The following is a 144179-nucleotide window of genomic DNA, read 5'->3' as shown; positions in this document are numbered from 1 at the left end:
GGTTTGTCCTGCGGGATTTTATCCCTACTATTGATGCTGCATATGCAGCAATATGCAGCATCAATAGTAATGTTAAAAATAATAAAATCATGATGATATACTTCCCCTCTGACGTCCCGATCTCCTCGGCGCTGCAGGCGGCGGTCCAGTTTCAAAGATGCTGTGCGACCAGGACCTTCGTGACGTCACGGTCATGTGACCGCGACGTCACCGCAGGTCCTGCTCGCACAGCAACCCAGACTGGACGGCCGCGTGCAGCGCTGAGAGGTGAGTATATCATTATTTTTTATTTTAATTATTTTTTTTTACCACAAATATGGTTCCTGGGGCCTGGAGGAGAGTCTCCTCTCTTCCACCCCGGGTATAACCCGCACATTATCCGCTTACTTCCCGCATGGTGGGCACAGCCCCATGCAGGAAGTAAGCGGATCAATGCATTTCTATGTGTGCAGAATCGCTGCGATTCTGCACAAAGAAGTGACATGCTGCGGGTTGTAAACCGCTGCGTTTCTGCGCGGTTTTTCCCGCAGCATGTGCACAGCGGTTTGCGGTTTCCATAGGGTTTACAGGTTACTGTAAACGCTATGGAAACTGCTGCGGACCCGCAGCATCACAATCGCCGCGGTTCCGCGGTAAAAACCGCAACGTGTGCACATGGCCTTAGACTCATTAGGATTATACTGTTAGTTAGATTCATTGTGATTAATGTTGTATTCAAAATGTTGTTCATATGTTTCCTTATTGTGCTCTCTAAATTTTAATTTCCCTCACTTTTCCCCCCATCACCCAATGTTACAACTCCCCTCCCACCCTATTATCCCCTTTTTCTGTTATGTTAAGACCAATGAATATACTTGAAATAAAGAGTAATCAAAGTGAAAAAAAAAACAACAACAGGTCACCCTGAGAGCCACTAAGAGAATTCAGCGGCTCTCACTGGGGTGCAGGGTCCCGTCATTCACAGCAGGGAGCCGGCTCTTTGTCTCGGATCGTACGTGGATTTTATCTACCTTCTTTTTGCTGGAATCCTCTCTTTCCTCATCTGTCTTCACCCTGAGCGTTTCTGTGTGAGATATAAGACTGCACTCAGCCATCACATCACCACTGAGCCGACGCTTCCTTTCCCTATTTCCCTGCACATCGTATCTTTTTAGGTATGTATGCGGCCATCCCTTATTGATAAAACAGAAACACATGAGCCATGCACACAGTGAACAAGCCTGTAGGGACATGTTCACACCACCAAGAGACTGAAAACACACAAAAAAGCACAGTAAAACCAAAAAATACTCTGTTGCCAAAAAATATCAGTAAGCAGCAAGTGCTAATAAAAGGATGGAAAAACACAGGGTATTTAGTTAATACGTTTTTTGGGAAAAATGTATATTAAGCCGCTCTACCAAATGTCAAGGTATACCCGTATTAGAGCAGTCCTAACTAATGTCTACAAATGTAATCCCTTTCCCTAATACTCCCTGCATATAGTATTTCTTTAGGTATGTATGCGGCCGTCCCTTATTACACAGCGTCCTCTCTATGAACAGCGTCGTCCCTTACTTTGTGGATGGGGCTTGATGGAGGGGCCCAGACACAAGTTCTGCACAGGGGCCCTTCCCCGTCAGTATTCGCCACCAGGTCTGAGAACTAGAAGCAGAAATATCTACAGGTAACTTTGACATAGTGGGAATAACCGAGACATGGTTAGATGAAAGCTATGACTGGGCAGTTAACTTACAGGGTTACAGTCTGTTTAGAAAGGATCGTCAAAATCGGAGAGGAGGAGGGGTTTGTCTCTATGTAAAGTCTTGTCTAAAGTCCACTTTAAGGGAGGATATTAGCGAAGGGAATGAGGATGTCGAGTCCATATGGGTTGAAATTCATGGAGGGAAAAATGGTAACAAAATTCTCATTGGGGTCTGTTACAAACCCCCAAATATAACAGAAACCATGGAAAGTCTACTTCTAAAGCAGATAGATGAAGCTGCAACCCATAATGAGGTCCTGGTTATGGGGGACTTTAACTACCCGGATATTAACTGGGAAACAGAAACCTGTGAAACCCATAAAGGCAACAGGTTTCTGCTAATAACCAAGAAAAATTATCTTTCACAATTGGTGCAGAATCCAACCAGAGGAGCAGCACTTTTAGACCTAATACTATCTAATAGACCTGACAGAATAACAAATCTGCAGGTGGTTGGGCATCTAGGAAATAGCGACCACAATATTGTACAGTTTCACCTGTCTTTCACTAGGGGCACTTGTCAGGGAGTCACAAAAACACTGAACTTTAGGAAGGCAAAGTTTGAACAGCTTAGAGATGCCCTTAATCTGGTAGACTGGGACAATATCCTCAGAAATAAGAATACAGATAATAAATGGGAAATGTTTAAGAACATCCTAAATAGGCAGTGTAAGCGGTTTATACCTTGTGGGAATAAAAGGACTAGAAATAGGAAAAACCCAATGTGGCTAAACAAAGAAGTAAGACAGGCAATTAACAGTAAAAAGAAAGCATTTGCACTACTAAAGCAGGATGGCACCATTGAAGCTCTAAAAAACTATAGGGAGAAAAATACTTTATCTAAAAAACTAATTAAAGCTGCCAAAAAGGAAACAGAGAAGCACATTGCTAAGGAGAGTAAAACTAATCCCAAACTGTTCTTCAACTATATCAATAGTAAAAGAATAAAAACTGAAAATGTAGGCCCCTTAAAAAATAGTGAGGAAAGAATGGTTGTAGATGACGAGGAAAAAGCTAACATATTAAACACCTTCTTCTCCACGGTATTCACGGTGGAAAATGAAATGCTAGGTGAAATCCCAAGAAACAATGAAAACCCTATATTAAGGGTCACCAATCTAACCCAAGAAGAGGTGCGAAACCGGCTAAATAAGATTAAAATAGATAAATCTCCGGGTCCGGATGGCATACACCCACGAGTACTAAGAGAACTAAGTAATGTAATAGATAAACCATTATTTCTTATTTTTAGTGACTCTATAGCGACAGGGTCTGTTCCGCAGGACTGGCGCATAGCAAATGTGGTGCCAATATTCAAAAAGGGCTCTAAAAGTGAACCTGGAAATTATAGGCCAGTAAGTCTAACCTCTATTGTTGGTAAAATATTTGAAGGGTTTCTGAGGGATGTTATTCTGGATTATCTCAATGAGAATAACTGTTTAACTCCATATCAGCATGGGTTTATGAGAAATCGCTCCTGTCAAACCAATCTAATCAGTTTTTATGAAGAGGTAAGCTATAGGCTGGACCACGGTGAGTCATTGGACGTGGTATATCTCGATTTTTCCAAAGCGTTTGATACCGTGCCGCACAAGAGGTTGGTACACAAAATGAGAATGCTTGGTCTGGGGGAAAATGTGTGTAAATGGGTTAGTAACTGGCTTAGTGATAGAAAGCAGAGGGTGGTTATAAATGGTATAGTCTCTAACTGGGTCGCTGTGACCAGTGGGGTACCGCAGGGGTCAGTATTGGGACCTGTTCTCTTCAACATATTCATTAATGATCTGGTAGAAGGTTTACACAGTAAAATATCGATATTTGCAGATGATACAAAACTATGTAAAGCAGTTAATACAAGAGAAGATAGTATTCTGCTACAGATGGATCTGGATAAGTTGGAAACTTGGGCTGAAAGGTGGCAGATGAGGTTTAACAATGATAAATGTAAGGTTATACACATGGGAAGAGGGAATCAATATCACCATTACACACTGAACGGGAAACCACTGGGTAAATCTGACAGGGAGAAGGACTTGGGGATCCTAGTTAATGATAAACTTACCTGGAGCAGCCAGTGCCAGGTAGCAGCTGCCAAGGCAAACAGGATCATGGGGTGCATTAAAAGAGGTCTGGATACACATGATGAGAGCATTATACTGCCTCTGTACAAATCCCTAGTTAGACCGCACATGGAGTACTGTGTCCAGTTTTGGGCACCGATGCTCAGGAAGGATATAATGGAACTAGAGAGAGTACAAAGGAGGGCAACAAAATTAATAAAGGGGATGGGAGAACTACAATACCCAGATAGATTAGCGAAATTAGGATTATTTAGTCTAGAAAAAAGACGACTGAGGGGCGATCTAATAACCATGTATAAGTATATAAGGGGACAATACAAATATCTCGCTGAGGATCTGTTTATACCAAGGAAGGTGACGGGCACAAGGGGGCATTCTTTGCGTCTGGAGGAGAGAAGGTTTTTCCACCAACATAGAAGAGGATTCTTTACTGTTAGGGCAGTGAGAATCTGGAATTGCTTGCCTGAGGAGGTGGTGATGGCGAACTCAGTCGAGGGGTTCAAGAGAGGCCTGGATGTCTTCCTGGAGCAGAACAATATTGTATCATACAATTAGGTTCTGTAGAAGGACGTAGATCTGGGGATTTATTATGATGGAATATAGGCTGAACTGGATGGACAAATGTCTTTTTTCGGCCTTACTAACTATGTTACTATGTTACTATGTTACTATGTTATGTGATTATAGTAACAGGACTGATAATAATAATTAATAACTATAAAATATCCTGCCATCCTCACCAGATATCTCTTTGTTCGTCATTGTCTTATGGTCTAAAATTTCGTCTTCTTCGCACACTTCAACGGTTTTTGTAACGCTTCTTACATATCAGAGTTTAGACTTGCTGCAGCCCTGAAGCAGCGCTCGTCTGTTATCCTCTAGTTTCGGTACACAGCTTATATACAGCCAGGAGACGCCCTGTTTAAAGGAGGAAATGGCTTAGATCCAGGAATGGAAAATGAACTTTCAGCCATTCGCAGTGAATAATGAGACTGTACTGCCCACTTCTTGTCACCTGCATTGTTTTCTCTTTTGCCTCAGGACTCAGGAGCTGTGAGACTAAAATAATAATAATGAGGTCACATCCTCACATTTTTCTGCCTCTTGCTCTACATAATTTGCATAAATACCATGAAGCCCACAGTGACAGATCCCGCTCTGCGCGGCTGCTGACCACACCTTGGTGCAGTTCTCCTGATTGTTAATCTCCGCACGGTTCTTATGGATAAAACTAGCTCTGTTGTGAAATGTTTAGTGAACATTACTGTCACTATGTATTGCTCATTAGTACACCCCTTTACCCTTTCTATTGCTTTAAAAACTTGTTGTACAGTCATTCATAGCCGAAATAGGACGCCACAAAACCCTCTGACAGGCAGCTTTACCAAACATTGAAAGAATGGATAAATTCAGCAAATAATTCGTAAATTCTCATGAGTGGCCACAGCTTGTTCAGATTAAGATAAGGGAAGGGAAAAGGGGGGAAAGGGATGTAAATTAAAATGTAACTTTTAATAATTACCCATTAAAATGAACAAATTGCTACAATTATCCATATATAAAATTAATGGTGTAATAAATTGCCATATTTAATAGAATTCTCAGTATATTCCCATAGATGACAGAGACATTTTTGTAAATCTATACACAGCTCTGGCAAAAATTTAGAGACCACCACATCAAATCCCTGTCATGGGCAGCCCAATCTCCAGACCTGAACCCCATTGAAAACCTCTGGAATGGATGGCACAGCACTGTTTAGGAATGTGCCACTGTGTCCCCCCTCCTCATCCATTCCATTCACTTGGCACTGCCCTTTCTCTCCCTCCCCTTTTCTGCTAAGTGTTAATGGTCTGGCCCATTTTATGTTCGGTAATGGGAGCCCATCGGGCTATTTTCAACCCCCCCATCTGTACCTGGTATAAAACAGCAGCAGCTACGTGGATCCTCCTCTTCCCTTGGGTCCCGTAGGTGCTCGTCCCGCCCTTCCTCCCCTTTTTACCTGGTATATATTTGCTGCAGTAGCCTGTCTCCTCCTCCTTCCTCTTTGAGTCCCGGAGGTGCTCTTCCTGCCCTTCCTTCCCTCTTACCTGGTATATCTTTGCTGCAGTAGCCCGTCTCCTCCTCTTCCCCTTTGGGTCCTGGAGGTGCTCGTCCCATCCTTCCTCCCCCTTTTACCTGGTGTATATTTGCTGCACTAGCCTGTCTCCTCCTCCTTCCTATTTGAGTCCCAGAGGTGCTCGTCCTTTCCTTCCTTCCCTCTTACCTGGTGTATATTTGCTGCTCTAGCCTGTCTCCTCCTCCTTCCTCTTTGGGTCCTGGAGGTGCTCATCCTGCCCTTCCTCCCCTTTTTTACCTGGTGTATATTTGCTGCAGTAGCCAGTGGCGTAGGAAGGGGGGTGCGGGGGGGGCGGTCCGCCCCGGGCGGCACAATGCTGGGGGCGGCCGGCGCTGCAGGAGAAGAAGATGAAAAAAAAAAAAAAAAAAAAAAAAGACGCCCCTTTAAATCTTCGGGCGGCGCCGTCCGCCGCCACGACCAGGGCCAGCTCCCCCCACCCCCGGGTCCCGCCCCCGCCCCCGCCCCCCGCTCTATACTCACCTCTCCTGGTTCCTGCGGCGCCGGCAGCTGCAGCGTCCTCTGACTCTGCGACGTCTCAGAGCAGAGGGCGCGATGACGTCACTACTGTGCGCGCCGCTCTGCCTCTCTGTCCTGAGCGTCGCAGAGCCGGAGAGACGCTGACTGCACCGGACCTGCGCTGGGAACGGGAGAGGTGAGGATTTTACTTTTTTTTTTTTTTCTTTATGTCTGACTGTCTGGGGCTGGGGCAATGCTGGACACACTGGGGCAATACTGGAGACCATGGGGCAGATTGCTGGACACACTGGGGCAGTACTGGAGACCATGGGGCAGAATGCTGGACACACTGGGGCAATACAGGAGACCATGGGGCAGATTGCTGGACACACTGGGGCAATACAGGAGACTATGGGGCAGATTGCTGGACACACTGGGGCAATACAGGAGACCATGGGGCAGATTGCTGGACACACTGGGGCAATACAGGAGACCATGGGGCAGATTGCTGGACACACTGGGGCAATACTGGAGACTATGGGGCAGATTGCTGGTCACACTGGGGCAATACTGGACACCATGGGGCAGAATGCTGGACACACTGGGGCAATACTGGAGACCATGGGGCAGAATGCTGGACACACTGGGGCAATACTGGAGACCCTGGGGCAGATTGCTGGACACACTGGGGCAATACTGGAGACCCTGGGGCAGATTTCTGGACATACTGGGGCAATACTGGAGACCATGGGGCAGATTGCTGGACACACCGGGGCAATACTGGAGACCATGGGGCAGAATGCTGGACACACTGGGGCAATACAGGAGACCATGGGGCAGATTGCTGGACACACTGGGGCAATACTGGAGACCCTGGGGCAGATTGCTGGACACACTGGGGCAATACTGGAGACCCTGGGGCAGATTTCTGGACACATTGAGGCAATGCTGGAGACCTTGGGGCAGACTTCTGGACACACTGGGGCAATGCTGGACACTGGGGCAGATTGCTGGACACACTGGGGGTAATATACTGGACACACTGGGGCAATGCTGGACACTGGGGGTAATATGCTGGACACACTGGGGCAGACTGCTGGACACACTGGGGAAAGGCTGGACACTGGGGCAGATTGCTGGACACACTGAGGGCAGATTGCTGGACACACTGGGGGTAATATGCTGGACATACTGGGGCAGATTGCTGGACACACTGGGGGTAATATGCTGGACACACTGGGGCAGATTGCTGGACAACATGGGGGTAATATGCTGGACACACTGGGGCAGATTGCTGGACAACATGGGGGTAATATGCTGGACACACTGGGGGCAGGACTTGAGGCATGGGCAGAATGTAGATACGGGGCATGATTGGAGACACGGGGCAGGATTGGATCATGGGGCAGGACGGATACGATGGAGGCTGGTGGGGCAGGATGGGGAGATCATATGGGGTAGAATGGATACTCATGAGGGCAGGATACGACAACATATGGCTGGAGCCAGGAATGAGATAAACGGGGCCAGGGTGGGGAATATTATTACCATAGGGGATAATTAAGGGATATTATTACTGCAGTGATGTATTTATTTTATTTTTTGAGTATACTGTTTTAAATGGGGGGGCGGTCCTGTTACTGTGCAGAGTGACACTATATCACCTTTTTTTCTTCATGTGGTGTAATGTAGAAGTTGTGAAAAATTAAGTAATATGTTCTGCAAGCGGAGCTCGAGATAACTGTGTTATTTCCTGCAGAAACGAGTCCTGGCTGGAAGGAATGATGGCGGTCTGTGCTGGATGAAAGATGAAGGACTTCACCTAGAGACGTCACTGGTGAGTCAGTGTTACCTATACACTGACACTATACACTGTATACTATATAGAGGTCCTGTGTATAATGTCACCAGTGATCTCTGTATTACCTCTACACAGACACTGCATACTAAGTACAGATCTCCTGTGAATACTGGCACTTATGGTGATAGTATTGTGGGGTTTTTTTTATTACTGATCAGTATTGTAGTATTCAGTCACTATGTGGTGGTAATATGTGGTCTGGAAATGGTGCGGTGGTATTTGTCCCTTGTATGTAGTATTATTCGGTCACTATGTGGCCTGGTCATGGTGTGGTGGTATTAAGTCACAGGTGTGGCATGTGGGGGTGACACCATTAGGCCCAGTTTAAGTTCTACATAACAGGAAAACCATTTTTGGTAACCTTTGTGTGTATTGAGCTGGGGCGGGGGGGATGGGGGAGGGGGGCGCCAAACTCGGGATCAGCCCCGGGCGGCAAAAGCTCTAGCTACGCCTCTGGCAGTAGCCCGTCTCCTCCTCCTTCCTCTTTGGGTCCTGGAGGTGCTCATCCTGCCCTTCCTCCCCTTTTTTACCTAGTGTATATTTGCTGCAGCAGCCCGTCTCCTCCTCTTCCCCTTTGGGTCCTGGAGGTGCTCGTCCCGCCCTTCCTCCCCTTTTTTACCTGGTATATATTTGCTGGAGTAGCCCGTCTCCTCCTCTTCCTCGTTGGGTCCTGGAGGTGCTCATCCTGCCCTTCCTCCCTTTTACCTGGTGTATATTTGCTGCAGTAGCCCGTCTCCTCCTCTTCCCCTTTGGGTCCTGGAGGTGCTCGTCCCGCCCTTCCTCCCTTTTTTTACCTGGTATATATTTGCTGGAGTAGCCCGTCTCCTCCTCTTCCTCGTTGGGTCCTGGAGGTGCTCATCCTGCCCTTCCTCCCTTTTACCTGGTGTATATTTGCTGCAGTAGCCCGTCTCCTCCTCTTCCCCTTTGGGTCCTGGAGGTGCTCATCCTGCCCTCCCTCTCCCATTTAAGGGTAGTTTAAAGGGACACTGTCACCTGAATTTGGAGGGAACAATCTTCAGCCATGGAGGCGGGGTTTGGGGGTTTTTGATTCACCCTTTCCTTACCCGCTGGCTGCATGCTGGCTGCAATATTGGATTGAAGTTCATTCTCTGTCCTCCGTAGTACATGCCTGCACAAGGCAATCTTGCACCTTGTGCAGGCGTGTACTACGGAGGACAGAGAATGAACTTCAATCCAATATTGCAGCCAGCGGGTAAGGAAAGGGTGAATCAAACACCCGAAAACCCCGCCCCTATGGCTGAAAATTGTTCCCTCCAAATTCGGGTGACAGAGTCCCTTTAATACTTGTTTTGTTACAGAATTAATGACACAGCGGCTGTTTCAACAGAGGAAGCAGCGGCTGTTTCAACAGAGGAAGCACCGGCATGTTGCAGCTTGACTGTAAATGTTACAGGGCATTTGGCTACTGGTCTGTTGTGAAATTGAAAGTGCTTCCTTTTATTGTTATATATATGTTTATATATGAAAAAGAAATTAAAGCTGTGACCCTCACCCAGCAATTACTAGTGTTTTCTCGTTATTGGGAGATGGGATTTTATTTGGGAGGGGGAGGGAGAGAGGTTTTGCTGGGGAGTGTTTGTTTTCGGAGTCACTGCAGTCTGTAATCAAGAGGATGATGGATAGTCACAAGCCATCAAACAGAGAAGAACTGCTTACATTTGTGCGCCAGAAGCAGAGTGAAAGACTGGAGGAAAGCATGTCAAGACGCAGGAAAGCTGTGATTAAAAATCATGGTTATTCCATAAAATATTGATTTCTGAACTCTTTCCGAGTTAAAATATTAGTATTGTTGTTTCTAAATGATTATGAACTTGTTTTCTTTCCATTATTTGAGATCTAAAAGCACTGGGTTTAAAAAAAAAAAAAAAAATTACCATTTCTCCTTTTCAGAAAAAAAAATAAAAAATGTATTGCTTGGAACTTTGGAGACATGTTGTCAGTAGTTTATAGCATAAAAGAACAATTTACAATTTATTCAAAAATATACCTATAAAGAGAAAAATCAGACAAACTGAACATTTTGCAGAGGTCTCTTAATTTTTGCCAGAGCTGTGTAATATTAGCCAGTGTCCCTCAAATAAATTGGCTATATGGACCCAAAATTAGATAGCCAGCCAAATAAATCATATTACCATTTACTTGCCACACACTAAAGGTATCGTCACATTTAGCGACGCTGCAGCGATCAAGACAATGATGCCGATCGCTGCAGCGTCGCTGTGTGGTCCCTGGAGAGCTGTCACACAGACAGCTCTCCAGCGTCCAACGATGCCGGTCCCCTGGTAACCAGGGTAAACATCGGGTTACTAAGCGCAGGGCCGCGCTTAGTAACCTGATGTTTACCCTGGTTACCAGTGTAAATGTAAAAAACCAAACACTACATACTTACCTTCCGGTGTCTGTCGCGTCCCCCGTCGTCCTGCTTCCCTGCACTGTAAGTGCCGGCCGTAAAGCAGAGCGGTGACATCACCGCTGTGCTCTGCTTTACGGCTGGCCGACGCTGACAGTGCATGGAAGTAGAACGCCGAGGGACGCGACAGACACCGGAAGGTAAGTATGTAGTGTTTGTTTTTTTTATATTTACACTGGTAACCAGGGTAAACATCGGGTTACTAAGCGCGGCCCTGTCCTTAGTAACCCGATATTTACCCTGGTTACCAGTGAAGACATCGCTGAATCGGCGTCACACACGCCGATTCAGCGATGTCTGCGGGAGATCCAGCGACGAAATAAAGTTCTGGACTTTCTGCTCCGACCAACGATGTCACAGCAGGATCCTGATCGCTGCTGCGTGTCAAACACAACGAGATCGCTATCCAGGACGCTGCAACGTCACAGATCGCTAGCGATATCGTTGTTAAGTTGGTCAGTGTGAAGGTACCTTAAGGATAAATAATCCTGGTAGATTTAGGTCATCACCAACTGTATTCATTTAATTACAGAAAGGGAATCCATTTATTTGTATAGATCATATAGCAAGGTCAATATCATTATTAATTGACATCAATAGATCACTGAGGATTCCAGATCTTATTCTATCAAGCTGTCTGCTCAGTTAGAATTGATGGCGCTGTGTAAGATTGAATGTGAGCAATATTCCACATATAGGGAGGCCTGTCAGTGATTAGAGGAATGTGCCGGATTTTATCAGCGCAGCGCTCATCAGGATAACAGTGCGCACCATCATTTATCATCACAAATGGTTATGTCACTGACCTGCATCATTAGTGTTATAAATGTACAGCAGTCTGAAGTAAGTGCTCTGTGTAACTTAGACACACGTTGTTCCACGTGTTAATGGAGCCGCTGTTCTTATGAATTAGGCTAAGTTCACACTTGGCGTTTTTTATGCACATTTTCAGCTGCGTTGTACAGTACCGTCAAAGTCTAAGATTTCATAAATCTCCTGCACGCATATTGATTTTTTTGTCATCAGGATTTTGTGCTTTGCATAGTTTTGCACAATGGAGCATGTCACTTTTTCGGCGTTTCTCACCCATTGAAATGAATGGGTGGTGAAAAAACGCTAAAAAAAGCCCCCAAAAGGTAAGTATCAGGTTTTGCTGCATTTTTTGTGCCAAAACTTGATTCTATACAATAGGACTTTTTTTTTTCAAAACTAAACTTTATCATCATGCACAAGAGACAAATCTAGCATAGCAAAACAAAAAATGCAGCAAAAAACGCAAGAAAAAAACAAGGAAAAATTGCTTCTTTCCTGCCAAGAGATCAGGTTTTGCAGAAAAAAATGCTGAAAAAACACCTTAGGCCGGCGTCACACTCAGCGTATGAAAATACGGTCCGTTTTTTACGGCTGTAATACGCAGAAATGTTCCCAAAATAGTGATCCGTAGCTCCTCCGTAGGCAGGGTGTGGCAGCATATTTTGCGCATGTCATCCTCCGTATGTAATCCGCATGGCATCCGTACTGCGATATTTTCTCGCAGGCTTGCAAAATCAACATCTAATGGATTTATGTGCTCAAATGTTCGTTAAAACATATATACAGTATATATATATATATATATGTTAGTGAAACACATATATATATATAAATATTTATATTTCAGACAGCTCTAAATATCATAAAAGTCGGTAATTCAATTGCCGGCTTTTGCTATCTCCTTCCCAAACCCGACATGATATGAGACATGGTTTACATACAGTAAACCATGTCATATCCCTTTTTTTTTTGCATATTCCACACTACTAATGTTAGCAAAATTTGGGCGCTCTAGCTATTAAAGGGTTAAATCGCGGAAAAAATTGGCGTGGGCTCCCGCACAATTTTCTCCGCCAGAGTGGGAAAGCCAAGAACAAAGAAAAAAGAAGCCACTCAAAAGAATGCATACCACAGGGCTAATAAATAATGATATACGAAATATAATAACAAGAATTTTATTAACAACCACAACTTCAAAAAACATAAAACATAATTAAAAACAGTAATACAAAATATACTTGGTCCACATATCAATATATCATGTATAATACCAATATTAGTAGAATAAATCTGCACACCCTTATTAGTAATGGAAGATAAACCCTCTAGCTCATGAAGCTAAGCGCATGAAAGCGAAACCGTATACAACTCCCTATGGTGTGTGTAGCCCCCAAAAAAGGGGGGACAGACGCCAAAACAAGGGGAACAAAAACCCCAACAAGACAATATCTGGGAGAAAAAAAGGCCGCCTAAATGATGGTAAATAACTCCGCACTTGAGAGCTGGAAAGAACAGCACAATGTAAAATCCAAGTGCATCACATGCCCATAATAAGGCAGCAAAGGTATAACATTACCCGCAGTGTCACAGATTCAGATTGTTCTCAGATTTATGTTACTGGCTGCTTGTTTGCACCCCGATTGGCATTTAGTACTAGTGGGTATTGGTAGTGCGCTCTATATACTTATTTTGGCTCAGAGTGGGAAAGCCAGTGACCGGGGGCAGATATTAATAGCCTGGAGAGGGTCCACGGTTATTGGCCCCCCCCCCCCGACTAAAAACATCTGCCCCCAGCCACCCCAGAGAAGGCACATCTGGAAGATACGCCTATTATGGCCCTTGGCCACTCCCGTGTAGTGGTGGGATATGGGGTAATGAAGGGTTAATGTCACCTTGATATTGTAAGGTGACATTAAGCCAGATTATTAATGGAGAAGCGTCAATTATGACACCTATCCATTATTAATCCAATAGTACGAAATGGTTAATAAAACAAACACACATTATTACAAAGTATTTTAATGAAATAAAGACACAGGGTGTTTTAATATTTTATTAGACTCTTAATCCACCTGAAGACCCTCGTTCTGTAAAAAAGAAAAAAAACAGCAACAATATCCCATACCTTCCTTCGTTCTGGTCACGTCCCACGATGTAAATCCATCTGAAGGGGTTAAAGCATTTTACACCCAGGAGCTCTGCTAATGCAGTCGCTCGTGGTTGTAAAAAGACGGGGAATGAATGGAGGGCAGGGGAATGTCCTGTAGTTACCTTGAGTCACGGTGATGCGCCCTCTGCTGGATGTCCTCATATAAACTCGAGCGTGGGAATTTTTCCCTGTGTATCTAAATTTTTACTGCATCTAACCCAGTAAATCCTTTTGGGCCTAGTACCACAGTTTGGCCACTCAGTTCTGCTCGATTTTCATCCATGAGTTTTTGTACCAACAACTACAGATACAGAGTTGCCAATTAGTTAAGCAAAAAAATGAGTGGGAAAAGGCCTGCTGCTGGTGGAAAGGGGAATAGGCGTGTTGGAAAGGGAAAAAAAGGTTGTGTCCGTGGGGTAGGTGGTAAAGCAACAGTAACATCTGCAGAAGAAAGGCCATCTTACAGCCAAAGTAAGATGTCAACTTTTTTTCGTGGACAATCTGATGTGATCCCATTCTTACGACCATCGCAAAAAATTACAGATGAGGCTCAAAAAAAGCAGGTGCTTGAACGGATATCAAGTGCTCCTTCAAGTGGGCTCTCCTCCATGTCAACTTCAACATCACAACTACTCCATTCCTCAGAGGTGTCACCCCAATCGCACTTGCTTCCTCACAGCTCCCAAGTCTACAGCCACCCTTCTGAGTATGGGGTAACACAGATGGTTGAGACTTCAGAGCTGTTTACTCATACTATAGCCTGGGAATCAGAGGTCTTCTCCAGAGCTTCTGTGAATCCAGACGTGGAAATGATCTGCACTGATGCCCAGAATCTTTGTGAGTCAGATCCAGGCCCAGATTAAGAAGGTTCTGAGCATAATGTAGACCCTCGTTCCCAAACTGTAACTCCTGTTGGTGGAGACAATGAGGAAGATGATGACGAGACTGAGACACCTGATTGGAGCGAAAACTTGACTTTTCGGTCAGGGCAGGAAGAGGTTGGCTCTGAGGATGACGGGTGTGAGAACACACAGGATGATGATGACGAGGTTGGAGACCGCACTTACTGTCAACCGTAAAAGACCATTTCCTCCTAGCCATTACAAAGCTAAGAGGTTGAATTTCACCATCTGCAAGCTGTTGGCTACAGAAATGCTGCCTTTTCGCCTGGTGGACACAGAGGATTTTCAAGACCTTTTGTCCGTTGCAGTGCCCAAGTATCGGATGCCCAGTCGCCACTACATCTAAAAAAAAGCTATACCTGCGCTACACAAGCATGTCGCACAGAACATCACCGCTTCCTTAAGAAACTCTGTGTGTGACAGGGTGCATTTCACCACAGACACTTGGACGAGTAGACATGGACAGGGGCGTTACATGTCGGTGACTGGGCACTGGGTAACTCTGGTGACATCAGGAGAAGGGACTGCTGTCCAAGTCTTGCCGTCCCCACCCATTGCCCGTCGATCCTCTGTATCTAGAAGTTCCTCCACTGCTTCTGCCTCCTCAACCTCCTCTCGGTCCTCCACCTGCACCCAAAGCCTGTCTGGTAATGCCACCCGCGTTGTAACTGCACAGAAGGAATCCTGCACACCTCCTCACTATGCTGTCACCAGGGCTCAACGGCATCAGGCAGTGTTTACATTGAAATGTCTGGGAAATGTGAGTCACACAGCTGAGGAGTTGTGGTCAGCTCTGGAGACCGAGTTCCATCAATGGTTGTCTCCACTCAACCTGCAGCCAGGGAAGGCCGTGTGCAACAATGCTGCAAACCTGGGTGGCAATGTCACACACGGGCCTTGTATGGCTCATGTTTTGAATCTGGTTGTCCAGCAATTTTTATCCAACTATCCCGGACTAGATAGGCTTCTGCAGAGGGCACGGTCGCTGTGTGCTCAACGACTTACATCTCTACAGAAGTCGTTGGGCCTGCCAGTTCATCGGCTGAAATGCGATGTGCCCACACGGTGGAATTCAACTCTGCACATGTTGCAGCGACTGTGACAGCACCGACGAGCCCTGGTGCAATACGTTATGACGTATAGCCTGGGCCAACGAGATCCAGAGGTGGGGCAAATCATGCTGCAGGAGTGGTCTCAGATCAGAGACCTATGCACCCTTCTGCACAGTTTTGAAATAGCGACAAAGATGTTTAGTGCTGACGATGCCATTATCAGCATGACTAATCTGGTGATTTACATGCTGGAGCACACCTTAAACAGTATTCGGAGTCAGGTGGTGGAACAACAGGAGAAGAAGGAGGAGGAACAGGGGAAGTCGTATGCGGAAGGGATAATATCTCCAATGTCCAGACGGTCGGCAGCACCAAGTCAGCGGGCATTGGAGGCTGGGGGAGAGGGATTACCAAGGGCGCATGGTAGCAGCCAAACTGTTGAGGAAGGTGCAGGAGGCGAGGAAGAAGTGAAGGACGAACTGGCGCTGGGCATGGAAGACTCATCAGATGAGGGAGACCTTGATCAAATTTCTGTTGTGCGAGGTTGGGGGGAGAGGGCAGAAGAAGGAAGCATGATTCTTACCTCGCCGCCACCAAGACAACAAGCACTTGGTCCTCCTGGATGCGCAACACACATGAGTGCCTTCTTGCTGCACTACCTGCAACATGACCCTCGGATTGTCAGAATCCGAATTAATGCTGACTACCGGGTTGCCACACTCTTAGATCCACGGTACAAAAGTAAATTTGGCGAAATAATTCCTGCCATAGAAAGGGATTCACGCATGCAGGAGTATCAGCAGAGACTGTTACAGAATCTAACATCTGCTTTTCCACAAAACACCAGTGGTGCACATAGTCAATCTCTAAGTTCTAACTTGCCAACCGTGGGACTATCGAGTCATCACTCTAACCGTAACAGTAACATCGTATCTGGTGGTAACAGCAATTTTTTCCAATCATTTCTAGATTTTTTTAGACCATCCTTTGCAAGGCCACAGGACACAAGAAGTCTGACGCACAGCCAACGCTTAGAGAAGATGGTACAAGAGTATCTCCAAGATAACATCGATGCCGTGACTGTGGAACTGGACCCTTGCTCATTTTGGGCTTCCCATCTTGAAAAATGGCCTGAGCTCGCCACTCACGCCTTGGGATTTTTGTTGTGCCCACAGCCAGCGTTCTCTCTGAAAGTGTGTTCAGTGCTGCTGGTGGTGTGCTGACAGATAAGCGCACGCGGCTGTCCAGTGACAATGTTGACAGACCAACGTTCATCAAGATGAACAAATCCTGGATCCACAAGGACTTTTCTACCCCTGTGTCATCCTGGGGAGACTAAAAGCTTAATGATTTTTGAAAATCACCTCACCAACCATTTTAAAAAACTGTGGCGAAATTGATGCCACTTATGACACTTAAGTGGTGTCTGTGGCCGAATTTTTGGAAAAAATGGAGAGTCTTTTATTTAGTCCCCTTGCTGAGTTTTACATGACAATGCCATCGTCAATTTCAGGTGGGTGGGTGTTATGATACGGTGGTCTAGGAGCAACACGGAACGAGCTCTGAAAGATGTGGTAACTGTACTGACCGCAGTCCCTAAGCTCAACACAACACTAGAAGTAGCCGTGGAATGCTCCTAACGCTCCCTAGGCATCTCATCACAGCCTAAGAGCTAACTACCCCTAAAGAAAGAAGCAGGAAAACTATCTTGCCTTAGAGAAAATCCCCAAAGGATAGATTAGCCCCCCACAAATAATGACTGTGAGTGGAGAGGGAAAAGACATACACAGAATGAAACCAGGATGAGCACAGGAGGCCAGTCTAGCTAAATAGATAGGACAGGATGGAATACTGTGCGGTCAGTATAAAACACTACAAAAAACCACGCAGAGTTTACAAAAAAAAACTCCACACCTGACTAAAGGTGTGGAGGGCAAATCTGCCTCGCAGAGCTTCCAGCAAGACAGAATAAATTCACAAGGAGAAGCTGGACAAACATAGAAAGCACAGAATGGATAAGTCCACAATCTATGGACAGAAAAGAGCAAGCAAAAACTTAGCTTAGCTGAACTGGTCAGGATAACAGGGAACTCCAAAGAGATGTGAATCCAACCAGAAACCATTTACAAGTGGCACTGGCTGAAGACAGAGCCAGACCTAAATAGCCGAGCAGAAGAGAAGATAAGTGGAGGCAGCTGATGACAGCTAACTCCAAGGAGCAGCCATACCACTAGAAACCACAAGAGGGAGCCCAAGAGCAGAACTCACAAAAGTGCCACTTACAACCACCGGAGGGAGCCCAAAAGCGGAATTCACAACAGGTGGGGTCGTCTGAAGAGTTGTTTACTCATACTATGGCCTGGGATTCAGAGGTCTGCTCCAAAGCTTCAGTGTCTGCTAGTCAGCAGAGTAGCCCACCCATGAAGCAAGCTACACCGCCTGTTTACCTGACTACTATTTTTTAACTGCATCTAGCCCAGGAAATCCTTTTGGGCCTAGTAGCATTTTGTGCTGCTCAGCAGAGTACCCCACACATGAAGCAAGAAAAACCGCCTGTTTACCTGACTACTATTTTTTAACTGCATCTAGCTCAGGAAATCCTTTTGGGCCTAGTAGCATTTTGTGCAACTCAGCAGAGTACCCCACCCATGAAGCAAGCTACACCGCCTGTTTATCTGACTGCTATTTTTTAACTGCATCTAGCTCAGGAAATCCTTTTGGGCCTAGTAGCAATGTCTGCTACTCAGCAGAGTACCCCACCCATGAAGCAAGCTACACCACCTGTTTATCTAAGTACTATTTTTTAACGGCATCTAGCCCAGGCAATACTTTGGGCCTAGTAGAATTTTGTGCTACTCAGCAGAGAAGCCCACCCATGAAGCAAGCTACACCGCCTGTTTATCTAATTTCTCATTTTTAACTGCATCTAGCCCAGGCAATACTTTGGGCCTAGTAGCAATTTCTGCTACTCAGCAGAGTACCCAACCCATGAAGCAAGCTACACCGCCTTCTTTATTTCTCAATCTAACCCCTCGGCTCTGGGGTGTTCACGCTCCCTCCAGCTCTCTCCTTCTCACAGGTGGACTACCGCGTGTTTTCACACTGTGGCAAATCTTTTGGGCCCAGGCATAAGAATTTGTCAAGGTAATGGATAATATGTGCCTCCTTAGAAACGTCCATGATGACCCATTCGAGGAAACAACTAAACGCCTCAAACAGTGAGCAAGATATGGAGCACCCCATGGGCAAACAGTGATCTATGTAATATGCTCCTTCACAGAAGCAGCCCAATGGGAGGACACTATTCGGAGGCACAGGTAGTAACCGGAACGCCCCCTCAATGTCTGTTTGGGCCATTAGGGTGCCCCTTACCGACTTCTTGTCCCGCCTGATTGCCTCGTCAAAGGAGGTACAGTACATAGTACTGTACTTGGTTCCGCGTCGATGTTGTCATTTACTGACCTGCCCCTTGGATATGACAAATGGTGGATTAGTCTGAATGTATTGGGTTCATTTTTTGGCACAACTCACAACGGGGGTACCACTACGTCTTCTAAGGAAAGTGTTCTGAATAGACCCGCCGCCATTCTACCTAAAGATATTTATTTTTTAAATTTTTTTGTCACGACGTCTGGGTGTCTATATGTAGTTGTGACTTTTCCATGTGTTTGTTGTGTCTTCTGAGCAGTTTGTCAGCTTTTGGACACCTTTTAAGGTGTTTTCTATGTGTTTTCTATGTGTTTGTATGTGTTTGTGTTTGCCTGCCATTGGTTTCAATGGGGTTCGACGGTGTTCGTCGAACGTTTGATGAACATTCGTCGAACATGTCCCAGTTCGACGAACCGAACCCGAACACTAGGGAGGTGGCTCAACACTAATGATGACATGCTCCTAGAGGAAGCGCCGCACAGTTTGTTCTCGTGCAGCTACAATGCTTTCTAGTTCACATACACACTAGTATGATCAAACTACTCTCATTTTTTTTTGGGGGGGGATCTTCTCCTGTTTTTTGAATACAATAATATTTTCAAATTAACATCTCTATACTTCACTTAATTAATTTCTATTCTATTTCCTTGCGCTGTAATATAAAACAGCTTTTTTCAAACACGAACTTTATACAAATAGTGCACATTTTATCTTTTGTACACCCCCTTTTTCTTTTCGCTATATTCAAACAGCTACCACATAATATCACATATTAATCTATATATAGGGGCTTTTTATTTCTGTCTTTATCCCTTCCCGATGAAGTCATTACTAGATCTACTCTCCAGCAACCATTGTCTGAACTACACATATAGCTCTGGATATAAGATGAACCTTCCCAAACTGAGTATCCTACCTATGAAATGAAAACTTACAAGAATCTTTATTAAACACTGTGGAACAAACACTTTAAACTTTTTTTTAAAATATTTTTCAGTTGGTATACACCAAATGGATCTGCAATCACAGGAATATTCTTGCCACAATATATGTGTACAATATTATTTTCTTTTAGATAATTTGGTCTCTTGTTGCTAAGTTAGGACAGAGGAGGAATCAACATTAACCCCTTAAGCCCCGAGGGTGGTTTGCACGTTAATGACCGGGCCAATTTTTACAATTCTGACCACTGTCCCTTTATGAGGTTATAACTCTGGAACGCTTCAACGGATCTTGGCGATTCTGACATTGTTTTCTCGTGACATATTGTACTTCATTTTAGTAGTAACATTTATTCGATATAACTTGCGTTTATTTGTGAAAAAAACAGAAATTTGGCGAAAATTTAGAAAATTTCGCAATTTTCCAACTTTAAATTTTTATGCCCTTAAATCACAGAGATATGTCACGCAAAATACTTAATAAGTAACATTTCCCACATGTCTACTTTACATCAGCACAATTTTGGAACCAAAATTTTTTTTTGTTAGGGAGTTATAAGGGTTAAAAGTTGACCAGCAATTTCTCATTTTTACAACACCATTTTTTTTTAGGGACCACATCTCATTTGATGTCATTTTGAGGCGTCTATATGATAGAAAATACCCAAGTGTGACACCATTCTAAAAACTGCACCCCTCAAGGTGCTCAAAACCACATTCAAGAAGTTTATTAACCCTTCAGGGGTTTCACAGGAATTTTTGGAATGTTTAAATAAAAATGAATATTTAACTTTTTTTCACACAAAATTTATTTCAGCTCCAATTTGTTTTATTTTACCAAGGGTAACAGGATAAAATGGATGCCAAACATTGTTGTACAATCTGTACTGAGTACGCTGATATCCTATATGTGGGGGTAAACCACTGTTTGGGCGCATGGCAGAGCTCGGAAGGAAAGGAGCGCCATTTGACTTTTAAATGCAAAATTGACAGGAATTGAGATGGGACACCATGTTGCGTTTGGAGAACCACTGATGTGCCTAAACATTGAAACCCCCCACAAGTGACACCATTTTGGAAAGTAGACACCCTAAGGAACTTATCTAGATGTGTGGTGACCACTTTGACCCACCAATTGCTTCACAGAAGTTTATAATGCAGAGCCGTAAAAATAAAAAATCATATTTTTTCACAAAAATGATCTTTTCGCCCCCAATGTTTTATTTTCCCAAGAAAAAGAGAAGAAATTGGACCTCAAAAATTGTTGGCCAATTTGACCTGAGTACGCTGATACCCCGTATATGGGTGTAAACCATTGTTTGGGCGTATGGCAGAGCTCGGAAGGGAAGGAGCGCCATTTTACTTTTCAATGCAAAATTGACTGGAATTGAGATGGGATGCCATGTTGCGTTTGGAGAGCCCCTGATGTGCCTAAACATTGAAATCCCCACAAGTGACACCATTTTGGAAAGTAGACCCCTTAAGGAACTTATCTAGAGGTGTGGTGAGCACTTTGACCCAACAAGTGCTTCACAGAAGTTTATAATGCAGAGCCGTAAAAATAAAAAATCTTATTTTTTCACAAAAATGATCTTTTCGCCCCCAATTTTTTATTTTCCCAAGGGTAAGAGAAGAAATTAGACCACAAAAGTTGTTCTGCAATTTGTCCTGAGTGCGACGATACCCCATATGTGGGGGTAAACCACTTTTTGGGTGCATAGCAGAGCTCGGAAGGGAAGGAGCGCCATTTGACTTTTCAATGCAAAATTGACTGGAATTAAGATGGGACGCCATGTTGGTTTGGAGAGCCCCTGATGTGCCTAAACATTAAAACCCCCCACAAGTGACACCATTTTGGAAACTAGACCCTCTAAGGAACTTATCTAGATGTGTTTTGAGAGCTTTGAACCCCCAAGTGTTTCACTACAGTTTATAACGCAGAGCCGTTAAAATAATTTTTTTTTTTTTCGCAAAAATTATTTTTTAGCCCCCAATTTTGTATTTTCACAAGGGTAACATAATAAATTGGACCCCAAAAGTTGTTGTCCAATTTGTCCTGAGTACGCTGATACCCCATATGTGGGGGGGGGAACCACTGTTTGGGCGCATGGCAGAGCTCGGAAGGGAAGGAGCGCCATTTGGAATGCAGACTTAGATGGATTGGTCTGCAGGAGTCACGTTGCATTTGCAGAGCCCCTGATGTACCCAAACAGTACAAACCCCCCACAAGTGACCCCATATTAGAAACTAGACCTCCCAAGGAACTTATCTAGATGTGTTGTGAGAACTTTAAACCCCTAAGTGTTTCACTACAGTTTATAACGCAGAGCCGTGAAAATAAAAATTCTTTTTTTTTTCACAAAAATGATTTTTTAGCCCCCAGCTTTGTATTTTTACAAGGGTAACAGAATAAATTGGACCCCAAAAGTTGTTGTTCAATTTGTCCTGAGTACGCTGATACCCCATATGTGGGGGGGAACCACTGTTTGGGCTCATGGCAGAGCTCGGAAGGGAAGGAGCGCCATTTGGAATGCAGACTTAGATGGATTGGACTGCAGGCGTCACGTTGCATTTGCAGAGCCCCTGATGTACCCAAACAGTAGAAACCACCCACAAGTGACCCCATATTGGAAACTAGACCTCCCATGGAACTTATCTAGATGTGTTGTGAAAACTTTGAACCCCCAAGTGTTTCACTACAGTTTACAACGCAGAGCCGTGAAAATAAAAAATCCTTTTTTTTCCCACAAAAATGATTTTTAGCCCCCCAAATTTTTATTTTCCCAAGGATAACAAGAGAACTTGGACCCAAAAAGTTATTGTCCAATTTGTCTCGAGTACGATGATACCCCATATGTTGGGGTAAACCCCTGTTTGGGCGCACGGGAGAGCTCGGAATTGAAGGAGCACTGTTTTACTTTTTCAATGCAGAATTGGCTGGAATTGAGATCGGACGCCATGTCGCGTTTGGAGAGCCCCTGATGTGTCTAAACAGTGGAAACCCCCCAATTATAAATGAAACCCTAATCCAAACGCACCCCTAACCCTAATCCCAACTGTAACCCTAACCACACACCTAACCCTGACACACCCCTAATTCTAATTCCAACCCTAATCCCAACCGTAAATGTAATCCAAACCCTAACCCTAACCCTAACCCTAGCCCTAACCCTAACCCTAACCCTAATGGGAAAATGGAAATAAATACATTTTTTTTAATTTTATTATTTTTCCCTAAGGCTAGGTTCACATTGCGTTAGGGAAATCCGTTTAGCACTAGCGGATTGCGCTAACGCAATGTCTTTTTAGGTGTCGTGTTTAGTGGTCGCGTTAACGTCCCCGCTCTGGAAGATCGGGGATCGGACCTCGGGCGCCCCGCGGACGCTGCAAGCAGCGTCTGAGGCGCGCCACAAAAGAATGGCACCTTGCTAGCGCGAGCCGAAAATGGCACGCTCTAGCGATGCGCTACACCTGAAAATCACATTGCTGTCAATGGTTGTGCTAACGGACCCGTTGCACGGCGTTAATTGTGACATTTTCGCCGTGCAACGCTGTCCGTTAGCGTTAACCCATTAACGCAATGTGAACCTAGCCTAACTAAGGGGGTGATGAAGGGGGGTTTGATTTACTTTTATAGCGAGTTTTTTAGCGGATTTTTATGATTGGCAGCCGTCACACACTAAAAGACGCTTTTTATAGCAAAAAAGTTTTTGCGTCTCCACATTTTGAGAGCTATAATTTTTCCATATTTTGGTCCACAGAGTCATGTGAGGTCTTGTTTTTTGCGGGACGAGTTGACGTTTTTATCGGTTACATTTTCGGACACGTGACAGTTTTTGATCGCTTTTTATTCCGATTTTTTTGTGAGGCAGAATGACCAAAAACCAGCTATTCATGAATTTCTTTTGGGGGAGGCGTTTATACCGTTCCGCGTTTGGTAAAATTGATGAAGCAGTTTTATTATTCGGGTCAGTACGATTACAGCGATACCTCATTTATATCATTTTTTTTATGTTTTGGCGCTTTTATACGATAAAAGCTATTTTATAGAAAAAATAATTATTTTGGCATCGCTTTATTCTGAGGACTATAACTTTTTTATTTTTTTGGTTATGATGCTATATGGCGGCTCGTTTTTTGCGGGACAAGATGACGTTTTCAGAGGTATCATGGTTATTTATATCTGTCTTTTTGATCGCGTGTTATTCCACTTTTTGTTCAGCGTTATGATAATAAAGCGTTGTTTTTTGGCTCGTTTTTTTTTTTTTTTTCTTACGGTGTTCACTGAAGGGGTTAACTAGTGGGCCAGTTTTATAGGTCGGGTCGTTACGGACGTGGCGATACTAAATATGTGTACTTTTATTGTTTTTTTGTTTTTTTTTTTGTAAAGAAATGTATTTATGGGAATAAAAAAAAATTTTTTTCTGCTTTATTTAGGAATTTTTTTTTTTATTTTTTTTTTACAAGTGTGGAAAAATTTTTTTTTACTTTTTCACTTTGTCCCAGGGGGAAACATCACAGATCACCGATCTGACAGTGTGCACAGCACTCTGTTAGATCGGTGATCTGACATACAGCCGGGCAGGAATAGAGCTGCAGCTGCAGCCTGATCCTGACCCGGAAGTGCTCCCTGCAGGACCCGGATGCAGCCCGGAGGCCATTTTGGATCCGGGGACTGCAGGGAGAAGACGCTCGGTACACGGTGAGTACATCACCGTGTACCGATCGTCTCAGGGAAGCCCGCAGGGAGCCCCCTCCCTGCGCGATGCTTCCCTGCACCGCCGGCACACCGCGATCATCTTTGATCGCGGTGTGCCGGGGGTTAATGTGCCGGGAGCGGTCTGTGACCGCTCCTGGCACATAGTGCCGGATGTCAGCTGCGATAGGCAGCTGACACCCGGCCGCGATCGGCCGCGCTCCCCCCCTGAGCGCGGCCGATCGCATATGACGTACTATCCCGTCCCTGGGAATTAAGTCCCAGGTCACCTGGACGGGATAGTACGTCATATGGGATTAAGGGGTTAATAAAATCCAATTTTTGAAAAAAAAACTTCATGCAGTTAATGTTGTAAAGTTTGACGTAAGTACGTAAACATAGGATTTTCCAATAAGTAATGACTCCCTACATCACTAGACTTCTTAAAGCAATAAATTCAAGTGATTTAATTATATTAAAGGAGGGTCAGTAAGCCATTAGTGCTAGTCTATTCACCAAATAATTTCCAAGAAAGCAAATCAGTGACCCCCATAAAGAAGAACGCAAAACATGTGTCGGGAAGCCTTCTGCAGCCAGGTTATGTATTATTTAGTACTTTTTCTCTCCTCTTTGTCACTATTTAATGATTGAATCATGGGCGGACATACCGCCTGTTCAACCTGTGCAACTGCACAGGGGCCCAGAGCGGGAGGGGGCCCCGATGGACATACAAAGCAATGAATGTGAATGACAGCCTGAGACAGTATTACTGATAACAGGAGAAGCAGGGGGGCCCGCTCTGCTGCACGCATGTGATATGACAGTTAAACGGGCCCCTCCTCACCTGCAAGCATATATTATGCTGCTGTCCTGCAGGCTGTCACTGCTGCGGTCTGCGGTGATGTGACGGGTTGCAGACACTGGACCAGGAAGAGAGGACGGGGGGGGAGGGCCTCTCAGTCACAGTGAGTCACTGAAGCTTGCTCTGCTTGTGACTCACTGTTGCTGTGTGCGTTCAGTAGTCCGTGCACTCTTCCCAGAGCCTCAGTGATCCGCGGGACTGGGTCTTTACATTACACATCAAAATAGGAGGGTAGGGGGAGGAATGAATTAATCACTGGTCTAGGTAGGGGAAGGGCTGCCCCCCCTGGAAAAAATGTATTAAAATGATCGATCCACTATATAGGAACTGGATGGGGATAGAAATCTACAGAGCGCCTGGTACATGTTTAAGGTTATATGGAGTGCACAGTGACATTTGTGCATGGTGCATCGTTAACGATATCGTTATGTGTGACGGTACCTAAAGGCTAAAGTGAAATAAGGAAAAATAAATAATTAAGCGCTTGGATTGTTGAAAGTGTAGGTGCCAAATAAAGAATAACCTGGATGTGAATGTGTGAAGAAATCTGTGTGAGAGTAAACGTGGAATTATGATTGCTGGAGCAAAGAAATAGTGAGACAAAACCATGTGAACTATGTAATATGGGTGGAGGTGACCAATGCCCACCCGATCCACACGAAAAAAGGCATCCCCCATAGCCAGATGGTTAGGTTGAGAAAAATAAATAATAACGATAAAGTTTATAAACAGCAAATTGTAGAACTTAAAAATCGTTTCTTAACCCTTATCCGGCTGAATAGGTACAATTGTAACTATTCCGTTTTAAAATTGCAATAACTTTTTTTTGAAAAGACGTAGAGGGCTGAAATTTCGTGACATCTCTACATTTTTGGTCCAGAATATATTGGCCAAATTTCAATAAAATATCTCCACCCGCTTCCGAGATAAGGGGTCGAGATCTTTTTGCATCCATAACAAGCTGCATAGGTACAAATGTACCTCATATATTTTGAATGAAGATAATGCAAGGGAAAAAGCATACATTTTTTTTTAATGATAATGCTATTTAACTATTATAAACAAGTAAAAAACTGTTCATTTACATTATAAAAGAAAATGTAAGAAACTTTTTTTTATTGATTTTCTTTGCAAGTAATGCATGTTGGCTTTGCTACAGAGTGTTCATCGCAAATGGGTTTCACACAAACCACACAAGACTTTCTAGTCTTGCGTTGTTTTCGCCTCAGGTCTCTGCAGACATAGCAACTACCAACAACAGGGGAGGGTCCACGACTACCATGAGGTATTTTGGGGCCAGCTGCTGGCTGCGATGCTACCACAATGCATCGTCCAAGCACCATTTCTACTGCACCTCGAAGAAAATGGTTTCTCATTATCATTTTGTTTGTACTACGATCTTCAATTGCAATCATACACAGCTGATTTGCGAGATCTTTCAGGAACTTTCTTCGTTGATCCTTTGCCCTGAAGCTTGGATTGTGTTCTCTGTAGATGATGTAGGATGCTAACCCACTGACATCAATCATATTGTAGAAAAATGCCAAAGTCCAACGTGATGTTCGTCGTTTCACAGTGTACTCTCCCAACATTTTATCCATAACATCAACGCCACCTTTTGTTATGTTGTAGTATTTTATTATCTCTGGCTTGGCTGCTAGTGTCTCTTCAACTTCTCCCGTCATGTGCATAGATGATAGAAGCACGACTGATTTGTTCTTCTTTGGTACATATGAACAGACTGTTGCATCATGATTGTAGGCAAAATTTGTCGAGTATACAGGCCTTTCTTTGGCAGGCTGCATGTTGTTAGGTAGGAACCTTTTGTTTTTTCTCACTGTACCAACTAGTGTCATGTTCCAGGAGTTCAATACCTTAGCTAGTTCCATGGTTGTAAAGAAGTTATCGGTGGTGACATTTCTTCCAGAGCCTTTATACGAGCTCACTAGGTCCAATACTGTTCGTTCTCCAATGTTTACTTGTCGAGGACCATCAGTTGGTTTCCCAGTGTAGAGCTGACCTTGTAAAGGGTAGGCATTTGATGAGTCACAAGCCCAGAAAATCTTTATGCCATATTTAGCTGGTTTTGAAGGTATATACTGGGTAAATTTAGTATGACCTCTAAATGGAAATAATTGCTCGTCGACGGTGATACAATGATATGGCTTGTAGGCTCTCTCCAGATTACTGTTCAGCATTGTCCAGATGTCCCGTATTGGTGCAGCTTTATCTGTTTGCACACGTTCTGCACGTGTATTTTCGTTGTCAAACCTGATAAATCTGAGTATCATCTTGAAGCGGTCACGAGACATGGCTGCACGTATAAGAGGCAGAGCAGCAACATTCCACATTTCCTCCAGATTCTCTTTGTTGGCTCTGTGCACACCAGCAGCAATCAGTATGCCCAAAAATGCATGAAGTTCAGTTTCAGTAAATTGCTTGAATGTTTTTTGTGGTGGCCGTTTGGAAGAATCAGGAAAACGTTGTACCAGTTCGTTGTTGTAAGCATCACAAACTCTCTTGGCCTTTCGATTCGTTTCCCGTAATATGATGTCACACATCTCGGGAGTCATGATGGACTTGAATAGCTCTTTTGCTGTATATAGGTTGCTGATTGCTGCAGGGCCACCTCTTTGTCGTAGGACATTACGAGATTTTGTTTGTGCATTTGGCAGTGGATTACTGCACCATTGAGTTTCATCCTTAGCAGTCCAAATGTCGCCTGCACTTTGAGGCACAGAATCATCCTCAACACTTTCGTCTGATTCGTATTCATTTTCATGCTCTATGACCATTTCTTGTTCAATGTCTGAATCTTCTTCAGTAACATCCACTTGTGGTACATAGTTTTCATCATCAGATGGAACATATGGTTCATCCTCATGCTCAGAATCAGATTCTTCTAGCATTCGCATTATTTCGTCAGACGTAAATCTGTAAATATGAAAAAATGTAAAATAAATAATTTTCCGAAATACTACATTATTGGCTTTTCACAAAATTATACTAACCTGCAAACACGTTTTCTTGGATTATGGCGGAAACTAGATCCAGCATTACTATCACTCTTGATGACTTGCTAGATGAATTTTGGCTTCGTATTTTGTGCTGAATATAAATAAAACATCGTAAAACAATATGTAGATACTAATTATTATCCATTTTTCGTATAAAAATTATACCTATAGTGATAAGTTTCATACAAAATATATGTAAGCCAAGTCCAGGCTGAAAGACAATTTGACTGTTCTGTCCCCACATAATGAGAATAAAGGTATAACTGGCTGTTAGATGCTGTGAGACTTTCCTACCTTCGTTTCCAAGAAATTGAAGACTTCACAAGCCTAGAAATGTGTGCTCACAGCAATGAGATGAACAGCAAAATGGCTAATGAGAGGAGGGAGGCAGGAAGACAAGTAGAAGCCACTCCCAGTTTGAATTAACTTAATTGACAGCAACATAAGTGACCAGTAACAACACTGAACAATAGATATCAGCATAACATTTGTAGCTGAATGAACTTTAGTTTCTGAAACCAAGTAAAGTCTTCCCACAGTGGAGGTATATGTGAAGGTACAATTGTACCTATGCAGCCTGTTAAGGTTGTAAAATTATGCAGCCTGACAAGGGTTAAATAGAGGTTAACCATTGGAAATCTTGGAACAAGCGGAAAAACGGGCTGAGAAACTAACCCAAACAGAGCTTTTGAAAAAGCGCAAAAGAAAGCCTCCCTCACAAGGAGCGGTTCACATTCGGAAATTAACTTTCACCTTTACCCATAGTCCAATCGATAAGGCTGTCTATGCTGTGGTAAGGAAAAATTGGCACATATTACAAACTGACAGAGATTTATTGACATTAACAACTTTAGATCCGCAATTTGCATATAAACGCACCAAAAATTTGGGTGATTTATTGGTGCACAATAGATTATTGCCCACACAAAATAATTGGTTATCAAAAGATTCTCCTAAAGGAAACTTTAGGTGTTAAAACTGCAAATTCTGCCATCTACATAAATTAGATAACCCTCTAAGAATTGGAGGTATAACACAAAAAAATTCTGATTTTATAACATGTAAAAGCAAGTTCGTTGTGTATGTGATGTTCTGTCCTTGTAATTTTTATTATATTGGAAAAACCATGCGGCCCCTATTTGTGAGATTCCGTGAACACTACAACTCGGTAGTGTCAGGTAAGGGTTGCATGAGATTAATAAAATATATATGCAAGAGAAACATAAAAGTAACCCCGAACTCTTACAATTTGCTGGCCTAAAGATAGTTAAATTCCCACCTCAGGGAGGCAATCACAATAAACTCCTCCTGAGAGAGAAAGGGAAATGGATTATAAAAACAAATGCACAAGGACCGCTGGGCCTGAACGATAAATTGGATATGGCCGTATTTCTATAAATTTCGTCTAATGTCGCAACAAGCATTTGTGTATTATTACTGGTAATGTTTAGTTAATAATCTTTGGTAAAATATAAAATATAACAAGATAACATTAATGTCAGTAATTTACGTTGATGTGCATATAGCCTTTAAAAGGAAATGACATCATTTTAATCTCACATGGACCCATCGAAGTGCTGATTGCACGAAACGGCCGTCGTCCACCTTCACTCCCCGCACCCTCGCTATCACCTGTAATGTGTCTACGCAACCTGTAATATGGACTAAGGACACATTAAAGACACTTTTTTTCAGTAAACTGGTGAGTGCAGCTACTTTTCTATCTTTCGATATGGGTATGAAGATTGTTATGACTGTTTAAGCAGAGCACCATAATCCAGTGGCTTTTCTGGAAACCGCAAGTGTTAGAAATCCATGGAATGAGTAAAGGGGTGTAGAACTTCAATAAGAGTCCTGGTGCCGTTCCACTTTCTCTGATTGTTACGTTGTATTAACAAAATTAATAAACCCACTACCATTATAAAAACCACCTCCCTCCCCACATGTGAAAACCTGATCTGTCTGGTTGGAAATAGCATAATCCATTTGTATAAAAATGTACATCTGCATAGTATCCGGCAGGAAAAAAATGTAATAAAAAAATTAGTCCAAATTCCATAACCCCAAAGGGGAACCTTTTCCTCTCTTTCTTTTTCATATCATCTTATTACTTCAGCAAGAGGACAAAAATGTTTCAAAGGATAATCTATGTCTTCAGCTATTAGTCTGTCAAGGTGAACAAATCAGTAGACATCACAAGAGATGGCGGAGAAAAGGATTTACTTTGCATGGAGCAAATTACAAAGAATATACATTCTGGAAAATACAGATTTCTGTAAAATTCAAGTAGAATTTCCAACTGAATATATTTACTCAGCACTAATTATAGTGTAACGATATACAAGAGAGTGCAAAAACCTCTACTATGTACAGAGGGAAAGCTGGTGGTGTCCAATGTCACCGGTCGTTTGGTACTTGTCTTGCCGGCTGAGAAAAGGTCAAAGACAACATGATGGACGGGGGATAAACTGACTTTTTGGATGTACAGTAACAACAGTAGACAAATCATACGATGAATTCTGCACCAGTGTTCATGATTTTATCATGTCTTGTGTCATTCCTTATATCCAGGTTATTGGGGTCATTCTATTCACTCACAAAAGGATTCCATCGCCTAGAAATCTTGACATTTCATTAGCCGCGTACAGTAAATTCACAGTGTGACCTGTCAGAATAGAATAGATAGACAGAAAGATGTCAGTGACATATAACATTAGTGCAGCGCATGTGTAGTTTAATGTTCATGTATTTAGCTAATAATTCAATAAATTAACAAACAAAAATGGTTCGGATCCCCTGAAATTTTAATAAGCAACTGAGAGACAGTGGATAGTTTGGGGCTGATGTTTATAGACTGGGAAGGAGGTAATAAACATGGAGCTTTTTAGGGGGTTCCTCATTTTAATAACCAGTAAAGGCTAAGCATACAGCTGTGAGCTGATATTAATAGCCTGGGGAGTTCCATAGGTATTACTCCCTTCCCAGGCTATAAACATCAGCTCCCCAGCTGTCCGTTTTCCCTCAGCTGGTTCATAAAAATTTGGGGGACCTCACTCCATTTATTTATTTAATAACTACATGTACAGTAAGTTACACATACAAAGAATATTTCTATCTCTCTACTTTAAAACCTTTCTTTGAATGACATTGAGAAATTCTCTATGTAAAAGTTAAAATCGCATTGCATATGAATTGCTTTGCATGTCATTCGGATATGTCATGATACTTGCATGACACTCGTCTGACTTTCCAGGAACAACATCGGGCCGATTTTTTAAACAGTGACGGGTATGAGACCCAATACTGATGTTAGATCCTCACAGCTTTCTTTACACATATCCATCTTCTTGCAGTATTACAGTTATCCTGATAATATTCTGATTGGGTCATTAATATGCAGCGACCTTGTGATTGTACTGTTATCCCAATCCTGAGTAACAAGAAGATAAAACAAGAGGAAATTATGAGAATTCAGTAATTATAAGGGAGGTCCAGACCCCGGTGATCGGATGTATCACAGTCACAGTAATGACCGGTGTGTGCCGGTGTCAGGAGTCACTTACAAGCTGCCGGAATAATGTTCTCCATCCACCCATCTCCAGACGTCTCCATCACGGTACAGTCCTATCCAATATGTGCCTCCCCGCTGCCGGATAGATCTCTGCATAATCTCCTGTAACAAATGAAGGACCTTCATCATATCAGATACAGTGAAGAGCAAAAGGGTAACAAAGTTTTGAACTTTTGACTTGCAGGCTGCCCTCTGACTATCCAATACTGCTTTGATAGTGAGACTACCATCATTTTATAGACAATAATCTTTTCTATCTCACTTGCAGCATGTATGTAGCGCCACAAAATGCCTGCATGTGTGGTACACTTATACAGTATATGTATTGCCAGCATTGGTGAGGGCTGGTTCCTCTGCTGGGAAAAAACTGCATCCACACGGTTTACCCAATCCCTTACCGGAAGATTGTGCACTTTTGCATGAACCAGGAATGGCCACAGTCCCTGGGTGAGGAAGATGCCTCTGAGAGATTGCAATGTGCAGAGCAGTGAAGATGTAGGAAGAGGTAGGAGCATGTAGGTCTGCAGGCACAGTAGAGGTATCATGTCCTCTCTGCCAGGACAAGCGACAAGAGGCAGGGCATCAGTCCCTAGAGCACACAGACTTCCAGGGTCTCTGCTAAACTGAAAGACTGCTATGTTTTCATATAACGATCAGTAGTGTGCTTTTGCCCAGGTGCTCAGCAGTACATAGAATCAGGGACACTGCTGCAAGTGAAAGTGTTTTCCACTGTATTCGAGCTGCCTGTTCGCTGGAAGGGATCACGGATCCAGTAAGTGTTTTTATTGGACCCCTGAAGGTCCAAGGAATCGTTTACCAGAGGTATAATTAGCAGTAGGAAGGCTACACTACATCACAGCAGAGAAACTGAACTCTCACCATGCAGGCCTGACCAACACCCTGCATGTGAATTGTATGGAAGCTTCTGGAACTGTGTGCAGAACTTCAGAATAAGGAACAAACTGATCATTACCCTGTATAACGCTGATTATTGTCTGCTGCATCATTCCTGCTCCAACTCCCCTGGGATTCAGCCCTTGTTGGGAAGGGGGTTAATAATCTGGCACTGTCCATCATCACCTAACTCCCAGGGACCTTCATCAGTGCCCGGTTATACCAGGCCAGACATCCCAACTGGCATCACGAACCTTTCTATTAACATTATTATTAACCCGACAATTGACAAAGACTGGCACACGTCCCCGGTCAGACTCAACCAGCACTTGGAACCGCCGTGACCCAGTACCGTTACAGCTGCCCGGCCGGGCGGCACATGAGAGGCATGACAGTTGGAAAAATATGAAATGAAGTCTGTCCATCGATTCAGAAGCCAAGAGGTGGACATTCAGGCGAAATATCAGAGTCAACAAGTTGTTTCATCACAAGGTCTATAAATTCTGGCTCGACAAACACGTAAGTGGAGGTGGCACGTATGCTTAATAAGAGTGAGCTACCAGACATCGATGCAAGCACTGTTTGACACGCATTACACAAGTCTGGAATGGTGGCCCAAAAAAAGGTGAAGAAACCTCAACTTCAATTTTGTCATAAAAAGTGTCGGTTCGAGTTTGCAAACTACGAAAAGTGGACAGTAAATGATTGGAAACGGGTGATTAGGAGTCATGAGATGAAAGTCAATAGACTAGGATCTGATAGGTGAAAATGGGTTTCAAAGAAACAAGGAAAAAAGGGCTAATGGATTGAAAAATTCAAGGAAATGTCAAGTTCGGTGAAAGAAGCCTGATGATATGTGATTGTTTCACAGCCAATTGCATTGGATCCTTGACCAGGATCAATGGTGGTCTCAATGCTTAGCTATATGCGAGTATCCTACAAGATAAATTACTTTGTACATTAAAGTACTACGGGTATGAAAAGGACAAAGGACAACATAGTATTACAACAGGACAACATCACGAAGCATACCTCGAGATTGGTGAAATGGTTCAATGACAATAAAGTAGAGGTGCTTAAATGGCCCCACAGACCTCAACCCAATCAAACACTTGTGGGTAGAATTGAAGAAAAAAACTGCATACATACCCAAGAGAGTCAACCAGTCCTATATTATCCTTATATATGGGGCAGATCATCTAGTCCTATATTATCTTTATATATGGGGCCGGTCATCTAGTCCTATATTATCCTTATATATGGGGCCGGTCATCTAGTCTTATATTATCCTTACTAGCTGAAGAGCCCGGCGTTGCCTGGGCATAGTAAATATCTGTGGTTAGTTATAGCACGTCACTTCTCTTATTTTCCCATCACGCCTCTCATTTCCCCCCTCACATCTCTCATTTTCTCCCTCACACCTCTCATTTTCTCCCTCACTCCTCTCATTCCCCCCTAACACTTGTCATTTCGACCTCACATCTGTCATTTTCCGATCACTACACTATTTTCCCTCACTCCTCTCATTTTGCACTCACACCTTTTTATTTTCACCTCACACCTCTCATTTTCACCTCAGTATATACATGTTTGTCATCTCCCTTATATATAGTATACATCTGTATGTCATCTCCTGTATATAGTATATACCTGTATGTCATCTCCCCTGTATATAGTATATACCTGTATGTCATCTCCTCCTATATATAGTATATACCTGTATGTCATCTCCTCCTATATATAGTATATACCTGTATGTCATCTCCTCCTATATATAGTATATACCTGTATGTCATCTCCTTCTATATATAGTATATACCTGTATGTCATCTCCTCCTGTATATAGTATATACCTGTGTGTCATCTCCCCTGTATATAGTATATATCTGTGTGTCATCTCCTCCTGTATATAGTATATACCTGTATGTCATCTTCTATATATAGCATATACCTGTATGTCATCTCCTCCTGTATATAGTATATACCTGTAGGTAATCTCCTCCTGTATATAGTATATACCTGTGTGTCATCTCCTCCTGTATTTAGTATATACCTGTATGTTATCTCCTCCTGTATATAGTATATACCTGTATGTCATCTCCTCCTGTATATAGTATATACCTGTGTGTTATCTCTCCTGTATATAGTATATATCTGTGTGTCATCTCCCCTGTATATAGTATATACCTATGTGATCTCCTGTATTAGACCTCGTTAACACGTTATTTGCTCAGTATTTTTACCTCAGTATTTGTAAGATAAATTGGCAGCCTGATAAATCCCCAGCCAACAGGAAGCCTTCCCCCTGGCAGTATATATTAGCTCACACATACACATAATAGACAGGTCATGTGACTGACAGCTGCCGTATTTCCTATATGGTACATTTGTTGCTCTTGTAGTTTGTCTGCTTATTAATAAGATTTTTATTTTTGAAGGCTAATACCAGACTTGTGTGTGTTTTAGGGCGAGTTTCGTTTGTCAAGTTGTGTGTGTTGAGTTGTGTGTGGCGACATGCATGTAGCGACTTTTGTGAGATGAGTTTTGTGTGGCAACATGCGTGTAGCAACTTTTTGTGTGTCGAGTTGCATGTAACAGGTTAGTGTAGCAAGTTGTGTGCAGCAAGTTTTGCGCATGGTGAGTTTTGCGCGTGGTGAGTTTTATGTCCGGTGCCTTTTGAGTATGTGCAAGTTTTGTGTGAGGCAACTTTTGCATGTGTTGCAACTTTTGTGCATGTGGCAATTTTTCCGCGTGTGCAAGTTTTGCATGTGGCGAGTTTTCCATGAGGTGAGTTTTGCACTTGTGGCGAGTTTTGCGGGAGCCTAGTTTTTGCATGTGGCGAGTTTTGCGCGTGGCGAGTTTTGAGTGGCGACTTTTGTGTTTCGACTTTTATGTGGCGAGGTTGGTGTATGTGTGGTGAAATGTGTGCTGAGGGTGGTATGTGTGTTCAAGCACGTGGTAGTGTGTGGCGCATTTTGTGTGTGTTCATATCCCCATGTGTGGTGAGTATCTCATGTTGGGGCCCCACCTTAGCAACTATACGGTATATACTCTTTGGCGCCATCGCTCTCACTCTTTACGTCCCCCTTGTTCACATCTGGCAGCTGTCAATTTGCCTCCTACACTTTTCCTTTCACTTTTCCCCATTATGTAGATAGGGGCAAAATTGTTTGGTGAATTGGAAAGCGCGGGGTTAAAATTTCACCTCACAACATAGCCTATGACGCTCTCAGGGTCCAGACGTGTGACTGTGCAAAATTTTGTTTCTGTAGCTGCGACGCCTCCAACACTTTTCCTTTCACTTTTTTCCCCATAATGTAGATAGGGGCAAAATTGTTTGGTGAATTGGAACGCGCGGGGTTAAAATTTCACCTCACAATATAGCCTATGACGCTCTCGGGGTCCAGACGTGTGACTGTGCAAAATTTTGTGGCTGTAGCTGCGACGGTGCAGATGCCAATCCCGGACATACACACACACACATACACACACACACACACACACACATTCAGCTTTATATAGTAGATATATGGGGCCGGTCATCTAGTCCTATATTATCCTTATATATGGGGCCGGTCATCTAGTCCTATATTATCCTTACTAGCTGAAGAGCCCGGCGTTGCCTGGGCATAGTAAATATCTGTGGTTAGTTATAGCACGTCACTTCTCTCATTTTCCCCCTCACATCTCTCATTTTCTCCCTCACACCTCTCATTTTCTCCCTCACACCTCTCATTCCCCCCTAACACTTGTCATTTCGACCTCACATCTGTCATTTTCCGATCACTACACTATTTTCCCTCACTCCTCTCATTCTGCACTCACACCTTTTTATTTTCACCTCACACCTCTCATTTTCACCTCAGTATATACATGTTTGTCATCTCCCTTATATATAGTATACACCTGTATGTCATCTCCTGTATATAGTATATACCTGTATGTCATCTCCCCTGTATATAGTATATACCTGTATGTCATCTCCTCCTATATATAGTATATACCTGTATGTCATCTCCTCCTATATATAGTATATACCTGTATGTCATCTCCTCCTATATATAGTATATACCTGTATGTCATCTCCTTCTATATATAGTATATACCTGTATGTCATCTCCTCCTGTATATAGTATATACCTGTGTGTCATCTCCCCTGTATATAGTATATATCTGTGTGTCATCTCCTCCTGTATATAGTATATACCTGTATGTCATCTTCTATATATAGCATATACCTGTATGTCATCTCCTCCTGTATATAGTATATACCTGTAGGTAATCTGCTCCTGTATATAGTATATACCTGTGTGTCATCTCCTCCTGTATTTAGTATATACCTGTATGTCATCTCCTCCTGTATATAGTATGTACCTGTATGTCATCTCCTCCTCTATATAGTATATACCTGTATGTTATCTCTCCTGTATATAGTATATACCTGTGTGTTATCTCTCTTGTATATAGTATATATCTGTGTCATCTCCCCTGTATATAGTATATACCTGTGTGATCTCCTGTATTAGACCTCGTTAACACGTTATTTGCTCAGTATTTTTACCTCACTATTTGTAAGATAAATTGGCAGCCTGATAAATCCCCAGCCAACAGGAAGCCCTCCCCCTGGCAGTATATATTAGCTCACACATACACATAATAGACAGGTCATGTGACTGACAGCTGCCGTATTTCCTATATGGTACATTTGTTGCTCTTGTAGTTTGTCTGCTTATTAATCAGATTTTTATTTTTGAAGGCTAATACCAGACTTGTGTGTGTTTTAGGGCGAGTTTCGTTTGTCAAGTTGTGTGTGTTGAGTTGTGTGTGGCGACATGCATGTAGCGACTTTTGTGAGATGAGTTTTGTGTGGCAACATGCGTGTTGCAACTTTTTGTGTGTCGAGTTGCATGTGACAGGTTAGTGTAGCAAGTTGTGTGCAGCAAGTTTTGCGCATGGTGAGTTTTGCGCGTGGTGAGTTTTATGTCTGGTGCCTTTTGAGTATGTGCAAGTTTTGTGTGAGGCAACTTTTGCATGTGCTGCAAATTTTGTGCATGTGGCAATTTTTCCGCGTGTGCAAGTGTTGCGTGTGGCGAGTTTTCCATGAGGTGAGTTTTGCACTTGTGGCGAGTTTTGCGGGAGCCTAGTTTTTGCATGTGGCGAGTTTTGCGCGTGGCGAGTTTTGAGCGGCGACTTTTGTGTTTCGACTTTTATGTGGCGAGGTTGGTGTATGTGTGGTGAAATGTGTGCTGAGGGTGGTATATGTGTTCAAGCACGTGGTAGTGTGTGGCGCATTTTGTGTGTGTTCATATCCCCATGTGTGGTGAGTATCTCATGTTGGGGCCCCACCTTAGCAACTGTACGGTATATACTCTTTGGCGCCATCGCTCTCACTCTTTACGTCCCCCTTGTTCACATCTGGCAGCTGTCAATTTGCCTCCTACACTTTTCCTTTCACTTTTCCCCATTATGTAGATAGGGGAAAAATTGTTTGGTGAATTGGAAAGCGCGGAGTTAAAATTTCACCTCACAACATGGCCTATGACGCTCTCAGGGTCCAGACGTGTGACTGTGCAAAATTTTGTTTCTGTAGCTGCGACGCCTCCAACACTTTTCCTTTCACTTTTTTCCCCATTATGTAGATAGGGGCAAAATTGTTTGGTGAATTGGAACGCGCGGGGTTAAAATTTCGCCTCACAATATAGCCTATGACGCTCTCGGGGTCCAGACGTGTGACTGTGCAAAATTTTGTGGCTGTAGCTGCGACGGTGCAGATGCCAATCCCGGACATACACACACACACACACATACACACACACACATTCAGCTTTATATAGTAGATATATGGGGCCGGTCATCTAGCCCTATATTATTCTTATATATGGGGCCGGTCATCTAGTCCTATATTATCCTTATATATGGGGCCGGTCATCTAGTCCTATATTATCCTTATATATGGGGCCGGTCATCTAGTCCTATATTATCCTTATATATGGGGCCGGTCATCTAGTCCTATATTATCCTTATATATGGGGCCGGTCATCTAGTCCTATATTATCCTTATATATGGGGCCGGTCATCTAGTCCTATATTATCCTTATATATGGGGCCGGTCATCTACTCCTATATTATCCTTATATATGGGGCCAGTCATCTAGCCCTATATTATCCTTATATATGGGGTCGGTCATCTAGTCCTATATTATTCTTTTATATGGGGCCTGTCATCTAGTCCTATATTATCCTTATATATGGGGCCGGTCATCTAGTCCTATATTATTCTTTTATATGGGGCCGGTCATCTAGTCCTATATTATCCTTATATATGGGGCCGGTCATCTAGTCCTATATTATCCTTATATATGGGACCGGTCATCTAGTCCTATATTACCCTTATATATGGGACCGGTCATCTAGTCCTATATTATCCTTATATACGGGGCTGGTGATCTAGTCCTATATTATCCTTATATATGGACACAGACATCCTACCTGCTGTTCCTGGCTCTTTATGAACACTAGATCGGCTCCCATCATCTTACAATCATCCCGGCTCTGGCTCCATGTTCTTTCTGTTACATTTGAGTAGTAATAACAGTGATCTCCGTGTAGTCGCCAATCAGGAGGACACAGAAGACAACCTGAAATACAACAACCATAAAGTGCAGAAGTTTCCAACTCTTACTATATAAATAATTATAAGCAATAAAGCAATGAATATACAATTAATGACATGGATGGGTATGCAGTGGATCAAAATTAAATTTTTCGTGAATTAATTGAAAATAAATGCATTCCTTAACTTCAGCTGCACCTGCTGTGTGGTACTGTGTGCCCTCTAGATAGTAAAACAAGCCTCTAGAATAATTAATATCCTGTGCAAGTGCCATAGAAAACAATACCCACATTCTACCCCCTAGAAAGTAATAATACCCTCTGTGTGACCCTTTGATAGAATAATCTGAGTTCACCAACAAGTGCCCAGTTAACAGTTAATAATGTCCAGAATCTGTAAAAAGGACCCACATTAGCTCACTAACTGTATGATAGTCCCCTCACTGTATGATGGCCCTCACAGTACTCCCCAGACTGTATGATGGCCCCCTCAGTAGCCCCATTCTGTATCATGGCCCCCTTAGTAGCCCACATATAGTATACTGTGCTTACCATAGTCATGGATATAGTATTATGCACTCCCCATAGTCCTCCATAAAGTAAAATGCACTCCCCATTCTCATCCATGTATGATAATAGCACTTCCCATAGTCCTTCATATAGTATAAAGTATTCCCCACAGTCCTTCATATAGTATAATGCACTCCCCATAGTCCTCCATATAGTATAATGCACTCCCCATAGTCCTCCATGTAGCATAACGCACTCCCTATAGTCGTCCATATAGTTTAATGCACTCCCAATAGTTCTCCATATAATATACTGCACCCCATAGTCCTCAATACAGTATAATGCACTCCCCATAATCTTCCATATAGTATAATGCACTCTCCCCATAGTCTTCCATTGCAGTCAATGGCAACCCTAACTTTGGTGCTGCAAAATGGTCGTAGTAAGGGCTAGGGGGATGCAAAATAAGCAAAATGGGGGTAGGAGCAGGACAATTGCCCTACAAACAAATGTGAATAGGAAAATGACTTAAAATAACATGGAATAAAAAAATAAATAACAATAATCTTGAACCAGGAGGTGGAGGTTCGAGTAGAGGAGTGCCTTGTGTGTGTTTTTACTGTACTTTTTAATAAATAAATAAAAATATGAAGTGGGGTCCCTCCTATTTTATATCCAACCAAGGAAAAGAAGACAGCTGCGAGCTGGTTTTTTTATGCTGGGAAGGCACCAATATCCATGGACCTTCCCAGCTTATTAATATTAGCTCACAGCTGTCTGCTTTGCCTTTGCTGTTTATTAAAAATGCAGGGACCTTACAAAAATGATGTGGGGTCCCACCTATTTTTAATGACCAGCAAAGTCAAAGCAGACAGGTGCTCGCTGATATTAGTAGATTGGGAAGGGTCATGGATATTGGCCCCTTTCCAGCCTAATAAGATCAACCCTCGCTGCCTCAGTAATAGCGCATCCATTGGATGTGCTGTCCAGGCCGAACCCACCAAATCCAAACTTCCATGGGTCCACTCATCCCTTTTGATATGCTCATCTGCTGTGGTTGTGCTATCCAGACCGAATTCACTGAACCTGAATTCTGACGAGAGGACTGCATGTTGTTTTTTTATTATTATTTATTTCACAACATCAGGCTGGGTCATGTGCTGTGCCGGCCAAATACAGTCATGCCGATATTTGGTCGGAAGCGCACACAGCCTTAAAGCTTGTTCATTGGCCTGGCTTTTATTAGCAGCAGCCAGCCCCCTGATGGTAGCTGATTCTCTGTAAAGAACAGGGGACGTGACAATGCCCATGGAGCGCCCCCAGACGCAGGGCCGCGGTTTTTCGGTACCGGTCCTCTCTGGCTCAGTTCTGGGGTCGTCACGGTGGCTGGACCCGGTCCGTGACCCTGCTAAGGGGCGTCCAATGAAAGATGATGAATAAAGTCGGCTAAGGTTTCGTGACGCCACCTGTGGTATTCGGTCAGGTCGACCGACGCTGCTTGGGGTCCACTGGGGTGATATGATGGCAGCTAGATGGTATACCTTCCCACAGGTGAAGTATGTCCCCAGGGCTTCCCAGTAGTGTAGGTGGCGATGGTGTGAGGCGCAGTCAATAACGAGGACACAGGGTTGCAGTCTCTTTACCTTTTACTGAAGGCTTCGGGATCCGCAATCCAGAGCACTGTCAACTGGGCTGTCTGAGACCGGCCGGTCCGAAGGCACATCCAGAGTTCCCATTGCAGGTGGAAATCGTTGCCTACCACTGTGTGTTGTAGTTCTTCCCTGCTGAGCATTCGGGATAGTCCTCAGAACTTCTGTTCTCGTTCTTTTTCGTTCTCTCTCTCTCTCCGTCCTCCAAGTTCATCTGGATAGGACGCACCCGTTTGACAGGAAGGCTCAGAGCTATTCCTCGGACCCTAGAGACGCCCCTCTCAACGCTTGCCCCCTATATCTGCTTAGGTGATGTATGGTAGACAGCCAACCTATAATTAACTGTCCTGCGGTATTTGAAGTAAGGCATAAAGTCAGTTACTTCATCGGTGTTACAGTCACCGGCTACGCGCCTCAGTAGGAAGTTGCCACTCTCGGGGCACGACTCCTACTGGCTCTCCTCTGTGCTTGATCTCATTTCTCACTGTCCACAATATCCTTCTCTTCTTGTCCTTTCTTAGGATACCGCCGCAAGGTAGTGCAGGCACGGTTCCGTTGCTTTCTAATCGTTCTGCTAGGCCCCTGTCAGGAACCCACCCCTGACAGGTCCTCCCTGGACTCTCCCCAGGCTGCGTTCTGTTCTAACTTCTTATCCGACCCCTAGTTTTACCTCCCCTAGTGGCCGGAGTGTGAAGTGTAATGTGTGCTTGTGATACCTGGTCAGATGAACTCCTTTAGTGCAATCAGACATAACATCACTCTCCTTAGCGGCAGAGCGACATTACTGCAACGACCAGGCCTCTGGGGCGCTGCACCAACTCTTCTCAAGCTGGCTGTTCCTCACAGCGAGGAGCTGAACACTGGTGTGTGATGTATTGTCCCAGACTGGAGGGGTGAGCAGTGAGGAGCAGCTGCTGTCACAAGGAATTACAAAAGTAATAAAGATAAAGTGGACTGGGTATCTCATCTAGTGAATGTGGGCAGGGACAGTACAATTTTTTTTTATCTCTCTTGAGTACCCCTTTAATTCTTTAATTGAAATTTGCTTATGTCAGTAGTATGTAGTTGAGACTGTACTCTACTCATCAGATGTAGTAACTCATCGTCATCTGTAATTTCATTCTAGGAGTCCATAAATTTATTGAGTAAACCCTTTCATGCACAAGATTTGTTTTATTCTCCTTTGACTTTATACCATTTCTGTGATATACAGACGTAGCATTACTTTATTGGTGTTGTGCGGCTGTAGAATCACATCTCTGCTGTTTGCCCAGGCAGCCTCTCATTTACTTTGTATGAGCGTAGCCATGCTACAGAAATGGTGGATGTCCTCAGCGAGATATTCGTACAGTTGTAACCAACCATCTGTGCATCTGTGATTTCTTGTACAATGGTTTTTAATTACTTCATTACTTATCGCTAAAATTTATCAGATCACTGAGTTTTGCGCGGTCACAGAGATAATTATTTACTTACCTGAAGAACTGTCAGTCTTGTCCGTACAAAGCTCCTTAACTATTTGTTTTCTATATTTCTCTATGTCCGTGTGTGGATTAGCTAAAAGAAACAAAGTAAACCTGAACATGAAAAATTGAAAATGACTGTTTCTCAGGTGTTACAATGATTTTCTAAGGTATGTTACCAGTTCATTAGCTAATATGAATATTTAGTAGCGCTTATGCACAAAATTGTTCACTTATTAGAAGAACTGTCAATCTTGCTCATATAAGTCTCATGAGAGAAGTAATTTCTCTTTTTTTCTTTCTCGATATGGTGATAAACTGAAAGAAACACAATAAAACTGTGCAAAAAAAGGTGAGATTTTTTTTCTCAGGTGTTACAATGGATTGTTATGAGGACTGTTTGTGGATATCTATCAACGCTTAAAGGGCTTTCATGGAAAATCTGCACTAGCCACTCAGTCTAACAGACTCCAGAGAGCTCTCTGGTTTGTACACTGTCACTCCTATCCAGAGAACTGGCCCTTGGTTGCATCCATTGAATAGTTGCTGGCTGGTGGAGTAAGTTGGCAGTAAAGTTGTCGTATGGCCGTGTCAGAACCAAAGGAACTAGGACAAGAATAACCTCAAACCCAACAGAGAAACGGAAGTAAAGGGCGAACTAACATGTGCAATAAAAAATACAAATTTTACTTAGAAATAAATTGCAAAAATTCTTTAAAAATAAGGAGAAGAGTCATGAAGTGTCACATAACCAGGAGCACAAAGGGTCTACAGGCATAGCACATGTTAAACAAGTGTCCAAGATGGGAAAACTGATGGCACTCAAAAAATGGAGGATAACAGTATATTCCAACCTATATGCGATAGTAGAAGAGTTGAGTAGTCAGGCAGTTAGAGACACAAATAGTGGTGGTATCTATACAGGGCTACATGAAAAATACTCAATAACACAGGAGAAAGTCCTAGACAAAATGGAGGCACTGTAGCAGTCCCATACCCAACCCATCAGGCTTCAGATATAATGTATACTATTGGAGAACCCATAAACATTCAGAGGCAAAGCGCATGGTGCATTACCTGGAAATGAGGTGCAGCAAACCGCAAAAGGGGTTACTGTGCTATTACTGTGTTAATACTGTGTTATTGAGTATTTTTCATGTATCCCTGTATAGATACCACCACAATTATGTGCGATCCCATCCCACTTCATCCCAAACCTCACCACAGTCTTCATCCCAACCCTAACCCATCTCTTCAACCTATCACTAACAACTGGTGTTTTCCCCTCCAAGCTTTAAACATGCCTCCATCACACCTATCCTCAAAAAGCCCTCTCTTGACCCATCCTCTGTATCTAGCTTTCACCCTTTATCACTTCTCCCCTATGCCTCCCAGCTACTAGAACAACACGTCTACCTGGAACTGTCCTCCCATCTCTCTTCTTGCTCCCTCTTCGACCGCTTACAATCTGGCTTCCGGTCACACCACTCCACTGAAACTGCCCTTACTAAGGTCACCAATGACCTCTTAACCACCAAGAGCAAGCGACACTACTCTGTCCTCCTCCTCCTGGACCTGTCGGCTGCCTTTGACACAGTGGACCATTCCCTATTATTACAGACCCTCTCATCCCTTGGCATCCCAGATTTGGCCCTATCCTGGATCTCATCATACCTAACAGACCGGACATTCAGCATTTCCCACTCACACACCACCTCCTCACCTCGCCCCCTATCTGTCGGAGTCCCAGAAGGTTCAGTCCTTGGGCCCCTGCTCTTCTCCATTTACACCTTTGGCCTGGGACAGCTCATAGAATCTCATGGCTTTCAGTATCACCTCTATGCTGATGACACACAGATCTACATCTCTGGACCAGATATCACCTCCCTACTAACCAGAATCCCTCAATGTCTGTCCACTATTTCATCCTTCTTCTCCGCTAGATTTCTGAAACTTAACATGGACAAAACAGAATTCATCATATTTCCCCCATCTCACGTGACCCCCCCAACGAATCTATCCATTACAGTAAATGGCTGCCCACTCTCCCCAGTCCCACAAGCTCGCTGCCTCGGGGTAATCCTTGACGCTGATCTCTCCTTCAAACCACATACCCAAGCCCTTTCCACTTCCTGCCGACTTCAACTCAAAAATATTTCACAAATCCGTTCATTCCTCAATCATGAATCTGCAAAAACCCCAGTCCATGCCCTCATCATCTCTCGTCTTGACTACTGCAACCTCCTGCTCTGTGGCCTCCCCTCGAACACTCTCGCACCCCTCCAATCTATTCTCAACTCTGCTGCCCGACTAATCCACCTGTCCCCCCGCTATTCCCCAGCTTCTCCTCTCTGTCAATCCCTTCACTGGCTCCCCATTGCCCAGAGACTCCAGTACAAAAGCCTAACCATGACATACAAAGCCATCCACAACCTGTCTCCTCCATACATCTGTGACCTCATCTCCCGGTACTTTCCTGCACGCAACCTCCGATCCTCACAAGATCTCTATTCCCCTCTTATCTCCTCTTCCCACAATCGCATACAAGATTTCTCTCGCGCATCACCCCTACTCTGGACCTCTCTACCACAACATATCAGACTCTCACCTACCATCGAAACCTTCAAAAAGAGCCTGAAGACCTACCTCTTCCGACAAGCCTATAACCTGCAGTAACCACCGATCGACCAAACCGCTGCATGACCAGCTCTTCCCTCGCTTACTACATTCTCACCCATCGCTTGTAGATTGTGAGCCTTCGGGGGCAGGATCTTCTCTCCTCCTGTACCAGTTATAACCTGCATTGTTTAAGATTATTGTACTTGTTTTATTATGTATACCCCTCCTTACATGTAAAGCGCCATGGAGTAAATGGCACTATAGCAATAAATAATAATAAATAATAATAAAAAGTCCGGCGGATACACAGCTGATAGTCCTACTGAATAGATTGTTAAAATTTGTTTTATGGCAAGAAATAAGCAGCTAAGTAAAGAAAAACAAGTGGCCATCATTACTTTAAGAATGAAGGTCAGTCAGTCGGAAAAATTGGGAAAACTTTGAAAGTGTCCCCAAGTGCAGTTGCAAAAACCATCAAGTGCTACAAAGAAACTGGCTCACATGAGGACCGCCCCAGAAAAGGAAGACCAAGAGTCACCTCTGCTTCTGAGGATAAGTTTATCCGAGTCACCAGCCTCAGAATTTGCAGGTTAACAGCAGCTCAGATTAGAGACCAGGTCAATGCCACACAGAGTTCTAGCAGCAGACACATCTCTACAACAACTGTTAAGAGGAGACTTTGTGCAGTAGGCCTTCGTGGTAAAATAGCTGCTAGGAAACCACTGATAAGGACAGACAACAAGCAGAAGAGACTTGTTTGGGCTAAAGAACACAAGGAATGGACATTAGACCAGGGGAAATATGTGCTTTGGTCTGATGAGTCCAAATTTGAGATCTTTGGTTCCAACCACCGTGTCTTTGTGCGACGCAGAAAAGGTGAACGGATAGACTCTACATGCCTGGTTCCCACCGTGAAGCATGGAGGAGGAGGTGTGATGGTGTGGGGGGGCTTTGCTGGTGACACTGTTGGGGATTTATTCAAAATTGAAGGCATACTGAACCAGCATGGCTACCACAGCATCTTGCAGCGGCATGCTATTCCATCCGGTTTGCATTTAGTTGGACCATCATTTATTTTTCAACAGGACAATTACCCCAAACACACCTCCAGGCTGTGTAAGGGCTATTTGACCAATAAGGAGAGTGATGGGGTGCTACGCCAGATGACCTGGCCTCCACAGTCACCAGAACTGAACCCAATCAAGATGGTTTGGGGTGAGCTGGACCGCAGAGTGAAGGCAAAAGGGCCAACAAGTACTAAGCATCTCTGGGAACTCCTTCAAGATTGTTGGAAGACCATTCCCGGTGACTACCTCTTGAAGCTCATCAAGAGAATGCCAACAGTGTGCAAAGCAGTCATCAAAGCAAAAGGTGGTTACTTTCAAGAACCTAGAATATAAGACATATTTTCAGTTGTTTCACACTTTTTTGTTAAGTATATAATTCCACATGTGTTTATTCATAGTTTTGATGCCTTCAGTGTGAATTTACAATTTTCATAGTCATGAAAATACAGAAAAATCTTTAAATGAGAAGGTGTGTCCAAAATTTGGGTCTGTACTGTACTTCCCTCTTAAGGTACCTTCACACATAATGATTTCGTTAACGATATCGTTGCAACGTCACGCTTTTTGTGAAGGTAGCAACGATCCCGCTAACGATCTCGTTGTGTGTGACAGCGACCAACGATCAGGCCCCTGCTGGGAGATCGTTGGTCGTTGGGGAATGATCAGGACCTTTTTTTGGTCGCTGATCACCCGCTGTCATCACTGGATCGGTGTGACACGCCGATCCAGCGATGTGTTCACTTGTAACCAGGGTAAATATCGGGTTACTAAGCGCAGGGCCGCGCTTAGTAACCCGATATTTACCATGGTTACCATTGTAAAAGTAAAAAAAAAAACAGTACATACTCACATTCCGATGTCTGTCACGTCCCCCGCCATCAGCTTCCCGCACTGACTGTCAGCGCCGGCCGTAAAGCAGAGCACAGCGATGACGTCACCGCTGTGTTCTGCTTTTTGGCCGGCGCTGACACAGTCAGTGCGGGAAGCTGATGGCGGGGGACGTGACAGACATCGGAATGTGAGTATGTACTGTTTTTTTTTTTACTTTTACAATGGTAACCATGGTAAATATCGGGTTACTAAGCGCGGCCCTGCGCTTAGTAACCCGATATTTACCCTGCTTACCAGTGAAAACATCACTGGATTGGCATCACACGCCGATTCAGCGATGTCTGCGGGAGATCAAGTGACGACATAAAGTTCTGGACTTTCTGCTCCGACCAACGATGTCACAGCAGGATCCAGATCGCTGCTGCATGTCAAACACAACGATATCGCTATCCAGGACGCTGAAACGTCACGGATCGCTAGCGATATCGTTCAGTGTGACGGTACCTTAAGATAGGAAAAGAGAAGTTCTAGGGCAGATACTAGTATGAATAGAGAATGAACATTATCTTTATAATAACATGAAAATTATTAATTGCAGGAAATTCTTAGAGCGAAAAATAACAAATCTGACAATCTCCCTTCCTATAAACTGGATATAAATCATGAAAATTATATTCGTAGGTCAGAAAACCTTTTTGTAGATGACACAAAATTTTTTGTTTACGAGATTTTCAAGAAACAAATACAGATCAGTTGGCTAAAAACGGAGCACAAGCTATATGCAAGTCATGAGCAGGACCTTTATCAAAGCTGCTGTACTAAAAGAGTCATGTGTAGCCATAGTCATACAGAACATAGCAATATTATCTGTGACAATGTCCAGGTACCTGGCAGCCTATAAGAGTTGTCATACGTACAAAATACTTCAATCATGCGGATGATAATAATGATGGTTCCTAAGAGGACAGTAACGATCACAACTTTCCAGAAAGGCGTCCAAATTTTAGGCTTATCTGTAAGAATTGAGAAAAAAAGCACAATAATTACGAAATTTGTAATGCTGGATTCACAGTTACACTGCTCATTGCGCTAATAAAATATCCTCCGTGCTGCTACTGCTTTTTTTTAGCTACTCCTACATAGGGATAGGGGAGCAGAAATCTCTCGTGGCTGTGTGTTCTGTGAATAGGAGACAACAGCTGGTAGTTATCACCAACCAGCTCAGAGAAAACTGAAAATTAGTAACAGAGGGGAAAAATAATTTAAAAAAATGCAAGGTACAAGTTATATAATGGCCAGAAACAGTGAACAGTGTTGTTCCTCTTGTGGACACATAACACAGCTTATTCTGTAACAATTTATTGTTCTCTCTCTCTCCAAAATATGGTCGTGTGCACAAGCCATAATACTTCAGGCTGCTCGCAAAAATCAACCCGTCACACACAGGTCAATCACCTGAAAAATGAAGACACTATGGTTCATGGAAAAAGGGAACATGAATGTTTCTATTATTATTTTTTTGGAGTAAATCTTTCACCATTTGAATAAAGGAAAAAAAAAACCCTCAAAATTTGGCATCACCGTATTGTAGTGACCTGCAGAATTCCATTGCCCGGTACTTTTTACTGCATAATAAACAGAACTCAAAAACAATTATGAAATCGTTTATTTTTATTTTTTTTTTTACAGCATTGCTCTGACCTTTTGATTTTTTTTCTACTCAATTTCCCGTATATTTTGTAGTAAAATAAATGTTTAAAATGAATTACAACTCATCCTGTTAAAATAAAAGCTCTCATGTGGCTTTATTGATGGCAAGATAAAGAAAAGTTTCCTGTTCTTAGATAAATGGGATGAAAAAAAAGAAAGTACAAAAATGAAAATTGCCTTCGGAAGAAGGAGTTAAAACGGCACACTGCTAAACATAGGGAGAGCAAGGTCACTCTCCACAAATCGAATAATCGAATGCGTGATATATTTTGGATCCAACAGCGGATGACCGGAAAATACGTGATTTATCTGATGATGTGTGATTGCCGGTGGTAGTGAAGTAGGACACAAACAAAAAAAAATCAGTTTAAAAACTATATAGTAGATAGATCTGAATTTATAAGACCGAAAACAACCATCAACTATTCGGCATAAATCAACCGACAAAGGCCGACTTGTAACTTCGTAATTCTTCACGAACTGTTGACTCAAATAAACATATCTAGTGAACTTTCAAAGAAAACCACATGAAATAGTTTCTATCTCCAAGGTACGAGATCTGATAACATTGCCCTGGATCATCCCCATCTCTTCCCTCCATAAGTAAATTCCAACTATCCTTCCTATCCCCGGTCGTTGATCCTTGAACATTAGACGTCCAGTTTGTATGGTAATGTTACCGTCACCTTAGATATATAGAGATATTATGAGCTTTCTTCTAAACAAAAAAATTAATTGTTATGTTTTACCGCTTCAAAAATGACACACATATTTGTTTCCTCTTTTGACTTACACTGCTTTGTCACATACAATCTACCCGCGATGAGACGTATAGTAAGGCCGGGGTCACACTCGTGAGTGTGATGTGAGAAACTCGCTCGAGTCTCTCGCATCAATACCCGGCACTGCCGCCGGCTCTCGGGACGGAGTGTTTGGCTGCATAGAAATACATGGAGCCGCAAACTCTGGTCCCGAGTGCCGGCGGCAGTGCTGGGTATTGATGCGAGAAACTCGAGCGAGTTTCTCACATCACACTCACAAGTGTGACCCCGGCCTATATCCAATAATTGTCAAAATGCATCTGCAATGGATTTATCTGAAAAGAAGCATCACGCTTTCCACCTTGGAAACAGGTTTGGTGGCTCTTTTTTCAGATTAAAAAGTGAACTCGCACCTTTCATTCTCACAAGCTTGACGAAGAGACCGAAAAGGTCAAGAAAGGCATTTCTAACTCTGCTAACTGGTAAGGCTACGTTCACATTTGCTTGTTGGGCACAGCGTCAGCGACGCATACCGACACATGTGTCATGCGCCCCTATCTTTAACATGGGGGGAGCATGGACATGCGCCGGTATGCGTTGTACTGCGTTTTACGACGCATGCGTCATATAGACGCACAAGACAAAGCGCAGAGGACGCTACTTGTAGCGTTTTCCCTGCGCCGAAATTCCTGATCTGTAGGATCTTATGACAACGCATGCATCGCAAAACGCTGCGTTGTGTACATGCGTTGTTGGTTGCGTCGCGTCACCGACGCTGTGCCCAACAACGCAAATGTGAACGTAGCCTAAGTGCGTAGTGCTGTATATATCTTTTTATTTTATGTAATGACTGTATGGTTCTGTATTTTTTTTAATAATGTATAATAAATAATAATAAATAAGTTTATTGTTCACATACCTCGTGCCTCCATGTATGTAGCAGCACAGTGTAATTCTCCGTCTGCTGTAAAGGTCCTGGTCCTTCTCGGAGTCTAGCGACTGTGGTCTATCGGTGGGTGCTCAGAGTGTCAGCTCTTCCTGTGTAAGGTCTCAGAAGAACAAGATGTTACACAGGAACTGAGAGCAGTGGTCAGTGACCATGATCCGCCCTTACAAAGCAGTGATGCTCGCTGACCACAAAGTTTTAAGTGGCAGTAAATGTTCCATCAAGATGGAGGAAAAGAATGTTCTGGGCCATGAAGACGAAAAGAATAGGCCACAGGAAGCTGTGCAGAGGGCTGGATGGGGGTCTGTGGTTGTGGGACAATGGAGAAGTGAAGAATTATTTTTTTCATCTCCTGTCTACAAATCAACAAAACGATGGATGGGCAATATCTTGTTGAATTTGCAGGAAGAAGTCATAAAAAACTAAAATTCAGGAGAAGCCACTTTTTTTGCAAAATTTAAAGTGAACCTATCAGCAGTTTTGGCCGATAAGAGATATGGCCACCGCCATTCAGGGCTTATATACAGCATTCTATAATGCTGTATATCTGCCCCCAAATCGACCTGTAAGAGAAGAAAAATAACTTTTATTATACTCACCTGTGGGGCGATCCGGTCCGATGGGCATCGCTGGTCTTGGTCCGCCACCTCCCATTTTCTTATGATCCCCATCCTACTGCTTGGTTCGTGTGGATGACGCAGTCTCCTTGGGACAGCGCTCCTGCGCAGGTGAACTTCTCTCCCCTGTCGAGGGCATAGCAGAGTACTGCAGTGTGCATGTGCTGGGGCTCTTTGGCCTTTCCCGGCACCTGCGCACTTAAGTACTTTGCTCTGCCCTCAACAGGGTAGAGAAGTATGCATGCGCAGGAGCGCTGTGCCAAGGAGATGCATCATCCACACGAAGTAAGCAGGAGGGCGGCATCGCAAGAAGTAGGGAGGCGCTGGACCAAGAAGAGCGACACACCTTGGACCGGATCACCCCACAGGTGAGTATAATGAAAGTTATTTTTCTTCTCTTGCAGGTCGGGTTGGGGGAAGATTTACAGCATTATAAAATATTGTATATCAACCCTGAAAGGTAATGGCGGTATCTCTTATCGGCCAAATCTGGTGACAAGTTCCCTTTAAGATGGAGTCCACTCTCCTCAATTTGAAATACTCATTTCTATTATTTAGTTACAAAAACAGAAGTTCCAAAAAAAGATTTAAAGACAGATTTTGGCTCCATATCATTATGTCAAGCAATTTTTTTGGTAAAATGCAAATTCCACTCTACTCACTTTCATTCACTTATTTCTGTTTTTTAGTTAGAAAACATTTAGAAGTTCCACAAAAGGTTCTTATCACTTTCCCACCTTTTCCCTCCATAATAAAGCTTTATTTCCTCCCCTTTCCATTCCCTTCTCTGGACTTCCCTCTACCCTAGTTTAGGTGCAGATGAACCCTTTACTACTATTGTATTAATAATGGAAAGGTGTCTTATTGACATCTCTCCATTGTTAACCAGGCTTAATGTCACCTTACATTAGCAAGGTGACATTAACCCCTTATTACCAAATATCCTACTTTTACTCGGGAGTGGGAAGAGAGAGGCTAAGTGCCGGAATAGGCGGATCTTACAGATGTGCCTTTTCTGGGGTGGCTGGGGGCAGATGTTTTTAGCCAGGGGGGGGCAATAACCATGGTCCCTCTCCAGGCTATTAATATCTGCCCTCAGTCACTGGCTTTCCCACTCTGGCGGAGAAAATTGCGCTGGTGCCCACACCAGTTTTTTCCATGATTTAACCCTTTATTTTAACACTTAGAGCCACCGAACTTTGCACACAGACAGTCGCACGGACTTACGGTGGATGCCGTGTCCCTTCAGACCACACACACAGGCTTCAGATCCTCTAAGGGCATTTGCCGGATCTCTATACAGTCCTGAGACACAGTCTGTGTCCACCATCTCCCATGAATCTAGTGAGATTTCACAATCCTGGGGGTCTGCCTGGTGTCGACCATATCTTACTACTGTGACTGAGGAAGGTCCAAATGTTAGGACCGAAACGTTTCTGTTGTTTAACGTGGACACAATTAAACCACTAACAAAAGTTAAGTTAGAGTGCCGAGTTTTTCACTACAACTCTGAGTATTTATGGCAGCTGAATGATTTACAGCAACTAGCCTGCTTGATTACATGTAGGCATTCCCTAGCAACCAGGCAACCCCCCACATGTACTCAGCCTGGCGTATGAGTGAGTATGTTATTTTTTTTATATATCGCAGCAGCATACGGGGCATATACTATGGAGCATCTTATGGGGGCCATCAACATTTATGGAGCAGCATACAGGGCATATACTATGGAGCATCTTATGGGGGCCATCAACATTATGGAGCAGCATACGGGGCATATACTATGGAGCATCTTATGGAGGCCATCAACATTTATGGAGCAGCATACGGGGCATATACTATGGAGCATCTTATGGGGGCCATCAACATTTAAGCAGCAGCATATGGGGCATTTACTATGGAGCATCTTATGGGGGCCATCAACATTTATGGAGCAGCATACGGGGCATATACTATGGAGCATCTTATGGGGGCCATCAACATTTATGGAGCAGCACACGGGGCATATACTATGGAGCATCTTATGGGGGCCATCAACATTTATGGAGGAGCATACGGGGCATGTACTATTGAGCATCTTATGGGGGCCATCAACATTTATGGAGCAGCATACGGGGCATATACTATGGAGCATCTTATGGGGGCCATCAACATTTATGGAGCAGCACACGGGGCACATACTATGGAGCATCTTATGGGGCCATCAACATTTATGGAGCAGCATACGGGGCACGTACTATTGAGCATCTTATGGGGGCCATCAACATTTATGGAGCAGCATACGGGGCACGTACTATTGAGCATCTTATGGGGGCCATCAACATTTATGGAGCAGCATACGAGGCAAATACTGTGGAGCATCTTATGGGGGCCATCAACCTTTATGGAGCAGCGTATGGGGCACATGGATGGGAGCAGCAAATTACAGAATGGTGGCCCAGGATGGGAGCAGCACATGACAGAATAGGGCAGCACATGACAGAACGGGGGCGCAGGATGGCAGCAGCACATGACAGAACGGGGGTGCAGGATGGAAGCAGCACATGACAGAACTTGGGCGCAGGATGGGAGCAGCACATGACAGGATGGGGGCGCAGGATGGGAGCAGCAAATGACAGAATGGAGACGCAGGATGGGAGCACCACATGACAGGATGGGGGAGCAGGATGGGAGCAGCAAATGACAGAATGGAGGTGCAGGATGGGTGCAGCACATGTCAGAATGGGGGCGCAGGATGGGAGCAGCACATGACAGGATGGGGGAGCAGGATGGGAGCAGCAAATGACAGAATGGGGGCGCAGGATGGGAGCAGCACATGTCAGAATGGAGGCGCAGGATGGGAGCAGCACATGACAGGATGGGGGAGCAGGATAGGAGCAGCACATGACAGAACTGGGGCGTAGGATGAGAGCAGCACATGTCAGAATGGGGGCGCAGGATGAGAGCAGCACATGTCAGAATGGGGGCGCAGGATGGGAGAAGCACATGACAGGATGGGGGAGCAGGATTGGAGCAGCAAATTACAGAATGGAGGTGCAGGATGGGTGCAGCACATGTCAGAATGGGGGCGCAGGATGGGAGCAGCGCATGACAGGATGGGGGAGCAGGATAGGAGCAGCACATGCCAGAACTGGGGCGTAGGATGGGAGCAGTACATGACAGAATAAGGGCTCAAGATGGGAGCAGCACATGACAGCATGGGGCACAGGATGGGGCTGCACATAATAATAATAATAATAATAATAATAATAATCTTTATATAGCGCTAACATATTCCGCAGCGCTTTACAGTTTTGCACACATTATCATCACTGTCTCCATTGGGGCTCACAATCTAAATTCCCTATCAGTATGTCTTTGGAATGTGGGAGGAAACCGGAGTGCCCGGAGGAAACCCACGCAAACACGGAGAGAACATACAAACTCTTTGCAGATGTTGTCCTTGGTGGGGTTTGAACCCAGGACTCCAGTGCTGCAAGGCTGCTGTGCTAACCACTGCGCCACCGTGCTGCACATGACAGGATGAGGGCGCAAGATGGTAGCAGCACATGAAAAGATTAGGGCGCAGGATGGAAGCAACACATACCAGGATGGAGACCATATACCAATATAAATGCTTGCCACCCGGGCATAGAACGGGTTCAATAGCTAATATATATATATATATATATATATATATATATATGTATATATATATATATATATATATATATATATATATATATGCACACTGCTCAAAAAAATAAAGGGATCACTTAAACAACAGAATGTAACTCCAAGTAAATCAAACTGTGAAATCAAACTGTCCACTTAGGAAGCAGCACTGATTGACAATAAATTTCACATGCTGTTGTGCAAATGAAATAGACAACAGATGGAAATTATTCGCAATTATCAAGACACACTCAATAAAGGAGTGGTTCTGCAGGTGGAGACCACAGACCACATCTCAGTACCAATGCTTTCTGGCTGATGTTTTGGTCAGTTTTGAATGTTGGTTGTGCTTTCACACTCGTGGTAGCATGAGACAGACTCTACAACCCACTCAAGTGGCTCAGGTAGTGCAGCTCATCCAGGATGGCACATCAATGCGAGCTGTGGCAAGAAGGTTTGCTGTGTTTGTCAGCGTAGTGCCCAGAGGCTGGAGGCGCTACCAGGAGACAGGCCAGTACACCAGGAGACATGGAGGGGGCAGTAGGAGGGCAACAACCCAGCAGCAGGACCGCTACCTCAGCCTTTGTGCATGGAGGAACAGGAGAAGCACTGCCAGAGTCCTGCAAAATGACCTCCAACAGGCCACAAATGTGCATGTGTCTGCACAAACGGTTAGAAACCGACTCCATGAGGATGGTCAGTGCCCGACGTCTACAGATGGGGGTTGCAGTCACAACCCAACTCCGTGCAGGACACTTGCCATGTGCCACAGAACATCAGGATTGGCAAATTCACCACTGGCACCCTGTGCTCTTCACAGAAGAAAGCAGGTTCACACTGAGCACATTTGACAGACGTGACAGAGTCTGGAGACGCTGTGGAGAGCATTCTGTCTGCAACATCCTTCAGCATGACCGGTTTGGCAGTGGGTCAGTAATGGTTTTGGGGTGGCATTTCTTTGGAGGGCCGCACAGCCCTCCATGTGCTGGCCAGAGGTAGCCTGACTGCCATTAGGTATTGAGATGAGATCCTCAGAACCCTTGGGAGACCATATGCCGATTCGGTTGGCCCTGGGTTCCTCCTAATGCAGGACAATGCCAGATCTCATGTGGCTGGAGTGTGTCAGCAGCTCCTGCAAGAAGAAGGCATTGAAGATATGGACTGGCCCAGATGTTCCCCAGACCTGAATCCGATTGAACACATCTGGGACATCATGTCTCGCACCATCCACCAATGTCACGTTGCACCACAGACTTCCCAGGAGTTGGCGGATGCTTTAGTCCAGCTCTGGGAGAAGATCCCTCAAGAGACCATCCACTGCCTCATCAGGAGCATGCCCAGGCATTGTAGGGAGGTCATACAGGCACGTGGAGGCCAGACACACTACTGAGCATCATTTCCTTATCTTGAGGCATTTCCACTGAAGTTGGATCAGCCAGTAATTTGATTTTCCACTTTGATTGTGAGCATCATTCCAAATCCAGACCTCCGTGGGATATTAATTTTAATGTACATTGATAATTTTTATGTTTTATTGTTTTCAACACATTCCACTATGCAGTGAATAAAGATTTACAACTGGAATATTTCATTCAGTGATATCTAGGATGTGGGATTTTAGTGTTCCTTTTATTTTTTTGAGCAGTGTATATATGTATTCTATGTGTATGCATGTATTCTATATTTTCTATTATAACATGTCAGCGTGATTTTACTGTAGCTGGATATGAATTCCAGCTTTTCAAAGGACACCGTCACCGGTGCTTAAAAATCGCACAGTACTCGCATGGTACGATTGCTGTGTGAGTGCTGTGAGATTTTTTTATTGCACCCATTGACTTCTATTGCAGGATGCGATCCGATTTTTTATGACAATCGCAGCATGCTGTGATTTTTTTTTTTCAGTCCGATGGTGATCCGATCCGAACTGGAAAGAAAACGCAGATGAACGCACCATCACAGATTAACATTGGTCCGAATTCAATCCGATTTTTTATCGGATTGAATTTGTCCGATTTCATCGCAAGTGGTAATGAGACCTAACAAAGGGGTCGAATAACAACATTATTTGAACCTTTCTTTTTGACTTTGGGTATAAATTCCTCATTGTTTTTAAAATTTTGGCTACTGTTAGTGAAAGGAAATATTCAGAGGCTGTATCCAAATGATGTCCTGGTCACACTGTGACTGTGTATTCTTATAGAAGGTTTATTGTAAATGTCCTATAATTTTTTTCCATGGTCACCGATCTCTTGATTAAGGCTATGTTCACACTTTGCGGATTTTGCTGCGGATCCGCAGTGGATTTGACCGCTGCGGATCTGCAGCAGTTTCCCATGAGTTTACAGAACAATGTAAACCTATGGGAAACAAAAAACGCAGTGCACATGCTGTGGAAAAAAAACGCGGAAACGCAGCGGATTACATTTCGCAGCATGTCACTTCTTTTCTGCGGATTTTCACCTGCTCCAATAGAAAACTGCAGATGAAAATCCGCAGAAGAAACCGCAGTAAAAAGCGCGATAAATCCACAGTAAAAACCGCGATGGGTTTTCACTCCGGATTTTGGAATTCTGCTGCGGAGAAATCCGCAGTGGAATCCGCAAAGTGTGAACTTAGCCTAACAAGTTTACAATATTTTTCAAATCATTGATACAAAAATCGATCTTACCGGGAGCCAACATGTACAGTTATATGAAAAAGTTTGGGCACCCCTATTAATCTTAAGCTTAATGTTTTATAAAAATTGTTTCTTTTTGCAACAGCTATTTCAGTTTCATATATCTAATAACTGTTGGACACAGTAATGTTTCTGCCTTGAAATGAGGTTTATTGTACTAACAGAAAATGTGCAATCTGCATTCAAACAAAATTTGACAGGTGCATAAGTATGGACACCCTTAGGGCAGTCCCACACGTCCAGATAATTCCGGTACCGGAATTATCCGTGTCCGTGTGCTGGTACGTTTCTGTGGTACATCAGTGTGGCACACGGGCGGCACACGTGTGCCGCCCGTGTGCCCACTGGGTACCACACGCACCGTGCCGGAGACAGCGCTGTCCCCGGCATCGTGCTGAAGCCTCCATTCATATGTTCCCTGCAGCAGCGTTTGCTGCAGGGAAGATATGAATAATAGTGTTTAAAATAAAGATCTATCTGCCCCCCGCCCTCCCACCCCCTGTGCGCCCCCCCCCCCCGCTGTTCTGAAAATACTCACCTGGCTCCCTCATTGGCTGTCGCTGCTTCCTCTCCTGGCCGCAACTTCTCCTGTATGCGGTCATGTGGGGCCGCCGATTACAGTAATGAATATGCGGCTCCGCCCCTATGGGAGGTGGAGCAGCATATTCATTACTGTAATCGGCAGCCCCACGTGACCGCATACATGAGAAGATGCGGCCAGGAGAGGAAGCAGCGCCGGCGAGGGAGCCAGGTGAGTATTTTCAGTGTTTATTTTAAACACTATTGTTCATATCTTCCCTGCAGCAAACGCTGCTGCAGGGAAGATATGAATGGGGCTTCAGCACCAGTGGAGGAGACAGTGCTTAATGTAGCGCTGTCTCCTGCACGGCACACGGACAATGTCCGTGTGCGGTACGTGTTTTACACGGACCCATTGACTTTAATGGGTCCGTGTAATACGTGCGCTCCCACGAACACTGACATGTCTCCGTGTTTGGCACACGGAGACACGGTCCGCAGAAAATCAATGACATCTGAACAGATGCATTGATTTTTATGTGTCTACGTGTGTCAGTGACTCCGGTACGTGAGGAAACTGTCACCTCACGTACCGGAGCCACTAACGTGTGAAACCGGCCTTATCATTTTCTTGCTTTAAATACTCCTACCTACTTTTTACTGACTTACTAAAGCACTTTTTTTGGTTTTCTAACCTCACTGAGCTTTGAACTAAATAGTCAGGTGTATGCAATCATGAGAAAAGCTACTTAAAGTGGCCTCTTGCAAGTTGTTCTCCTGTTTGAATCTCCTCTGAAGAGTGGCATCATGGTCTCCTCAAAACAACTGTCTGATGATCTGAAAACAAAGATTATTCAACATAGTTGTTCAGGGGAAGGATACAAATAGCTGTCTCAGAGATTTAACCTGTCAGTTTCCACTGTGAGGAACATAGTAAGGAAATGGAAGAACACAGGTACAGTTCTTGTTAAGGCCAGAAGTGGCAGGCCAAGAAAAACATCAGAAAGGCAGAGAAGAAGAATGGTGAGATCAGTCAAGGACAATCCTCAGACCACCTCCAGAGAGCTGCAGCATCAACTTGCTGCAGATGGTGTCACTGTGCATCGGTCAACTATACAACGCACTTTGCACAAGGAGAAGCTGTATGCGAGAGTGATGCGAAAGAGGCCGTTTCTGCAAGCACGCCACAAACAGAGTCGGCTGAGGTATGCAAAAGCACATTTGGAGAAGCCAATTTCTTTTTGGAAGAAGGTCCTGTGGACTGGTGAAACCAAGATTGAGTTGTTTGGTCATACAAAAAGGCGTTATGCATGGTTGTCAAAAAACACAGCATTCCAAGAAAAACACTTGCTACCCACAGTAAAATTTGGTGGAGGTTCCATCATGCTTTGGGGCTGTGTGGCCAATCTCGGCACCGGGAATCTTGTTAAGGTTGAGGGACGCATGGATTCCTCTCAGTATCAGCAGATTCTTGACAATAATGTTCATGAATAAGTGACAAAGTTGAAGTTACGCAGGGGATGGATCTTTCAGCAAGACAATGATCCAAAACACCGCTCCAAATCTACTCAGGCATTCATGCAGTGGAACAATTACACTGTTCTGGAATGGCCATCCCAGTCCCCAGACCTGAATATCATTGAACATCTGTGGGATCATTTGAAGAGGGCTGTCCATGCTCGGCAACCATCAAACTTAACTGAACTGGAATTGTTTTGTAAAGAGGAATGGTCAAAAATACCTTCATCCAGGATCCAGGAACTCATTAAAAGCTACAGGAAGCGACTATAGGCTGTTATTTTTGCAAAAGGAGGATCTACTAAATATTAATGTCACTTTTCTGGTGGGGTGCCCATACTTATGCACCTGTCAAATTTTCTTTGAATGCAGATTGCACATTTTCTGTTAGTACAATAAGCCTCATTTCAAGGCAGAAACATTACTGTGTCCAACAGTTATTAGATATATGAAACTGAAATAAATGTTGCAAAAAAAACAATTTTTTATAAAACATTAAGCTTAAGATTAATAGGGGTGCCCAAACTTTTTCATATAACTGAATCCACTGTGATTCTTAAGAAGCTGTTGAGTGGTGACAGATAGGGTTGAGCGACTTTTGTTTTTATAGGATCGGGTCGGATTTCACGACACCCGACTTTTTCAAAAGTCGGGTCAAGTGAAATCGGCCGATCCTATAGAAAAGTCGGGGTCGGCCGAAACACGAAACCCAATGCAGTGCATTGGGTTGCTAATGGTTCTAATGAAATACTCACCTGCTCCTGGCGGGGTCCCTGGCAGCTTCTCCCGGACAGATGGTCTCCGGCGCCCGCAGCTTCTTCCTCTGTTCAGCGGTCACATGGTACAGCTCATTACAGGAATGAATATGCGGCTCCACCCCTATGGGAGTGAAGTCCATATTCATTACTTTAATGAGCGGTACCATGTGACCGCTGATCAGAGGAAGAAGGTGCCGGCTCCCGGAGACCATGGGACAGGCAGGGACCGCGTCAGGGGCGCCAGGAACAGGTGAGTATGCAGCAGTCCTCTCTCCCCCTCACCCGCCGACCATGACTCGAATATAAGCTGAGAGGGGCACTTTCAGCCCAAAAATTTGGGCTGAAAATCTCGGCTTATACTCGAGTATATACAGTATTTTTATTACTCACTGCAAAGTCAAAAGTTTCCATACACTAAGATTCCTATGCCTTTACACAATTCTGGACTGCCCATATGATGAGGCCATGTATTTGGAAGCTTCTTATTTTAGTGCACACATGAAAAACACTGCTCCTTTGTGTAGCATCATGGGAAAGTCATCACCACATAGTCACATACATATTTGCATTAAAGAGTTAATGTACAGGAATGAAGTTCATAATGTAATACTAAACCACACATACAGTGCAGGCGGGAACCAGATCATTACCAAGTAAAAGAATTGGAGAGGGAGGTTAAATCTGTCACTGCATTTTTGTGATTTAATCTGAGAGCAGCATAATAAAGGAACAGAGACCCAGAGTCCACTGATGTGTCACTTGCTGGGCTGCTTACTGTAGTTTTGATAAAATCACTATTTTATCAGCAGGAGATTATCACTAGAGGACTAGTAAAGCTGCAGTCAGGTAGTCCTCCATATTCATGAGCTCTATAAACCCCACCCCCACCACTGATTTGCAGCTTTCTGCCAGTACACACAGAAAGCAGACAATCAGTGGTGTGGGCGGGGTTATACACAGCTCAGTATTCAGAGAACTGGCAGATCTGCAGCAGATAAAACAATTTTTAATCAAAACTACAGCAAGCAGTAAAGTAAGTGACTAAAATCAGGGTCTCTGCCCGTGCATCATGCTGCTGTCAGATAGTGGAGTAAAATCTGGTGACAAATTCCCTTTAATTCTGCATTATACATTTTTAATGTGTTAAACATACTGATCAGCTAGGCAATTATTAGACTGAACCTATTTTCAAGGAAGTTAATTTTAAAAAACTACATTTCAAGGGACAAAGGGATGAAAACTTTGATACTGAGGATGAGAGGGAGGCCCTTGCTAATTTGGAAGCTTTGGAACGTGAGAGCAATCCAGTTGAGGTGAGTGGTTTTCCTGTACATTTGGTGGGTAAGTCTAAGAAATTTCCAGCACTAAATTTATGTCCTGCTGTGGAGGTGTTCACTAGATTGGTGACTAAAGAGATAGAAGAAATGTCGCAAAGGGGTTTGGCTCTTCCAACATAAGGCAACAAGAAAAACAAACATTATATGCCTTAAAAGAATGGGATGATGTAGTATACAAGGCAACCGACAAGGGCGGAAATCTGGTCATCTGGCCTCGCACGCTCTATGAGAAGCAAGCCTATAAATTGTTGGATGATAGAGCATGTTATAAGAAACTTGTTACAAACCCCAGGTGCTTGACTCTATCTCAAACCCCTAGTAAGTCAGCTATCATCATTACTCAAGGATACCACGGCTGCTTTGAAGAGATTGGACAATCTTCAACTGAGCCCTAACAGCGTAATGGTGACCGCAGATGTAGAGGCACTCTACACCTCTATCAGACATGCATATGGTATTGAGGCTGTGGCATTATATTTGAGAACAAGCAATTTGGATGGGAACTTAGTTGAGCTTTTGCTGGAATTGTTGGAGTTCGTTTTGTTGCATAACGTTTTTGTATTCGGGCAGGGCACGTATCTGCAGTTGCAGGGTACTGCGATGGGGGCATGCTGCGCCCCTTCCTATGCAAACCTTTTTCTGGGGGCCTGGGAGAGGGAGATTTTCATGAGTAATCCCATCCCCCAGACTGATCTCATCCAAGGTTGGATGAGATATATTAATGATGTTTGGTTTGTATGGGAGGGGAGCATCAAAGATCTACACGTTCTTATGACTGCCCTCAATCGCAATGATTTGAATATCAAGTTGACCTTCAAATATGGTAGGTCTGTGGATTTCCTCGATTTGCAGATACGTGCCCTGCCCAAGGGTGATTTGGTTACCAGTGTATTTCGCAAGCCCACAGCCACTAATTCTTTACTCCATGCTGAATCTGCCCATTTGCCGTCCACAATTAAAGGAATACCTGTAGGACAATTCCTACGAGTGAGGCGCATATGCTCGAAAGATGACAATTTTTATATGCAGGCGAATGACCTCACTGAAAGAATCTTGCAACGAGGATACAGTCAAAAAGTTATACGGAAGGGCCGGGTAAGGGCAGAAAGGACATCTAGAAATACCTTACTGTACAATAATGCTACTAGGTTAAACAAAGATAAAGATCAAGTCAGACTGATTACCGGATACCATAATAAATGGTTTCAATTTAAAAACATTATAGAAAAACATTGGGCTGTTTTACAAACTGACCCAATTCTTAAACAGTGTCTGCCTTCAAGGCCTTCGATAGTGGCCAAAAGGTCCAGAAATATTCGCGATATCCTGGTGCACAGCCATTACGAGCCATCCAAAAAGAATAAAGGAGCAAAACAAGATTTAATTGGCTTCTTTCCTTGCGGCCGATGAAAGGCTTGCGCTAATTGCGTTAAAGCCAAAAAATTCACTAATTTTGATGGATCCAAAAGCTACGAAATTAGAAGATTCTTGTCCTGTTCATCAAAAGGAGTGATACACCACTCAACGTGCCAATGTGGCAAGATTTATATAGGCCTCACAACCAGAGAGCTCAAAATACGTATCCGTGAACATTATTTGGATATAGAAAAGTCAAAGGCTGTTCAGGATTTTGCCAGTCTTAAAACGCTTCCTAGGCATTACAAGAAATTTCATAACAGTGATCCCAGATTGATGCAGGTCAAAGCCATAGATCAAGTCAGCATGGGACCCAGAGGGGGGGATTTAGCTAAAAAATTGGCTCAGGTTGAAAGCCGATGGATCTATCGGCTGGGGACCTTAGCACCCCAGGGCCTCAAAGAGAATTTAGGTTTTGGGGCCTTTTTGTGACTTACATGGTTCACCACTGTTATCCATATAGCGGCATTGGTCATTTTTTAGTTAGTTTTTGTGTCTTTGAGGTTATGTATGTGTTTTAAACTTGTTTTAATCCAGTTTTATTTTCCATAGAGCTTGGGGTCTACTTAACCATAAGATGATGAGTATTGTGTCTTCATCTACTTACCATGGAATTTTGGCCATGCCATGAGATGTTCTCCGTATTTCACTTCTGCAGTCTTCAGTCCGTTTAACTTCCGGGAGTGTTTGCTGGAGACAGAATTATCTGCCACTATGACTCCGGATCCGGATGGAAGAAAAATGTCAAAGGATTTGTCATCTACTTTACTCTGGAATTCTGGTTAAGCCATGAGATGTTCTCCAATTTCCATCTTTGGAATGTTCAATCGGTTCAATTGCTGTGAGTGTTTGCCTGATATGGTATTTTTTAACCCCGGTCGGAAGATGTAGCAGCAAAGGATGTGTCATGATCAGGATTTGTTCCTACAATCAAGATCCTTTCATGTATGAACTGGAATATAAACATCCTAATAGGCAACTTGGAGCATTGGTGGGCTATCTTTTCTGGACTGGAGCCACATATGAGCCTAATAAAACTCTCTTGATTTCTATTGATGTATGTTATGTGATTTAGACACCTTTTTGTGTCTTTTGCGAGTATGGATCCTATGGACTTCCTTATCTGTTTCCGGTTTTTGTTTTCTTATGAATGTTGATATTTTAGTTATGCAGGTCATGATTTTATGTTTAGTGGTATTTTAAATATGGTTATATGTGCGAATAGCCAAAAATTATGCTGGATATGTGGCCTAGAAAATTATTTGAATGGTTTTACAATTTGTACTTACCTTCACTTTACTATTAAATATCTGGTATTTTACCTTCACTTATTTCTTTGGGTGTTCTTTCTACGGATACCTTCACTTCTAGTAACAATTGAATCATTTGGCTGTTGTAGATATTGGCATATGGTCTCATCCCGCAGGTGAGCCCTCTGCTGATTCTCACGGCTTTTTTGATTTATGACTTACCATTTATTGCACTTTTCTTAGTATTTGATATTGGTATATCCTTTACTTTTTCCGCTGCACATGTCTGTAATCACAGGACTGATCTGTCCTGGTTATTCACTTTTACCTAGGCAGAGGTTATTGATGTGGCTGGTTGCCCCACCCTGCAGGGGAGCTCCAGTCACTCCTTACCTATCTGTATCTTGGTTGATTCACCATTACTCTTAGTGTAATTTACTTTATCAGTTCACTATATTCATTCACTCTTATTTTTCTCTAATATACCTCTTTTTTTGAGGTTATTATATCTTATTTTCCTTTAATCTCTGCGTTTAGTTCACACATGCACTTCTTTATTATTCTCACCTTGTTGTTCGCCATAAACATATTTTTCCAATTATTATTATTTTTTAGCGTGGTTTTATAATGATTTTCACATATTATTAGGATGTTGTTAAATCCATATAGAATGCATCTACCGTAATTCACACTGAGTCAGAGTTAGGTATTCTCTCCTGATCATTCAGGCCATAGATTTTTTTCTAAGTTAATTGGTATTGACCATCTAAATATATGCATTGATGTAATCTTATAAATCTATATGTTTTAAAATGCATGGTAATATTTTCTTGCTGACACAAATTCTTTTAGCATACATCAATATTGAATTCTGCTAATAATGCTGTAATGTGAATCTCGAATATACATATACACCGCTGCGGTGAATTTTTTCGCCGCCTCGGTGTTTTCCAGCAGCCTGGCTCCATTTATTGGTATGAGACGGCAATTTCTGTCCGCCTTTTTGCACAGTATGTTCCCTTACCAATAAATCTATCTAGTATACGTCTAAGTGTAATCCGGCTTTGATCTGCAAAGTGGATCTCCACTTTACATCTCGTTGCTTTTAATCATTCACCGTTGCGGTGAACTCTAGCAGGCTGGCTTAGCTAATGGGATGAGACGGCAAACTCCTCCCCTCTGTGATCTCATTGGTCCTTGGTGGCTTAAAAGCTCTATGATGCCTCCCTGTAGACACACCCCCAAGAGGAAGCTGTCGCGAAACGCGCGTCGGGGTTCGGCAGGGATCGGTGTGGCCGGTAGCGGGGAGCACCGCAGTTTCAGGTAATATGTATCATTGGGTTTTAATTGGCCTATGTGTTGGCATGAATAGATACATGTAGGTTATAGTCTGTATGACATTCAAGTCCGATCTAGACTGCTAGGTGGGTGCATTCCTTTTATGTATGTCTGCATGGCCTTTGGCTGCATTTATTGTATCCACAAGTATTTGTGTGGCATTCAGGTTCGATCTAAATTGTTAATTGGGTGCACTCCATATATGTATGTTAGCATGGCCTTTGGCTGCATTTATTGTATCTGCAGGTCTGGATATTAATATAACGGGGATATTGCAGCGTGTGGTAGAGTTGTTTCTCACAGTGTATTTGACTAAATATATAACCACGTGTATTGCTTTCAGCTGCACTAACTATAGTCTGTGGTTATTGATTAATTGTTTCTTAACTACGCAACGGTATTTAGTCTGGTGGTTTTTTGGTTGAACATAGCATTTATTAAAAGCTGTGAGTCCTTTCCGCAAGTGACATTGGGATCTTTTTGTATGTATTGAACGTGATTGCGGTTTTGTTGTCGACTTTGATCAGTAAATTTAGCCAGCACTATTGACTATTGATTTTGCATAGCGTTTCTATTTACCCAACTGGGTTTATTGAATTGACACACAATATTGCATGCTGTATAGCCTCTATTTTTTCATTATCATCAATTCCAATATTCATACTGATAGCAGATGTATAACCACATTTAAAATTTATAATATTAGTTAATTTTCAATAGGTGGTAATTTGAACTTAATCGAGGAATTTTCTCAGCATGCTCTATTGTTCAAAACCTGAATAATCAAAGAATGTTTGTCTCACCTGATGCTCTCTTGCTACCATCAGAATTTGTTCTACGCCTACCTGCCATTATATAATTGATTTTTATGGTTTTGAGGCATTGTTTTATCTTTTGTATTGTTTGTATTAATAAAGTTATAACTTTTTATCTAAAAGAGTAAATCACTCCTTGATTTAGCATGCAGTCTAATAATTGCCTAGCTGATCAGTATGTTTAGTGATTGAGTAGGGTGTTACCCATCCCGTATGTGTGGTAATGGGTCTGGGCTATATGTTTACATTTTTAATATGTTGCTTGTTGTGAATTCTGTTGTCAAACTCCCTCCTGTGGTCGTGAATGGTCCTTCGGCGAGTTCTGTCTATGGGCTCCCTCTGGTGGCTATGAGTGAAGCTGCTGCTTCTGAGGTTCCTTACACAGGTGATGTGGTTTATCATTTGGTTGGCTTCTCTATTTAACTCCACTCAGATCGTTACTCCATGCCAGCTGTCAATGTTTTAGCATTGGTTCAGTTCGCTCCTGGATCTGCCTGTGACCTGTCTTCTCCTGCAGAAGCTAAGTTCCTTATTGTTATTTTTGCTCATTGTTTCTTTGTCCAGCTGGTTATCCTGATTTTGTCTTGCTAGCTGGAAGCTCTGGGATGCAGAGTGGCACCCCGCACCGTTAGTCGGTGCGGAGGACCCTTTTGCACACTCTGCGTGGTCTTTTGCAGGTTTTTGTGCTGACCGCAAAGATACCTTTCCTATCCTCTGTCTATTTAGTAAGTCTGGCCTCCCTTTGCTGAAACCTATTTCATTTCTGCGTTTGTGACTTTCATCTTTACTCACAGTCATTATATGTGGGGGACTGCCTATTCCTTTGGGGAATTTCTCTGAGGCAAGGTAGGCTTTATTTTCTATCTCTAGGGCTAGCTAGCTCTGAGGCTGTGACGAGGCGCCTAGGGAGCGTCAGGATTCGGAACGCTCCACGGCTATTTCTAGTGTGTGCGATAGGATTAGGGCTTGCGGTCAGCAGAGCTCCCACATCCCAGAGCTCGTCCTGTATGAGTTTAACTATCAGGTCGGGTGCTCCTAACCACCAGGTCATAACAGTACAGCTGGCCCAAAGTATTAATGCATCTCAATAGAGGGATAAGAGGACTTCTGAGACCATTTTTTTTCTTTGCACTGTGTTTTGTCTTTCTTTTCCCCTAGACCTTTGGGTGGTTCAGGACACAGGTGTAGAGATGGGCATTCAGGGTCTATCCTCTTGTGTGGATCATCTCACTGCAAGGGTACAAAACATTCAAGATTTTGTGGTTCGGAATCCTATGTTAGAGCCTAGAATTCCTATTCCTGATTTATTTTCTGGGGATAGATCTAGATTCTTGAATTTCAAAAATAATTGTAAACTGTTTCTAGCTTTGAAACCCCGCTCCTCTGGTGACCCCGTTCAACAAGTAAAAATCATAATTTCTTTGTTGCGTGGTGACCCTCAAGACTGGGCATTTTCCCTTGCGCCAGGAGATCCTGCATTGCGAGATGTAGATGCGTTTTTTTCTGGCGCTTGGATTGCTTTATGATGAACCAAATTCAGTGGATCAGGCAGAGAAAATCTTGCTGGCTTTGTGTCAGGGTCAGGATGAAGCGGAGGTGTACTGTCAGAAGTTTAGAAAGTGGTCTGTGCTTACTCAGCGGAATGAATGTGCCCTGGCGGCAATTTTCAGAAAGGGTCTTTCTGAAGCCCTTAAGGATGTCATGGTGGGATTTCCCACGCCTGCTGGTCTGAATGAGTCTATGTCCCTGGCCATTCAGATCGATCGGCGCATGCGTGAGCGCAAAGCTGTGCACCATCTGGCGGTATTCTCTGAGCATAGGCCTGAGCCTATGCAATGTGATAGGACTTTGACTAGAGCTGAACGGCAAGAACACAGACGTCGGAATGGGCTGTGTTTTTACTGTGGTGAATCCACTCATGCTATCTCCGATTGTCCTAAGCGCACTAAGCGGTTCGCTAGGCCTGCCACCATTGGTACGGTACAGTCTAAATTTCTTTTGTCCGTTACTCTGATTTGCTCTCTGTCGTCCTATTCTGTAATGGCATTTGTGGATTCAGGCGCTGCCCTGAATTTGATGGACTTGGAGTTTGCCAGGCACTGTGGTTTTTTCTTGGAGCCCTTGCAGTATCCTATTCCATTGAGAGGAATTGATGCTACGCCTTTGGCCAAGAATAAGCCTCAGTACTGGACTCAATTGACCATGTGCATGGCTCCTGCATATCAGGAGGATATTCGCTTTTTGGTGTTGCATAATCTGCATGATGTGGTCGTTTTGGGGTTGCCATGGCTACAGGTCCATAATCCAGTATTGGATTGGAAATCTATTTCTGTGTCCAGCTGGGGTTGTCAGGGGGTACATGGTGATGTTCCATTGCTGTCAATTTCGCCTTCCACTCCTTCTGAAGTCCCTGAGTTTTTATCAGATTACCGGGATGTATTTGAAGAGCCCAAATCTGGTGCCCTACCTCCTCACAGGGATTGCGACTGTGCTATTAATTTGATTCCTGGTAGTAAGTTTCCTAAGGGCCGTCTGTTTAATTTATCTGTGCCAGAGCACGCCGCTATGCGGTGTTATATAAAGGAATCCTTGGAGAAGGGTCATATTCGCCCGTCGTCGTCACCATTGGGAGCAGGGTTCTTTTTTGTGGCCAAGAAGGATGGTTCTTTGAGACCTTGTATTGATTACCGCCTTCTTAATAAGATCACAGTCAAATTTCAGTATCCTTTGCCGCTGCTGTCTGATTTATTTGCTCGGATTAAGGGGGCTAGTTGGTTCACCAAGATAGATCTTCGAGGGGCGTATAATCTTGTGCAAATTAAACAGGGTGATGAATGGAAAACAGCATTTAATACGCCCGAGGGCCATTTTGAGTACCTGGTTATGCCATTCGGGCTTTCTAATTCTCCATCTGTGTTTCAGTCCTTTATGCATGACATCTTCCGAGAGTACCTGGATAGATTCATGATTGTATATTTGGATGACATTTTGGTCTTTTCGGATGATTGGGAGTCTCATGTGAAGCAGGTCAGAATGGTGTTCCAGGTCCTTCGTGCGAATTCCTTGTTTGTGAAGGGGTCAAAGTGTCTCTTTGGAGTTCAGAAGGTTTCATTTTTGGGTTTCATTTTTTCCCCTTCTACTATCGAGATGGACCCTGTTAAAGTTCAGGCCATTTACGATTGGACTCAGCCGACATCTGTGAAGAGCTTGCAGAAGTTCCTGGGCTTTGCTAATTTTTATCGTCGCTTCATCGCTAACTTTTCCAGTATTGCTAAACCGTTGACTGATTTGACCAAGAAAGGTGCTGATGTGGTCAATTGGTCCTCTGCGGCTGTAGCGGCTTTTCAGGAGTTGAAGCGTCGTTTTGCTTCTGCCCCTGTGTTGTGCCAGCCAGATGTTTCGCTCCCTTTTCAGGTGGAGGTTGATGCTTCTGAAATTGGAGCAGGGGCTGTTTTGTCGCAAAGAAGTTCTGATGGCTCGGTGATGAAACCCTGTGCTTCCTTTTCTAGAAAATTCTCGCCTGCTGAGCGCAATTATGATGTGGGCAATCGGGAGTTGTTGGCCATGAAGTGGGCATTCGAGGAGTGGCGACATTGGCTTGAAGGAGCTAAACATCGCGTGGTGGTCTTGACGGATCACAAGAATTTGACTTATCTCGAGTCTGCCAAACGTGTTGTGAGTTCTGTGGCTGAATTCACTCCTGTGGTCACAAGTGGTAATGCAGCTTCTGAGCTTCCTTCCTCAGGTGTTCTGGTGAGCTCGTTAACTGCTTCGTTACTTAACTCCGCCTGATGCTGCTATCCCTGCTCCTTGTCAATGTTCCAGTGTTGGATCTGAGCTACTCCTGATTGTTCCTGTGACCTGCTGCTCTGTATAGCTAAGTGCTTTTTTGCTATTTTGTTGCTTTTTTTCTGTCCAGCTTGTCTTTTGTTTTGCTGGTAGCTCTGAGAAGCAAAGGGTGTACCGCCATGCCGTTAGTTCGGCACGGTGGGTCTTTTTTGCCCCCTTTGCGTGGTTTTTGCTTTAGGGTTTTTTGTAGACTGCAAAGTTTGCTTTACTATCCTCGCTCTGTCTAAGATTATCGGGCCCCACTTTGCTGAATCTATTTCATCCCTACGTTTTGTCTTTTCATCTTACTCACAGTCATTATATGTGGGGGGCTGCCTTTTCCTTTGGGGTATTTCTCTGGGGGCAAGTCAGGCCTATTTTTCTATCTTCAGGCTAGCTAGTTTCTTAGGCTGTGCCGAGTTGCATAGGTAGTTGCTAGGCGCAATCCACAGCCGCTATTAGTTGTGTTTAGGATAGGATCAGGTGTGCAGTCTACAGAGTTTCCACGTCTCAGAGCTCGTTCTTTTGTTTTTTGGTATTTGTCAGATCACTGTGTGCGCTCGGATCGCTAGGCACACTGTGTCTCTGGATTGCCTTCATAACACCTTTCATTAGCAGACATAACAGTACAAGGAGCCAATCTAATGATTCTCAATAGAGGGAAAGAAAAAGTTCTGACACCATTTTTTTTTCTCTGCTCTGTGTTCATTTTTTTTTTTCCCCTAGACATTTGGGTGATTCTGGACACAGGTGTGGACATGGATATTCAGAGTCTGTGCTCTTCAATGGATAATCTCGTTATAAATGTACAAAAGATTCAAGATACTATTGATCAGAAATCTATGTTAGAACCAAGAATTCCTATTCCTGATTTGTTTTTTGGAGATAGAACTAAGTTTCTAAGTTTCAAAAATAATTGTAAGCTATTTCTGGCCTTGAAACCTCATTCTTCTGGTAATCCTATTCAACAGGTTTTGATTATTATTTCTTTTTTGCGCGGCGACCCTCAAGACTGGGCATTTTCTCTTGCGCCAGGAGACCCTGCATTGAGTAGTGTCGATGCGTTTTTCCTGGCGCTCGGATTACTGTACGATGAGCCTAATTCAGTGGATCAGGCTGAGAAAAATTTGCTGGCTTTGTGCCAGGGTCAGGATGATATAGAAGTATATTGTCAGAAATTTAGGAAATGGTCAGTACTCACTCAGTGGAATGAATCTGCGCTGGCAGCTTTGTTCAGAAAGGGTCTCTCTGAGGCTCTTAAGGATGTCATGGTGGGATTTCCTATGCCTGCTGGTTTGAATGAGTCTTTGTCTTTGGCCATTCAGATCGGTCGACGCTTGCGCGAGCGTAAATCTGTGCACCATTTGGCGGTATTGCCTGAGGTTAAACCTGAGCCTATGCAGTGCAATAGGACTATGACCAGAGTTGAACGGCAAGAATACAGACGTCTGAATGGGCTGTGTTTCTACTGTGGTGATTCCACTCATGCTATTTCTGATTGTCCTAAGCGCACTAAGCGGTCCGCTAGGTCTGCCGTCATTGGTACTGTACAGTCCAAATTCCTTCTGTCCATTACCCTGATATGCTCTTTGTCGTCGTTTTCTGTCATGGCGTTTGTGGATTCAGGCGCTGCCCTGAATCTGATGGATTTGGATTATGCTAAACGTTGTGGGTTTTTCTTGGAGCCTTTGCGGTGTCCTATTCCATTGAGAGGAATTGATGCTACACCTTTGGCCAAGAATAAACCTCAGTACTGGGCCCAGCTGACCATGTGCATGGCTCCTGCACATCAGGAAGTTATTCGCTTTCTGGTGTTGCATAATCTGCATGATGTGGTCGTGTTGGGGTTGCCATGGCTACAAACCCATAATCCAGTATTGGATTGGAATTCCATGTCGGTGTCCAGCTGGGGTTGTCAGGGGGTACATGGTGATGTTCCATTTTTGTCGATTTCGTCATCCACCCCTTCTGAGGTCCCAGAGTTCTTGTCTGATTATCAGGATGTATTTGAAGAGCCCAAGTCCGATGCCCTACCTCCGCATAGGGATTGTGATTGTGCTATCAATTTGATTCCTGGTAGTAAATTCCCTAAAGGTCGATTATTTAATTTATCCGTGCCCGAACACGCCGCTATGCGCAGTTATGTGAAGGAATCCCTGGAGAAGGGACATATTCGCCCATCATCATCACCACTGGGAGCAGGGTTCTTCTTTGTAGCCAAGAAGGATGGTTCGCTGAGACCGTGTATTGATTACCGCCTTCTTAATAAGATCACTGTTAAATTTCAGTATCCCTTGCCATTGTTATCTGACTTGTTTGCTCGGATTAAGGGGGCTAGTTGGTTCACTAAGATAGATCTTCGTGGTGCGTATAATCTGGTGAGAATCAGGCAAGGAGATGAATGGAAAACTGCATTCAATACGCCCGAGGGTCATTTTGAGTATCTAGTGATGCCGTTCGGACTTGCCAATGCTCCATCTGTGTTTCAGTCTTTTATGCATGACATCTTTCGTGAGTATCTGGATAAATTCCTGATTGTTTACTTGGATGACATTTTGATCTTCTCAGATGATTGGGAGTCTCATGTGAAGCAGGTCAGAATGGTTTTTCAGGTCCTGCGTGCTAATTCTTTGTTTGTGAAGGGATCAAAGTGTCTCTTCGGTGTGCAGAAAGTTTCATTTTTGGGGTTCATCTTTACCCCTTCTACTATCGAGATGGATCCAGTTAAGGTCCAAGCCATCCAGGATTGGATTCAGCCGACATCTCTGAAAAGTCTGCAAAAGTTCCTGGGCTTTGCTAATTTTTATCGTCGCTTCATCTGTAATTTTTCTAGCATTGCCAAACCATTGACCGATTTGACCAAGAAGGGTGCTGATTTGGTTAATTGGTCTTCTGCTGCTGTGGAAGCTTTTCAGGAGTTGAAGCGTCGTTTTTGTTCTGCCCCTGTGTTGTGTCAGCCAGATGTTTCTCTTCCGTTCCAGGTCGAGGTTGATGCTTCTGAGATTGGAGCAGGGGCGGTTTTGTCACAGAGAGGTTCTGATTGCTCAGTGATGAAACCATGTGCTTTCTTTTCCAGGAAGTTTTCGCCCGCTGAGCGTAATTATGATGTGGGCAACCGAGAGTTGCTGGCCATGAAGTGGGCATTCGAGGAATGGCGCCATTGGCTTGAAGGAGCCAAGCATCGCGTGGTGGTATTGACTGATCATAAGAACTTGACTTATCTCGAGTCTGCCAAGCGCTTGAATCCTAGACAGGCCCGTTGGTCGTTATTTTTTGCCCGCTTCGACTTTGTGATTTCGTACCTTCCGGGCTCTAAAAATGTGAAGGCGGATGCTCTGTCTAGGAGTTTTGTGCCCGACTCTCCGGGTTTATCTGAGCCAGCGGGTATCCTCAAGGAAGGAGTCATTGTGTCTGCCATCTCCCCTGATTTGCGGCGGGTGCTGCAAAAATTTCAGGCGAATAAACCTGATCGTTGTCCAGCGGAGAAACTGTTCGTCCCTGATAGGTGGACTAATAAACTTATCTCTGAACTTCATTGTTCGGTGTTGGCTGGTCATCCTGGAATCTTTGGTACCAGAGAGTTAGTGGCTAGATCCTTCTGGTGGCCATCTCTGTCACGGGATGTACGTACTTTTGTGCAGTCCTGTGGGATTTGTGCTAGGGCTAAGCCCTGCTGTTCTCGTGCCAGTGGGTTGCTTTTGCCCTTGCCGGTCCCAAAGAGGCCTTGGACACATATTTCGATGGATTTCATTTCTGACCTTCCCGTTTCTCAAAAGATGTCAGTCATTTGGGTGGTCTGTGATCGCTTTTCTAAAATGGTCCATCTGGTGCCCTTGGCTAAATTGCCTTCCTCCTCTGATTTGGTGCCTTTGTTCTTTCAGCATGTGGTTCGGTTGCATGGCATTCCTGAGAATATTGTTTCTGACAGAGGTTCCCAGTTTGTTTCAAGGTTTTGGCGAGCCTTTTGTGGTAGGATGGGCATTTCCATCCTCAGACTAATGGCCAGACCGAACGAACCAATCAGACCTTGGAAACATATCTGAGATGTTTTGTTTCTGCTGACCAGGATGATTGGGTGCCTTTTTGCCGTTGGCTGAGTTCACCCTTAATAATCGGGCCAGCTCGGCTACCTTGGTTTCTCCATTTTTTTGCAATTCTGGGTTCCATCCTCGTTTCTCTTCAGGACAGGTTGAGTCTTCGGACTGTCCTGGTGTGGATTCTGTGGTGGACAGGTTGCAGCAGATCTGGACTCAGGTAGTGGACAATTTGACCTTGTCCCAGGAAAAGGCTCAACTTTTCGCTAATCGCAGACGCCGTGTGGGTCCCCGACTTCGTGTTGGGGATCTGGTTTGGTTATCTTCTCGTCATATTCCTATGAAGGTTTCCTCTCCTAAATTTAAACCTCGTTTTATTGGTCCGTATAGGATTTCTGAGGTTCTCAATCCTGTGTCTTTTCGTTTGACCCTCCCAGACTCCTTTTCCATACATAATGTATTCCATAGGTCGTTGTTGCGGAGATACGTGGCACCTATGGTTCCATCTGTTGAGCCTCCTGCCCCGGTTTTGGTGGAGGGGGAATTGGAGTATATTGTGGAGAAGATTTTGGATTCTCGTGTTTCTAGACGGAAACTCCAGTATCTGGTTAAATGGAAGGGTTATGCTCAGGAAGATAATTCCTGGGTTTTTGCCTCTGATGTTCATGCTCCCGATCTTGTTCGTGCCTTTCATGCGGCTCATCCTGGTCGGCCTGGGGGCTCTGGTGAGGGTTCGGTGACCCCTCCTCAAGGGGGGGGTACTGTTGTGAATTCTGTGGCTGAATTCACTCCTGTGGTCACAAGTGGTACTGCAGCTTCTGAGCTTCCTTCCTCAGGTGTTCTGGTGAGCTCGTTAACTGCTTCGTTACTTAACTCCGCCTGATGCTGCTATCCCTGCTCCTTGTCAATGTTCCAGTGTTGGATCTGAGCTTCTCCTGATTGTTCCTGTGACCTGCTGCTCTGTATAGCTAAGTGCTTTTTTGCTATTTTGTTGCTTTTTTTCTGTCCAGCTTGTCTTTTGTTTTGCTGGTAGCTCTGAGAAGCAAAGGGTGTACCGCCGTGCCGTTAGTTCGGCATGGTGGGTCTTTTTTGCCCCCTTTGCGTGGTTTTTGCTTTAGGGTTTTTTGTAGACTGCAAAGTTCGCTTTACTATCCTCGCTCTGTCTAAGATTATCGGGCCCCACTTTGCTGAATCTATTTCATCCCTACGTTTTGTCTTTTCATCTTACAGTCATTATATGTGGGGGGCTGCCTTTTCCTTTGGGGTATTTCTCTGGGGGCAAGTCAGGCCTATTTTTCTATCTTCAGGCTAGCTAGTTTCTTAGGCTGTGCCGAGTTGCATAGGTAGTTGCTAGGCGCAATCCACAGCCGCTATTAGTTGTGTTTAGGATAGGATCAGGTGTGCAGTCTACAGAGTTTCCACGTCTCAGAGCTCGTTCTTTTGTTTTTTGGTATTTGTCAGATCACTGTGTGCGCTCGGATCGCTAGGCACACTGTGTCTCTGGATTGCCTTCATAACACCTTTCATTAGCAGACATAACACAAACGGTTGAATCCTAGACAGGCTCGATGGTCGCTCTTTTTCTCCCGTTTTGATTTTGTGGTTTCATACCTTCCGGGATCTAAGAATGTGAAGGCTGATGCCCTGTCAAGGAGTTTTGTGCCTGACTCTCCGGGTGTCCCGGAGCCGGCGGGTATTCTTAAAGAAGGGGTAATTTTGTCTGCCATTTCCCCTGATTTGCGGCGTGTGCTGCAAAAGTTTCAGGCTGATAGACCTGACCGTTGTCCTACGGAGAAATTGTTTGTCCCTGATAGATGGACTGGTAGAGTTATCTCGGAGATTCATTTTTCAGTATTGGCTGGTCATCCTGGAATCTTTGGTACCAGAGATTTGGTGGCTAGATCCTTTTGGTGGCCTTCTTTGTCACGGGATGTGCGTTCTTTTGTGCAGTCCTGTTGGATTTGTGCTCGGGCTAAGCCCTGCTGTTCTCGTGCCAGTGGGTTGCTTTTGCCCTTGCCGATTCCGAAGAGGCCCTGGACGCATATTTCCATGGATTTTATTTCTGATCTCCCTGTTTCTCAAAAGATGTCGGTCATTTGGGTGGTTTGTGATCGCTTCTCTAAGATGGTCCATTTGGTACCCTTATCTAAACTGCCTTCCTCCTCTGATTTGGTGCCATTGTTTTTCCAGCATGTGGTTCGTTTGCATGGCATTCTGGAGAACATCGGGGTTAGCACTTAGCAGCAATGTTTCTATCCAGCGCCGGGATCCTGAGATCCACGAGGAGTCTGTACATTCTCTCTATGGGAGTTTGTAAGTTTCCTCCAACACCTAAAAAAAAATTACGACAGGAGGAAAAAAAAAGGAGGAAAAAACCTCCACTATTCTAGAAAAAACACCACAGAAAAAAACAGGCAAAGGTGCTTACCTGTCTAGGCCTCAAATCAAATGCACTCTCATGATGCAGTGGGCCCAAGTAAAGATGGCGACTACACAGGTGTGATAATACCAAATAAGACAGCCAGCCTACAATCAGGGAATGGCTGCTTGGCACACCAGTGCAAATAAATAATCTGCAGCAGTGTTCACACAGAGTATGCACAGCAACTGGATCCTAGCCTATTAGTAACGCCATGTGGCGGGCTGACCAGCGCTAACTATAATGCGTCCCGTGTGAACAGAGGCCACAACTTACAAAGCCATCAGAGCCCAACTGCACCTCAAAAAGTAAAAGTAAAAAAAGTGCACAAGAACATATCAAAATATGTAAGGTATTAGTAAATATTATGACCACAATACATAAGCTGGCAACCCACGTCAAGGGTCCTCACGCTTGCCAGTCCTAGTCTAACAGCAAAAACTACAACAGGAGGAAAAAAAGGAGGAAAAAACCTCCACTATTCTAGAAAAAACACCACAGAAAATCAGGCAAAGGTGCTTACCTGTCTAGGCCTCAAATCAAATGCACTCTCATGGTGCAGTGGACCCAAGTAAAGATGGTGACAACACAGGTGTGATAATACCAGATAAGACAGCCAGCCTACCATCAGGGAATGGCTGCTTGGCACACCAGTGCAAATAAATAATCTGCAGCAGTGTTCACACAGAGTATGCACAGCAATTGGATCCTAGCCTATTAGTAACGCCATGTGGCGGGCTGACCAGCGCTAACTGTAATGCATCCCGTGTGAACAGAGGCCACAACTTACAAAGCCATCAGAGCCCAACTGCACCTCAAAAAGTAAAAGTAAAAAAAGTGCACAAGAACATATCAAAATATGTAAGGTATTAGTTAATATTATGGCCACAATACATGAGCTGGCAACCCACCAGCATGTGGTTCGTTTGCATGGCATTCCGGAGAACATCGTTTCGGACAGAGGTTCCCAGTTTGTTTCGAGGTTTTGGCGATCCTTTTGCGCTAAGATGGGCATTGATTTGTCTTTTTCTTCGGCTTTCCATCCTCAGACTAATGGCCAAACCGAACAAACTAATCAGACTTTGGAGACATATCTGAGATGCTTTGTTTCTGCTGATCAGGATGATTGGGTGTCCTTCTTGCCTTTGGCTGAGTTCGCCCTTAATAATCGGGCCAGCTCGGCTACTTTAGTTTCTCCTTTTTTCTGCAATTCTGGTTTCCATCCTCGTTTCTCTTCAGGGCAGGTTGAGCCTTCGGACTGTCCTGGTGTGGATGCGGTGGTGGACAGGTTGCAGCAGATTTGGACTCATGTGGTGGACAATTTGACATTGTCCCAGGAGAAGGCTCAACGTTTCACTAACCGCCGGCGTTGTGTTGGTCCCCGACTTCGTGTTGGGGATTTGGTTTGGTTGTCATCTCATCACGTTCCTATGAAGGTTTCCTCTCTTAAGTTTAAGCCTCGTTTCATTGGACCATATAAGATTTCTGAGGTTCTTAATCCTGTGTCATTTTGTTTGAACCTTCCAGCTTCTTTTGCCATCCATAATGTGTTCCATAGGTCGTTGTTGCGGAGATACGTGGCGGCTATGGTTCCCTCCGTTGATCCTCCTGCCCCGGTGTTGGTCGAGGGGGAGTTGGAGTATGTGGTGGAGAAGATTTTGGATTCTCGTGTTACGAGACGGAAACTCCAGTACCTGGTCAAGTGGAAGGGTTATGGTCAAGAAGATAATTCCTGGGTTTTTGCCTCTGATGTTCATGCTGCCGACCTTGTTCGTGCCTTTCATTTGGCTCATCCTGATCGGCCTGGGGGCTCTGGTGAGGGTTCAATGACCCCTCCTCAAGGGGGGGTATTGTTGTGAATTCTGTTGTCAAACTCCCTCCTGTGGTCGTGAATGGTACTTCGGCGAGTTCTGTCTATGGGCTCCCTCTGGTGGCTATGAGTGAAGCTGCTGCTTCTGAGGTTCCTTACACAGGTGACGTGGTTTATCCTTTGGTTGGCTTCTCTATTTAACTCCACTCAGATCGTTACTCCATGCCAGCTGTCAATGTTTTAGCATTGGTTCAGTTCGCTCCTGGATCTGCCTGTGACCTGTCTTCTCCTGCAGAAGCTAAGTTCCTTATTGTTATTTTTGCTCATTGTTTCTTTCTCCAGCTGGTTATCCTGATTTTGTCTTGCTAGCTGGAAGCTCTGGGATGCAGAGTGGCACCCCGCACCGTGAGTCGGTGCGGAGGACCCTTTTGCACACTCTGCGTGGTCTTTTGTAGGTTTTTGTGCTGACCGCAAAGATTCCTTTCCTATCCTCTGTCTATTTAGTAAGTCTGGCCTCCCTTTGCTGAAACCTATTTCATTTCTGCGTTTGTGACTTTCATCTTTACTCACAGTCATTATATGTGGGGGGCTGCCTATTCCTTTGGGGACTTTCTCTGAGGCAAGGTAGGCTTTATTTTCTATCTCTAGGGCTAGCTAGCTCTGAGGCTGTGACGAGGCGCCTAGGGAGCGTCAGGAGCGCTCCACGGCTATTTTTAGTGTGTGCGATAGGATTAGGGCTTGCGGTCAGCAGAGCTCCCACATCCCAGAGCTCGTCCTGTATGAGTTTAACTATCAGGTCGGGTGCTCCTAACCACCAGGTCATAACAGTTGCTCTACTCCTCTACTGTTACCTTAACAATGATAAATTTTTAATACCTTGGCTTCGCAAACACTATAATCAGGCTGTTGATAAAGTAGAAGGGCAGCTCAGATTAGATAAGCTCTGGGCGGAATAAACAAAGGCGCTGAGCGATTCGTCACAGAAAGTGTGAGGACCTTGGCTAAGTGGTTAGCACTTAGCAGCAATGTTTCTATCCAGCGCCGGGATCCTGAGATCCACGAGGAGTCTGTACATTCTCTCTATGGGAGTTTGTGAGTTTCCTCCAACACCTACAAAAAAATCCAGTGGTAGGAAATGTAGATAGTGAGCCCCACTGGGGACAGTGATAATGATGTCCTGTGGAATATGTTGTCAGTACATGTAAATAAATTACGGTTTTGCCGCTGCTGTATTCATTAGTATCTACGTCTTTAGGACATGTGTGCAATTTATTCCAGGGAGGAGCAAAATGTCACAATACGTGATTCTATAAATGAAACTTTATCTCGCACCATCATCTTATGTCTTTATACTTTATTTTACCATATATCTAATATATAAAGCTGAATGTGTGCATGTATGTATGTGTGTTTGTCCGGGATTGGCATCTGCACCGTCGCAGCCACAGCCACAAAATTTTGCACAGTCACACGTCTGGACCTCGAGAGCGTCATATGCTATGTTGTGAGGCGAAATTTTAACCCCGCGCGTTCCAATTCACCAAACAATTTTGCCCCTATCTACATAATGGGAAAAAGTGAAAGGAAAAGTGTTGGAGGCAAATTGACAGCTGCCAGATGTGAACAAGGGGGACTTAAAGAATGAGAGCGATGGCGCCAAAGAGTATATACCGTACAGTTGCTAAGGTGGGGCACCGAAATGGGATACTCACCACACACAGGGATTTGTACACACACACAAAATGCGCCACACACTACCACGTGCTTGAACACATATTACCCTCAGCACACATTTCACCACACATACACCAACCTCGCCACATAAAAGTCGAAACACAAAAGTCGCCGCTCAAAACTCGCCACGCGCAAAACTCGCCATATGCAAAAACTAGGCTCACGCTAAACTCACCACAAGTGCAAAACTCACCTCATGGAAAACTCGCCACAGGTGGAAAAATTGCACACGCGGAAAAATTGCCACATGCACAAAAGTTGCAACACATGCAACAGTTGCCTCACACAAAACTTGCACATATTCAAAAAGGCACCACACATAAAACTCGCCACGCGCAAAACTTGCCATGCGCAAAACTTGCTGCACACAACTTGCTACACTAACCTGTCACATGCAACTCGACACACAAAAAGTTGCTACGCGCATGTTGCCACACAAAACTCATCTCACAAAAGTCACTACATGCATGTCGCCACACGCAACTGAACACACACAACTTGACAAACGAAACTCGCCCTAAAACACACACAAGTCTGGTATTATCCTTCAAAAATAAAAATCTGATTAATAAACAGACAAACTACAAGAGCAACAAATGTACCATATAGGAAATCCGGCAGCTGTCAGTCACATGACCTGTCTATTATATGTATGTGTGAGCTAATATATACTGCCAGGGGGGAGGGCTTCCTGTTGGCTGGGGATTTATCAGGCTGCCAATTTAGCTTAAAAATACTGAGGTAAAAATACTGAGCAAATAACATGTGAACGCGGTCTAATACAGGAGGAGATGACACACAGGTATATACTATATACAGGGGAGATGACAGACAGATATATACTATATACAGGAGCGATGACACACAGGTATATACCATATAGAGGAGATGACATAGAGGTACATACTATATACAGGAGGAGATGACATACAGGTATATACTATATACAGAAGGAGATGACACACAGGTATATACTATATACAGGAGCACATGACCTACAGGTATATACTATATACAGGAGGAGATGACATACAGGTATATGCTATATATAGAAGATGACATACAGGTATATACTATATACAGGAGGAGATGACACACAGATATATACTATATACAGGGGAGATGACACACAGGTATATACTATACACAGGAGGAGATGACATACAGGTATATACTATATATAGAAGGAGATAACATACAGGTATATACTACATACAGGGGAGATGACACACAGCAGGTATATTATATATACAGGGGAGATGACATACAGGTATATACTATATACAGGAGATGACATACAGGTGTATACTATATATAAGGGAGATGACAAACATGTATATACTGAGGTGAAAATGAGAGGTGTGAGGTGAAAATGAAAAGGTGTGAGTGCAAAATGAGAGGAGTGAGGGAAAATAGTGGAGTGATCGGAAAATGACAGATGTGAGGTCGAAGTGTTAGGGGGGAATGAGAGTCGCGAGGAAGAAAATGAGAGATGTAATTGGGAAAATGAGAGGCGTGATGGGAAAATAAGAGAAGTGAGGTGCTATAACTAACCACAGATATTTACTATGCCCAGGCAACGCCGGGCTCTTCAGCTAGTAAATTATATAGTAGGAAACTCTTACCATCAGGGCCGGACTGGCCATCGGGCAATTCTGGCAAATGCCAGAAGGGCCAGTCTGGTCGTGGGCCACCTTGTCTGCCACATTGTTAACAGAATTAGAGTTCTCAAGGCAGCCATACTGTTAAGAGTTGTGATGGAGCACAAAGTCATTGACTCTGTCACTTACCCCAGCAATCCACGAGAATCATTAGAAATATTGGTCTTGTATTAAATCTTGATATTACTAATATATCTAATCTGGTGCTTGGAGACAGTGACAGCATGGGCTTGTGTGATTTCAAATGCCTGGGCTGAACTTCCGTCCCAGTCCGTACCTGCTTACCATTCATACAAAGCGTGGAATGAACGAGTCCTGGCTCGTCTGTGGTTTGTGGAGCATAAAATAATAAATTATTGCAAAAAATGAGGGAAAAATTGGCAAAAATTAATCATAAAAGATTCCTTTGTCTAGAACTGAGATGTCTCTTGTGCTGTTACACAAGGCCTCCATTACCCTCCCCCGCAGGATTACGCTTAGTATACACCGTATCCTGGAGATCAGGTTATTCTTTGTATAGGCAGTAAACAGACAGAATGTTGGCTCTGATTCAGCTTCACAAGGAGTCACATAGAAACATCCGGTCATTACATGTCTCCGCTCAGTTGTGTCTGCGCCCCCTGGTGTCTGCACCTGGTAACATCACTGCTGCCTGCATGTAACAGGGCAGATAATGGGTTAATAGAAAAAATTGACGTCTGACTCAGCAGGACTGGATTTTCCTTTTCTTTTTCTTTTTAAAAAGAAAATACAGTACATACAAAAGAAAAACTTACATGGTCGACATGACCCAGTTGACGCGTTTCGACTCCACTAAACAGTCTTACTCATCATAGATAATGGTTTCTCTAACTTCTTACAGTCTGTTGCTCCATGAACCCGCTGCCACGTGGTGAACCCCCCAGGACTATGTTCCCCATCACTGGCGGCTCTGGATCACCGTTACAGATGAGCGGATCCAGCAAGATTCCAATTTACCAAATCGCTCAGACATTACTGGGGGATTCGAGTTGCAGCTAAGTTTTTCTCTACAAATTGATGGTTCCTTATTATACTCTAAGCCCCAGAGTATAATAAATGTTGGATAAAAAAAAATTAATAATTCTTCACAGCTCACTTGTTCACCTCCCCCACAGCCCGCCGTCCGGTCCTCGGTGACTCTTCTTTTTCTCTTTCCCTCTTTGCGTCAAATTCTATTGATATCACTGTAAAGTACAAGCAGTTGTTTAATCACTTTGTTCAATGTTTGGGAGATAATCGTAAGACAGCTATTCTGGCTCTGCTTTTATATATATAATTATTTTTAAGTATTTTTTTAATTATTTTTTTCATTTAAATTTTTGTATGGCATTGAAGTTAAAATAACATGATAATTTTATTACTTGGGATCTTTACTGATCCAGCTTTGGATGCGGCAATACAAATGATGTCTACTTGAAAAATGGAAAAGCAACTTTATCATTTTTCTTATAATTTTTTTAATTTCCTTTTTAATTTCTCTATTTGAACATTCACATTTGTGATGGCAATGCTTATGCATTTCAGTGCATTATTACCATTAGTTTCATTGCTACCCCCAGCCTATTAGACCTTGTTTCTGACAGGACCTAACACTTCCCTAGATGGCAGATCCCCACATTCACATCCAGAGGATGCAGCGGCCGGTGGAGTCCAGAAGGAGCTTCATCCCTCTATCAACCACTTAATTGCTGCTGTCACTATTGGCTGCAGCATCTAAGGAGTTAAATGATCAAGATTTGCATTTAAGTCAGTTTGACCATTACAACAGCTTGTCAATGGTATGTTACAGCTCCTGAGCTGCTACGCCAATTATACAGTCATTCTGATATACTGTTGTGAAGTAAGTACACCTGCCTCATCAGATCCAACATCTATTTAACATTGTATGGAGTTTATACTGTAGCATATAGTATTCACAAATACTTACCTGAATACAAATGTATGCTCACTACATTCAGGTGAAAACACGACATAAGGTGCAGAAATATTTGGATAGTGAGCACATTTTTGTGATTTCAGCTCTGAAGGCCGCTATTTTGAAAATGAAACAACTAAGATGCAATTGAAGTGTAGACTTTTAGGCAATCCCATCTCAAAGATCAATCCCAATATGTGGTAGGTTTAATAATAATATTAGCAAATACCTCCAATTAGAAAGTTAGTATAGTTCCTATGTTGCTTACCCCATGTGCAGGGCATTGCAGTAGCTTAGGTATCCATGGTTACGACCACTAACAACTAACTGTCACTATATGAGTGGTCGTAACCATGGATACCTAAGCTACTGCAATGCAATGATAGATTAACTAGGGGAAAAACACAAGCAGCCCACCAAAGAGCTCTTGCGATAATTGTATATTAAAGGGCTGTAATTCCTAAACCTTTACTCCAATTATGGTGTGCATGCCCTCAAAATAAAGCTGAGAGTCGGCATTTTATGTCCATATTGATTATAAAATTGCATCTTGCATAGACGCCGGTATAGTTGAATGCGACGGCAGGGGGTGAGTCGGCGGCGGCGGGGGGAGGCGGATCGAGCAGCCCACGACTGGCACCGGCCCTTCTGGCATTTACCAGAAGTGCCCGATGGCCAGTCCAGCCCTGTATCTGCTTGACTCCCTGGTTATGATATCTTGGCTTAGCTCTTTGACTCTGCTTCAGTTTATCCCTATGGTACCATATTTTGCTTGTCCTGGTTTACTTATCCCTTGCTATGTCCTGACCATTCATTCTGTCTAACTCCATTTGTATTATTGTGCTGTCTTGTAATCTGACTCGGCTTTGCTGACCTCGCTCTCACCACTAGGTGGCGTCTGTTCAGTTGCTCTGTGTGACTAGTTTTTTGTGCTGACTGCTTAGTATCCTGTACTATACTTTCCTATCTAGGAAGAAGTGGCCTCCTTTGCTAATCCTGTTTTCTGCCTGCGTGTGTCTTTTCCTCTCCTACTCACAGTCATTATTTGTGGGGGGCTGCCTATCCTTTGGGGGTCAACTCTGAGGCAAGTCAGTTTTCCTATTTTCCATCTTTAGGGATATTTAGTCCACACGCACACCCCACGGCTACTTCTAGTGTCTGTGATAAGATCAGGGTTTGCGGTCTGTATAGTTACCACTACTCCAGCGAAGGTTTTTTTTATGCTGCTCCAAGGCCGCCTGATCATAACAGTACAACTGGCCAACAATGAGTTAAATGCATCTCAGAAGAAGGGAGGAAAGGTTTTGAGCCATTTTTTTTCCTCGGTCTGTTTTGTCTTCTCCTCCCTGTTAATCTCTGGGTGGCTGAGGAACCTAGTACTAGAATGAATGTTCAGGAGTTGGCTTCTCGTGTGGATCAGCTTGCTGCTAGGGTACAGGGTATTTCAGATTATATTGTTCAGACCAGGGCCGGCTCCAGGTTTTCGAGGGCCCGGGGAGAAAGAGTCTCAGTGGGCCCCCCCCCCTTTAACACATACCTCGATTTATGATGCACAGATACGGCAGAGAAATGTATAGTACAATGCCAGAGTTCACTTCTTACATGAGTGACAGCTATTGTAAAGTCTGCAGTGTATATATACATGAGGAAAGGTGCTGTGCAGTATATATATACAGGAGAGGTGCTGTGCAGTGTATATATACATGAGGAAAGGTGCTGTGCAGTGTATATATACAGGAGAGGTGCTTTTCTGTTTTGAGTTTTTCTATGAAACAAAGACTTTTCTACATAAACAACGTTGTTTGGTTTTGCGGCCCCAACAGATCTGTGCTACAAAGTAACATCGCTCGGGCATTAATGAGGGACCTGATGCTGAATCCTTTCCACAAACCCTAATGACCCAATTAGTGCCCCGTCATTAGAAGCTCATTAAATGCCTCCCTGTCCTGAGTAGTCATGTACAGTATGGGGGGATCCTGCAGCCCACCCCCTGACTGCTCCATACCATACACTGCCCTCTGTCGCTCTCACTATTATCCTGTGCATTTCTCTGTCATCGTTACCCCATGTTACACTTGTCACCCCCCACTACAGAGTAGCAGGGCAGCCAATGTCACCCCCTCCCGGACCCTAATGGCAGCAGGAAATGTCTGCTCCTCTATTGGGTTGGAACCTGATTTAATCAAGGAATAATGTGGATTTGTTGCCGGTGGCTGCAGGGGATGGGTTAAGTGATGCCATGTCCGTGGTGGGAGCAGTGGCAGCTGCTGGGACCTGAACAGAGACAACCAATGTTGCTGTGACTGCACAGTGTGACCTGGAGGAGAGAAGCTGAGACTCCAGAGCAGAAATCACCCACATGCCAGCACTGGGCAGAGTCCCTCCAGTCACCAGCCTGGGGCCACGGGGCCCCAACCTACAGCCCACAGCTCAGATTTATCCATGGCAGCAGCTCCCCTTCCTCCTGGCATCTGGTTAACCCCATTTATGCGGGTCGGATTGTTATCTTTAAGGTTCAGCAATAACCTTCATACAGATGGGAAGGGGTTAAGTTTCTTCCTACCCCACTGATGCAGGTTCGGGTGGGGCATGCATGTATTCTGGGGTTCTGGGTGAGCTGGGCAGCTGCAGGTTGCAGGCTGCACCCCACCAGCTGCTCCTCCAGACATCACCCACATTTTTAGGCAGCGGAGACAGAAGCAGACTGAGCCACAACTGCAACCGCTGCTGGATACCATAGCACTCACTCAGACACTGGTAGGACGGAGCTCCTCCGGAATCTGCTTGATAAACTTCAGCACTGTCTGCAGCCACCCAGGGGGAGAGCAGAGAACGTGCTCTCTGCGCCCACAAACAATGTCACACTGGCTGCCTTCTCTTAACCCCTATGTGTGCCTGCCTGGCTGCACTGACTGAGTGAGCAGATGCTTGTGTCAGAGCTGGCACATAGGGGTTAAGAGAACGCAGCCAGCATTGACTTTATGGGCGGAGAGAGCATGTTCTCCTGCTCTGCTCTCCCAGCTGTATCTATGACAGCGTGAGTGGGCCCCCCTCTCTCCCCAGGGCCCCGGCATTTGCCCAGTGTGCCGGGTGCTGACGCCAGCCCTGGTTCAGACTCCTGGTTTAGAACCTAAGATTCCCACTCCTGATTTGTTTTTTGGTGACAGGTCCAAATTTTTGAGTTTCAAAAATAACTGTAAACTGTTTTTTGCATTGAGACCCCGGTCCTCTGGTGATCCTATTCAGCAGGTTAAAATCATTATATCCCTGCTGCGTGGTGATCCACAGGATTGGGCATTTTCCCTGGAATCTGATAATCCTGCTTTGCTTAATATTGATTCTTTCTTTCAAACATTGGGATTATTGTACGATGAACCTAATTCGGTGGATCAAGCTGAGAAGATCTTGTTAGCCCTATCTCAGGGGCAAGAGGCGGCTGAATTGTATTGTCAGAAATTCAGAAAATGGTCTGTGCTGACTAAATGGAATGATGATGCTTTGGCGGCAATTTTCAGAAAGGGTCTTTCTGAATCCGTTAAGGATGTTATGGTGGGGTTTCACACACCTTCCAATCTGAGTGATTCTATGTCTTTGGCCATTCAGATTGACCGGCGCTTGCGGGAGCACAGAACCGTGCACGCTATGGCGTTATCCTCAGAGCAAATTCCTGAGCCAATGCAGTGTGATAGGATTCTGTCTAAAACAGAACAACAAGGTTTCAGACGTCTCAATAGGTTGTGTTTTTATTGTGGCGACGCTTCTCATGTCATTTCTGTCTGCCCTATGTGGACAGAAAGGATCGCCAGTTCATTTACCATCAGTACTGTACAACCTAAATTTCTGTTATCTGTGTCCTTGATCTGCTCATTGTCATAATTTTCTGTCATGGCGTTTGTGGATTCAGGCGCCGCCTTGAATTTGATGGACTTCGACTTTGCTAGGCGTTGTGGTTTTCCCTTGCAGCCTTTGCAGAATCCTATTCCTTTAAGGGGCATTGATGCTACACCCTTGGCTAAAAATAAGCCCCAGTTTTGGATACAGTTGACCATGCGCATGGCGCCAGCCCACCAGGAAGATTGTCGATTTCTGGTGTTGCATAATTTGCAGGATGCTGTCGTGCTGGGTTTCCCGTGGTTACAGGTCCATAATCCTGTTTTGGATTGGAAGTCCATGTCTGTAACTAGTTGGGGTTGTCAGGGGGTTCATGATGATGTTCCTCTGATGTCATTCGCCCCTTCTTCCTCTTCTGAAATTCCGGAGTTTTTGTCTGATTTTCAGGATGTATTCGATGAGCCCAAGTCCAGTTTCCTTCCACCGCATAGGGACTGCGATTGTGCTATTGATTTGATTCCAGGTTGTAAGTTTCCTAAGGGCCGACTTTTCAACCTTTCTGCACCTGAACATACCTATATTAAGGAGTCTTTGGAGAAGGGGCATATTCGTCCATCTTTTTCACCGTTGGGAGCGGGGTTCTTTTTTGTTGCAAAAAAAGATGGTTCCTTGAGACCCTGTATTGATTATCGCCTCTTAAATAAGATCACAGTCAAGTTTCAATACCCTTTGCCTTTGCTTTCTGATTTGTTTGCTAGGATTAAGGGAGCTAGTTGGTTTACTAAGATTGACCTTCGGGGGGCTTATAATCTTGTTCGTATAAAGCAGGGTGATGAATGTAAAACTGCGTTTAACACGCCCGAAGGCCATTTTGAATACCTTGTGATGCCATTCGGACTCTCTAATGCTCCATCTGTTTTTCAGTCCTTCATGCATGATATCTTCCGGAGTTATCTTGATAAATTCTTGATCATATATTTGGATGATATTTTGATTTTTTCCGATGATTGGGAGTCTCATGTGCAGCAGGTCAGGATGGTATTTCAGATCCTTCGTGACAATGCCTTGTTTGTGAAAGGGTCTAAGTGTCTTTTTGGGGTGCAGAAGGTTTCCTTTTTGGGCTTTATTTTTTCTCCCTCATCTATAGAGATGGATCCGGTTAAGGTTCAGGCCATTCATGATTGGATTCAGCCCACATCCGTGAAGAGCCTTCAGAAATGATTGGGTTTCGCTAATTTTTATCGCCGTTTCATTGCTAATTTTTCCAGCATGGTTAAACCCTTGACTGATTTGACTAAGAAAGGCGCTGATGTGGCGAATTGGCCCTCTGCAGCTGTCTCTGCCTTTCAAGAACTTAAACGTCGTTTTTCTTCTGCTCCGGTGTTGCACCAACCGGATGTTTCTCTTCCGTTTCAGGTTGAGATTGACACTTCTGAGATTGGGGCAGGGGCCGTTTTGTCTCAGAGGGATCCTGTTGGTTCCTTGATGAAACCGTGTGCCTTCTTTTCCCGTAAATTTTCGCCTGCGGAACGCAATTATGACGTCGGCAATCGGGAGTTGTTGGCTATGAAGTGGGCGTTTGAGGAGTGGCGACATTGGCTTGATGGAGCTAAGCACCGTATTGTGGTCTTGACCGACCATAAGAATTTGATTTACCTCGAGTCTGCCAAACGGTTGAATCCTAGACAGGCTCGATGGTCCTTGTTTTTTTCTCATTTTGATTTCGTGGTCTCGTACCTTCCGGGTACTAAGAATGTTAAGGCTGATGCCCTCTCTAGGAGTTTTTTGCCTGATTCTCCTGAGGTCTTGGAACCAGTCGGTATTTTGAAGGAAGGGGTGGTCCTTTCTGCCATTTCTCCTGATTTACGACGGGTTCTTCAGAAATTTCAGGCTGACAAACCTGACCGTTGTCCTGTGGGGAAACTGTTTGTTCCTGACAGATGGACTAGAGGAGTGATTTCTGAGGTTCACTGTTCTGTGTTGGCTGGTCATCCTGGTATTTTTGGTAACAGAGACTTGGTTGGTAGGTCCTTTTGGTGGCCTTCTTTGTCGCGTGATGTGCGGTCTTTTGTGCAGTCCTGTGAGACTTGTGCTTGGGCCAAGCCTTGTTGCTCCCGTGCTAGTGGGTTGCTTTTGCCATTGCCGGTCCCTGAGAGGCCCTGGATGCATATTTCTATGGATTTTATTTTCGATCTTCCTGTTTCCCAGAGGATGTCGGTTATCTGGGTTGTTTGTGACCGATTCTCTGAGATGGTTTATTTGGTGCCTTTGCCTTAATTGTCTTCTTCTTCGGATTTGGTTCCGTTGTTTTTTCAGCATGTGGTCCGTTTGCATGGTATTCCGGAGAATATTGTGTCCGACAGAGGTTCCCAGTTTGTTTCTAGGTTTTGGCGGGCGTTTTGTGCTAAGCTGGGCATTGATTTGCCTTTTTCTTCTGCATTTCATCCTCAGACAAATGGCCAGACTGAGTGAACTAATCAGACTTTGGAGACCTATTTCAGATGCTTTATGTCTGCTGATCAGGATGATTGGGTGGCTTTTTTGCCATTGGCCGAGTTTGCCCTTAATAATCGGGCTAGTTTGGCTACTTTGGTTTCGCCTTTTTTTTGTAATTTTGGTTTTCATCCTCATTTTTCTTCTGGACAGGTTGAGCCTTCTGACCTTCCTGGTGTGGATTCTGTGGTTGACAGGTTACAGCAGATTTGGGGTCATGTGGTGGCTCAACGTTTTGCTAACCGTCGTCGGTGTGTTGGTTCCCGGCTTCGGGTTGGGGATCTGGTTTGGTTGTCTTCCCGCCATGTTCCTATGAAGGTTTCTTCTCCTAAGTTTAAGCCTCGGTTTATTGGTCCTTATAGGATTTCTGAGATTATTAATCCGGTGTCCTTTCGCCTGGCGCTTCCGGCCTCTTTTGCTATCCATAATGTCTTCCATAGATCCTTATTGCGGAAATATGTGGAGCCCGTTGTTCCCTCTGTTGATCCTCCGACCCCTGTGTTGGTCGATGGGGAGTTGGAATATGTTGTTGAGAAGATTTTGGATTCTCGTTTTTCGAGGCGGAAGCTTCAGTACCTTGTCAAATGGAAGGGTTATGGCCAGGAGGATAATTCTTGAATTTCGGCCTCTGATGTCCATGCCGCTGATTTGGTTCGTGCTTTTCATCTGGCTCATCCTGATCGTCCTGGGGGCTCTGGTGAGGGTTCGGTGACCCCTCCTCAAGGGGGGGGTACTGTTGTGAATTCTGCTCTTGGGCTCCCTCCGGTGGTTGTTGATGGCAATGTAGTTGTGCCTGGGCAGCAGTCCTGGACAGGTGTTTCTGCTAATTGCAATTCTGACTGGGGTATTTAGCTTTGCAGGACTCATTAGTCCTTGCCAGTTGTCAATGTTCTATTGGAAGTATTGGTTCTCTGCCTGGCCTCTCCTGCTTGCTGCCATTTCAGCAAAAGATAAGTGTCTGTTTTATCTTCTTAGGCACACAGGCTGTGTGTCTATTTTCTGTGCTGTTCGTAGTTTCTATTTTGTTCCAGCTTAGACTGTCCTGTTGTTTTCTCAGTCTGATTGGATTCGCTGGAGTCGCAGATATACTCTCCACATCTTTAGTTAGGTGGTGGAGTTTTTTTATTTTTCTGCTGTGGATATTTTGCAGTTTTTTGTGCTGACCGCTTAGTATCCTGTACTATACTTTCCTATCTAGGTAGAAGTGGCCTCCTTTGCTAATCCTGTTTTCTGCCTGCGTGTGTCTTTTCCTCTCCTACTCACAGTCATTATTTGTGGGGGGCTGCCTATCCTTTGGGGGTCAACTCTGAGGCAAGTCAGTTTTCCTATTTTCCATCTTTAGGGATATTTAGTCCTCCGGCTGTGTCAAGGTGCCTAGGTCTGGTTAGGCACACCCCACGGCTACTTCTAGTGTCTGTGATAAGATCAGGGTTTGCGGTCTGTATAGTTACCACTACTCCAGCGAAGGTTTTTTCATGCTGCTCCAAGGCCGCCTGATCATAACAGGTTGCGCTGTACTGCACTGCAGCTGCATGACATGATTACTGACCACAAGAATTTGTCTTATATTGAAACCGCCAAACGGTTAACTCCTAGACAGGCTAGGTGGTCGCTGTTTTTCTCTCGTTTTCATTTTTCAATCACTTTTCGGCCTGGTTCCAAGAATGTCAAGGCTGATGCCTTATCTCGCAGTTTTGATCCGATATCACCCCCCGAACCTCCTTCCTCCATTCTTCAGCACGGGGTGGTTGTTGCGGGGGTATCCTCTGAATTGGAGCAGGAGATTTGAAAGGCTCAGTCTCTTGATCCTCCCTCTTTGCCTGACAATAAGCTTTTTGTCCCAGTTCAGTACCGATTGAGGATTCTCCGGGAGTTCCACGATTCTGCTCTCAGTGGACACCCGGGGATCTCTGCCACCCGGAAAGCTATTGCTAGGCTGTTTTGGTGGCCCTCCATGAACTCTGATATTATTGAGTTTGTGTCTGCTTGTGATACCTGTGCCCGTACTAAGAGCTCCCATATCTGGCTGGCCAGGGAATTGGTGCCATTGCCAATTCCGGATAGACCTTGGACTCATTTGTCCATGGATTTTATCACTGATCTCCCTCCTTCCAATGGCAAAACTGTAATCTGGGTAGTGGTTGACAGATTCAGTAAACAGGCGCATTTTGTACCTCTGGCAGGATTGCCTAATGCTGAGACACTATCTAGATTGTTTGTTGAGTATGTAGTACGGCTGCATGGTGTGCCTTTGAGTGTGGTTTCTGATAGAAGAGTAAAATTTGTGTCCAAATTTTGGAGGGCATTTTGTAAAAGATTGGGTATTTGTTTGATGTTTTCCTCTGCTTACCATCCTGAGACCAACGGGCAGACGGAGAGGACCAATCAGTCACTTGAACAGATTTTGAGGTGTCTTGCTACATCTCAGCAGGATGATTGGTGTTCTTCATTGCCCGTGGCTGAATTTGCATTTAATAATCGGATTAACCAGTCCACGGGCACCTCTCCATTCTTCTGTAACTATGGTTTTCACCCCCATTTTGGTGAATTTTCTAGGCTGGATTCAGGATGTCCAGGGGCTGATACGGCAGTGCAACGGTTGAGGGAGGTGTGGAGGGAGGTCCAGAAGAACATTGGGAAGGCTCAGGGCAAACATAAACTTTTTGCTGATAAGCGACGGTCTGTAGGACCTATATTCGTGGTAGGAGATAGACAACCACACTTTATCAAGAACATTCGTCTAAAGATTCCTTCTGCTAAGCTAGGTCCCAGGTGTATTGGTCCTTACAAGATCATTGAGGTGGTCAATCCAGTTGCCTTTCATTTACGCCTTCCTCAGTCGCTTCGGATCACCAATGTGTTCCATAAATCCCTTTGTAAGTCCTTTGTACCATCTTCCGCTGGGCCTCCATCCCTGCCGCCTCCGGTCTCTGTGGATGGTCAGACTGAGTTTGAAGTTGAACGGATTGTGGATTCTCGTATGGTCCGTAGTTCTCTTCAGTATTTGGTCCATTGGAGGGGTTATGGTCGATCTTGGGTCCCAGCGCGATCTGTCCATGCTGATCGATTGGTCCGGGCATTTCATACACATTATCCTGGGAAACCTGGGGGTCCCGTGGCCCCCCTTGAGAGGAGGGTACTGTCATGATCCGTTCCGGAGTTTAGTCCTGTCTGCTTTTTCTCTGGGTGGATCATGTTAAGGGTTAACTTTGATCTGCCTCATTCTGGGCTCGGGTTTGCTATTTAGCTCCCAGGTATCCTGAGGGTGGTGTCAGTTATAGCTTTGTCTTTGGCGTGTGAACCTGACTCTGGAAGCCCTTGGTTTGTCGTACTGAACCCTGACTTGTCCTCTGTCTGTTATCTCCCCCTGCCTGCCCTTTCCCAGTGTCTCTTTGTTTGTCTGTATATCTGCTTGACTCCCTGGTTATGATATCTTGGCTTGGCTCTTTGACTCTGCTTCAGTTTATCCATATGGCACCGTATTTTGCCCATCCTGGTTTACTTATCCCTTGCTATGTCCTGACCATTCATTCTGTCTAACTCCATTTGTATTATTGTACTGTCTTGTAATCTGACTCGGCTTTCCTGACCTCGCTCTCGCCACTAGGTGGCGTCTGTTCAGTTGCTCTGTGTGTGCAGTCTGGCTTCACTACCAGGCTCCCCCTGGTGGAGGTTGCTCTGTACTGCACTGCAGCTGCATGACAGTGGGGCTGTGCGTGTGTGTGTCATTATACAGTAGGGCTGTGTGTGTGTCATTATACAGTGGGGCTGTGTGTGTGTGTCATTATACAGTGGGGCTGTGAGTGTGTGTCATTATACAGTGGGGCTGTGCGTGTGTCATTATACAGTGGGGCTGTGTGTGTCATTATACAGTGGGGCTGTGAGTGTGTGTCATTATACAGTGGGGCTGTGTGTGTGTGTCATTATACAGTGGGGCTGTGTGTGTCATTATACAGTAGGGCTGTGTGTGTGTGTCATTATACAGTGGGGCTGTGTGTGTGTGTCATTATACAGTGGGGCTGTGCGTGTGTGTGTCATTATACAGTAGGGCTGTGTGTGTGTGTCATTATACAGTGGGACTGTGTGTGTCATTATACAGTGGGGCTGTGTGTGTGTCATTATACAGTAGGGCTGTGTGTGTGTGTCATTATACAGTGGGGCTGTGTGTGTGTGTCATTATACAGTGGGGCTGTGCGTGTGCCATTATACAGTAGGGCTGTGCATGTGTGTCATTATACAGTGGGGCTGTGCGTGTGTGTCATTATACAGTGGGGCTGTGAGTGTGTGTCATTATACAGTGGGGCTGTGTGTGTGTGTAATTATACAGTGGGGCTGTGTGTGTGTGTCATTATACAGTGAGGCTGTGTGTGTGTGTCATTATACAGTGGGGCTGTGTGTGTGTGTAATTATACAGTGGGGCTGTGTGTGTGTGTAATTATACAGTGAGGCTGTGCGTGTGTGTCATTATACAGTGGGGCTGTGCGTGTGTGTCATTATACAGTGGGGCTGTGTGTGTGTGTCATTATACAGTGAGGCTGTGTGTGTGTGTCATTATACAGTGGGGCTGTGTGTGTGTGTAATTATACAGTGGGGCTGTGTGTGTGTGTAATTATACAGTGAGGCTGTGCGTGTGTGTCATTATACAGTGGGGCTGTGCGTGTGTGCCATTATACAGTAGGGCTGTGGGTGTGTGTCATTATACAGTGGGGCTGTGTGTGTGTGTAATTATACAGTGGGGCTGTGTGTGTGTGTAATTATACAGTGGGGCTGTGTGTGTGTGTAATTATACAGTGAGGCTGTGCGTGTGTGTCATTATACAGTGGGGCTGTGCGTGTGTGTCATTATACAGTGGGGCTGTGTGTAATTATACAGTGGGGCTGTGTGTGTGTGTAATTATACAGTGGGGCTGTGTGTGTGTGTAATTATACAGTGGGGCTGTGTGTGTGTGTAATTATACAGTGAGGCTGTGCGTGTGTGCCATTATACAGTAGGGCTGTGTGTGTGTGTCATTATACAGTGGGGCTGTGTGTGTCATTATACAGTGGGGCTGTGTGTGTGTCATTATACAGTAGGGCTGTGTGTGTGTGTCATTATACAGTGGGGCTGTGTGTGTGTGTAATTATACAGTGGGGCTGTGTGTGTGTGCCATTATACAGTGGGGCTGTGGGTGTGTGTCATTATACAGTGGGGCTGTGTGTGTGTCATTATACAGTGAGGCTGTGCGTGTGTGTCATTATACAGTGGGGCTGTGCGTGTGTCATTATACAGTGAGGCTGTGTGTGTGTGTCATTATACAGTGGGGCTGTGTGTGTGTGCCATTATACAGTGGGGCTGTGGGTGTGTGTCATTATACAGTGGGGCTGTGTGTGTGTCATTATACAGTGGGGCTGTGTGTGTGTGCCATTATACAGTGGGGCTGTGGGTGTGTGTCATTATACAGTGGGGCTGTGCGTGTATGCCATTATACAATGGGGCTGTGTGTGTGTCATTATACAGTGGGGTTGCGCGTGTGCGTGTCAGTCATTGGTGCATTCACTCTGTCATTCTTTGGACTGCAGACTTGGGCTTCTCACATTGCTCCCAGTGCTGTGGTAATTCGGCGGGTGTGGCTGCAAGTTTGTGATTTGCATACATGCGGTCACATGCCGACTAGACTTGCATGGCCTAATGGAACTATATTGAACAAGGCCAGAAACAGTCTAGTCGGAATGTGGCTGGGAATATATATATTGCATGCTTGCAGTAACAAGACCACCTGTTCCCGACGCCGACACCAGAGAATCTTCACAGCGCACAGTGCGCACGATATGAGGATTCACACATAGTGACTGTAGACATGTAGCATAAGTTCTGACAACCCCTTTAAGGATGTGCCGCTAGTACTCATGAGCAACTGCTCTGTGCTTGCCCCCCAGGCTAAAATTTGCCAGCCAGCCCCTGCTCACACGTGAGGCACAAACCACCGTGGCACATGCACCTTATAGGTGGACAGTTTGGACTCCTTGAGTGCTCCAAGCATGCCAGGAAGAAAGGACATTAGCCATAGCTAGAGGTGAGTAAATACATTTAAGATTATTCAAATTTGTCTCCAGTTTTACCAAAATTCAAATTAGATTGTCAAATATTTACTTGATTCATTTTAAGGTCTTTTTTTTCTGCTCTCTCCTTCCATATTCTTTTTTTCTTCTGCCTTCTCTCTTTGGCACCTCCATCACTGCTAGTCCATTGTCTCAATGGCTGCAAGTTTTCAAAGTCTTCTAGCCCAAAATAACCTTCAAATTATTCTCCCAATTCCTATAGGAGGCAATAGAGATATTGCCCTCTTTCTTCTGAAGAAGATATTTGCATATTTAAATTCCCAGAGGAGCATTGTATGGCCTAAAAGTCTCCTTACATCGGACTGGCACTCTCCACAAAGAGAAATGTTCCTCCTTAGAATTGCAGTCAGAGGCCTCTCAGCTAACCAAATCCTTACTGTACTCCCCGAAACACCCATATTCGCCATATTTATTGATTCTTTATTATATTTCAGAGCACTGAACTGAAATTGGCCTGAATCCTCCGGGATGTCCAGTCCTGGGTCATTTACCATCTTATTTGTGGGTTCTCCATTTGTTGACGATCCCACTTTCTTCAGAAGAATGATATTCACATTGGAGGCAGCCTTATAACCCTGAGCCAAATGCCAGTCTGTACCAGTTGCTTCTCCGAGTTCATGGCTGATATCCTTTATTGTTGGTATAATGCAGACCAGGGATGCACAACATTTTTTGATCCAAGGGCCACACGTTGCCATACTGAAACAATCCCAAGGACTGCAAAAAAATTAAAAGGGGTAATTACAAGAATACATCACCAGAAACACTGTTAGTACATTAATACATCGCCGGAACCAGGTTTTTTTTATTTGAGGGGGATTTGGAGAGCTACTGCTAAAAATGAAATCAGTGTGAACACGAGATACTTAAACTTAGTTTTTGGAGCAGAAACTCACCAAATCCTCATAATCTCAAATCTTTAAGTTTGAGGATTTTTAAGTTTTAATATAGCCATGAAGCATGTAATTGATTGCATGTGCACAAGATCAGAACCACCATCAGCACATGTGCACAGCACTAGAGCCACCATTAGTGCAAGAATGCAGTACCAGAACCACAGTCAGTTCATGAATGCAGAGGCAGAACCACAGTCAGTAATATTTGCATCCATGCACCTTATAGGTGACATCTATTCTCCTTATGTCTCCTTCCCCATAATCCTGTAGAATGTAAGCCCGCAAGGGCAGGGTCCTCGCTCCTCTGTATCAGTCTGTCATTGTTAGTTTGTTTACTGTAAGTGATATCAGTAATTTGTATGTAACCCCTTCTCATGTACAGCACCATGGAATCAATGGTGCTATATAAATAAATAATAATAATAATAATCTATTCTGATTGAAGTCATTCTCCTTCTCCATTTTGTCCAAACGTCTTGATGGGATTTGATGCCCACAGCTCGTCTTTGTAGACTTATCTTGTCTTCAACAGCACATTTCAACACAGTGTACTTAAAAATGAAAGTATCATTATTTTGCGCCATAAATATAAATATCTGCTATGCTGCTCTCTTGAATAAATAATTGCCCCTCATTGTGATTCTTGCACAAAATATCCCCCATACTGCCCCTCTGTTTAATATCCCCACATGCCCCTCTCTATAATATACCCCCACGCTGCCCCTCTCCATGATATCCCCTTCACAGCCCCTCTCCATAATATACTCCCCACTCTGCCCCTCTCCATAATATACCCCCTCACAGCCCCCCTCTATAATATACTCCCACACTGCCCTGCCCCATAATATCACCAAAAATTACCTCTTTCCTTATCTCACCAACTATGCTTCTCTGCATATTGTCCCCACTGCCCATCGCTATACTATGCCCCCTTTCACAACTTGCCAATTGCCCCATAATGTACCCCATTTCCTCATAATGTCTTCCATTGCCCTTTTATGAGCCCTCGCAGTAAACCCAACCCTTCCCGACCCCTCTTTTAAAATGAAAGCACATTTAATCTTCAGCTCCTCCTTGGAGCGCTTACCAGTACCCAATATCTCCTCCGCCTGTGCGTCCCCAGCCCCGCCAGCAGTGCGCTGACCTCATCACGCTGCTGGACATTGGTGCAGGGACTGATGAGCACTGCTCTGTCTCAGTCTCGCCACCTCAGTGTTAAAATGTATTTGTGTCTAAAAGACGCAAATATATTTTAAGATAAGAAGGGAGGGGTATCTCCCAGACAGCTGCTCGGGTCGCACCACATTGCTCGGTGAGCCGCACGCGGGCTGAGGGCCGTATGTTGTGCAGATCTGATGTGGACAGATACATGAGCACTCCAGAGCACCAAACTGTTAAAAATTGCCCTGATAGGGAGCCCATACAGAAAGTGATTTGTGCCACTCAAGAACTTTCCACATCTGTATAATCATATCTAATGACAAGTGGAAACATCTTGTGGTCATTGAGCTTCTCTGCACTGATGGACGGCTGATATCTACAGACCACTGTGATGCTTCACAGATGTTCGTGACAGAATGGTCTTTGGTTTAAACCAAGCACAGGGAAGACAGGCATCCTGGGCACTGACTTATACAGAGGTGTCCACACTTTGAAGCACCTGACTATTCTTCAGCATCTTAAGAATTATCATTGACCGGCACTTACATGGCAACTTCCAGTGAGATTGATTTTTGTACAAATGATTTAAAAGGATTGTCCAGTACCAGCCCACAGCTGTTTGCTTTAGCAAGGCTGGTTGTCAAAAATGAAGGGCCCCCATGCCATTTTTTTTATTTCAATAATTAAAAAAATACGGCATGGGGACCCCTCTATTCTTGATAACCAGCCTTGCTGAAGCTGAAAGCGTAGGATTTCAGCCGCCAACTGTGAGTTTTGCCTAGCTGGTTATCAAAAATACGAGGGAACCCATGCTGTTTTTTTTTAAATTATTTATTTACAGCGCAGGAGCCGACTGATCAATACTCCATCAGCCACTCTTTCTCTCACTGTTATTAGCGGCAGCAGGCTTCGGATGTTGGGAGCAGTAGTCCCATCAACTGACATCAGTGACCGGAGGTGAACTTTATAGCTCTGATCACAGCTGCACTCACTCTGTCTTTTGACAGCATGTGAACAGCGACTCTCTGACCGGCGGTAATGATTTCACTGCCGATCAGAAGCGGTGTTTGCCACGCTGCCATGCGCATGACAGCGTGACAAACACCCAGTGTACAGGTAGCCAGACCCGAACAGTAACACGGTCTTCCTAGTGAAGTCCATGTTCAGTGTCTGTGCCCAGGGTCAGACTGGCCCACTGGGACACCAGTGAAATGCCCGGGGGGCCCCACCCCAGAGAGGAGGAGAAGGAAGAAAAAAAAAAGGACGCAGTGTAACAGAGTGTCATCCCAGCCTGTACACATGGACCATACTTTAATCAGGCTTACATTAGCATTCCTTGCCCTGTATCTGGTGGGGGCATGCTTGTCTTTTTTCCCCTCTGTAGGGGGCATCTCCAATACACAAACCTGTAGAGAGACTGCAGACAGGGTTTCTGGTACTTTCTTATTCCTTCGAGCTATGTTTAAGGGGGTGGGTGTTGGGATCAGCCCCTTTGTTGGGCAGAGATACTAAAGGTACCGTTACACTAAGCGACGCTGCAGCCATATAGACAACGAGCCGATCGCTGCAGCGTCGCTGTTTAGGTCGCTAGGAGACGTCAAACACGGCAACAGCAGAACGATGCAGGAGCGATCCAGTGACGTACTTATCGTTCTTGCTGGTTGTTCGCTCCATGTAAAAACATTGCTGGCATTGTTGTTTTTGCTGTCAAACATGACGAATCACGCCGACCTGACGACAAAATAAAGTTCCGGACTTCTAGCTACGACCAGCGATGTCACAGCAGGATCCTGATCGCTACGTGTCAAACACAACGAGATCGCTATCCAGGACGCTGCAACGTCACGGATCGTTATCGTTCTAAAGTTGCTCAGTGTGAAGGTACATTAAGAGTGGTAGGACAACAAGCCACATCTTCAGTTAGTCAATGCTGTGTGCTTTGAAGGACGAGGATCTGCTGCTGCAGCTGGATCCTGGTATCATGTATGGAGAGTGGAGATCATTTTGCCACATGAAATTGTGAGGTCTCACCACCCTACTGGATTTAAGGACTGAATCTGAAGACTGTAGTTTTGTGGTGACTTGGGAAGGGCTGGGATCTTATGCTTAGGCGAGATCCTGGTGCTCGTGTGTGGAGGGTTAAAAGCTGCCATGTTGGACTGTGTTGTGTCCCTCATTTGTTGGAGCCATTGAATTGACTCAAGGGCTATATCTATTTCCCTGGCATCGGATTGCCGGGTGGCGCCCCCGGATCTGCTCCCTTTCTGTGGACTCATTGTGGACTTATTGTGGATGCTGCAGAATTACTTTCATTTCAGTTGTCTCAGTTCTCTGTTCCAATAAATCTTGTTGGATTGTTTATCGGCCTGGTGTCTCTTTCTGCTCTGTCGTATACCCCGTCACATGCAAGCCCTTTAAATCTTCAGGCGGCGCCGACCGCCGCCACGACCAGGGCTGGCGCCGCCACGACCAGGGCTGGCGACACCACCCGGCGAACCCAGGTAAGCGCTGGGCGAACGGGGGTGGGACACGGAGTATGGGGTCCGTGAGTCGGGGGAGTCCGGTACCAGCGCGGGCATCGGGCCCCCCTTCTAATACTCACCTCTCCTCGTTCCGGGGAGGCAGAGGGTGCGATGATGTCATCACAGCGCGCTCAGAGCGGGACAGGTGAGGATTTTACTTTTTTTTAATGTATGGGGCCCATAGTAATGTATGGAGGAGTGGGGGGGCATAATAATGTGTGTGTGGGGGGAGGTCACGTAATACTGCATGGATGAGCTTGGGGGCATAACACTGTGTGGGGGTCCCATAATACTGTATGGAGAAGCTGGGGGGCATGATACTGTGTGGAGGAGTGGGGGGGGATAATACTGTGGAGGAGCGGGGGGCGGGCATAATACTGTATGGAGGAGCTGGGGGGCATAATACTGTGTGGAGGAGTGGGGGGGCATAATACTGTATGAGAGAGCGGGGTCCCATGATACTGTGTGGAGGAGTGGGCTCCCATGATACTATATGGAGGAGCGGGGGGCATAATACTGTGTGAATGAGCGGGGGGGCCCATGATACTGTGTGGAGGAGCGGGGGGCATAATACTGTATGAGAGAGCGGGGTCCCATGATACTGTGTGGAGGAGTGGGCTCCCATGATACTGTATGGAGGAGCGGGGGGCATAATACTGTGTGAGGGAGTGGGGGGAACCATAATACTGTATGGAGGAGCGGGAGGGCATAATACTACGTGGCGGGGGGCATAATACTGTGTGGAGGAGCTGGGGGGCATAATACTGTGTGAAGGAGTGGGGGGAACCATAATACTGTATGGAGGAGCGGGAGGACATAATACTACGTGGCGGGGGGCATAATACTGTGTGGAGGAGCGGGGGGCATAATACTATATGAGAGAGCGGGGTCCCATGATACTGTGTGGAGGAGTGGGCTCCCATGATACTGTATGGAGGAGCGGGGGGCATAATACTGTGTGAAGGAGTGGGGGGAACCATAATACTGTATGGAGGAGCGGGAGGGCATAATACTACGTGGCGGGGGGCATAATACTGTGTGGAGGAGCTGGGGGGCATAATACTGTATGGAGGAGCGGGGTCCCATAATACTGTGTGGAGGAGCTGGGGGGCATAATACTGTGTGGAGAAGCACAGGGCGCACAATACTGTATGTAGGAGCAGGGGGCCCATGATGTGCTGTATGGAGGAGCATTAAATGGGGCCCATAATACTTTATGGAGGACTATGTCGTTGGCCATAATACTGTATGGAGGACTATGAGGTGCCCATAATACTATATGGAGGAGCATTATATGGGGCCAATAATACTGTATGGAGAAACATTATATGGGGCCAATAATTTTGTATGGTGGACTATGTGTTTGGCCATAATACTGTATGGAGGACTATGAGGTGCCCATAATACTGTATGAAGGATAGCAGCAGGTTGGTTCATTCATTATTATGGTTATTATATGTGCAGCGTTTTTATTGTATGGGATTTTCCCCTTTATATTTATTTAGATGCTGCACTTTGCACTTTACTATAGTCTTATTTTGTATATGAACCTCCCTTTAATTTAGTCTTGCTTTGAGCCTTTTTCATTCCATGAGAGATTGATTTTGTGTAAAGATAATTGCTATATTTGTATATTTTTTATTTTGATTTGACATTTTATATACAACTACTGGTTATCATTGTTTCTTCATACGTTTGGTAGTCTCCGTACAAGACCCATGGATGCCATATACTAAATTGTCTATTCTTTTGGCTCTATAGACTTTATATGATAGTAATAGTCTTCATCATCATCTTGTTTATGTATTTATTGTGTATTATCTTTGTGGCTATCTGTACGTGGCACTAGTGTGTTGCCTTCACTTATCTTGTGTATCGTTTATTATTATCTATTCATTATTGTTGTTCGACATTTTTAAAAAAAATATTGTCAAATAAATTTCTAAATTTTTAGCTCAAGTGTCCATTTTTCTTTTGGTTTTCTGTATATATATTAAGGCGGAGCGTATATAGTATTTGCCCTAATAGTCGGTTTATTGATTTATTTTTGTGTGTTTCAGCACTTTTTTGGGGCTATGGATTTAAAGGCACGGGATCAATCCTGGCTGGCACATATAGATGCAATTTTTAAGTGTGAGGCGACACCTTGTGGTGAAACTGAAAATAGGACAGTATTGGAAATTAAAAACTCTTTAAAACTTATGTTAAAAAAACGAATGCGAATCTGGTGGAACAAGGCCTCCTTAGAAAGTTATTTATCTAAGAATATGATTCCCAGAGGTTTGCGTGTCAAAATTTTACCATCATTTCCTGTCGAAGATTCGTTCTTCCGTACAGGATGGGAAGACGCTTGTAATATATGCTCACGCTCTCTGATAGAGCTTCTCATTGGTATGAACAAAAAAAGTCTTGAAACAATGGAAGGTGAAATTGAAACCTTACAGAAAAAAACTCACTGACTCATTAAATTCAGCTGATATGGATGCCTTCAAAAAGGATCTAGATAAACAATTTATCATTTGGGAAAAGGAAATTCAAGAGGTTAAGACAAGCAAGTTCTTGCGGGATGTACATGATCTTAAAACTAACTTTGTTTACAAGTGGCACAAACCACTGTCTTCAATATGATCTTCTATTTCTTTTCAGTCCTCAGTGGAGGGCAATAATGAGACCCTGGATTTACAGCGTTTTTCCTCCAATGGTAGAAACAAACGAAAGGGTACCAACTATAATCGGAAGTATAACTCCTCCAAACGCACTTACACTAGTACGGCTGGAGCAACCTTTCATCCATTGTCCTGACAGATGCACAGATGGAAGTATTAAGTTTTGGGTTATCTTTCTCTCCAACCTCACCATTCAATTTTTTTTACTGCAGTAAAAGATCTTCATCTATTCGCGAGGAAACTGGTACTGCATTAATTGCATCAAAAAAAGAATCTGGATGACACGCAGTGGACCACTGAGGAACAGGAGGCTATTGCAACTTTGAATGAACTTAATGAAGAATCTCTCTCTGCGGCACCTAGGGGTAAGTTTGTACTAAAGGGGAGAAGCCAGCGCTGCTTGTGGTCAGAACGCAATATGAAAAGTGCACATGCACATATTAATTTCTAACTGTATATCAAAATGAGACATTTAGCAAACAATTGATAAATTCTTTGAGCCACCACGCCACTTCACGGCATTCTCTTGGGGCAGTCCTACTCTACGATTTTTATGTTCGCTGTGCCATTACGGCCTCCTTAATATGTTGGGAGAAAGACCACATTAATCCCACTCTACGTTTTTTGGGTGGTATATTCGCTGTGCCATTACGGCCTCCTAAATGTGTTAAAAGCGGGACCATATTGAATGCAAACCGTACCTGTAGCTTTACTGAATCACTCCCAGAAAAGCACATATTCAGCAGCCCTGCCCTGCCTCAGGCTCTGTTTTAATTAGTGCGCCTGTGCCTGGGCCTGTCTCTCTCTTTATCTATGGTGCTGGTCAGGCATTGTGGAGGTCAGATCTGAAATGTCCATGCTTGGACCTGGTCGACCGTTATTTGCGCATACCCTTTCTGGCGCCATGGGAGTGATTCAGAAACGCTACAGGTACGGTTTGCATTCAATACGGTCCCGCTTTTAACACATTTAGGAGACCGTAATGGCACAGCGAATATAAAAATCGTAGAGTAGGACTGCCCCAAGAGAATGCCGTGACGTTGCGGGGTGGCTCAAAGAATTCATCAATTGTTTGCTAAATGTCTCATTTTGATATACAGTCAGAAATTAATATGTGCATTTGCACTTTTCGTATTGCGTTCTGACCACAAGCAGCGCTGGCTTCTCCCTTTTTGTTTGTAAGTTTGTACTACCTAAACCTAACCTCCTCTACACTTATTTCCCGAAATTGAACTATTCGTCAAGGTAGTAACAGAAGACTTGAAGAAAATCTCATCAGGTATCAAGCATGATAACCTGACCAGTAAATAAAGACGGGCTTTGACTGAATTGCGATCTATGAAGGAGGTGCTGGTAAAACTTGCGGATAAAGGTGGCAACGTTGTGTTATGGCCCACTGAAATGTACGAAAAAGAGGCCTATCGGCAATTAAGAGATGAAGATACATACAAGAAATTGAATTTTAATCCTACATCTGTCTTCCAGGTCGAATTATCTGATATACTTGAAGAGGTATTTGTGGATGGGCTGATAACGAAGGATTTGAGGGATGGTCTAATTCCTGTTGCACCACGGACACCATGCCTATATTTGCTGCCCAAAATTCATAAGAGCCTGACTTGTCCGCCAGGACGACCAATTGTTTCTGGCAATGGGGGACTTACGGAGAATATAGGTAAGATGCTGGACTATTACCTCAAACCTCGTGTTGAAACTTTACCCTCCTTTTTGAGGGATACCGGTGATATCTTGTCCAAAATTATGAACATCAGCTTGGAGCCCGATATGTGGCTAGTGACATTGGATGTAGAGTCCCTCTACACCTCGATAAGGCATGCGGATGGTTTGGAGGCAGTTAATTTCTTTTTGGGCACAACTGGCACGGAAGATCATTTCATTCGTTTTTTATTATCCCTGCTGGAGTTTGCATTGACTCATAATTTTTTCATCTTTAAGGAGGCGCTCTACCTACAGCTCCAGGGTACAGCCATGGGGGCGGCCTTTTTGCCGTCCTATGCATGTCTGTTCCTGGGGCTGTGGGAGAGAAGAGTTTTCATTACTGATGCCACTCCATTATCATCCAATATACTAATGTGGACTAGGTATATCGACGATGTCTTTGCAATCTGGCAGGGTACCGAAAGTGATCTTTTAAAGTTTGTTGCACAACTTAATAGAAATGATTCTAACATCAAACTTACTTGCCATTACAGCCACGACAAGGTTGAATTTCTGGATGTACTTATTCGAAAAGGTGAGAACTGTTTGTTGCAGAGTGATTTACATAGGAAAGACACATCAGTCAACAGCCTACTCCATGCTTCCTCAGCCCATCCAAAACATCTTAAGGACAGCATTCTCTACAGACAGTTTCTCAGGGCAAAACAGATTTGCTCTGAAGATCTCTCCTACCAAAGACAAGTTGATGACATATGTAATCGTTTCAGGGATCGTGGCTATTCACAGAGGGTGGTTAGAAGATGTAAGAGGAGAGCCTCCCGCATCGACAGAAGCAATCTCCTGGAGACTAAAAAGGAGTCCCAAATGTTCAATCAGGTGAGACTCATATCTACCTACTCTAGTAACTCCATTGAAGTCAGGGGAATTTTGAATAAATATTGGCCTATTCTTAAACAGGATACCATATTGGCCAAATGTTTAACCACCACACCCTCCATTACGTATAGAAGGAATAAGAACTTGCGTGACATGCTTACTCACAGCTACTACAGCTACTAAATGTGCCTTCGGCTCGAAAGGCCCCAGATGGGGTTTCTTTCCCTGTAGGGACTGTATTGCATGTAAAAACCTGGAACGGTGCTTTACTTTTTTGTCCAGCGATGGTTCCAAGGAGTTTCGGATCACCCAGCACATTACCTGCTCTACTGATCATGTGATATACTATGCCACATGGCCATGTGGTTTGTGGGCTTGACATCACGTCAATTACGTGTCAGAAACAGAGAGCACATCCGTGACATCAAGGGAGCACGGGACTCCGTGGCGGATGAGTTCCTGAAGCCAATTCCGAGGCATTTTAAAGAGAAACATGGATGTGATAGTAACCTATTACGGGTACGAGGCATTGAATGTATTGTAATGGATGGACGCGGTGGAGACATGAAGAAAAGACTTGCCCAATTGGAAGCCCAATGGATTGTCCGAATTGATTGCATTCGTCCCAGGGGCCTCAATGAGGTCCTTAGTTTTGTCCTTTTTCTTTAGATATTTATAGATTCTATAAATATTTTTAATGTTTAGTGTTTGTTGTGGTTTTAATTTTTTGTTTTTAATTTGTCTTATTTGTTACTCACTCTCATTTTTTTCTTTTTGTACTTATGTAGGTCTAATTGGTTCCTTTTCCTCTTTTCTTACCCAATGCGATCTCAGGACACGCCGATGGATTCTTCTTTCTAAAAGAGAGAGTAGAAGAATTTAATCATCTTATAGAATCATATATTTATCATGTACATGTACTGTAGGTTTTGTAGTGTTTCCTTATTTATTTCCTGCTCACTATTATGGTATTTTCATATCATTTTATATATACACTAGCTATTGAACCCGTTCTACGCCCGGGTGGCTAGCATCTATATTGGTATATGGTCTCCATCCTGGTATGTGCTGCTCCATCCTGCGTCCCCATCCGGTCATGAGCTGCTCCATCCTGCATCCCCATCCTGACATGTGCTGCTCCATCCTGCGTCCCCATCCTGTCATGAGCTGCTCCATCCTGCATCCCCATCCTGACATGTGCTGCTCCCATATATACACTAGCTATTGAACCCGTTCTACGCCCGGGTGGCTAGCATCTATATTGGTATATGGTCTCCATCCTGGTATGTGCTGCTCCATCCTGCGTCCCCATCCGGTCATGAGCTGCTCCATCCTGCATCCCCATCCTGACATGTGCTGCTCCATCCTGCGTCCCCATCCTGTCATGAGCTGCTCCATCCTGCATCCCCATCCTGACATGTGCTGCTCCCATCCTGCATCTCCATCCTGTCATGTGCTGCACCCATCCTGCGCCCCCATTCTGTCACATGTTGCACCCATCTTGCGCCCCCATTCTGTCACGTGTTGCACCCATCTTGCGCCCCCATTCTGACATGTGCTGCTCCCATCATGCGCCCCCATTGTGACATGTGCTGCTTCCATCCTGCGCCCGCATTCTGACATGTGCTGCACCCATCCTGCGCCTACATTCTGACATGTTCTGCACTCATCCTGCACCTCCATTCTGTCATTTGCTGCTCCCATCCTGTGCCCCCTGTTCTATCATGTGCTGCTCCCATCCTGCGCCCGTTCTGTCATGTGCTGCTCCCATCCTGCGCCCCCGTTCTGTCATGTGCTGCTTCCATCCTGTGCCCTCATTCTGTCATGTGCTGCTCCCATCCTGCGCCACCATTGTATTATATGCTCCCCATAAGATGCTCCATTGTATATGCCCCGTATGCTGCTGCCATATATATATAAAAAAAAATACCATACTCACCTATCGTCGCTGGGCGCCGAGTGCTGGGGGCCTGAGCAGGCGGGGACACCGGCGCGCTGTGGGAGTCACCGCTAGCTCAGGCCCCCAGCACTTGCTATACTCACCTGTCTGTCCCGTTCCACCGCTGCGCGCCGGCACGCATTAAGCGCGTCATCGAGCTCTCTGAACTGGGAATGTCACAGCAGAGGACCCGGGAGATGGAGCCGCACGCAGCGCTGGAACGGGGGACAGGTGAATATACTTACCCTCCTGGCGGTCCCTGACTCTCCGGTTGAGATCGCGGTGTGCGTTCAGTATTTACGCATACCGCGATCTCCTGGGAGCGTTACTCTGTGGGGGCCAGACTGCGCCGGCGCTTGCGCAGTCTATAAAGGCTTCGGACAGAGTGACGCTCCCAGCGTTATATTATAGATAATAATTTCAGGTTTTTATCACATCACTTTATATCAAATCAGTATAATTATGTATGCATGTAAGTCTATATGTATGTACTTGCTATTGTTTATGTATATTTTTACGTATGGCCTTATTTTTCACCTTTATCACTCTTTCATATGGTCACTTCTGTGTGTATGCTTATTCACGCATACACATGTTATTCATTTTTTTTCATGTCTTCCTTTCTCATCAGCTCTTATTTTTCAATATTTAATATTTTATATCTGGCTTCACAATTTCTGGTTACTTTTCTTTATATGCCTTATATGATATTAACTATATTTATATTTAATTTGGTTGGCCATTTATATTAATGGGATTGGCCGACCTTATATTTCCTCCTCTTTTTGCTGTATGTACCAATATGCATATGTGTTACTTATGTATTATTTATTATATTTATATAGGCTTTTGCATCAATGTGACACACTACAATATCACTGTTTTTATGTTTTTATGGCTCACGTGCATCATTATTATTATTATTTATTGTTATAGCGCCATTTATTCCATGGCGCTTTACATGTGAGGAGGGGTATACATAATAAAAACAAGTACAATAATCTTAAACAATACAAGTCATAACTGGTACAGGAGGAATGAGGACCCTGCCCGCGAGGGCTCACAGTCTACAAGGGATGGGTGAGAATACAGTATGTGAGGGTAGAGCTGGTCATGCAGCGGTTTGGTCGATCGGTGGTTACTGCAGGTTGTAGGCTTGTCGGAAGAGGTGGGTCTTCAGGTTCTTTTTGAAGGTTTTGATGGTAGGCGAGAGTCTGATGTGTTGTGGTAGAGGGTTCCAGAGTAGGGGGGATACGCGAGAGAAATCTTGTATACGATTGTGGGAAGAGGAGATGAGAGGGGAGTAGAGTAGGAGATCTTGTGAGGATCGGAGGTTGCGTGTAGGTAAGTACCGGGAGACGAGGTCACAGATGTATGGAGGAGACAGGTTGTGGATGGCTTTGTACGTCATGGTTAGGGTTTTGTAGTGCAGTCTCTGGGCAATGGGGAGCCAGTGAAGGGATTGACAGAGGGGAGAGGCCGGGGAATAGCGGGGGGACAGGTGGATTAGTCGGGCAGCAGAGTTTAGAATAGATTGGAGGGGTGCGAGAGTGTTAGAGGGGAGGCCACAGAGCAGGAGGTTGCAGTAGTCAAGGCGAGAGATGATGAGGGCATGGACTAGGGTTTTTGCAGATTCATGGTTGAGGAATGAACGGATTCGTGAAATATTTTTGAGTTGAAGTCGGCAGGAAGTGGAAAGGGCTTGGATATGTGGTTTGAAGGAGAGATCAGCGTCAAGGATTACCCCGAGGCAGCGAGCTTGTGGGACTGGGGAGAGTGGGCAGCCATTTACTGTAATGGATAGGTTCGTTGGGGGGGTCGTGTGAGATGGGGGAAAGATGATGAATTCTGTTTTGTCCATGTTAAGTTTCAGAAATCTAGCGGAGAAGAAGGATGAAATAGTGGACAGACATTGAGGGATTCTGGTTAGAAGGGAGGCGATATCTGGTCCAGAGATGTAGATCTGTGTGTCGTCAGCATAGAGGTGATACTGAAAGCCATGAGATTCTATGAGCTGTCCCAGGCCAAAGGTGTAAATGGAGAAGAGCAAGGGCCCAAGGACTGAACCTTGTGGGACTCCGACAGATAGAGGGCGAGGTGAGGAGGTGGTGTGTGAGTGGGAGACGCTGAATGTCCGGTCTGTTAGGTATGATGAGATCCAGGATAGGGCCAAGTCTGCGATGCCAAGGGATGAGAGGGTTTGTAATAATAGGGAATGGTCCACTGTGTCAAAGGCAGCCGACAGGTCGAGGAGGAGGAGGACAGAGTAGTGTCGCTTGCTCTTGGCGGTTAAGAGGTCATTGGTGACTTTAGTTAGGGCAGTTTCGGTGGAATGGTGTGACCGGAAGCCAGATTGTAGGCGGTCAAAGAGGGAGCAGGAGGAGAGATGGGAGGACAGTTCAAGGTAGATGTGTTGTTCCAGTAGTTTGGAGGCAAAGGGGAGAAGTGATATAGGGCGATAGCTAGATACAGAGGATGGGTCAAGAGAGGGCTTTTTGAGGATAGGTGTGATGGAGGCATGTTTAAAGCTTGAGGGGAAAACACCAGTTGTTAGTGATAGGTTGAAGAGATGGGTTAGGGTTGGGATGAAGACTGTGGTGAGGTTTGGGATGAGGTGGGATGGGAGCGGGTCAAGTGCACAGGTGGTAAGATGCGATCTTGAGAGTAGAGTGGAGAGTTGATCTTCTGTAATGGTGGAGAAGTTGGTTTTGGAGGTGGAGGGCTGGGAAATCGGGAGGAAGGGCTCTGGGGGTTGTTGACCAAAACTGTCTCTAATGCTATCAATCTTCTGCTTGAAAAATGAGGCAAAGTCTTCAGCGGAGATAAGTGGAGAGGGAGGAGGTGCCGGGGGACGGAGGAGAGAATTGAAGGTGTTGAATAACTGTTTAGGGTTGTGAGAGAGAGAGGATATGAGAGATGAGAAGTAGGTTTGTTTAGCTGTGGCGAGTGTGGTCCTGAAAGTAGTGAGGGACTGTTTGAATGCGATGAAGTGCTCATTAGAGTGGGATCTTTTCCATCTGCGCTCAGCAGCCCTGGAAGCTCGCCTCAGTTCTTTGGTCAGGCTGGTGTGCCAGGGCTGTCTGTTGATTTTGCGAGCTTTGGTATGTGTAAGTGGGGCAGCAGATTCCAAAGCTACAGCTATTGTGGTGTTATATAGAGCAGTAGCATCATCCGCATTATGTATGGAAATTATGCCTGTGAGGGGGAGGAGGGATTCAGAGAATGAATGTAGGTCAAGATGTTTAATATTTCTGCGAGGGTGTGAAAGTTTGTGGGGTGGGGATTGTGGGCATGGAGTGGAGAGAGATGAGAATGTGAGAAGGTTGTGGTCAGAGAGTGGAAGAGGTGAGTTAGAGAGGTTAGATAGAGAGCAGAGGCGGGTGAAGATGAGGTCCAGTGTGTGGCCATCTTTGTGGGTGGCTGCAGAAGACCATTGAGTGAGGCCAAAGGAGGAAGTGAGAGTTAGAAGTTTAGTGGCAGCTGAGAGGGAAGTGTCAATGGGTATGTTGAAGTCGCCCATGATGATAGTGGGGATGTCCGCAGAAAGGAAATGAAGAAGCCAGGTGGTGAAGTGGTCAAAGAAGATGGTGGCTGGCCCTGGGGGGCGGTAAATGACAGCCAGTTGGAGGTTGGTGGGGGAATAGATGCGCATAGAGTGAACCTCAAAGGAAGGGAGGGTAACAGAGGGTGGCAGTGGGATTGGGGTGAAGGAGCAGTTATCTGACAGGAGAAAACCAACTCCTCCGCCATGTTTGCTGCTGGGGCGAGGTGTGTGGGAAAGGTGGAAGCCGCCGTAAGAGAGTGCAGCAGGGGAGACTGTGTCAGAAGGGGTGAGCCAAGTTTCGGTAATGGCGAGGAAGGAAAGTTTGGTAGTAACAAAGAGATCATGGATGTAGGAGAGCTTGTTGCAGACAGAGCGAGCGTTCCACAGAGCTCCTGTTAGTGGGACTGGGGAGGCGGGGGCTGGGCGAATGGGTATAAGGTTAGAGAGGTTACGGAAGTTTGTGATAGAGTGTGGGTGGGAGGTTGAAATGATTGTGGGAATATGGTGAGGAGGACCAGGATTTGGAGAGATATCACCAGCAGTGAGAAGGAGCAGAGAAAGTGTTAGCAGGTGGGAGCAGGAGAGGGCATGAGGGGGCTGTCTGTGCTTGGAGACAGAGGATTGTATGTTAAGGAACAGTTTGGAGGAGGAGGTGAGGTGGATGCGGAGGATTGAAGAGGAGATGAACAGGTCCTTACTTGGGGTGGGGATTGGGGGAGGTAGCAGAAAGTGAAGGAATATAGTGGTGAAAGTTAAAACTATCGGAAACATTGTTTATAGTGACTGGCTAGTTACCTTCAGTTCCCTTCAGGTTCAATTCAGGTTTTAATTCTGCTGTAATCCACACTTTTAAGGACACACTTCTAAGGGATCACACTGCAGACTGAAGTCCATGCAGACTTCAGCTATACAATATATGGTAAACTAAGTGCCTCCAGGTGTGAAGCAGAGGGGAGTGATCCAGGTCCGGCTCCAGGTTTTTGAGGGCCCCTGGCGAAAGAGTATCAGTGGGCCCCCCCTTTAAACACATACCACGATTCATGATGTACAGATACAGCAGAGAAATATAGCACAGTCACGTAGCATATAACACAGCCCACGTAGTATATAACACATCCCACATAGCATATAGCACAGCCACATACAGCACAGCCACATAGCATATAACACAGCCATGTAGCATATTGCACAGCCCAGGTAGCATATAACACAGCCCACGTAGCATATAGCACAGCCACGTAGCATATAACACAGCCCACATAGTATATAACACAGCCATGTAGTATATAACACAGCCATCGTTTTATATAACACAGCCACGTAGAATAGTACCGTACAGTTACTACCTTAAATGGGCCCCCCCATTTCGCCAGGGCCCCGGCATTTGCCCGGGTGCGCCGGGTGCTGACGCCGGCCCTGGAGTGATCTCAGCTCATCTTGGTCAGAGAATTAAGGGTGGACCAGATGCATGCAATCAGGCCTGAGTAAACAAGGTCATAAATAACACAGGGTAAGCTGGGGTTATTCCAGCACTTTCTTGAGCACTTCACTCCCTCTCACTCCCTTCATGGTATATCACTCACAGGTATGTTTATTATGTTTGTGTCCGGGACTCACTTAGGCTTTTTCCTTTAAACCGCGCTGCCTCCTGCTCTTTCAGCCATATCTTCATTCATCTTCTGCAGCGGTGTGCGCTCCCTCTGGCCTGTGTGGCCTGGTTGCCGTGGACACGCGTCCTGTTCACGTCACACTTCGGGCCCCTCCCTCTGATGCGTCAGTGCAGGGCGTGAACCTGTGACATAGGACTTCGACCCCGCTGCTTCCGGTCACTGCGGTGCCAGGGGAAGCGCCATTACAGCTTCATTGCTTTATTATTTTTTACATTGGGTATAAAAGTAGGCCCCTCTGACCCCTACACTAACGCCGCCCGAGGAAGCAATTGTGCAAAAACGCGCGTCGGGGCCTCCTTTCCCACGTACAGCACAGGTTGCTTCATTCATTATTATTATGGTTATTATATGTGCAGCATTTTTATTGTATGGGATTTTCCCCTTTATATTTATTTAGATGCTGCACTTTGCACTTTACTATAGTCTTATTTTGTATATGAACCTCCCTTTAATTTAGTCTTGCTTTATGAGCCTCTTTCATTCCATGAGAGATTGATTTTGTGTAAAGATAATTGCTCTATTTGTATATTTTTTATTTTGATTTGACATTTTATATACAACTACTGGTTATCATTGTTTCTTCATACGTTTGGTAGTCTCCGTACAAGACCCTGGATGCCATATACTAAATTGTCTATTCTTTTGGCTCTATTGACTTTATATGATAGTAATAGTCTTCATCATCATCTTGTTTACGTATTTATTGTGTATTATCTTTGTGGCTATCTGTACGTGGCACTAGTGTGTTGCCTTCACTTATCTTGTGTATCGTTTATTATTATCTATTCATTATTGTTGTTCGACATTTAAAAAAAAAAATATTTTCAAATAAATTTCAAAATTTTTAGCTCAAGTGTCCATTTTTCTTTTGGTTTTCTATGTGGTTGCCCATAATAATGTATGGAGTACTATGAAGTGCCCGTAATACTGTATGGCGGACTATGTGTTGACTACAACACTGTATGGCGCACTGTGTGGTGCCTGTATATTGTACTATATCTGTTTTTTTATCTGTGCATCAGGAATATTGGCATGTGTTAAAGGGACCCATGAAAACCTGGAGCCAACCCTGGCAACATTGCACATCAAGATGAATGCCGGCTGCAGCTGTGACAGGGCGCTCTGCTCTGTGACAGACCATGTGTTGAAGTCACATAGCAGTTTTGTTAAATGACTCCTGCAGCCTTTGATAGGCCGGCAGCCTTTCAATGTTACTGCTATGTGATGTCAGCGCGCGGCCTGTCACAGAGCAGAGCGTCCTGTCACAGCTGCAGTCGGCAGCCATTGTAACGACCACGCCAAATATGAAGCCACAAGAGAATGCCGGGGAGCGCAAGAAGGTGAGAAGAATTCCCCCCTCTGTAGTTGGGCAAGGTAGTGGCCATAGGGACGGACATAGGGGCCCAGGATGAGGACATTATTACTGGAAGGGGCGCAGGTTAGGGACCTTATTAACGTGGACATTGGGGTCCAAGATGGAGACATTAAATAAAGGGGCCCAGGATCTGGCACCTTATTAAATAAAGGGGTGACATAATTACTGTATTGAGGTCAGGAAGAGGAGCATGCATTATTGGATTATGGTGGCAAGTGGGGGCATAATTACTGTAGGGGCCAATCAGGGGACATTATTACTGCTGTAACTTACTTTTGCGCTTACTGTCTTCCATGGGGAGAACAAAAGAGGGTCCTGCTACTGTGCAGGGTGGCACTATGTCTTTTTTTTCTTCATCTGAAATAGTATAGAAATCGAGGAAAATAGTGGGGAATGTGCTCTGGAAGCGATCAGCTATAGCTAACTGTGTTATTTTCTGCAGAGACGAGTCTTTCCTGGAAGAAGTAATGGCAGTCTGCACTGGATGAAAAAAAAAGACTTCAACTACACATGTCACCGGTGAGTCAGTGTGTTGCTTGTACACTTACATTATATACTGTGTACAGAGCTCCTTTGTATAATGTCACTGGTGTTCACTGTATTATGTGTACACTGACACTATATACAGAGCTGTTGTGTATAATGTCACTGGTGATCCCTGTATTACCTGTACACTGACACTATATACAGAGCTCCTGTGTATAATGTCACTGGTGATCACTGTAATACTTGTACACTATACACTCTATACAGAGCTCCTGTGTATAATGTCACTGGTGATCCCTGTATTACCTGTACACTATACACTATATACAGAGCTCCTGTGTATAATGTCACTGGTGATAACTGTATCACCTGTACACTGACACTATATACAGAGGTACTGTGTATAATGTCACTGGTGGTAATAACAGTGTTGTTAGTATTGTGGTTTGTATTCATAATCAATATTGTAGTATTCGGGCACTATGTGTTGGTAATTTGTGGTCTTGTCACAGCGTGGCAGTATTTCTTTTTGTATGTGGTATCATTTGGTCTCTATATGCTGGTAATATTTATTTTTTACTCATTTATATAGCGCTATTAATTTCACAGTGCTTTACAGACATTATTTCCACTGTCCCCAATGGGGCTCACAATCTAGATTCCCTATCAGTATGTCTTTGTAATTGTGGGAGGAAACCAGAGAACCAGGAGGAAACTTACGCAAACATGGGGAGAACATACAAAATCCTTGCAGATGTTGTCCTTGGTGGGATTTGAACCCAGGACCCCAGCGCTGCAAGGCTGCAGTGCTAACCTCTGAAACGTGCTACCCTAATATGTCATATTATACGGTCACTATGTGGTGGTAATGTGGTCTGGTCATGGTGTGGCGGTATTTGTCCCTTGTATGTAGTATTATTCGGTCACTATGTGGTCTGGTCATGGTGTGGTGGTATTTCTTCCGGTATGTGGCAATATTGGTCTTTTTTATAGTGGATTGTATTGTGTATGGCAGTCATTTGTTCTCTCTGATATTAATTATTATTATTATTATTATTATTTATATAGCACCATTAATTCCATGCTGTACATGAGAAAGGGGTTACATACAGAGTTATAGATATCGTTTACAGTAAACAAGTTTACAATGACAGACTGGTACAGAGGGGAGAGGACCCTGTCCTTGCAGACTTACATTCTATGGGATAGTGTGGAAGAGGCAGAAGGTAGGGGCAAGGCGGTGGCTCTGGCGATGGCGAGACGGCGGCTCTGGCGATGGCGAGGCGGCAGAATGGTTATTGCAGGCTGTAGGCTTTCTTGAAGAGATGGGTTTTCAGGTTCCGCCTGAAGGAGCCGAGGGTGGTGGATAGTCGGTTGTGTTGAGGCATGGAATTCCAGAGGATGGGGGATATTCGGGAGAAATCTTGGAAGTGGTTGTGTGAGGAACGAATAAGTGTAGAGGAGAGTAGGAGGTCTTGGGAGGATCGTAGATTACGTGAGGGAAGATATTTGGAGATTAGTTCAGAGATATAGGAAGGGGACAGGTTGTATATGGCTTTGTAGATCAGTGTTAGTAGTTTGAACTGGATTTGTTGGGGAATTGGGAGCCAGTGGAGGGATTTGCAGAGGGGAGAAGCAGGGGAGTAGCGAGGAGAGAGGTGGAGTAGCCGGGCAGCAGAGTTGAGGACAGACTGGAGTGGTGCAAGAGAGTTAGCGGGGAGGCCACAAAGGAGGGTGGTGCAGTAGTCGAGGCGGAAGATGATAAGGGCATGCACAAGGGTTTTGGTAGATTGTGGGCTGAGGAAGGAATGGATTCTGGCAATATTTTTAAGTTGGAGGCGACAGGAGGTGGCAAGAGTTTGGACGTGCGGTTTGAAGGAGAGGGCAGAGTCGAGAGTTACCCCGAGGCAGCGGATTTCAGGTGCGGGAGAGAGCTTGATGCCGTTTACCATAATAGATAGGTCAGATAGGAGGGATACGTGAGATGGGGGAAAGATGATGAGTTCGGTTTTGTCTACATTGAGTTTTAGGAAGCGAGAGGTGAAGAAGGAGGATGTGGCTGACAGACACTTCGGGATTCTGGACAGCAGAGAGGTGACATCTGGGCCAGAGAGGTAGATCTGAGTGTCGTCTGCATACAGGTGGTACTGGAAGCCGTGGGACTTTATGAGTTGTCCTAGGCCAATAGTATAGATGGAAAAAAGTAGGGGCCCTAGGACAGAGCCAGAGAGAGGGCGGGATGAGGAGGTGGTGTGGGAGTGGGAAACGCTAAATGTGCGTTCGGAAAGGTATGAGGCAATCCAGGACAGGGCAAGTTCTTTGATGCCAAGTGAAGAAAGAATCTGTAGCAGTAGGCAGTGATCGACTGTGTCGAAAGCAGAGGACAGGTCAAGAAGGAGGAGGATGGAGAACTGTCTGTTAGCTTTGGCTGTGAGTAAGTCATTAGTAATTTTTGTCAGGGCAGTTTTGGTGGAGTGGTGGGGCGGAAGCCAGATTGGAGGTTGTCAAGGAGAGAGTTAGATGAGAGGTGGGAGGAAATTTGAGCATGGACATGCTGCTCAAAGAGTTTTGAAGCAAACGGGAGCAGTGATATGGGGCGTTAGCTGGGCATAGCAGTTGGGTCAAGGGTAGTTTTTTTGAGGATGGGTGGCATGTTTGAAGGCCAAGGGGAAGGTACCAGAAGATAACGATAGGTTGAAGAGATGGGTTAGGGCTGGAATGAGCATGTTATTGAGGTTGGAGAGCAGGTGGGAGGATATGGGGTCAAGTGCACAGGTGGTGAGGTGCGATTTGGAAAAGAGGCAAGTAAGCTCTCCTTCAGTGATGTTGGAGAGGGAGGTTATTAGGGAAGGTCAGAGGTCTGGTATATGGAGTGGCTGGGGTCGTGGAACAGTTAGGGTTTTGGGCTAGAAAAATAATAAGTATATATTGCTAACCTCCATCGGTGGATCTATCAGCCACTGTAAGCCCGAACCTCTAGTTCCACTAGGTAAAAAAGTAAAATTTGGTTTCATTAGAAAGCCAATTTTAAAATAAGCTGAATGAGGGGTGTGCTAGGATTCTGACATGTTCTGGAGCAGAGATACGAGCATTATAAAACTTTGTGTTAAATTTGGTATGTTTGAGGAGATGGGAGGGTCCGAGGAAACCAACCCCTTTAGTGATGTCACGAGGCTGGGGTTTAAAAGTCTCTACCCTTAACCCAGACTCCAGTCTGAGTCTGAGTCCTACCTGAGGAGCCTTGACTGCTAGCTCTGATGCACTGGGACATTTGGGAACTCCACCTACCAGCATGGTTTTGCCTTGAAATGACCTGAACACATGTAAGTGTTAACTTCTCATTTACTCTCTGTTATTTTTATAATTACCCTTGTACATATTTTCAATTGTCTCATATTGTAACATCTTTTATACCTTTTTATAAACACTGCCTTAATTTTAACAGAGTAAAATACATAAAATACTAGTTTCGTTCTTCCTGTTCTAAAACGTACCCTAAGTCTTCTGAAGGGAATTACGCTACTGTTTTGGGTTAGCTTCGGACCCATTAATCGAAGCTGGTGGCAGCATTCCATGTTCTGGGTATTTGGGAGTCGTTGTAGTGACGGCGGCGTAGATAATTATTGTTCCTGCCTAAATGGGAGTAGTTATATCGCCTCGCTGCAGCGTGCCCAATAGCCAGTACATAGCAGGCAGCCTTTCTGGCGACTAATTACCCTGGATGCAGTACCTAATCTGACCTAAGGGTAAGGGGGGCGCCAGAGAGCTGCAAGTTTTCAAGCGGAACTGTAAAGCAGGATATACCTAAATCCCTGCAGTTCGTGGTATATTGTAGAGCAGCGGGATAACTAAAATAAGCCCCTGCTGTAAATCGATAGGCCAATAGCCTTGAGTGTGTTTTCATCACAGTGTAACAGTGGAGGGATAACTAAGATAAGCCCCCCTGCACATGTGATAGCCGTCTGTTGGCTTAAAGTCACCCCGATCCGTGACGTAGGGGTGACAGTCACGGTGTGAATCGTGCCATATTAGGAGAAGATTCTGTATTTCCATTAGTTTTAATGCTTTGTACACAGCGACGGAGATGCACTTACAGGGGGTTTCCCGTGGGAAAAAAGTAATCACCTCTCCACAGGATAAATGATAACGTATTGATTGGTGGGGGGGTCTGACTGCTTGGACCCATTCAGCAATATGTGGGACTTTTTATCCCTATTAGACTGGAGTGGCATGTCCGACTAGATCATTGATCCATTCATTCCGTCAGTGGCTGCACTTGTTTTTTCTGGAAGCCCCAAAGAGAATGAATGGAGCTGCGGTCAGAAATCCCACCTGCCGCTGAATTTTAAAATAGTGATAAAAGTGTCCTGTCAGGGATAAAACATCCCCATTCTTCCAATCGGTGCAGTTTCTAATGGTCGGACCTAAGCGATCACCTATCCTGTGGAGCCCATGGATAAGTGATAATTTGTTTTAACCAAAGAGCCCCATTAATGTAAACTACCGTAATTATACATCCCAGTTATTGGGGCGCACAGTAGATGTGCATGCTCTGCTATAATGACAGATATTTGCATATAGCTGTAGGGTGGGCCCATAGAGTCCATTTCCCTGGAGGGCCCCAGACACCCCAGTCTGACTCTGTCCGTAAACGAACAGTAGGTGTTCAGTACAGACGCCTATCTTTACAGTTTGGGTTCCCCCATCTCTATTCGCAGCTAAAATTCCAGGAGAGTCTGGGTGCCTTTCATGAAAAATATAATATTACAGGTTATGGGCACTAGATTTTGTGATGGGACGCTGATCCAGGAAGTATTCTGACTGCTGTATGTGGAGTTGGAAGTGAATGTTGTCCCTAACATCGAGCTATTATTGTCTGCCCCATTGGGTTTGTGACTTCCTCTGGATCAACATGTGAGGTTATAGGTTGAACTCGATGGACTTAAATCTACTTTCAACCTTAAAAACCATGAAACTATGAGACTAAATATACGTTTACTAACTACTTTTTCTGTTTTCACCTATATTCCAGTTATTTTTTTCACTTGCAAATCTGAGAAAATAAAGTATTGATCCCACCTGTAAACCACAAAACAGCTGCTGTTTACTGATCTAGTTGCAGATGTTCCACACACTAGAGATCATGGACTGTGGAAAAGGCCAATTTACACCATTTCCACAGGTCATTGTCTCTTTTTATGACTTATTTATGTAAAAAATTTGCTTTGCCATGTTGGACATTTTATGGCCACTGTAAGGTGCTGTAGGTCAAAATATACAAAAGTTATTCATATTGAACTCAGATCTGCCTCCTTTTAACCCCTTAGTGACCAAGCCAAATTTTTGAAATCTGACCAGTGTCACTTTATGTGGTAATAACTCTGCAATGCTTCAACAAATCCCAGTGATTTTGAGATTGTTTTTTCGTGACACATTATACTTTATGATAATGGTAAATTTTGTTCAACATTTTTTGTGTTTATTTATAAAAAATATCAAAAATTTGAGAAAAATGTAAAAAAATTAGCAATTTTCTAAATTTGAATGATTATCCCTTTAATCCAGATAGTCATACAACAGCAAACCATTAATAAATAACATTTCCCACATGTCTGCTTTACATCATTACCATTTGTAAAATGTTATTTTATTTTGTTAGCATTTTAGGAGGTTTAAAAATGTAGCAGCAATTTTTCATTTTTTCAAAGAAATTTACAAAATTTATTTTTTTAGGGACTTATCCATGTTTGAAGTGACTTTAGGGGTCCCATATATTGGGAAACCCACAAACGTGATACCATTTTAAAAACAGCACCCCTAAACATATTGAAAACTGCTGTCAGGTAGTTTATTAACCCTTCAGGTGCTTTACAGGAATTAATGCAAAGTGGTATGACAGAAATGAAAATGTGTATTTTTACCACCTAAATGTTGCTAACTTCTAAACCGATTACTACAGCCGTCAGACTCTAAGGCCACTATTTGGTCATGAATTGCCACGGCAAACATCAGGACAACAAAATCATGATCTGAGGGCACCAATTGGGATAAAGAAGAAGCCCCCACACTCTGTTAACCATTTATAATGATGTAGTCACTATTGACAGCAGCATCTAAGGGGTTAAACAGATTTAGATGGTGCAAATACTGATCGTGGCTGGTGCAGCAAGTTGTCAGCTATAGTGTACAACCGACAGATGCTCGATTGTCACCTGTATGGGGAGGCTATTCTCTTATATCTCAGGTCAGTTAAAAGACGTATTGGCGGTCATTAAGAGGTTAATGGAACCAGGTTACAGACCATGGCAGAGATCAGTTTTTTTGGCTGCATTTAGTAAGTAAATAACTTGGCACTCAACTAGGTGGATCGTGATAATAAAGAAAAATAATTTTATTACTTGAATAGCAGCCCAGCATAAACGTTTCGGTCAAACACTTAGACCTTCTTCAGTAAACCGACTGCTGGTATAATGGAGAGTATAGGGCACTGATATATGTAGATAGGGTCCTATGGTAGGGTTTCTGCTGGACCTCTAAGATGGAAGCAAATATCCAAGTAAATGGAACGTGTACGTATTTTCGTTCCAAATGGGCTTGTAAGATAATTAGCTAATATCAATAACTTTAAGAGGTGCTGGAGTACCGGAAACTTTATAGGGCTTTATAGGAAGGCTTCATAAGGAAAGTCTCATAGGAAAGATGCGCTAAGGATCCGCTCCTATAAAGCCCTGTGCATTCGATTTTTTACTGCGTTTCCGGTACTCTGTGCCTATATATACTGCCTCTTTGGACAGGATTATATAACTCCAGGCTATTCAATTGGACATTTCTCCATATCCTGTGCTTTTTGGCATTATTCCAGCACCTCTTAAAGTTATTGATATTAGCTAATTATCTTACAAGCCCATTTGGAACGAAAATACGTACACGTTCCATTTACTTGGATATTTGCTTCCATCTTAGAGGTCCAGCAGAAACCCTACCATAGGACCCTATCTACATATATCAGTGCCCTATACTCTCCATTATACCAGCAGTCGGTTTACTGAAGAAGGTCTAAGTGTTTGACCGAAACGTTTATGCTGGGCTGCTATTCAAGTAATAAAATTATTTTTCTTTATTATCACGATCCACCTAGTTGAGTGCCAAGTTATTTACTTACTATATGATTGCTGGTGTGGGAAACCTTTCTTGAGCTCCTACACAGTTGTGCCACGATATACAGTTAGGTCCATATATATTTGGACAGAGACAACATTTTTCTAATTTTGGTAATAGACATTACCACATTGAATTTTAAACAAAACAATTCAGATGCAGTTGAAGTTCAGACTTTCAGCTTTCATTTGAGGGTATCCACATTAAAATTGGATGAAGGGTTTAGGAGTTTCAGCTCCTTAACATGTGCAACCCTGTTGGTAAAGGGACCAAAAGTAATTGGACAGATTAAATAATTTTAAATAAAATGTTCATTTCTAGTACCTGGTTGAAAACCCTTTGTTGGCAATGACTGCCTGAAGTCTTGAACTCATGGACATCACCAGACGCTGTGTTTCCTCCTTTTTGAAGCTCTGCCAGGCCTTCACTGCGGTGGCTTTCAGTTGCTGTTTGTTTGTGGGCCTTTCTGTCTGAAGTTTAGTCTTTAACAAGTGAAATGCTGCTCAATTGGGTTGAGATCAGGTGACTGACTTGGCCATTCAAGAATATTCCACTTCTTTGCTTTAATAAACTCCTGGGTTGCTTTGGCTTTATGTTTTGGGTCATTGTCCATTTGTAGTATGAAACGACGACCAATCAGTTTGGCTGCATGTGGCTGGATCTGAGCACACAGTATGGCGGCTCTGAATACCTCAGAATTCATTCGGCTGCTTCTGTCCTGTGTCACATCATCAATAAACACTAGTGACCCAGTGCCACTGGCAGCCATGCATGCCCAAGCCATCACACTGCCTCCGCCGTGTTTTACAGATGATGTGGTATGCTTTGGATCATGAGCTGTACCACGCCTTCGCCATACTTTTCTCTTTCCATCATTCTAGTAGAGGTTGATCTTGGTTTCATGTGTCCAAAGAATGTTCTTCCAGAACTGTGCTGGCTTGTTTAGATGTTTTTTAGCAAAGTCCAGTCTAGCCTTTTTATTCTTGATGCTTATGAGTGGCTGCACCATGCAGTGAACCCTCTGTATTACTTTCATGCAGTCTTCTCTTTATGGTAGATTTGGATATTGATACGCCGACCTCCTGGAGAGTGTTGGTCACTTGGTCGGCTGTTGTGAAGGGGTTTCTCTTCACCATGGAGATTATTCTGCGATCATCCACCACTGTTGTCTTCCGTGGGCGCCCAGGTCTTTTTGCATTGATGAGTTCACCGATGCTTTCTTTCTTTCTCAGGATGTACCAAACTGTAGATTTTGCCACTCCTAATATTGTAGCAATTTCTCAGATGGGTTTTTTTCCGTTTTCGCAGCTTAAGGATGGCTTGTTTCACCTGCATGGAGGGCTCATTTGATCGCATGTTTACTTCACAGCAAAACCTTCCAAATGCAAGCACCACACCTCAAGTCAATTCCAGGCCTTTTATCTGCTTATTTGAGAATGACATAACGAAGGGATTGCCCACACCTGTCCATGAAATAGCCTTGGAGTCAATTGTCCAATTACTTTTGGTCCCTTTAAAAACAGGGTGGCACATGTTAAGGAGCAGAAACTCCTAAACCCTTCATCCAATTTTAATGTGGGTACCCTCAAATGAAAGCTGAAAGTCTGATCTTCAACTGCATCTGAACTGTTTTGTTTAAAATTCATTTTGGTAATTTCTATAACCAAAATTAGAAAAATGTTGTCTCTGTCCAAATATATATGGACCTAACTGTACTTCACTTTTTGGCTGCATTGTCTTGGGTGGCCAACCAGGATTGATAAATTGTTCAGAAATCCCTAAAATGTATGATCTGTGTTATTCTAATAGTGACTACATGAGAACTGTTAGAATTTTCCCCCAATGAGTAAGTTGATCATGATCTGTCCTTGTGTTGGAACCCCATAGTGATTATTAGGGTTGAGCGAAACGGGTCGAACATTTTCAAAAGTCGCCGACTTTTGGCTAAGTCGGGGTTTCATGAAACCCGATCCGACCCCTGTGCGGGGTCGGCCATGCGGTACGCGACTTTCGCGCCAAAGTCGCGTTTCAATGACGCGAAAAGCGCCATTTCTCAGCCAATGAAGGTAAACGCAGAGTGTGGGCAGCGTGATGACATAGGTCCTGGTCCCCACCATCTTAGAGAAGGGCATTGCAGTGATTGGCTTGCTGTCTGCGACGTCACAGGGGCTATAAAGAGGCGTTCCCGCCGACCGCCATCTTACTGCTGCTGATCTGAGCTTAGGGAGAGGTTGCTGCCGCTTTGTCAGAAGCAGGGATAGCGTTAGGCAGGGTCCATTAACCACAAAACCGCTTGTGCTGCAGCGATTTGCACTGTCCAACACCACCCTCGGTGTGCAGGGACAGTGGAATTTTTTTTTTTTTTTTTTTTCCCCTCAGCGCTGTAGCTCATTGGGCTGCCCTAGAAGGCTCCCTGATAGCTGCATTGCTGTGTGTACGCCGCTGTGCAAACCAACTGCTTTTTTCAAAGCACAAATCCTCTTGTTCCTTCCTTTCTGCACAGCTATCTTTTTTGTTTGTCCACACTTTTTATTTCATTTGTGCATCAGTCCACTCCTTATTGCTGCCTGCCATACCTGGCTGAGATTACTGCAGGCAGGGAGATAGTAGCTGCCTGCCATACCTGGCTGAGATTACTGCAGGCAGGGAGATAGTAATTGTAGGACATTCCCTGTTTTTTTTTTTTTTTTTTTTTTGGTGGGAGATTAAGATTGGCAATTTGGCATTTCTGCTAGAGTGCCATCCCTGTGTGTGCCATCTCTCTCACATAGTGGGCCATAGAAAGCCTTTTCATTTTTCTGTATTTTTTTTTGTGGGGTGTATAAATTCTCCCTGATAAAAATACAGTGGGAGATTAATATTGGCCTTTGGGCTTGTGTGCCAGTCCTGAGTGTGCCATCTCTCTCACAAATAGTGGGCCATAGAAAGCCTATTTATTTTTTTTTTTGGTTTTATAAATTCTCCCTGAAAAAAAGGGAGATTAATATTGGCCTCTGGGCTTGTGTGCCAGTCCTGAGCGTGCCATCTGTGCCAGCCCTGAGCGTGCCATCTCTCTCACAAATAGTGGGCCATAGAAAGCCTATTTAATTTTTTTTTTTGTTTTATAAATTTTCCCTGAAAAAAGGGAGATTAATATTGGCCTCTGGGCTTGTGTGCCAGTTGTGAGCGTGCCATCTGTGCCAGTCCTGAGCGTGCCATCTCTCTCACAAATAGTGGGCCATAGAAAGCCTATTTAAATATTTTTTTGGTTTTATAAATTCTCCCAGAAAAAAAGGGAGATTAATATTGGCCTCTGGGCTTGTGTGCCAGTCCTGAGCGTGCCATCTGTGCCAGCCAGCCCTGAGCGTGCCATCTCTCTCACAAATAGTGGGCCATAGAAAGCCTATTTAATTTTTTTTTTTGTTTTATAAATTTTCCCTGAAAAAAGGGAGATTAATATTGGCCTCTGGGCTTGTGTGCCAGTTGTGAGCGTGCCATCTGTGCCAGTCCTGAGCGTGCCATCTCTCTCACAAATAGTGGGCCATAGAAAGCCTATTTAAATATTTTTTTGGTTTTATAAATTCTCCCAGAAAAAAAGGGAGATTAATATTGGCCTCTGGGCTTCTGTGCCAGTCCTGAGCGTGCCATCTGTGCCAGTCCTGAGCGTCCCATCTCTCTCACAAATAGTGGGCCATAGAATGCCTATTTTATTTTTTTTTTGGGTTTTAGAAATTCTCCCTGAAAAAAGGGAGATTAATATTGGCCTCTGGGCTTGTGTGCCAGTTGTGAGCGTGCCATCTGTGCCAGTCCTGAGCGTGCCATCTCTCTCACAAATAGTGGGCCATAGAAAGCCTATTTAAATATTTTTTTGGTTTTATAAATTCTCCCAGAAAAAAAGGGAGATTAATATTGGCCTCTGGGCTTCTGTGCCAGTCCTGAGCGTGCCATCTGTGCCAGTCCTGAGCGTCCCATCTCTCTCACAAATAGTGGGCCATAGAAAGCCTATTTTATTTTTTTTTTGGGTTTCAGAAATTCTCCCTGGAAAAAAAAAGGGAGATTAATATTGCCCTTTGGGCTTGTGTGCCAGTACTAAGCGTTCCATCTCTCTCTCTCTCTCAGTCAGTGGGCCATAGAACGCATATTTTTGGTTTTATTTGTTTTATAAATTCTCCCTGAAAAAATCATTTTATTTTATTTGGTTTCTAAATTCTTCCTGATAAAATCATATTTTTTTTATTATTTTTTTTTCTAAAGTCTCCCTGAAAAAAAAAAAAAAAAAACAACCAAAAAAACAGTGGGAGATTAATATTGGCCTTTCTGCTTGTGTGCCAGTCTTGACTCCTGGGTGTGCCATCTCTCTCTCTCTCTCTCTCTCTCTCTCTCTCTCTCTCTCCAATTGTGGTCCATAGAAAGCCTATATTTTTTTTCCTTGATTTGGGTTCTAAAATCTACCAGAGAAAATAACTACATCAATCATTGGTAGAAAAATATTGGCCTCTGGGTTTGTGTGCCACTCCTGACTCCTGTGTGCGTCATCTCTCAGTCAGTGGGCCATAGAACGCCTATTTTTGGTTTTATTTGTTTTCTAAATTCTCCCTGAAAAAATTATTTTATTTTATTTGGTTTCTAAATTCTTCCTGATAAAATCATATTTTTTTTATTATTTTTTTTTCTAAAGTCTCCCTGAAAAAAAAAAAAAAAAACAGTGGGAGATTAATATTGGCCTTTCTGCTTGTGTGCCAGTCTTGACTCCTGGGTGCGTCATCTCTCAGTCAGTGGGCCATAGAACGCCTATTTTTGGTTTTATTTGTTTTATAAATTCTCCCTGAAAAAATCATTTTATTTTATTTGGTTTCTAAATTCTTCCTGATAAAATCATATTTTTTTTATTATTTTTTTTTCTAAAGTCTCCCTGAAAAAAAAAAAAAAAAAACAACCAAAAAAAACAGTGGGAGATTAATATTGGCCTTTCTGCTTGTGTGCCAGTCTTGACTCCTGGGTGCGTCATCTCTCAGTCAGTGGGCCATAGAACGCCTATTTTTGGTTTTATTTGTTTTATAAATTCTCCCTGAAAAAATCATTTTATTTTATTTGGTTTCTAAATTCTTCCTGATAAAATCATATTTTTTTTATTATTTTTTTTTCTAAAGTCTCCCTGAAAAAAAAAAAAAAAAAAACAACCAAAAAAAACAGTGGGAGATTAATATTGGCCTTTCTGCTTGTGTGCCAGTCTTGACTCCTGGGTGTGCCATCTCTCTCTCTCTCTCTCTCCAATTGTGGTCCATAGAAAGCCTACATTTTTTTTCCTTGATTTGGGTTCCAAAATCTACCAGAGAAAATAACTCCATCAATCATTGGTAGAAAAATATTGGCCTCTGGGCTTGTGTGCCACTCCTGATTCCTGTGTGCGTCATCTCTCACTCAGTGGCCCATAGAAAGCATATAGTTTGTTACATTTGTTTTCTAAATTCTCCCTGCAAAAATCTATTTTTTTTTTTTTGGGGGGTTTCTAAAGTGTTCCTGAAAAAAATAAAAATAAAAAAAAAATAATAGTGTGACATTAATATTAACATTTGTGCTTCAGTGACAGTCCTGCGTGTGGGGCATCTCTCTAATTTGCAGCCACCAAAAAAAGAGTGTGTAACATTGGGCCTGATTTTCGCTGTGGTCTCACCAACCTGTAAAGGGGTAGCTAAATCATACTGAAGTTATAGCTCACCGTGTAAGTTGTGTGACTGCAACAAATAACGTTAGTTTGGTTACGTTTTTAAAACAATGAGGAAGTCTAGTGGAAGAGGTCGTGGCCGGGGGCGTTCATTGTCAGCTGGTAATGAGGGTAGTGGTAGTGGTGGAGCATCAGGTGGTCGTGGGGGAAAAAATATTGCACCTAAGTCTGGAGCTGTGGAGCCAGGTTCGTCGTCCGGCTACACAAGGCCTCGAACGCTCCCTTTTCTGGGATTAGGAAAACCGCTTTTAAAGCCGGAGCAGCAAGAGCAAGTTTTGGCTTATCTTGCTGACTCAGCCTCTAGCTCTTTTGCCTCATCTCGTGAAACTGGTAAAAGTAAAAGCAGCGCGTCGTTAGTGGATGTTCACGGTCAGGGACAAGTCACTTCCTTGTCCTCTTCAGCAAAAACAACAACAGAGAAGAATGCAGCAGGCGACACAACGGGTTACTCCATGGAGCTCTTTACACATACCGTCCCTGGCTTAGAAAGTGAAGCAGTTAACAGTCCATGCCCATTACAAATTGAATCTGACATGGAGTGCACTGACGCACAGCCACAGCCAGACTACTATGCTGGTCCTTTGACTCAGACCACAACATTGCCCTCGCAGGGTGCTGATCAAGAATCAGACCCTGATGAGACTATGTTGCCCCATCACGAACGCTATACCACCGAACGACACGGTGACACAGACGAAGTTGCGCAGGAGGTACAAGAAGAGTTATTAGATGACCCAGTTCTTGACCCCGATTGGCAGCCATTGGGGGAACAGGGTGCAGGCGGCAGCAGTTCTGAAGCAGAGGAGGAGGAGGGGCCGCAGCAGGCATCAACATCGCCACAGGTTCCATCTGCCGGGCCCGTATCTTGCCCAAAACGCGTGGCAAAGCCAAAACCTGGTGGAGGACAGCGTGGCCATCCGGTTAAAGCTCAGTCTGCAATGCCTGAAAAGGTATCCGATGCTAGAAAGAGTGCAGTCTGGCATTTTTTTAAACAACATCCAATTGATCAGCGCAAAGTCATCTGTCAAAAATGTTCTACTTCCTTAAGCAGAGGTCAGAATCTGAAAAGTCTCAATACTAGTTGCATGCATAGACATTTAACCACCATGCATTTGAAAGCTTGGACTAACTACCAAACGTCCCTTAAGGTTGTTGCACCCTCGGCCAATGAAGCTAGTCATCAACGCAACATCCCTTCCGGCAGTGTAGGACCACCATTTAGCGCACCACCTGCTGTATCTGTGCAGGTATCTTTGCCAGGCCAAAGCAGTCAGGGTCAGGGAATCACCAGTTTCGTAGTAGGAAACACTGCATCTAGGGCACCGGCGGCAACAATACCATCTCCCACCGTCTCTCAGTCTGCCATGTCCACCGGCACCCCCGCTAGTTCCACGATCTCCAGCTCTCCAGTCCAGCTCACCCTACATGAGACTATGGTTAGAAAAAGGAAATACTTAGCCTCGCATCCGCGTACACAGGGTTTGAACGCCCACATAGCTAGACTAATCTCGTTAGAGATGATGCCCTACCGGTTAGTTGAAAGCGAAGCTTTCAAAGACCTGATGGACTACGCTGTACCACGCTACGAGCTACCCAGTCGACACTTTTTTTCCAGAAAAGCCATCCCAGCCCTCCACCAGCATGTTAAAGAGCGCATCGTCCATGCACTCAGGCAATCTGTGAGCACAAAGGTGCACCTGACAACAGATGCATGGACCAGTAGGCATGGCCAGGGACGTTACGTGTCCATCACGGCACACTGGGTAAATGTGGTGGATTCAGGGTCCACAGGGGACAGCAAGTTTGGGACAGTTCTGCCTAGCCCACGGTCTAGTAAACAGTTGTCTGTAGCCGTTCGCACCCCCTCCTCCTCCTCCTCCTCGTCCTCCTGCAGAAGCAAGAGCTCGTCCACAGACCGCAGTCGCACAAACACTCCATCCGCACCTGCCACTGTTGCACACCAGGTCTCCCATTATGGGGCAGCTACTGGCATACGTCAGCAGGCTGTATTGGCTATGAAGTGTTTGGGCGACAATAGACACACCGCGGAAGTTCTGTCCGAGTTCTTGCAGCAAGAAACGCAGTCGTGGCTGGGCACTGTAGATCTTGAGGCAGGCAAGGTAGTGAGTGATAACGGAAGGAATTTCATGGCTGCCATCTCCCTTTCCCAACTGAAACACATTCCTTGCCTGGCTCACACCTTAAACCTGGTGGTGCAGTGCTTCCTGAAAAGTTATCCGGGGTTATCCGACCTGCTCCTCAAAGTGCGTGGACTTTGCGCACATATCCGCCGTTCGCCTGTACACTCCAGCCGTATGCAGACCTATCAGCGTTCTTTGAACCTTCCCCAGCATCGCCTAATCATAGACGTTGCAACAAGGTGGAACTCAACACTGCACATGCTTCAGAGACTGTGCGAACAGAGGCGGGCTGTTATGTTTTTGTGGGAGGATACACATACACGGGCAGGCAGTAGGATGGCAGACATGGAGTTGTCAGGTGTGCAGTGGTCGAAGATTCAAGACATGTGTCAAGTCCTTCAGTGTTTTGAGGAATGCACACGGCTGGTTAGTGCAGACAACGCCATAATAAGCATGAGCATCCCCCTAATGCGTCTGCTGATGCAAAGTTTGACGCACATAAAGGATCAGGCGTCTGCACCAGAGGAAGAGGAAAGCCTTGATGACAGTCAGCGATTGTCTGGTCAGGGCAGTGTACATGACGAGGTACCGGGCGAAGAGGAGGTGGAGGATGAGGAGGATGATGGGGATGAGTATATTTTTAATGAGGAAGCTTTCCCGGGGGCACGGGAAATTGGTGGCGTGGCAAGGCCGGGTTCTGGTTTTTTGAGGGACACAAGTGACGTAGATTTGCCTGCAACTGCCCCTCAACCAAGCACAACCGCAGATTTGACAACGGGAACTTTGGCCCACATGGCGGATTATGCCTTGCGTATCCTCAAAAGGGACACACGCATTACAAAAATGATGAACGATGACGATTACTGGTTGGCCTGCCTCCTTGATCCTCGCTATAAAGGCAAATTGCAAAATATTATGCCACATGAGAACTTGGAACTAATATTAGCAACAAAACAATCAACTCTTGTTGACCGTTTGCTTCTGGCATTCCCTGCACACAGCGCCCGTGATCGTTCTCACACGAGCTCCAGGGGCCAGCAGACCAGAGGTGTTAGAGGGGCAGAAATCAGAAGTGGCGTTGGACAGAGGGGTTTTCTGACCAGGTTGTGGAGTGATTTTTCTATGACCGCAGACAGGACAGGTACTGCAGCATCAATTCAAAGTGACAGGAGACAACATTTGTCCAGTATGGTTACAAACTATTTTTCATCCCTTATCGACGTTCTCCCTCAACCGTCATTCCCATTTGATTACTGGGCATCCAAATTAGACACCTGGCCAGAATTGGCAGAATATGCATTGCAGGAGCTTGCTTGCCCGGCAGCTAGTGTCCTATCAGAAAGAGTATTCAGTGCTGCAGGTTCAATACTAACAGAAAAAAGGACTCGTCTGGCTACCCAAAATGTAGATGATCTAACCTTCATTAAAATGAACCACAACTGGATTTCAAAATCTTTTGCCCCACCCTGCCCGGCTGACACCTAGCTTTCCTATGAAAAGGTCTTGCCTGTGGACTATTCTGAATGACTTTTCCAATCTCGTAATTTTCGTCACCTGATTGTCCAGCATACGACATGTTTCCACCTCACGAAATGGCCAAACTCCCCACACGGGGCCGTGCTATCGCCACTTTGCGCTTGGACCCTTGAGAGTGCTGTTTGTCTGAAGAGGTGGGTGTGGCCGCTTTTGGTCGACGGCACTGCCACTGGGTCCCTCATAGTACAATAAAGTGTCTCTGGCGGTGGTGGTGCGCACCCAACGTCAGACACACCGTTGTAATATGAGGGGCCCTGTGCCTGTACCGCCGGCCACAAGACAGTTCCCCCCCCCAGCTCAAACAGTGCTCTACCACTAGCAAAATTATCTCTCACAGCTTCACCAATGTGTAGTCTAGCCGCTGACATCCTTCAATGCCTGGCACTGACAATACCATTGTTTTGACATTTTTGTTATGTTAGGCCTTCGAAGCCTGTCTGCGGTCCCTTCTTTCTACAACTACTACACTGACCAGGCCACTGCTGGCCGTGTTACCCTGGAACCAATTTAAAAGTGCCTACAGTCAGCCCAATTTTGTTATGTTAGGCCTTCGAAGACTGTCTGCCGTCACTCCTTCCACTAGACTTCCACTGACCATACACTGCTGCCCATGTACCCCTGGAACCAATTTAAAGTGCCTACAGCCAGCCCAATTTTGTTATGTTAGGCCTTCGAAGCCTGTCTGCGGTCACTCCTTCCACTAGACTTCCACTGACCAGACCACTGCTGCCCGTGTACCCCTGGAACCAATTTAAAAGTGCCTACAGCCAGCCCAAGTTTGTTATGTTAGGCCTTGGAAGCCTGTCTGCGGTCACTCCTTCCACTAGACTTCCACTGACCAGACCACTGCTGCCCGTGTACCCCTGGAACCAATTTAAAAGTGCCTACAGCCAGCCCAAGTTTGTTATGTTAGGCCTTGGAAGCCTGTCTGCGGTCACTCCTTCCACTAGACTTCCACTGACCAGACCACTGCTGCCCGTGTACCCCTGGAACCAATTTAAAAGTGCCTACAGCCAGCCCAAGTTTGTTATGTTAGGCCTTGGAAGCCTGTCTGCGGTCACTCCTTCCACTAGACTTCCACTGACCAGACCACTGCTGCCCGTGTACCCCTGGAACCAATTTAAAAGTGCCTACAGCCAGCCCAAGTTTGTTATGTTAGGCCTTGGAAGCCTGTCTGCGGTCACTCCTTCCACTAGACTTCCACTGACCAGACCACTGCTGCCCGTGTACCCCTGGAACCAATTTAAAAGTGCCTACAGCCAGCCCAAGTTTGTTATGTTAGGCCTTGGAAGCCTGTCTGCGGTCACTCCTTCCACTAGACTTCCACTGACCAGACCACTGCTGCCCGTGTACCCCTGGAACCAATTTAAAAGTGCCTACAGCCAGCCCAAGTTTGTTATGTTAGGCCTTCTAAGCCTGTCTGCGGTCCATTCTTTCAACTACTACTACACTGACCAGGTCACTGCTGCCCGTGTACCCCTGGAACCAATTTAAAATTGCCTACAGCCAGCCCAATTTTTTTATTTTAGGCCTTCGATGCCTGTCTGCGGTCCATTCTTTCAACTACTACTACACTGACCAGGTCACTGCTGCCCGTGTACCCCTGGAACCAATTTAAAATTGCCTACAGCCAGCCCAATTTTTTTATTTTAGGCCTTCGATGCCTGTCTGCGGTCCATTCTTTCAACTACTACTACACTGACCAGGTCACTGCTGCCCGTGTACCCCTGGAACCAATTTAAAATTGCCTACAGCCAGCCCAATTTTTTTATTTTAGGCCTTCGATGCCTGTCTGCGGTCCATTCTTTCAACTACTACTACACTGACCAGGTCACTGCTGTCCGTGTACCCCTGGAACCAATTTAAAATTGCCTACAGCCATGTGTTATTATTTTAGGCCTTCGATGCCTGTCTGCGGTCACTCCTTCCACTAGACTTCCACTGACCAGACCACTGCTGCCCGTGTACCCCTGGAACCAATTTAAAAGTGCCTACAGCCAGCCCAAGTTTGTTATGTTAGGCCTTCGATGCCTGTCTGCGGTCACTCCTTCCACTAGGCCTCCACTGACCACACCACTGCTGCCCGTGTACCCCTGGAACCAATTTAAAATTGCCTACAGCCAGCCCAATTTTTTTATTTTAGGCCTTCGATGCCTGTCTGCGGTCCATTCTTTCAACTACTACTACACTGACCAGGTCACTGCTGTCCGTGTACCCCTGGAACCAATTTAAAATTGCCTACAGCCATGTGTTATTATTTTAGGCCTTCGATGCCTGTCTGCGGTCACTCCTTCCACTAGACTTCCACTGACCAGACCACTGCTGCCCGTGTACCCCTGGAACCAATTTAAAAGTGCCTACAGCCAGCCCAAGTTTGTTATGTTAGGCCTTCGATGCCTGTCTGCGGTCACTCCTTCCACTAGGCCTCCACTGACCACACCACTGCTGCCCGTGTACCCCTGGAACCAATTTAAAATTGCCTACAGCCAGCCCAATTTTTTTATTTTAGGCCTTCGATGCCTGTCTGCGGTCCATTCTTTCAACTACTACTACACTGACCAGGTCACTGCTGCCCGTGTACCCCTGGAACCAATTTAAAATTGCCTACAGCCAGCCCAATTTTTTTATTTTAGGCCTTCGATGCCTGTCTGCGGTCCATTCTTTCAACTACTACTACACTGACCAGGTCACTGCTGTCCGTGTACCCCTGGAACCAATTTAAAATTGCCTACAGCCATGTGTTATTATTTTAGGCCTTCGATGCCTGTCTGCGGTCACTCCTTCCACTAGGCCTCCACTGACCACACCACTGCTGCCCGTGTACCCCTGGAACCAATTTAAAATTGCCTACAGCCAGCCCAATTTTTTTATTTTAGGCCTTCGATGCCTGTCTGCGGTCCATTCTTTCAACTACTACTACACTGACCAGGTCACTGCTGTCCGTGTACCCCTGGAACCAATTTAAAATTGCCTACAGCCATGTGTTATTATTTTAGGCCTTCGATGCCTGTCTGCGGTCACTCCTTCCACTAGGCCTCCACTGACCACACCACTGCTGCCCGTGTACCCCTGGAACCAATTTAAAATTGCCTACAGCCAGCCCAATTTTTTTATTTTAGGCCTTCGATGCCTGTCTGCGGTCCATTCTTTCAACTACTACTACACTGACCAGGTCACTGCTGTCCGTGTACCCCTGGAACCAATTTAAAATTGCCTACAGCCATGTGTTATTATTTTAGGCCTTCGATGCCTGTCTGCGGTCACTCCTTCCACTAGACTTCCACTGACCAGACCACTGCTGCCCGTGTACCCCTGGAACCAATTTAAAAGTGCCTACAGCCAGCCCAAGTTTGTTATGTTAGGCCTTCGATGCCTGTCTGCGGTCACTCCTTCCACTAGGCCTCCACTGACCACACCACTGCTGCCCGTGTACCCCTGGAACCAATTTAAAATTGCCTACAGCCAGCCCAATTTTTTTATTTTAGGCCTTCGATGCCTGTCTTCGGTCCATTCTTTCAACTACTACTACACTGACCAGGTCACTGCTGTCCGTGTACCCCTGTAACCAATTTAAAATTGCCTACAGCCATGTGTTATTATTTTAGGCATTCGATGCCTGTCTGCGGTCCATTTTTTCAACTACTACTACACTGACCAGGTCACTGCTGCCCGTGTACCCCTGGAACCAATTTAAAATTGCCTACAGCCATGTGTTATTATTTTAGGCCTTCGATGCCTGTCTGCGGTCACTCCTTCCACTAGGCCTCCACTGACCACACCACTGCTGCCCGTGTACCCCTGGAACCAATTTAAAATTGCCTACAGCCAGCCCAATTTTTTTATTTTAGGCCTTCGATGCCTGTCTGCGGTCCATTCTTTCAACTACTACTACACTGACCAGGTCACTGCTGCCCGTGTACCCCTGGAACCAATTTAAAATTGCCTACAGCCATGTGTTATTATTTTAGGCCTTCGATGCCTGTCTGCGGTCACTCCTTCCACTAGGCCTCCACTGACCACACCACTGCTGTCCGTGTACCCCTGGAACCAATTTAAAATTGCCTACAGCCATGTGTTATTATTTTAGGCCTTCGATGCCTGTCTGCGGTCCATTCTTTCAACTACTACTACACTGACCAGGGCACTGCTGGCCGTGTACCCCTGGAACCAACATCAGAAAATATAAAAATAAGTATTTTGCTTATAAAAAAGAAAATACTGGTGAGATATCAAATGCAGACATTTTAACATTAAAAACAAACACACAACTCTAATCTGGTACAGTACTAAAAATGGCCACCAGCTACAATTACTTTCTCCTGCAAGTAGTTAACTGAAAGTTTTTTTAAATTGAAAACACACATATGGCATCCACCGAGTGTTGTCCTGTCGCGTCTTCTTTATATTATTGCCGAGAAGATGCAAAATAATGAAAATAATAAAATCATTAATTACCAAAATAATAGAGAAAGTCAACACCACATTGCAAATAAACATTCATTCCAAATAAAGAAGCAGGGCGCGTCCGAGGGTGAGTATATACCTAATAAGAATATAATCACCCTCGGACGCGCAATGCTTATTTCCAACAGCCTTCCTTCCTAAGAATCAGCCCTTCCGTCGTGTAGAGAGACGTTGTGTTACACTCCAAGGTGTTCCCCAGGTTGCCTTTCCTGAGCTTCGATCTTCCGGCTCTCGTTTAGTAGTTCTTGGAAACTACTCTGCATTAGGCCTTCAAATTGGGTATGGGGTGTAGAGAGATGGTGTGTTCCACTCCAAGGTGTTCCCCAGGTTGCCTTTCCTGAGCTTCGATCTTCCGGCTCTCGTTTAGTAGTTGTTGGAAACTACGCTGCATTAGGCCTTCAAATTGGGTATGGGGTGTAGCGAGAGGGTGTGTTACACTCCAAGGTGTTCCCCAGGTTGCCTTTCCTGAGCTTCGATCTTCCGGCTCTCGTTTAGTAGTTCTTGGAAACTACACTGCATTAGGCCTTCAAATTGGGTATGGGGTGTAGAGAGAGGGTGTGTTACACTCTAAGGTGTTCCCCAGGTTTCCTTGCCATTGCTTCGGTCTTCCGACTCTCGTTTAGTAGTTGTAGAAAAGTACACTGCATTAGGCCATACAAAATGGGTATGGGGTGGAGAGAGATGGTGTGTTACACTCCAAGGTGTTCCCCAGGTTGCCTTTCCTGAGCTTCTATCTTCAGGCTCTCATTAAATTGTGGTTAAATGGAACAACTGCATTTGGCGTACTAGTTGGTTTGGGGCCTACTATCGGTGTCTGCCACTCCTTGCTGTTCTCCTCCACTGAACAAAGCTGTGCCGCCTGTTTACTACGGTTGCCAATTTTGAACTGCATTTCGACTACTTACTGATTTGGCCCTACTCTCTGTGTCAGCCTCTCATTCCAGTTGTCCTCCACTGCAATGCCCCCTGGTTATTCCTGTGTTACCAATTTTGAACTGCATTTAGCCCACTTTCTTCTTTGGGCCTATATCTGTGTTTCCACTTCATCGTGCCCATTGCCCAGCCAGTGATAGATGAGTCTGCTGGTACATTGACCCATAACGCAACATTCCCCGTGCACGCTACACAACAACATTGTGACCCTGCTGAAAGTCAGGTTGCTCTTCCCGCATACCATACCACCTTACACGGGGACAAAGAGGAAGGTGCAGATGAAAGTGCAGGTTCCTTCATCAGGTGGGGGGAGGAATACTAGTTGGCGACGTCACTGGCACAGGGCCTCTCATAGTACGCAAAAGTGTTGCTGCCGGTGGGAGGCGCCCCCGCCGTGCAAACACACCGCTGTACTTTGAGGGGCCCTGTGCCAGTGCCAATGCCAACGAGTGGGCCCCCCCTGCTTGCTCAGGTTCACAGCACTTGCAAAGTTGAAATACTTACCTCTCCCTGCTCCACTGCCGTGACGTGGTCCAGATTTCCTGGGCCCACTAATTACTTGAACCAGCCCTACCCCCCACAACTTTAGCCAAATGACCCCCAATTTCAAATGCCTTCCAATTATTATAAGGTAAATTACGCTTGACAAGCTTCATTAAGAAGAATGGATGGTTTTGACATTAAAATGGCCACTCTAGGTGTTTTCCTGGCCCCCACTCACTGCCGACTATGCTGCCCCATTGACTTGCATTGGGTTTCGTGTTTCGGTCGATCCCGACTTTACGTCATAATCGGCCGATTTCACTCGACCCGACTTTGGACATAGTCGGGTTTCGCAAAACCCGGCTCGACTCTAAAAAGGTCAAGGTCGCTCAACTCTAGTGATTATTTGTAAATATACAAAAACCCAGACTCATGGTAACAGGTGACCCAGGAATAAATCCCGGCCCCTCTAGCTACAACTCCCAAAACATGATATACACAGAACAGGAGGAAAACAGGGAGTGTTTAAAAATAGTGCATAATTTTATTACAAAAATACATTAAACCACATACATATAATAAAAACGACAAATACAGATACCAAAAAAGGGGACCTCATACACCCAGGACCGGAATAATATAGAAACAGATAGTACTGTATGGCGGTATACTCCACAAAGTGGAGAAGAATACCCTCAAAAGGAAAGAAAACCCCCACCACAGACCGTATCAGCTACCCATATAGGTCAATAGACAGTCACATTTAAATAGGTATGGGTATGGGCAGAGAGACAATCCGGGAAAGGGGGAGGGTTTCATAATGTGAGGAGAATGGAGAGGCAAAAGTAACCAGCTCAAATGAGCGTTAAAGCAAACCCCACCAGATAGCACCACTCACAACCGGTTCTTACCCCAGGTGCTGAAGACCCCAAGAATCGGGCAATGCCCCCGACGCGCGTTTCGCTATGTGTCCGCTGCTTTTTCAAGGGGGAGTGTCCCTTTGTACCGGGTCAGGACCTTATATCCAGTAATACCCCGGTCACATGACCACCATGTGACCGGAAGAGGATCAGCGGCTGAAACTAAGCGGCGCATGTGCCCGTGGCCAGCCCCCCCGCAGCCACCAGATCCGGCCAAGTGCCTGCAGCGAGACGAGCAGGCGCACGGCAGATCGCCATGGAAACCCGGTCGCCGAGCCACAGACACCAAGCGGCCGGATACAGGAGGCGCGAGGAGGGGAGCCATCGGGCGCATGCGCACCACAGCCAAAAAAGAATAAGACCTACGGAATACTGCCCCACCGAAATGCCCACTCCCTTGCAAAGTAAACAATCACAATTACATAAATATAAGAGGCATAGATTGAACACAAAGGCGGGATATCGTAGCACCGACACATCCATATAATAGATCCTCATAAATGGAGCGCATAGATGAAACAGGTCCATGATCCGTGGCAGATACAGATGTCAGAAGAAGTAATGTAAGATTAGTCCCAAAATACATTGTAGAGAAATCCACAATCCCAGAAGAAAACAAAATCTAGTAAAAGAGAATAAAATAAAACAATAAGAAAACGCCACAAACAAACAAAAGGACAACAACAAGCATAAAAATGGAGGGGAATCAAAAGGAAACTATCAATGAACCATAATGTATGGCTACAGGAAAGGGGCGAAATTCAGGGCCTCATTGAGACCATTGGGTCTAACAGTGTCTAAAGTGACTATCCATTTTAGCTCACGCTGGGCAAGGAGGCGTTTAATGTTACCACCCCTTATTCCAGTATGAACCAAATCTATCCCTCTGACCTTGAAACATTTGGGGTCACAATTGTGAACTTCCCTGAAATGCCTAGGGATAGTCTGTAATTCAGATATATCCTCCACTGTCCTGGCCGCGCCAATGCCCCGCACATGTTCCCTCACTCTCACTCTTAATTCCCTGGATGTAAGGCCCACATATATCAGTGGGCAACTGCATGTGGCATAGTAGACCACATTCCTGCTACTGCAGGAAATGTAGTCCCTAATCTGATATTCTTTTTTGCCATCAGCAGAGTGAAAGGAGGTACTGCGCAGGACATTGGCGCAGGCAAGACAGTGGCCACAACTATAGCAACCCATGATACGTCGTGATGAGCCAAACAAACCAGTGGTTGGTGTCGAGTAATGGCTCTTGACCAGGAGGTCCTTCAAGTTCCTGGCCCTACGTGGGGTCATCTGTGGGTAGTCGGACAGAAACGGACCCAGGGAGGGCTCTGTGCTTAAAATACGCCAATGTTTGTTTAAAATGGCTCTAATATTGTCCCACTCATGATTGTATTCTGATATAAACCGTATCGTTCCATCAGCACAACTCTTGTCTCGTTTGTTATACAACAAATGGTTGCGTGGTGTAGATTTGGCCCTATTATACCCGTATAGAACACACCGTTTGATGTATCCCCTCTGTTTGAAACGTTCCTTCAAATCATTAGCCTGTAGCTCAAAATCATAATCAGTAGAGCAGATCCGCCTCATCCGGAGGAACTGTCCGACCGGGACGGCCCTAATGGTGGCTTGGCTGTGCCCAGATGACGCATGAATCAATGCATTAACAGCTGTTGTTTTACGGAACACATCCGTTTCAATAAAAGTATCAGGACCTACCTTTAGACAAATATCTAGAAAATCGATGGTAGATGGGTCATATTTGTAGGTTAGCCTGATGTTAAATGCATTGGAATTGAGCACAGCCATAAAATCCCCGAGCTGCTGCACCGTTCCACGCCAAAAAAACAAAACATCATCTATGTAGCGTAACCAGCACAGCACATGGTCGGCGGCCCCCGCCCCCGCATCACCAAACACCAACCTCTCCCAGAAACCCAGGAAGAGGTTGGCGTACGCGGGCGCACAGGCCGCCCCCATGGCTGCGCCACGCTTTTGTTGGTAGAATTGATCTTTAAATGTAAAAAAATTATGCGTCAGAACAAATTGCAGCAGCTCGAGGATAAGCTCACACAAAGGGCCGCCCAGGTCGGAGGTCCCCAGAAAGAAGCGGACCGCTCGCAGGCCATCGGTGTGGTCAATACAGGTATAAAGGGCCTCCACATCAGCTGTCACAAGAAGAGTCCCATCATCCACAGAGACCCCGTCAACCCTCGTTAGGACGTCCGTTGTGTCCTTCACAAAGGATGGTAATGTTTCAACTAGTGTTTTTAAATAATAGTCGATAAATCTACATATTGGGTCACACAGACCTTGCATCCCTGACACAATCGGACGTCCCGGAGGGCCGACGAGGTCCTTGTGGATTTTCGGGAGGAGGTAAAAGGTCGGGACCTTCGGGAACTCGACCGTCAGGCCATCCAACACTTTTTTATTAATTATACCCACATCAAAAGCACGATGCAGAATTTTCTGCAGCTGCACCGAGAAGGAGACCACCGGATTATGGGTGAGTTTAGTATAAACTGTTTGATTCCGAAGTTGTTTGAATGCTTCTCTTTCATATTTTTCCACCGGCCAGACCACGATGTTTCCCCCCTTATCCGCCGCCTTAAAGACAACATCCTTAAGTGATTGTAACTGGCAAATAGCCTCTCTTTCACTCCCTGTGAGATTATCATGCCGTCTACGTGTGGAAAGCTTCCTCAAATCATCTGTTACGAGTTTAGTGAACACTACCACTGCAGGGCTAAGGGACAAGGGGGGAAACCTCGTGGACTTCGGAATAATAGCCGGCGGAAACTCACCTTTAGGTGTATTAGTTTGCTCCTCCAATAGTTCCTCCAAAATCCGGAGAGTATCCTCCTCAGTGCAGCCCAGAATATCAGATCTATTTCCTCCTCCCGAATGTAACTTCTTCAAAATCAACTTCCTCGAAAATAAGTGGAGGTCCTTTAAGGCTGTGAAAAAATTAAAACCATTAGTTGGCGAGAACGAGAGCCCTCTGCTTAATACGTTTAGTTGACTCTCAGAGAGGACATGATTAGACAGATTGACTACCTGTAGTCCCCCCTGGGTCCGACCATCCGACTGATGTCCCACAGGTCCTTTTTTAGAGTTCTGCCTTGTATTCATTTTCCTACTCGTTTGTGGGCCATCACTATCTTTTTCCATAGGACCCCTTTTTCCCAAATGTCTATCATCCACAGATGTAGTAGATTTGTATGATGTCGATCGTGATCTTGACCGTGACTCGTTACGATAGTATGGACGAGAGCGCTCGTTCCCATTCCTCCATCTATACATTTTACCACTCTGTCTATCGTTCATATCACGCTGGAATTTCTTGGATTTTGTTAGTTGAATATCTTCAACCCATTTTTCAACTTCTTTCTCAATTTCGTTATTAAATTTTATTAAATTTTTACTCGACATCTCTTTTTTGATACTAGACTGTAGGGTCTCAATATCAACTTCCATTTCCTTTAGAGATTTTGCGTTCATTTCCTTCAAGATCTCCATAAACCCCACAGAACATTTACTGGCACATTCCTCCCACCTTCCCTTAATATCAGCATCATCAACCGGGAAGGATGGGAAGACCTGCACCCTGAGGCCCCTGGGAATAAGACCCTTCTGCAGGTATTTGTCCAAAAAGGCATGGTTCCACCAAACCTTCGTGCGTTTCCTCAATAAGTCCCTAAATTCGGCCATATTCTCCTGCAACCCCCTAGAGTTCCCCTCCATGCCCAATTCATTGGTATCTTTAAAAACGTTATCAATTTGCGTGAGCCATGTGCCGTCACGGGCTCGAAAGTCCATTGTTATAATGCTGGGACCTGCTGTGAGAAACACAGAAATAATTATCAATATACAAAAACCCAGACTCATGGTAACAGGTGACCCAGGAATAAATCCCGGCCCCTCTAGCTACAACTCCCAAAACATGATATACACAGAACAGGAGGAAAACAGGGAGTGTTTAAAAATAGTGCATAATTTTATTACAAAAATACATTAAACCACATACATATAATAAAAACGACAAATACAGATACCAAAAAAGGGGACCTCATACACCCAGGACCGGAATAATATAGAAACAGATAGTACTGTATGGCGGTATACTCCACAAAGTGGAGAAGAATACCCTCAAAAGGAAAGAAAACCCCCACCACAGACCGTATCAGCTACCCATATAGGTCAATAGACAGTCACATTTAAATAGGTATGGGTATGGGCAGAGAGACAATCCGGGAAAGGGGGAGGGTTTCATAATGTGAGGAGAATGGAGAGGCAAAAGTAACCAGCTCAAATGAGCGTTAAAGCAAACCCCACCAGATAGCACCACTCACAACCGGTTCTTACCCCAGGTGCTGAAGACCCCAAGAATCGGGCAATGCCCCCGACGCGCGTTTCGCTATGTGTCCGCTGCTTTTTCAAGGGGGAGTGTCCCTTTGTACCGGGTCAGGACCTTATATCCAGTAATACCCCGGTCACATGACCACCATGTGACCGGAAGAGGATCAGCGGCTGAAACTAAGCGGCGCATGCGCCCGTGGCCAGCCCCCCCGCAGCCACCAGATCCGGCCAAGTGCCTGCAGCGAGACGAGCAGGCGCACGGCAGATCGCCATGGAAACCCGGTCGCCGAGCCACAGACACCATCTCGTAACAGATGATTTGAGGAAGCTTTCCACACGTAGACGGCATGATAATCTCACAGGGAGTGAAAGAGAGGCTATTTGCCAGTTACAATCACTTAAGGATGTTGTCTTTAAGGCGGCGGATAAGGGGGGAAACATCGTGGTCTGGCCGGTGGAAAAGTATGAAAGAGAAGCATTCAAACAACTTCGGAATCAAACAGTTTATACTAAACTCACCCATAATCCGGTGGTCTCCTTCTCGGTGCAGCTGCAGAAAATTCTGCATCGTGCTTTTGATGTGGGTATAATTAATAAAAAAGTGTTGGATGGCCTGACGGTCGAGTTCCCGAAGGTCCCGACCTTTTACCTCCTCCCGAAAATCCACAAGGACCTCGTCGGCCCTCCGGGACGTCCGATTGTGTCAGGGATGCAAGGTC

At 44.6% G+C, this 144179-nt stretch overlaps 2 protein-coding genes and 1 long non-coding RNA gene across 7 annotated transcripts in view; all 3 read right to left on the bottom strand.

Annotated features, from left to right (window-relative positions):
* LOC138666022 (natural killer cells antigen CD94-like) overlaps positions 1–4715 on the bottom strand; it is a 56006-nt gene extending 51291 nt beyond the window's left edge. Inside the window, exons 1-2 of one of the 2 annotated variants that reach the window (XM_069754082.1) lie at positions 4566–4657; positions 3807–3987 (exon numbers count right to left, since the gene is read on the bottom strand). In XM_069754082.1, the coding sequence (XP_069610183.1) occupies positions 3807–3885 (79 nt within the window). In that variant the 5' untranslated portion in view covers positions 3886–3987; positions 4566–4657. Of the gene's footprint in view, positions 1–3806; positions 3988–4565 lie in introns of both variants that reach the window. The other variant, XM_069754083.1, reaches the window with a different exon arrangement.
* Positions 4716–31747: 27032 nt separating this feature from the next.
* Positions 31748–82818, bottom strand: LOC138666021 (killer cell lectin-like receptor subfamily B member 1B allele B). 4 transcript variants are annotated; one of them, XM_069754077.1, is made up of 6 exons: positions 82704–82818; positions 48657–48782; positions 43266–43346; positions 39508–39656; positions 32117–32226; positions 31748–31983 (listed from the first exon to the last, which is right to left on the bottom strand). In XM_069754077.1, the coding sequence occupies exons 1-6, from the start codon at positions 82798–82800 to the stop codon at positions 31863–31865; spliced, it is 684 nt and encodes a 227-aa protein (XP_069610178.1). In that variant the 5' UTR covers positions 82801–82818; the 3' UTR covers positions 31748–31862. The 4 variants fall into 4 exon arrangements, with proteins under 4 accessions (XP_069610178.1, XP_069610179.1, XP_069610182.1 ...); XM_069754078.1 differs by having other exon boundaries at positions 48687–48782; XM_069754081.1 differs by lacking the exon at positions 82704–82818 and adding an exon at positions 51160–51464 and having other exon boundaries at positions 48687–48782.
* Positions 82819–97616: 14798 nt separating this feature from the next.
* LOC138667823 (uncharacterized) lies at positions 97617–113887 on the bottom strand. The gene is made up of 3 exons (XR_011318947.1): positions 113834–113887; positions 107492–107590; positions 97617–97649 (listed from the first exon to the last, which is right to left on the bottom strand). It is a non-coding gene; the product is annotated as an uncharacterized lncRNA (long non-coding RNA).
* Positions 113888–144179: the final 30292 nt, after the last annotated feature.

Source organism: Ranitomeya imitator, chromosome 2, assembly GCF_032444005.1.
Source record: "Ranitomeya imitator isolate aRanImi1 chromosome 2, aRanImi1.pri, whole genome shotgun sequence".
Lineage (NCBI taxonomy): Eukaryota > Metazoa > Chordata > Amphibia > Anura > Dendrobatidae > Ranitomeya > Ranitomeya imitator.
Note: the sequence above shows the minus strand (reverse complement) of the source record. Positions and strands in the feature narration are given on the sequence as shown.

Coding starts and splice junctions, on each gene's coding strand:
- LOC138666021 (XM_069754077.1), bottom strand. CDS start 82,800: ATGCTGTCACTGTCTCCAAGCACCAGATTAGATATATTAGTAATATCA. Junction 48,783..82,703: donor GATTCTCGTGGATTGCTGGG/GTAAGTGACAGA, acceptor CAATTCTTACAG/ATAAGCCTAAAATTTGGACG. Junction 39,657..43,265: donor CAAGACTGACAGTTCTTCAG/GTAAGTAAATAA, acceptor GTTGTATTTCAG/GTTGTCTTCTGTGTCCTCCT.